This window comes from Lolium rigidum, chromosome 5 (genome assembly GCF_022539505.1).
Source record: "Lolium rigidum isolate FL_2022 chromosome 5, APGP_CSIRO_Lrig_0.1, whole genome shotgun sequence".
NCBI classification, from domain to species: Eukaryota; Viridiplantae; Streptophyta; class Magnoliopsida; order Poales; family Poaceae; genus Lolium; species Lolium rigidum.
Window position 1 is genome coordinate 206,041,075 of NC_061512.1, and position 143,385 is coordinate 206,184,459.

At 43.6% G+C, this 143,385-nt stretch overlaps 10 protein-coding genes across 11 annotated transcripts in view; 2 read left to right on the plus strand and 8 right to left on the minus strand.

The window, feature by feature from the left end:
- Positions 1-6,000, minus strand: part of LOC124652323 (DNA (cytosine-5)-methyltransferase DRM2-like) — a 6,514-nt gene extending 514 nt beyond the window's left edge. The window contains exons 1-8 of the mRNA XM_047191347.1: positions 5,813-6,000; positions 4,042-4,167; positions 3,833-3,941; positions 3,704-3,750; positions 3,461-3,604; positions 1,023-1,122; positions 872-939; positions 1-780 (exon numbers count right to left, since the gene is read on the minus strand). The exon at positions 1-780 is cut by the window's left edge and continues 514 nt beyond it. Of these exons, the coding sequence (XP_047047303.1) occupies positions 1-780; positions 872-939; positions 1,023-1,122; positions 3,461-3,604; positions 3,704-3,750; positions 3,833-3,941; positions 4,042-4,167; positions 5,813-5,818 (1,380 nt within the window). The 5' untranslated portion in view covers positions 5,819-6,000. The remainder of the gene's footprint in view (positions 781-871; positions 940-1,022; positions 1,123-3,460; positions 3,605-3,703; positions 3,751-3,832; positions 3,942-4,041; positions 4,168-5,812) is intronic.
- Positions 6,001-10,271: 4,271 nt separating this feature from the next.
- Positions 10,272-11,624, minus strand: LOC124652972 (2-hydroxyisoflavanone dehydratase-like). Its single transcript, XM_047192024.1, has 2 exons — positions 10,419-11,624; positions 10,272-10,348 (listed from the first exon to the last, which is right to left on the minus strand). Exon 1 carries the CDS (start codon positions 11,569-11,571, stop codon positions 10,432-10,434), a length of 1,140 nt encoding a protein of 379 aa, XP_047047980.1. The 5' UTR covers positions 11,572-11,624; the 3' UTR covers positions 10,272-10,348; positions 10,419-10,431.
- A 19,131-nt stretch (positions 11,625-30,755) lies between these two features.
- LOC124656983 (probable carboxylesterase 2) lies at positions 30,756-32,457 on the minus strand. The gene is made up of 2 exons (XM_047195627.1): positions 32,360-32,457; positions 30,756-32,259 (listed from the first exon to the last, which is right to left on the minus strand). Exons 1-2 carry the CDS (start codon positions 32,455-32,457, stop codon positions 31,092-31,094), a joined length of 1,266 nt encoding a protein of 421 aa, XP_047051583.1. The 3' UTR covers positions 30,756-31,091.
- A 101-nt stretch (positions 32,458-32,558) lies between these two features.
- On the minus strand, positions 32,559-39,330 carry LOC124652702 (protein transport protein SEC23-like). Its single transcript, XM_047191739.1, has 13 exons — positions 38,801-39,330; positions 38,485-38,700; positions 38,204-38,377; positions 37,552-37,713; positions 36,355-36,497; positions 35,651-35,726; positions 35,379-35,554; positions 35,211-35,292; positions 34,874-34,951; positions 34,321-34,482; positions 33,969-34,232; positions 33,728-33,832; positions 32,559-32,852 (listed from the first exon to the last, which is right to left on the minus strand). The coding sequence occupies exons 1-13, from the start codon at positions 39,308-39,310 to the stop codon at positions 32,709-32,711; spliced, it is 2,292 nt and encodes a 763-aa protein (XP_047047695.1). The 5' UTR covers positions 39,311-39,330; the 3' UTR covers positions 32,559-32,708.
- Positions 39,331-43,368: 4,038 nt separating this feature from the next.
- LOC124656985 lies at positions 43,369-44,196 on the minus strand. The gene is made up of 2 exons (XM_047195629.1): positions 43,974-44,196; positions 43,369-43,893 (listed from the first exon to the last, which is right to left on the minus strand). Exons 1-2 carry the CDS (start codon positions 44,163-44,165, stop codon positions 43,369-43,371), a joined length of 717 nt encoding a protein of 238 aa, XP_047051585.1. The 5' UTR covers positions 44,166-44,196.
- A 22,343-nt stretch (positions 44,197-66,539) lies between these two features.
- LOC124656986 lies at positions 66,540-67,189 on the plus strand. The gene has a single exon (XM_047195630.1). The coding sequence runs from the start codon at positions 66,674-66,676 to the stop codon at positions 67,187-67,189; it is 516 nt and encodes a 171-aa protein (XP_047051586.1). The 5' UTR covers positions 66,540-66,673.
- Positions 67,190-72,903: 5,714 nt separating this feature from the next.
- Positions 72,904-75,395, minus strand: LOC124657849 (DPH4 homolog). The gene is made up of 2 exons (XM_047196332.1): positions 75,338-75,395; positions 72,904-73,563 (listed from the first exon to the last, which is right to left on the minus strand). The coding sequence occupies exon 2, from the start codon at positions 73,533-73,535 to the stop codon at positions 73,014-73,016; it is 522 nt and encodes a 173-aa protein (XP_047052288.1). The 5' UTR covers positions 73,536-73,563; positions 75,338-75,395; the 3' UTR covers positions 72,904-73,013.
- Positions 75,396-75,735: 340 nt separating this feature from the next.
- Positions 75,736-84,787, plus strand: LOC124653049 (arginine--tRNA ligase, cytoplasmic-like). 2 transcript variants are annotated; one of them, XM_047192104.1, is made up of 18 exons: positions 75,736-75,835; positions 76,375-76,484; positions 76,556-76,689; positions 76,773-76,848; positions 76,995-77,096; positions 77,186-77,401; positions 78,182-78,262; positions 78,874-78,957; positions 79,040-79,144; positions 79,921-80,099; positions 80,268-80,352; positions 80,468-80,669; positions 80,748-80,817; positions 80,932-81,001; positions 81,160-81,249; positions 81,359-81,427; positions 84,305-84,403; positions 84,508-84,787. In XM_047192104.1, exons 1-18 carry the CDS (start codon positions 75,736-75,738, stop codon positions 84,616-84,618), a joined length of 1,983 nt encoding a protein of 660 aa, XP_047048060.1. In that variant the 3' UTR covers positions 84,619-84,787. The 2 variants fall into 2 exon arrangements, with proteins under 2 accessions (XP_047048060.1, XP_047048061.1); XM_047192105.1 differs by lacking the exon at positions 75,736-75,835 and having other exon boundaries at positions 76,405-76,484; positions 76,565-76,689.
- A 9,162-nt stretch (positions 84,788-93,949) lies between these two features.
- On the minus strand, positions 93,950-104,747 carry LOC124653051 (prostaglandin reductase-3-like). Its single transcript, XM_047192107.1, has 18 exons — positions 104,693-104,747; positions 101,999-102,172; positions 101,382-101,563; positions 100,741-100,846; positions 99,734-99,810; positions 99,020-99,107; positions 98,276-98,465; positions 97,750-97,876; positions 97,584-97,664; positions 96,831-96,932; positions 96,575-96,670; positions 96,381-96,455; positions 95,892-96,011; positions 95,581-95,709; positions 95,076-95,153; positions 94,601-94,687; positions 94,140-94,226; positions 93,950-94,047 (listed from the first exon to the last, which is right to left on the minus strand). The coding sequence occupies exons 1-18, from the start codon at positions 104,745-104,747 to the stop codon at positions 93,997-93,999; spliced, it is 1,905 nt and encodes a 634-aa protein (XP_047048063.1). The 3' UTR covers positions 93,950-93,996.
- Positions 104,748-107,218: 2,471 nt separating this feature from the next.
- LOC124653050 (prostaglandin reductase-3-like) lies at positions 107,219-121,010 on the minus strand. The gene is made up of 18 exons (XM_047192106.1): positions 120,910-121,010; positions 120,217-120,390; positions 119,411-119,592; positions 118,868-118,973; positions 118,470-118,546; positions 117,860-117,947; positions 117,249-117,438; positions 116,233-116,359; positions 116,066-116,146; positions 115,596-115,697; positions 115,336-115,431; positions 115,124-115,198; positions 110,281-110,400; positions 109,730-109,858; positions 109,271-109,348; positions 108,700-108,786; positions 107,666-107,752; positions 107,219-107,586 (listed from the first exon to the last, which is right to left on the minus strand). Exons 1-18 carry the CDS (start codon positions 120,962-120,964, stop codon positions 107,536-107,538), a joined length of 1,905 nt encoding a protein of 634 aa, XP_047048062.1. The 5' UTR covers positions 120,965-121,010; the 3' UTR covers positions 107,219-107,535.
- Positions 121,011-143,385: the final 22,375 nt, after the last annotated feature.

Here is a 143,385-nt window from a genome sequence, read left to right on the forward strand (position 1 = left end):
GGCTTTAAGCACTGACAAGTGCCAAGCGACGGAATCCACTTGGAATGAATTGCCGAGAGATTTGTACCTCTCAGTCTTGCCAATTCCCCTAGTATGGTCTCTTGGGAAACCGAGTAGATACTCAAACTCATCTGGATCCAGAGCGGCAACCTTGTTCTTTCCTACCCAAACAAGATTCCATTTTCTGCACTCCTTCATGACATACTTCTGAACACTTGGAGGTGGTGGATTACTTGCCTTTGAAAGAGCACTTTGGATGCGTTCGGTCAGCTTTGCACTCGCAATACATGTCTGCAAGCAATTGAGGTGCTTTCTATTGTCCCAGGAAGGCCACCACTTCTTATAATGAGGGAAGGCCTCAAATATGGTCTTCGGAGCAGGAGGGAGGAGATTTACCCTTGTCTCAATGGGCAAATTATGAATGTAACCTCTTTTTCTAGCCGCTGCACACATGTACTTAGAATCTAGAAATTCCGGTACTATGTCATACAAGTGTCTTGAAAATGCGTCCCATGAACCTCTTGGAGCTAGGGCCACGTTTTCAAAATAGAAGTATGGTGGCCCAATAGCTTGTCTAGGAAGTTTCCTGCTTACTGTCCGTAGCATGTCACCAGGTAGGTTGAATCCAACCATTGGGTTTGGGAGAGGCATTGATTCCTCATCCAATGGGGGTCGACTTCCTTGTGATCCACCTCCATAACGCTTTCTCTTTTTCTTGCTGTCTTCCATCAATCTTGCTTTCTTTCTCCCTCCAAAGGAATCAAAGCATCTACCAGTAACCTGGCAAATAACACACAAATTCCAATGTCCTTATATCAAAGTAAAAGAGGAAATAATTTTGTTGTTTAATTACTGTCAAACCCAAAGATACCTCATATTCTCCTGCAGCTTGTGATGCACAGACCGAATCAACTAATACATAGAGAGGGGCATCCACACCTAGAAAATTTTAAGCAAAAATGTACAGCATAAAGTTTCTGGGAAAGCATGATCATCAGTTAACGATTCGAAAAGAGGCATACCACATCTTGTAATAGCCAAATTTGCTTCATCTTCAGGATAGCCCATGTCTACTAAGGAGTTGATCTTCTTGTCCATCTCTGACAATTCACGTAGAAAACCCTACACAAAAGCAAAAGAAAGACAGAGATTAGAAGGCACCTGGTGTATCTTACTTCCTTTTGAATGCCAACTATGTGACTACTAGTAAGGGAAAGAGGCGGAGGGATCAAAAAGTATATAACAGGCACGCTAAAAACATCTCACGAAAAAGCAAAACATCTGATCTTTACCAGGTGGCCATTAAAGAACAAACCGTACCCAATGGTCATGTTCAGTCTAATCTATCATGATGAAAACCCTTCTAAGTCGCAAAAATTCTGGTCTGTCTGATTTAGATTTGTGTGGTCGTGAAGGTTTTGGAGAGCTCCCTGTCCTCTCCCTCTCTGTTCACAGATTGCAGATACTGCCAGTTCGCTCTCCTTTCACCTACCGTTCTCCTCCACTCACGCTTCCACGCACCACGCCCACTCCTGCTTCCTTCGATCCTAGCCACATGGACTGTGACCATCTGACCACGTCGTTAAGGTTCACCGCGCAGGTTGAGGATCCTACAGACATGGATGTTATGGATGTAGCAGCACATGTATTATGGAGGCAGTGTTGCCATCGCATTCGGGGCATGAGTCGGTGTCCCTCCTCAAGCTCCAGCATGCCCGCTCGCAATTTCTCTTCACATTGGACATAGATATACAAGGAAAGAATCCCTAATAATCCTAGCCATAATGGCCTAATTACATCCTATACAACAGGCACTAATTATGGGAGAGATTAAGATATGTGCAAACAGAATATGCTGATATTTTGTTGCCTGACAAGAACGACTTACATTGCCAGGTCTCTGCTACTAATTCGGCCATTTGATCATCTTTGCATGCCTGAGATGTAAATCCAATTCTAATCTTAGTTTGGTCAAAACAATTGACCTGGCCACTACGTACGTTGCAGTACTACCTGATATGCCTACTAGTTGTTTGACATTTTTCCTAAGATCGGACATCTGATCGTAGTCTTATGTGTGTTGGCAATGTTTTACTTAGTAGCACATCTTCATGAAGCTATATTTGTTGAAGGTGCATTTTCTTGTACAAGTAAATCGGGCATGAGTAATGCTGAGCATTTCTAACAATTGTTATTGCTTCAACAGGATAATGGCATTGATGTTTCACTAGTGCAAGTAAATAGGTGATGCTTTGTAACAGTTATTGCATGCCTCAATGGCATGTTCCATTTTGTAACTGTTACTCCATATCTGAACTGCCCTTTTAATTTGTATCACTAGCTTCGATGAAGATATTTACTATTACCTCCATTCCAAAATATAAGCCGAATTGGATTTTACTTTTGGGGGAGTTTTCGGCTCATAGGTGCATATGAACCTATTATTATAAAACGCATAAAAAAATTAAATTTAAAATTTCAAAAAATCCGAAATAAAATTTCACATATACATAGACATTTGATGCTCGCACACAAGTTTTGAAGGGAAAAGAAAAAAAAAGTATCGTGAATAGTCATGTTGAGCATTAAAATTTGTCTTTTTACATGGGACACAAAAGATGCTCCTTTTTCCTGAAAACTTGTGTACGAACATAGAATATCTAGATGCACATGCGGAATTCTATTTCAGAATTTTTTGATATTCTGAAATGTGTTCACACAATGGGTTTATATGAACCCGTGAGCCGAATTGGATATTCCCTTTTAGAAAAAAGGATTATATTTTGGAATGGATGGTAGTACTGAAAAGGGATAACATGATGCAAAATCAAACATATCCTCCAGGACAACGATAAAAGGCCATGAACTAGAGTGCAATGCATTAGACATACATGTAAATGACTGACAAAGTGACAGTATATCATATGCAGATTCTTATTGTCACAAATGACTCTTTTAACTGTATTATATGCTTAGAATATTTATTGATTCACTTGCAACTTAGAACGATTCCACAGAACGATTTTCTCCAATCACTTCGTTTTACCTCTGCTAGATATTTGGTTTGATTCTTATACAACAATGTATTGTGCTGGAGCAGTGACCGTACCAATCAAAATCAATGGTGTCTCAAATATATTTATTATTGACATTTGTTTCAGCATAAACGCTAACTATCTATAAATGGTCTCTGAGAATACTTTCTACAAGATGATGCTGTGAAGATGTTGCACAGGCATGTGGGTGAACCACTGTTTTAGTTTTATGTAAGAAACATCAAGTGCTCAAACTTCACAATGCAATTCTAAACTGAAGAAAAGCTGGGAGCTAAATAAACAAACAAGATCAAAAGGTACGTAAGCGGGTGTTCAAGGTATGCATGTCAAAGATTTCGCACACATCAGCATACATATGATCAGAGATTTCTCAGTTACTGAAATAATGACAAGGAATCATCTACCTCATCACTAGACCCATCAGAGCCATCAGCATCATCGTCTCCTTCCCAGTATTCAGAATCAAGATCATCATCATCATCTTCAGTACTCTGGGGGATGAAGCCAGAAGTGGAGCAATTACCCACTGCAGCGTCATCGCCTAGCGTCTGCATTTTGACATAACCAATTGTAACATGCAATCCTTGCCACCATGTAGCATAAGCATCATAGGATGAATTAAGTAACAGAAACACATAAACAAGTACCTTATAAGTGAGAAGTAGCTCGAGCAATGCATTTGCATCACTGTGCCCTGAAAGTAAAATGCCCGATTGAAACAGAAGATGCAAACACACTATGACAAATGAAATGTAATTTGTTACATTTAGTATTACCTATATCTTTAATGCCCTTGACGACCATTTCCTTTGGGAAACCCATCCCCACATATCCCTCGATTAAAGAAGGAGGTGGTGCTTCCCCATTGCCCCACCCATTAGAATCCTTTGAACAGTTCATAAACAAATATCATATTAAGATCATTATAATAACAAGTCATGCCTAGCCTTGTGCTGAAAGACAAAATCTTTTTATCAGTTACTACCTGGCGTACTAGTGTTGACGGGCCAGCTGCATCCAAGTTCCTCAAGGCCGGAGTGGATGAGGGTTCACCATCACCATCACTTTCCCACTCAAAGTTATCATCATCATCGCTATCACTACGCCAGTCCTGTGACATGAGTTAAGCACGCCCTGATCAACTTTAAATGCAAACCACCAGCAATGGAAGAACTTTTTGCGTCATAAGCCCAAACCAACCACAAGATATCACAATTGAAATCTCTAGCACGAAATCAGCACAACCAGTCTAGAGCGTATGAAGAATAGAAAAGAAAGAAGAAAAATCCATTGTTTTTATTGAACAAACCCCCTCCACTGGTGTAACAAGGCATTAGGATAATCCCCGAAAAATGGAGTACATTAGTACAATTTGAACTAGCTTAAGGATTCGGTGGGGGTGCCTAACTATTTGAAGTGTGACTAGGTCTCTTGAATAGTAGAACGCATTATGCATAACAGAGCTTTCATGGGAGGGAAGTGATCAGGTTGGTAAATCTAAGAAAGGTGATTCAGATTAGCCGGGTTTGCCACATTGTGTCACCTGCAATAAGATGAACTAAAAAGACACTACTGCAGAGCGGCTTGATGATGCTTGTACCAAACAGATAAACAGCTGCACTTTCCGGTCCAAATTAACTACTCAAATGTATGAGCTGAACTGCCAGACAAGTGATAATTTTGGATCGTATAAGTGGACCGCCGCAACATAAACTAAAACCATTGAATTCTTTATTGAAGAGCCCTGACATGTAACCTGCTTGTGTCTGGTCAACAAGGTGTGAACGTGTCGTCCTCATGGACAATGTACGAAACAAAAGATCATGTAACAGTTGATATACCAAACGCAAAAGCAGCAGAGGTTGGTCCAGAATGCATCAAATAGGATTTTACAAACATATATTAGATTGAAATCACCATAAAACACACATGAGGGTGTTCTATGAGAAGGTGCTTATCCGGTTCTGCGATTTCACCTATATAGGTCAATAGTTTGACAAACCATTGCATCAACATACTTGGGGTAATCCTGATAGAGAGCGATGTGCGAAAATGAAGACAAGGACCAGTAAACTGATCACGTAGCAGATTGAGGAGCTAACAATCCCAATGCAACATGAAGTCTGGTGACCGCTATATGGCGAAACCAGCATAGGACGGCCCAAGCTACAGTCCAGGGCACATCGAGGAAGGGGAAACAACTAATTTTCGATGAAACAAACCACCAAAACAACCCACATGCGAACCAAATCATGCACGGAGAGATAACACCGAGGATCTATCTATCCGTGTGTTCCGAGTCAGTGGAAATAGTAGAACGCACTGCAAGAAACCTCTTTTTAGAAGAAATTTCTAGGAAATACAATCCTCGCACAGAAAATTACTGCTTCAGTATTACGATTATATCTGTCCTAAGACCTTGTTTGGTGCTGGAGTATTAGTGGGGATAATCCGCAGCAAACTCCAAATCCCCACTTATTCTAAATACATGTTTGGTGCTAGAGTAGCGAGCGAGTTTAATCCCCACTTTTCCCTAAATCTTAGTGTATTTTTTTAATCCCTAATACTCTACCTTTACCTAGTGGATTGAGGATGAGGTTTTGCGGGGATTGGGTGACATAGGGATTCACCCAATACTCTAGAGTATTATCCCCACTAATCCACACTAACACTCTAGTACCAAACAAAGCCTAAGAATATCTATTGAATCAAGGGGCCTAAAATAGCCAGAAGATAGAAAGGGGAGGAGAACCTACCACCATTGTTGATCCCCCTCTGGCCCTCTCTCTCGGTGAAGAGGATGAGTAGGACCAGGAAGAGCGGTCGCAGAGGAAGGGCGGCGGCGGAGAGGGCGAGGACGAGGAAGGGTCGAGCCGGAGGAGGAAGAGCGGAGCCGGAGGAGGAGAGCGCGTCAGGGGCGGTGACGGCGCGGGCTCCTCCGCCCCTCTCTGCTTTTGACAAGGGAGCAGCCGATCGCGCTGCGCGGTATACACAAGTCTGCAGCTCTCGCTGCGGCGTGCTGCCTACACGAAACGTTTTCTCTGTGTTACTCGGTGATGAGAAACTGACACGCGGAAAATGGGTCCGAGACGCCCAGTCGGGATGCTCCCGTTCCATATGCGGCTGCACACAGGCCTGATCACACAGATCTGTGCGCAGCGCAGATCTCCATAGGCAAGTGGGAGGAGAGAGAAATAGAGAAGCATATCCATTCATGAGCGGTGATAATAATGGAGCCATGGAGCCATGGAGCAGGCTGGTCATAGCTGTCAACCACCAGCTTTTGACCAGTTTGTGATATTAACATAAATGACTAATTAAAGTTGTGTTTCGATGTACCGGTTTATTAAAATGATACGCACTTCGAGAAAAATCTTTAACCATTAGTGTGGTCAACAAAATATGAGATATATGTCTTGAAAAGTTATACAGATAGAAATATTTGAATGTGAATTTAATTGTATAATTTTTATGGCATAATGTATCCATATTTTGTTGGAAAATTAGTGAATAAATATTTTTCTCGAAATACGTGTTACCATAATGAACCAGTATGAAGGGAGTAGTACTCCTACCTCTATTTCACTGAGTAAGGCTTATCAATTTAGTGAAAGTGATTTGGTGTAGTAAATATGAATATCTGCGATATTAAATAAATATAGTATACAAATATATTTTATGGCGAACCTAATGAAAGTGATTTGGTATCGTAAAAGCTTATATGTTTAGCAATAACATTGGCCGAATTTAGATGTTGTTAACTTTTGACTATCTTATTCTTCGAAACGGAGAGAGTATACACCTAAATAGAATTGGATTTTTTATGTTGAAGTCCCGACGGTACTAGCCGTCAGGTGTAATCTCAATTTCACATGAACCCAAATTTTCTTGAACGGGTCAAGACATCAACTTGGACATGAGAAATAATCAGAGATAAATGATTTATCATACTCCTATATTTAAATGATGGACATTGATATCTTCCAACAATTTGACATGCTCAAGAATAAAAGGGTGTAATAAAAGTAAGAAAACATCTAATTATATCATGGCATAGCTAATGCAATAGTTGTTGCTAATATTCCAAGTTAATATTTTCTCCATTTTAAAATCTAAGAAGTACAAGTTTAGAAAAAAAATAACTTATATAAGCTTGACCATTATTTATGGGCAAAAATATGAGCATTTATAGCACTAAATCATTATCAATAGACCAACCATAATATATATATAGTATTTATAGTGCACGATTTAATTTATAGATATTGATATTTTTTCTTCTAAACTTAATACACTTAATGGGATGGTTCTGAACTTTAGGTATCCTAATGTTTGGTTCGTATAATGCATAAAATTCTAGTTCACATAAGAGAATACTCGAACAATATACGTACCAAAGCATATCAAGATGGTTGGATGTAAGTGAGAATATGAATTGCCTAGTGGTTGTGCCAATACTCGACTGTTTGGCAACAGATGTTGTGGGATTTATTCAATTTTTGTGAAAGAGATCTTAGTCGGTGGTTGCCTACGGTGAAATTAGACCCTAGCTCGATGATGACGACGACGACGATGATACCATTGAGATCTTTTACGTGCATGTATGTGTTTGTGTGGACACTTGATGCATGCGATGTCATGTTTCACGGAGTATGTCTTTGATCTTTGACCAATTCTTGCTATTTAATTGTGCAATTCTAATGTACTTCTTATACTTAAGGGATTTGCTAGTTCTCAGCTAGCTGAGAATTAGCTTCATGCTTAGTCAAATCTTACACCATTTTATTTGCATCGTGATTCAGCCTAGTCATGAGTTACAACTGAGATTTGATGATATCATCTGACTGAGAATGAAGTTAGTTCTCAGTTGACTGAGAACTAGTCACACCCTATACTTAAAGAGTGGTTTTCACTTTTCATCCTCTAGTTGTATATGTGTGACACTAGTTACTCAATCAAGTGAAAATGTGTCCTAACTACCCATCTAAGAACTCAGCTTTCTCTAATGTGTGTCGTTACGCAAGGCGTGAGGTCATAACTTAGGTTCAAATATTTTGAGTGCATGTCAAGGAATGGAACATTACGAGAGAGAATATTAAACGTAGTAGTTGATGCTGCCCTCCGAGCTTTACGCATTACTATCACACAACGATCGTTACTAAATGAGGTAGTATGCGTCAAAATGCATAATTAGAGAATAAAAGGTCAAATTAGTGAAAATGATAAGTGATTTTCCTAATGACGTAGCTAAAGGGCTTGGTCTTAGGGGCCAAACTGCAATTTCTATTAACGATGACGTGGAAACTACTGTAGGAATGGAAGGGATGCGCCGCCTCTCTCGCCTCTGACTTAACAGTGGAGCCCCTTGATGTGATCTTCAAAAAAGTTAAAGGCGCGAGACACATTAGGGGTGTTATCCCACACCTTATTCTAGGAGGGGTTACACAACTGCAGTTTGTTGACGACACGATCAATATGATCCAGTTGTAGGTCTTGGAAATACCTAATCTCATACTCATGTTGTTGTGTTTTGAAAGCATGCCTAGGATTTTTATCAACTTCCACAAGAGTGAGTCATGTTTTTGGAGACCACGACGCAAGAAAAAATGCATCTAGGATCCTTCCCTATTACATATCTGGGTTTTCCCTTCTCAGTTAGAGTCATTAGTGCACTGGATTTCTCTCCTTTGACGAGAAAAGTGACAAAAAGGATCGATCCATGAGCGGGTAAGTTCATATCCTCTCCTAGAGGGCTCACGTTTATCAATGTGTGCCTCTCGATTTTACAGCTACATATCATAGGGGTGTGCATGCTTAGTGATGGGGTTCACCAAACCATGAAAAAACATCGCTCGAGGTTCTATTGGTAGGCAAATGGATCAAAACGTAAGTACCATTGGGGACGGTGGGACGCCATGTGCATGCAAAATTCCATGGGGATTAGGCATCATCGATACCAAGATTGCCTTATGGTCAATGGATTTGGAAATTATATGTTGGCGAGCATGGCTTGTGCGCTAACATCCTTGCATCAAATACCTCTGATGGAAAGATCTACTCGTAGATTCCCACCACCCATGCCTCCCACTTTTGGAATTCTCATCATAAGATCAAATGATTTTTTTTTTGCTTGGGGGGCAAGACACCAATTCCATAACGGTTGCATCACACGCCTATGGATGTATTGGTGGATGGGGTCAGGGCCCCTCAGGGACAGGCTTCCTTCCATATATTCTACCCTTCTAGAGGCTTCAGTTGCCGAGAGCTAGGGCGGTGGAGTGGCAGGTCCCTTTTTGCCGCAAGCTATGGTTAGGGGAACGTGTGGAGCTACAAACTATTAGGTGAGAGCAGGAGTGAGCCTCTCTTAGATCCATAAACTCTACCCAACATTTCAGGGCATACCCTGGGGCAGCGCGGGCGGGGCGGTCACCCTGGGCCCCTAGAAGCAAAGGGCCCCAGCCGTTGTTACTTACGCGCGGGGTGGGCGGAGTCCGTGCGGGAGGAAGGATCGGGCCCTGTGATGTTTGCTATGAGGATTTGCATCACCGAATTGCCGAGATGAGATTCGGCTCTGTGAATGCTTCTAGAATTCGATACATCTTCTCTGTATGACATCTCGAGGAACTTTTCTACCCCAGAGAAGATCTAGATGCCCGAGACCACCAATCACCGGCCGCCGCCACCATCTCAAGCTCCGCTGACCATGCTGTCGTGGCCGTCTCATTGGAATTCAGCAGTTGTTTGGTCCTTCCTCCATAATTGTTCCTTCTCTAAATAAAAAGTATACAATTGGAATTGGTATGGTTAAGACAGAGACTTCGATTCATTCTTCCCACATCTAGTCCAAGTTGCTATGAACTTGGAACAGTTTACCGTTTAAATTGCATCATGGTGTGTGTGTGCCAATCTGTTTTCGCAGTGTAAACATTTTTGATGAGGGATATGGCTACAATTAGCCTTATTCATTAAAATAAGCTATTCCAAGTGCTATGGCTTTTCTTTTTGATTTGCATAGCTTGGTTTATCAATACAAATGATAGCAATATGAGTGACCAAAACATTTTTTTGGTTTACTGTTTATATTCACATACATTGATGTTATTTTTTAAATTTATAGTAAGGATTGTTAGTTCTAGTTTCACCCTAGGCCCTAAAATCTGAGGACCGGCCCTGCAACAATCTCTTGGCTTAATGCTGCATATAACACCAAAGAACAACTCAAGAATCACAGTATCACACATTGATTGGTGAAGGAAACAAACTTACCATGCATGGTCGCTTAAACTGCACCTGCACGAAGAGACATCGAGCATTACGCATGGCGTCGGTCCATCACGGCCATTTCAATACTTGTGCATGTACACACGCATCTCACTCAACCCTCGGCTATGAACGCCACGATGCGATCCAGGAGCTGCTTGGCGCTCTCGCAGTCGGGCTTCCCGAGGAAGAAGTCGTGGTCCTCACCTTCCGACTCGAACCAGGCCGTCTGGCAGGCGCCGGCGGCCATGGTCTGGTGGTACGCGCGGATCCTCGTGGCCAGGACGTCCTTCTCCGCCGCGCACACGAGCATCCTCTCGCACGGGAGCGTCTCCAGCGACGGCGCGCCGGGGGCCAGCGGGTTCATCCTGGGGTCGTCGGCGCCGCCCACCGCGCCGGGGCACGTGTAGGACCAGATCATGCCGTTGAACAAGGGCACCGCGGCCAGCTCCCCCTCGATGGCCTCGCTGCCGCTGAACCACGGGTGCAGCAGTATGGCGCCCTTCATCCTCGGCCCGTCGCCGGAGGCGGCCGCCCTGGCGAGCATCTCGTGCACGATGTTGGCGCCGGCGCTGTCGCCGGCCACGAAGAGGCGGGCCGTGTCGCCGTGCTCGGAGATCCACTCGTCCTGCGTGGACGGCGCCACCGCCCAGCGGAGCGCGGCCCAGCAGTCGTCGTAGGCCGCGGGGAGCGGGTGCTCCGGGGCGAGGCGGTAGTCGGCGGACACGACGAGCACGCCGGCCGCGGCGGCGAGGGCGTTGACGTAGCTGTGGTACGCGGCGTCGTCGGCCGAGCCGATGAGGAAGGCACCGCCGTGGAAGTAGACGAGGACCGGGAGCTTGGTGGTGGAGGAGTGATTGTCTGGGAGGCTGGGGAGGTAGAGGCGCACGGAGACGCCGGTTTCGGCGTCGAGGACGACGTCCCTGGAGGTGACGCCGGTGGCCTCGTCCAAGCCGGCAGGCGTGACGGTTGGGTCGTTGAGACGGTCCATCTTGCCGCTCTTGTAGATGCGGAAGTGCCCCGGGGACTCCAGCAGCACCTCGTCGCCGGCTTCAACTTCGGTGGCTGCTGCTGCATGCAGAGCCCCGGTCTTGTAGTACGGTGTGCACGTGCGCTGCATTTGTACGGGCGGAAAGGTGGTAGGCAAGCATGGTAGTTGGAGTAACCTGCTGCTCCCGTCCTCGGCTAGTCGCCGCCGGCATGGTTGGGTGGTTGCCCAGGCAGTGCAAACGGTGGCTCCGCTTCTGATGGCCATGGAGACAAGCGTGGTGTGTACTGTAGATAAGCCTGTGTGTGGTGAAGAGTTCCTGGTTTCCTGTCGTCCAGGCTTCAGGAGTCCAGGGTCCCCAGGTGTAATCAGCAGCCCAGCTCTACGCATTTGAAAAGACAACGGGCGGGCATGTTGGCGCGTGTGTGTGAACACAAGCATGTCGATTGCTCCAGGACCGGATGGCTTCCTAATAGAGTTTTATCAGTTCTTCTGGAATATGGTGTGTGATGATTTGTTTAAATTGTTTAAGGATTGGTATGAGGGTAAAATAGATATATCCCGTTTTAATTGTGTTATTTTAACGCTTTTACCTAAGTGTGCGGGAGTTAATATGATTCAACAATATAGACCGATTTGCTTGCTTAATATGTTTTTTACATTTTTTACTAAGACAATTAATAATAGAGTTATCTCTGTAGCTTGTAAGACAGTGGCCCATGTGCAAACAACGTTCATCAGAGGTTGTTTTATTCTAGATGGGGTAGTGGTTTTACACGAGGTTATGCATGAGGTGTATAAAAAGAAAATAGATGATGGTTTATTTAAAGTTGATTTTGAGAAGGTGTACGATAAAATTAATTGGTCTTTTCTTAAAAGCGTTATGATTCAAAAAGGTTTTCCCGGCCTGTTAACTTTTTTTATTGATTGATGAGCACAGTGACTAATGGGAAGATTGTTGTAATGGTTAATAATAAAATAGAAAGTTTTTTGCTTCTAGGAAAGGAGTACGACAAGGGGATCCGTTATCCCCTATTCTTTTTATACCTCAGTAGATGTTTTGAATACGCTAATTAGGGAGGCTGTAGAGAATGGTTTATTGGAGGGTTTGTCAGACAATCTAGTAGAGAATGGGGTTAGTATGCTGACAACACGATTTTCATGTTTAAGGATTGTTTAGAGAGTACTAGAATTTTAAATGTATTTTTTGTATTTTTGAACAACTCTCGGGTTCGAAGATTAATTTCCATAAGTGAGAATTTTTTTACTTTGGTAAAGCTAAGGACAAAGTAGATGAGTATTCTTCCATCTTTACTTGTGATGTGGGAAAGATTCCATTTAAATATTTACGGGTGCCACTTCATCATAGTAGACTCAGGAATAGTGATTGGCATGGAGCTGAAGAAAAGGAAGAGAAAAAACTACATACGTGGGCAGGTAGGCAGAATTCTTATGGGGTAGACTAATTTTGCTAAGATCTTGCTTAAGTAATGGGGCCTCCAAAGAAGATAGAATTCTTTACGAAAAGGTTGTTTTGGCAGGAAGAGAGAGATGTAAAAAAGTATCATCTAGTTAGTTGGAATAAAGTGTGTCGCCCACAAGAGTTTGGGGGCCTGGGAGTGGTTGATTTGGAAGTTATGAATGTTTACTCTCCTTAGGGCATGTACAATAGTGATGATTTAAGAGGTAGTTATAGGTAATTTTGGTGATTTGGAGGAAAGAGAATGAGGAGAGAGAAGGAGGTTGTCTGTAAAGTTATAGACGGTCTGTAAGCTTCTTACAGACAACTTACAGACACCATTTTTATTGTTGTATGAAGGGTGTCTATAACTTATACTCACATATGATATATAGCTATGACTTAAAATAGATAACTTACAGACAGACTATTGTATACACTATCTATATCATTGTCTATAGATGATATAGAGTAGTATTACAGACAACATTCGTCTAAACTAATGTACATGGCCCTAGTAAGTGGTTATGGAAACTAGAGAATGGGAAACGTACGTGTGTGGCAAAATCTTTAGAGAACAAAATATGTTAAGAATTTTATGTCGGCGTGTGTGAAAAAAACCTGGACAATCGCATTTTTGGTAGGGGCTTATGAATGTTAAAGATGTGTTCTTTAAGTTTTGTCGTAAAGACATTGGTAATGGTAGGAGGACGAGGTTGTGGAAAGCTTTGTGGGTAGGGACTACACATTATGTAACGAATTTAGTAGAATTTACTTTATTACTTTGAATCCTGATATTCTAATTGTGGATGTAATAGAAAAAGGTTGGGTAATATTACCTTTAGGAGGACCTTATTCGGAGAAACGGCGGCGTTGTGGAAAAAGTTACAAGAGCGGTGAAGACAGCGTGCGGATCTTATGGCGCCCGGGCTGAATCCCGACCGTCGGATACAGCTGGAGATTCGCGTGCAGCCCTTTTGCGAGAAAGACCCTGCACTTTTTCAAAATTAGGACATAGTCCTCACACCCATATGTATACGTTCCCCAAAATAGGGTAGAAACCCAAAATCCCCACCGATTCAGCCCCTTGTGGCTCCGCCGCCGCCCTCCTTTGTGCCGTCGTCGCCGGCCGCCACCGACCACCGCCGCCCTCCGCTGCGAGTTCCGGCGGGGAGGAGCCGGGCGTCTTCTACGCGCGGGCTGTCTGCTGGATGTGGGAGAAAAACCTCTTATTTCTCGTCCCGCCTCCCCTCCCGCGCCTCCCTCCCTTCCGTTGTCGCTCGATTTGCCGGTCTCCTGAGTCAGGCATCGTCGTGACGGCTGGCTCCCTCGCCATCCTTTTCACCGCCGCCGCTTCACCAAGGCGTCCCAGAATGGGCCGGCAAATTCGCCCCTCCTCAGCATAGAAGGTGTTCGGCGGCTTGTCTGGTTGGTGCGACATGTCGCTATTCGTTGCCTCCTCTGCCGCGGATGAATTTTAATCATTTGTTTTGCTTTCGACATGGATAGCGAGGACGAGATGATCGTCAAAATGATGGAGGACGAGCAAGCCTTCGACGACGACCTTCGGGAGCATTTATCGATCACTGCGTCCCTCTAAATCATGCTTGACACCGAAGCGGAGAAGAGGAAGAGGTCGCGCCGCGGAGGTTCAAAGACGGGAAGAAAGAAGTCGAAGCCCCAGTAGAGGATGGAGGGGCATACCATGCTGCACAACGACTACTTCGAAGATGGCGCAACATAGGCCGACAATTTTCGGCGCCGGTATAGGATGAGGAAGGGTTTGTTCATGAATATCCTCCACGGCGTTCGAGAGTTCGATCCCTACTTCAAGCTGAAGCACGACGCTGTTGGCACGGTTGGTTCACGTCGATTCGGAAGTGCACCGCCGCCATGAGGATGCTTGCATACCGAGAACCTGCCGATACACAGGACGACTACCTTTGCATGAGTGAGTCTACTGTCATTAAGTGCATGTATAAGTGATACGTCCCCGACGTATCCATAATTTCTGTCGTTCCATGCTTGTTTTATGACAATACTTACATGTTTTTCTTGCACTTTATGATGATTTCATGCATTTTCCGGAACTAACCTATTAACGAGATGCCACAGTGCCAGTTCCTATTTTCTGCTGTTTTTGGTTCCAGAAAGGCTGTTCGGGCAATATTCTCGGAATTCGACGAAACGAAGACCAAACATCATAATTCACCGGGACGGACCAGGACACCGAAGGGGAGTCAGAGGGGAGGCCTGGGGCCCCCACACCATAGGGCCGCGCGGGCAGGCCCTCGGCCGCGCCGGCCTATGAGGAGGGCGCCCCAGGCACCCTCCTGCGCCGCCTCTTCGCCTATTTAACCCCTTTCGACCTAAAAACACCGTACCACTTGACGAAACTCCAGAAAGACTCCAGGGGCGCCGCCACCATCGCGAAACTCCAATTCGGGGGACAGAAGTCTCTGTCCCGGCACCCTGCCGGGACGGGGAAGTGCCCCCGGAAGCCATCTCCATCAACGCCACCGCCTCCATCATGCTCCGTGAGTAGTTCCCCCATGGACTACGGGTTCTAGGTGTAGCTAGTTGGTATTCTCTCCCCCATGTACTTCAATACAATGATCTCATGAGCTGCCTTACATGATTGAGATTCATCTGATGTAATCGGTGTTGTGTTTGTTGGGATCCGATGGATGATACATTATGATTAGTCTATCTATAAAGTTTGTGAAGTTATTGTTGCTGCAATCTTGTTATGCTTAATGCTTGTCACTAGGGCCCGAGTGGCATGATCTTAGATTTGAGCTCTATAATTATTGCTTAGATTGTATCTACAAGTTGTATGCACATGTCGCTGTCCGGAACCAAAGGCCCCGAAGTGACGTAAATCGGGACAACCGTAGGGGATGGCGGTGATGTGAGGGACACATGTTTTCACGGAGTGTTAATGCTTTGCTCCGGTGCTCTATTAAAAGGAGTACCTTAATATCCAGATAGATTCCCTTGAGGCCCGGCTGCCACCGACTGGTAGGACAATAGATGTTGTGCAAGTTTCTCATTGCGAGCACGTACGACTAAATATGGAAAACATGCCTACATGATTAATGAATTGATGTTCTTTCTTAATGCCTTATCAATCCTATCAATTGCCCAACTGTAATTTGTTCACCCAACACTTGTTATTGGAGAGTTGCCACTAGTGTAGATAGCTGGGAATCCCGGTCCATCTCGCATCATCATATACTCGTTCTACATGTCATTGGAAGTAGTATCAACTATTCTCTGGTGCCATTGCTCTCATATTGCTATTACTTGCTACGTGTTACTTGTTACTACTTGCTCTCATATTACTCGCTACTTTCACATCACCCCCGTTACTAGTGCTTTTCCAGTGCGACTGAATTGACAACTCAGTTGTTAAGGCTTATAAGTATTCTTTACCTCCCCTTGTGTCGAATCAATAAATTTGGGTTTTACTTCCCTTGAAGACTGTTGCGATCTCCTATACTTGTGGGTCATCAAGACTATTTTCTGGCGCCGTTGCCGGGGAGGCATAGCTCTACTCATAAGTTCACCTGGGGAGTACACTCTACCTCTCTCTCCGCTTTTATTTTATTTTGTCTTGCTAGTTTATTTCTGTCTAGTTTATTTGTGCTTAGTTTATTTTTGTCTAGTTTTACTTTGCTTAGTTTACTTTTGTCTAGTTTATTTTTGTCTTGTTTTATTTTCCCTATATACCTGAAAATCCATAAAAATTTGAAAAACCTAAAAATTAAAAACTGCTGTTATGGGAGAACCAACAACCTACTTGGATCTTATAGAATGTTATAATAATTATAGAGAATCAAGAACTGGTAAAATAATGAGTGCTATGATAGAAAAATTGAATACAATGGCTAGAATCTTGCTTAGACGCCATGATATAAACTGTTGCTCTCAACAGGATACTAAACATCTTAAATTTCAATGTGGCTCTAGTGAGGAATTTTTAATTAAGAACTATAATCGGAATTGCTATATTCATTATGGGTTCGAAGAGGTAGAACAATTTGTCTTATTTATGGGAGCCTCCGAGATAGAATCCTTCATGGTTGAGAATTATGAAACTTGTGCTATTTGTAAGGACCTTAAAGATTATGTCTCTACTATCCTTAATTCTTGTATAGAATGCTACGGTAGGAATCCGTATATCCTTGATTATAAAGAGAGACACATTAATGCACAAGAATGCACTCACAATTTGCGGGAACCGGTGGAAGAAGAAATAGATGAACCCGAAAGCTCATTGGATGAAAAAGAGGAGGAAATTGATGAACTTGAAAGCTCATTGGATGAAAAAGAAGAAGAGAGCGACGAACAAAAGGAGGAAGAATGGATTAGCTACCCATGCCAACCTTCTAATGAGAGTAACTCTTTATCTCTTACACTATTTGATTGTCCTCCATGCTTACCGAAAGAGGTTGAATGTTATGTTCCTGTGGATTCTCTTGAAATATTACCTATGAGTAAAACTTGTGAGAATAATTATGCTGATGTTATTTATGATAATCCATGCTACTTTGATAAATCTTATGATAATGCTTTGTTTGTGCCTGATGTCGAAATGCATGGTACTAAAGAATTTTGCTTGGCAAATGTTTATGATAAAGCTCTAGATGATGGCCCTATGTTACTTGATAATATTAATTGTGCTACTAATGAAAATGGGATTGGAGAGTTTTTGAATTTATCTATGAGTCCCATATCTCTTGAGATTGATCAACTACCTTGTTATTTTATTAATAAAAGTAAGTTTGAAAGTTTTAATTCCACTATTCTTGAACTTGATAAAAATTATGTGTTTAGAAATCATGAAAAGAACGCTGCATGTGATAGTTATATTGTTGAGTTTGTTCATGAAGCTACTGAAAATTATTATGAGAGAGGAAAATATGGTTGTAAAAATTTGCATGGTACTAAAACACCTCTCTATATGCTTAAAATGTTGAAGTTACACTTGTTTTATCTTCCTATGCTTGTTACTTTGCTTTTCATGAACTTGTTTATTTACAAGATTCCTTTACATAGGAAGCATGTTAGACTTAAATGTGTTTTGGATTTGCTTTTTGATGCTCTCTTTTACCTCTACTCTTGTTTCTTGCGAGTGCATCATTAAAACTGCTGAGCCCATCTTAACGGCTATAAAGAAAGAACTTCTTGGGAGATAACCCATGTGTTATTTTGCTACAGTACTTTGTTTTATATTTGTGTTTTGGAAGTTTTTTACTACTGTAGCAACCTCTCCTTATCTTAGTTTTGTGTTTTGTTGTACCAAGTGAAGCCTCTAATCGAAGGTTGATGCTAGATTTGGATTTCTGCGCAGAAACAGATTTCTATCTGTCACGAATCTGGGCTGTTTTCTCTGTAGAAAAATCAGAAAAACATGCCAATTTACGTGCGTGTTCCTCAGATATGTACGCAACTTTCATTAGTTTTGAGTTTTCTGATTTGAGCAACGGAAATATTTTATTAAAATTCGTCTTTACTGGCTGTTCTGTTTTGGCAGATTCTGTCTCTGTTTTTTGCATTGTCTCTTGTGGATTTTAAGCGAGCTTTTCTAGACATAGAGAGCTGTAGCTAATGTTTTATTGAGTTCTTGCAATGTGCCACTACAGGACCAAGGTGGATTCAATTTTTTTTTGAGTACTAACCCCTCTAATGAAGTTTATGAGAAGTTTGTTGTGAAGGAAGTTTTCAAGGGTCAAGAGAGGAGGATGATATATGATCAAGAAGAGTGAAAAGTCTAAGCTTGGGGATGCCCCCGTGGTTCATCCCTGCATATTTCAAGAAGACTCAAGCGTCTAAGCTTGGGGATGCCCAAGGCATCCCCTTCTTCATCAACTTATCAGGTTCCTCCCCTGAAACTATATTTTTATTCAGTCACATCTTATGTGTTTTACTTGGAGCGTCTGTGTGTTTTTATTTTTGTTTGTGTTTGAATAAAGATGGATCCTAGCAATCCTTGTTTGGGAGAGAGACACGCTCCGCTTTTTCATATGAACACTTGTTCTTCGTTCTACTTTTAATGTTCAATGATAAAACTTGGAAGCTACAATATTTATCGGTATTTGGTTGGGAAAATAAAATGCCTCATATGTCTTGGATAATTTGATACTTGGCAATTGTTTTGAGCTCTCAAGTAGATCATAAGTTTTTGCATGTAGTTTAAACCTATTAGTGGAGAACTACCGTAGAGCTTGTTAAAATTGGTTTGCATAATTGATCTCTCTTAAGGTCTAGATATTTTACGGTAAAAGTGTTTGAGCAACAAGGAAGACGAGTGTAGAGTATTATAATGCTTGCGATATGTTCTTATGTAAGTTTTGCTTGTACCGGTTCATACTTGTGTTTGCTTCAAATAACCTTGCTAGCCTAAGCCTTGTATCGAGAGGGAATACTTCTCATGCATCCAAAATCCTTGAGCCAAAACCTATGCCATTTGTGTCCACCATACCTACCTACTATGTGGTATTTCCTGCCATTCCAAAGTAAATTGCTTGAGTGCTACCTTTAAATAATTCAAAATGCTTCTCAATTTGTGTTAATGTTTCATAGCTCATGAGGAAGTATGTGGTGTTTAGCTTTCAACCTTGTCATTTACTTTTGACGGACTCTCATATGGACTAGTGGCACATCCGCTTATCCAATAATTTTGCAAAAAGAGTCGGCAATGGGATTCCCGGTCCCAAATTAATTAACTTAAATAGACACTCCTCCATGGTTTGTGATAGTTGGACGGCACCCGAAGGATTCGGCTAGCCATGGCTTGTGTAAGCAAAGGTTGGGGGAGTGTCATCATCATAATAAAACTTAAATAAAAAGGCACTCCTTCATGGTATGTGATTGTTGGCGGGCACCCGAGGATTCGGTTAGCCATGGTTTGTGAAAGAAAGGTTGGAAGGAGTGCCACCCAAAAATAAATAAAATGGGAGCCGCTCTTGTGAGTCCGGTTGATGAGGTAGTTAGTGTACCCACTACCATTCGTTGACAACAACAAACACCTCTCAAAACTTTACTTTTATGCTCTCTTTATGTTTTCAAAACCAAAGCTCTAGCACAAATATAGCAATCGATGCTTTCCTCTTTGAAGGGCCATTCTTTTACTTTATGTTGAGTCGGTTTACCTACTTCCTTCCATCTTAGAAGCAAACACTTGTGTCAATCGTGCATTGATTCTTACATACTTGCTTATTTGCATTCATCATATTACTTTGTGTTGACAATTATCCATGAGATATGCATGTTACAAGTTGAAAGCAACCGCTGAAACTTATATCCTCCTTTGTGTTGCTTCGATGCCTTTACTATGAACTTATTGCTTTATGAGTTAACTCTTGTGCAAGACTTTTGATGCTTGTCTTGAAAGTACTCTCCATGAAAAGTTTTGCTATATGTTATCTATTTGTTAGCAACTATAGATCATTGCCTTGAGTCACTTCATTCATTTCATATGCTTTGTAATAGTATGATCAAGGTTATGTAAGTAGCATGTCACAACAGAAATTATTCTTTTTATCGTTTACTCTGCTCGGGACGAGCAGAACTAAGCTTGGGGATGCCGATACGTCCCCGACGTATCCATAATTTCTGTCGTTCCATGCTTGTTTTATGACAATACTTACATGTTTTGCTTGCACTTTATGATGATTTCATGCATTTTCCGGAACTAACCTATTAACGAGATGCCACGGTGCCAGTTCCTATTTTCTCGCTGTTTTTGGTTCCAGAAAGGCTGTTCGGGCAATATTCTCGGAATTCGACGAAACGAAGACCAAACATCATAATTCACCGGGACGGACCAGGACACCGAAGGGGAGTCAGAGGGGAGGCCTGGGGCCCCCACACCATAGGGCCGCGCGGGCAGGCCCCTGGCCGCGCCGGCCTATGAGGAGGGCGCCCCAGGCACCCTCCTGCGCCGCCTCTTCGCCTATTTAACCCCTTTCGACCTAAAAACACCGTACCACTTGACGAAACTCCAGAAAGACTCCAGGGGCGCCGCCACCATCGCGAAACTCCAATTCGGGGGACGAAGTCTCTGTCCCGGCACCCTGCCGGACGGGAAGTGCCCCGGAAGCCATCTCCATCAACGCCACCGCCTCCATCATGCTCCGTGAGTAGTTCCCCCATGGATTACGGGTTCTAGGCCGTAGCTAGTTGGTATTCTCTCCCCCATGTACTTCAATACAATGATCTCATGAGCTGCCTTACATGATTGAGATTCATCCGATGTAATCGGTGTTGTGTTTGTTGGGATCCGATGGATGATACATTATGATTAGTCTATCTATAAAGTTTGTGAAGTTATTGTTGCTGCAATCTTGTTATGCTTAATGCTTGTCACTAGGGCCCGAGTGGCATGATCTTAGATTTGAGCTCTATAATTATTGCTTAGATTGTATCTACAAGTTGTATGCACATGTCGCTGTCCGGAACCAAAGGCCCCGAAGTGACAGAAATCGGGACAACCGTAGGGGATGGCGGTGATGTGAGGGACACATGTTTTCACGGAGTGTTAATGCTTTGCTCCGGTGCTCTATTAAAAGGAGTACCTTAATATCCAGTAGATTCCCTTGAGGCCCGGCTGCCACCGGCTGGTAGGACAATAGATGTTGTGCAAGTTTCTCATTGCGAGCACGTACGACTAAATATGGAAAACATGCCTACATGATTAATGAATTGATGTTCTTTCTTAATGCCTTATCAATCCTATCAATTGCCCAACTGTAATTTGTTCACCCAACACTTGTTATTGGAGAGTTGCCACTAGTGTAGATAGCTGGGAACCCCGGTCCATCTCGCATCATCATATACTCGTTCTACATGTCATTGGAAGTAGTATCAACTATTCTCTGGTGCCATTGCTCTCATATTGCTATTATCGCTATCGTGTTACTCGTTACTACTGCTCTCATATTACTCGCTACTTTCACATCACCCCTGTTACTAGTGCTTTTCCAGGTGCAGCTGAATTGACAACTCAGTTGTTAAGGCTTATAAGTATTCTTTACCTCCCCTTGTGTCGAATCAATAAATTTGGGTTTTACTTCCCTCGAAGACTGTTGCGATCCCCTATACTTGTGGGTCATCAATAAGTTTTGCCGAACTGTGGTGGGAAAGTTTGGAATTTCCTGACATGCTTGGAAGTATTGATTGTATGCATTAGTCATGAAAGAACTATCTATTTGCTTGGCAAGGTATATACAAAGGGCGTCAAGGATATTGCAGTGTGGTGCTTGAAGCTGTGGCAAATTATGACCTATGGATTTGACACTTTCTTTGGCATGACGGAATAACAGAATGACATCAACGTGTTGCAACGGTCTCCAGTGTTCACCAAAATAGTGGAAGGTCATGCTCCACCATGCAACTATGAGATCAATGGCCACCAATATACCAAACGCTATTATCTAGCTGATAGTATATATAAAAAATGGGCGAGTTTTGTCAAAACAATCTTGGTGCCATCAGGTCAGAAGAATTGCCACTTTGCTTTGCGACAGGAGGCTTGCGGGAAGGATGTCGAGCGGGCATTTGGTGTGCTTCAAGCTCAATTTGCTATTGTTCGGTACCCTGCTCTAAGCAGGTCTCACGACCAAATATGGGGGGTGATGCAGACTTGTGAGATCATGCACAACATGATCATCGAGGATGACCGCAAGAATCGAGTTAGGACACATGTTGGTCCCTATGAGTGTCACGACCCTCTTGCGGAGGTTGATCATGAGGTGCCTACAGATTTTGCTAATTTCGTCGCCATGCACGTAGAGATCCGTGACAGCAAATGGTCACGAGCAATTTTAATATGATCTCGTTGAGCATCCGTGGAGGGTTAAAGGATTATCAGCAAATGCGGCGGCGCCTTGATCTAGCCCCACTTATTATATTTGTGTAGTTTCCTATTGTTTGTTGTAATTTAATTTGAAAACATTAGCAAACTTATTTATTTGTATGATATGTTCAATAAAATGATCGTGTAGGGCCATGTTTGGGGGGCGCGACACCCCCCAAACACGACACCAAGCAACAACGTCCCTCAAAAGCTCGATTCGGCGCGATTTGGGGACCGCTTTGGGGGACGCGACTGGAGATGCTCTAAGTTTGTGCTCAATCGGTCCTACACCGTTTAATTGCATCGTGATTTATGTATATAAGTTGCAAGTTGGGTTACAACTAGGTTTTTTCAGTTGCAACTCTATGTTTTTTAGTTGCAAGTAGAATTGCAACTACGCAAAATTATCCAGACTATTAAATTAGCTCCGAAATGTGTATTAGTCGTCAGTGACAACATGAATTGCAACTAAGATTCGATGACATCATCTGAATCTGAATGAGAACAAAGTTAATTCTCATTCAACTGAGAAATAGTTATACCCATCAGAAAATGGCATCATGGCATGTACCAGTACTAGTACCATTTTACATTTTCTAATCAATCCAAGATCACACTACAAAAGGGCATCTTCTAAGAGCTCTAAGCTCCCAGGGTTGCGGGAGCCTGAGAGCGTTCCTAACGTCTCTATCGCCGGGCCTACGTGAGACGTGTATGGTAGCACATATTTGCTTTTTATTTTTATGAGGTAATCAACGCATAGCTAAGGCGGTTCCGCCATGAGCAACAGCAAGAAAACGCGATTCCGATTTTCCTCTTTTGGGTTCTCTACTCTTCTCCCTCACGTCTCCTCCGCCGCCAACATGGAGGAAAGTGGAAACGACCAAAGGCCGCCGGCCACGCTAACCGTACCTCCCCGAAGCTGTTCTATTTTGGTGCATCGACGAGGGATGCTGCCGCGCCAGCTCCGTTTGCCGCGGTGGGTCTGGTGGTGCTTGGCCTCGCTCTTCCGCCTCTGGCGGTGCTGCGCCTTGTTTACGGAGTACGTCGTGTCCGTCGGCGCTGCTACCTCCTCCAGATTAGATTGTGGTCAGTTTGGTCCTGCTTCATCTTGCCCTGCCCCAGTACTGGCTCCAACATCTTACGAGCAAATCCACATGTGACGCTGCCTCCTATGATCGTGATTTTTGTTGGTTTCGTTAACCATCACTGTCTAATGGGTAGTTACAGGATTGCTTGTGGAGTTGTGTTACTGGAGTGCGTGTGGAGTTGTGGTCTTAGTTCGATTTCTGGTTTTGTTTTCATGTTGCAGGTTCAGATGTACTGCACACCAAGTGTTTGTACAAATGCCTGATGAGAAAGATTGCACATAATAAATAAAGAAGCTGGTAGTTACAGTAGTGATCGTGGTCGCAAAGCATGCAACATCTGAATGAGGCATTTGAGATCTGAGAGGGCAGCTCGGGAGTATGAGGCGCTTGTGGGTAGTAAATCTAAGTGAGGCCCTTTACAAAAGGGGATGGTGTCTCAATAGCACTGAAACTTCCTGTCAGAAACCTATACCGTGTCTCTGATTAGGGAGAAATTCAAGACAGTGCGGCCAAAGAAATTTCAAACAATTGGGCTCCAAATAAAGAGACGATGTTTATGTGTCTTCTTAGTAAAGAAAGATTGAAGGCAAGGGCTATTTTTTTTGCTTTGGAAACAAATAATTGATGATGGGCTTTGTCCTTTTGGCTGTACTGATCGTGAGATCATGTATCACTTTTGCGTTGCGCTGCTGTCGAACAGAAGCACTTTGGAAAGCTGGGCCGATGTATCCATAATCTAGAGAATGTGACACATATCTTTGATGCATCGAGAAAATGGCTAACTGCCAGGAGGAAAACATCTTGGAGTTTAATGATCACTGATGTTCTTTGAATAGTTTGGGTTTGCCAGGAACATAAATTTTTTTTGACAACATTCAAATCCCAGTAGATGTTGTTGCGAATCAGTGCGGCTTCGAGAATTTCCTAGGTCAGCCACTGGCTGTGTGTGTTCTTTGCTTTCTTTCTTTTGTTTCCCTTCCCCCGTAATATCTGTGTAAGAACTCATGTATGGTTCTGCTTCCAAAAAAAATTTACAGGCCCGTTATTTATGCTCAAGTGTTGCCCGTGGTTCAGGTAAAAGAAATGGGATGCAAGTTGAAATAAAAGTACATCTAGATGAAGCCCACTATGTAAACCCACCAGAAATTGTCTTGCGGGGTGGCAATTATGAATCTTATATGTTTCCGCATGAATGTTGCACAAGGTGCTTGAATGTCGAACGGTGAACGAAGATAGAATATGTCCATGTGATAGGAGCAAAAGATATACTGTCCTTGCTGCACTTAAGCTCTGATCATATTTACAAATCCATAGTCTCTCTACAGCAAAAGGGAACTCATTTCAAATATTAAATAAGAGTTATCTTTTACCACTGCAGCTTGGATTTTCTTTTTTTTTGGAGATGCACGTTCTCTCTGTTAAACCCATATATTTTTCCATCTTCTTGTGACTAGCACTTTCTTTCATCATTTAATTTATTATAAAGAGCTTCACATATATGATTTTGTTAAAGGTAAACATTAATTTAAGCATTATTATTTTTATTCTTATTTTGGGTGTGTAATGCTCTAAGCAGTCATGATCTGTCTCACAATATATGTAATGCACTGTAATGATATTTTATATTGAAATATTCAATTTTCATGCCTTTTTTAGAACCTGGTCAACACAGTTATAAGAAAACAGAACAGAGTATATCAAGTTCCAATTTTAACGCACATGTGAATAAGAGCATCCATCTTAGTTATGTTTTTCCACTTTCATGCTTAGAGTATACAATATTTTGCATCCTAGAGAAATTGAGGATATTATGCCAGTATTATTGGTTGTTTAGATCTCTGTATATGAATGGCACTGTGTATTTCTCAGTTCTGAGTTTGGTAGCATTTTTACGTTCTTCATTTTTTGGATTCTTTCTTTGAAGGTCTTAGCTGCATCATTTTGGCCACACTTCTCTGCTTGAGGTGATGGACTCAGTGGCGGAGACAGGCCCAGGCTGCACGGGCGTTGGCCCGGGGCGTGGGCGAAAAACGCAGGCTTAACTGTAGCAAAAATTACACTGCATCATACTGTAGCCCACTATAGCAAGAAGATGGCCTTGGGGCGTTGTCAGATCCTGGCTCCGCAACTGGATGGACTACTATCCTCCCCTACTGCACGGTCTAATCGGTATTTTGATTCAGCTCAATGCTTTCAAGTTGAGGGATAAGATTCATGCCCTTGAGATGATTTTAGTTTAAAACCTAATTGTTGTGTTCCTATTTAAAATTGCTCATAGTAACCTACCTATGAGTTCCCCTGGAAGTATTCCTTACATCCTATACCCATTCATCCAAGCATTTTGATGGTCAATATGTTTTCGAATCTGGATTCATCACGTGTTTTAAATATTATCAGGCAAAATCGATTTTGAAGCTAATATGTAGATCTATTCAGCTCAAAGTCTTCCCATTGAAGCGTATGGTTCATGTTTGTCGGATAATATTACTTCTGTTGCATGCCTTTCTGAATTGGCGAGACGACGAGTGAGCCATCTCCTAGGGCCGTTCATCTCGAGAACGAAACGCCGCCAACAAAAATTCGGCGCAGCAAAGCGCCCTAGGTCCTTCTAGTCATAATTAAACACGATTGAATGTCTATTACGTACTCCAGCACAAGAGAGTACAAGATAAGTTGGAATGGAAGAGATTAGGGAAAGTTACGGTGCTTTCCAAGCTTCGTTCTTTGCTTGGCGCCTAGCTCAAGTTTTTTTCTCGGAAGTAAAAAAGGTATAGGTGAACAACTGTATATCCGGTAAAATACGGCAAAAATACCGCCCGAAATTTATAAACATATTTATAAATTTACCCAAAATTTGCCCAGATTCTTTAATTTTATGAAATTATATGAATTCCGGAAAAATTCGTCCGGTATTACACGGGAAAGACTTAGGTAGGATCAGATTTTAGATGCGATCTATGAGAACATTTTTTTTTTGAAAAGACAAAACATGTTTAAATATTCTGGAAAAAATGACAATACGCATGTGTGTTACATATGCAAGGTCAAAAAATTGAAACTTCAAATTTGACATACACTTAGAGAACAAAAAAAGATAAATTTGAGTTGAATAGTGTGAAATCCTATTCAACCAGATTTGTCACTATTCATAGTCGAATTTGTCTTTTTTTTTGTTTCTCCAACTGTAGATCAAATTTTGAGCTGAAATTATTTGGAGTTGTAAACACAACCCATAAGAATGTTATATATTATTTTCAATTTTTTGCATTTTTAAAATATGTTTTTTGTGGATTGATCCTATGATCCCACCTAATAGGAGATCCTATACAAGTCTCCCCCGGTATTACGCTTTGCTGGTGGGAGAAATGCATAGGAGCTCTCGGGTGAGATTCAACTAGATTGCAATGGAAGAGAAACGATCCAGTACCATACCCTAGCAAGATTCCTGAAAAGATAGAGACAAGACGGAGGATATCTGATCCCGCGGAACATCTGCTACCAACTACGGAATACCTTGTTTCCATGAAATCCATGTTTCTAGCACCTTGGCCCCCTCTACCTACGAAATTCTTGATTCTTGAATCGAAATCAATGAATCGGATCTACGCACCCCCATATTTGGAAAAATAATACTAAAAAGGTTAAAATTGTTCGAACATTTTTTGAAATCAAAGATGGTCAGGTATTGTACTTGTATAAAAATATTTTCCTAGGAAATTACTTTCGTTGTATCCTGGCTAAAAAAAATTGAAACACCCCACGACCAAGTACTATTCATTTTATATTCGTCATATTTTTATTTTGCCCTAAAGATCATGGGAATCATTTCTTTTCCAAACATTTTTTGACGAGTACAAACTTGATCATCCTTGGTTTCCAGGAAGGTTCATATTTTTTTAAGTTTTTTTAAATTACTATATATTTTATGGGTGTATGGAGGTGGGTAGCACCCAGAGCCAAAAGTCCGCGTTATTGCTCGTGGTAACTAGCAAAAACAACCCTGGTTGCCAGGAGCATAAGGGCATCTCCAACGCGGCGATCCATCTCGCGCCCGCGTGTCTAAATGGGTCTAACCGGACAAAAACGCGGCCCAACGCGGCCACGCACCGCAAATGCGGATGGCCGCGGTGTCCGGAACGACGCAAAGCCGGCCCAAATCTGGGCTAGGTTTGCGTGGCCACGGATGGCACACGGCGTCCGGATGCTCGCCTGCTCGTCTCCCTTGGTCCCACCTATCGGTGACCGCGGCGGTTTATTAAATGTGGACTGGAGGGATCTGTCCTTCCAGTCCACTCCCCACTCCAATGTCCACTCCCCGAGCGCAACCGCCGCCATGGCCCCGAAGCGACGGTTCGCTCCCGGAGCCAACGACGAGGAGGCCAGCAGCAGCCGCCGTCCTCCACCGGCGCTGCGGGCCGGAGGAAGCCGCGGCGGTCTCCACATCGAAGAGGACCCCAACCTCCGCGCCGCTCTGATCATCTCGGCGGCGGAGGTGGAAGCAAAGTGGCCGCAACTCCAAGCGGTCATTCGCACCTCCGCAATGGAGGAGGAGGCCCGGCAAGCGGTCGAGGACGCCGAGGCCTGGGAGTTGTTCGCCCAGGCCCGCCGGGAGGAGGAAGCGACGCGACGACGCGAGGAGGCCAGGCTCCGCGCGGAGGAGGGGAGGCGCTAGCAGGCCAGGCGCCTCGCCTGGCAGGAGAGGGAGCAGCGCCTCGCGGAGGAGGCACAGCTTCGTGCTGTCGCGCCGAAGAAGCGGGCGGCTCCGGACCCCCACTCCGCCTGGGAGGAGGCCCTGTGGTCTCCGTGGCCGGAGTCCCCGGCGCGGTCGAGCCACAAACAGTGCCTCGCCGCCCGGGGTCGTCGTCGACGCCGACGACGCCCACAGGGACTAGGCGACGCACCGGCGGCCACCGCGTCGTCGACCAAACCCTAGCTTAGGGTTTTTATATTTGTTTTGAATTTTAAAGCCCATATAGAGGGCTTCTTTTGTTAGTTATTTGCCCAAAATAGGGCTATGTATAAATTTACCCAAAATAGGGCATATGCTTAATGAAATTTCATTTAAATTTACATTTTAAATTCTTTTTTTGTTTTTCTTCAAATATGCGATGCGTCCGCGTGTTGGGCGCAGCGTGCGGCCCAAATAGACACGCGGACGCGGGCCGCTGTCCGGATGTCCACGCGGCAACCCAAACAACCTAAAACGAACGGCCCATCGCGTCCGTTTAGGTCGCAGGGTTGCCGGTTGGAGATGCCCTAAGGAGATGGCTTCATCGCCAATTTGCACTATATGCAATGCTACACTTGACAGTTGTGGTACCTTTTTTTTTTAAAAAAAATGGGGGCATTTACCCGAGCCTCTGCATCGAAGTTTTCGTACCTAGAGTAAAATGGAGAAGTATCATTTGGTCACAGTTAGCCATGAACGACGAGAAGCAAACCAGGAAACACGTCCTCTTGCACGATCGGCAGCAACTTTACATATCGTTAGGCTTGTGTGGCTGATCAATGGACGGCCGGAATATTGTTAGTAGGAGCGTGTTGTTTGGTTAGGCTTGTTTCTGACTTTTGGATTTTGACTGCTTTTGGCTTTTGACCAGATTTTCAATAAAGGGAATATATTAATATCAGAAAGATATCAATTACACATAGCCTCTGCAACAACGCACCACCCTAATGGCACTACGGATGCACACACCCAAAAAAAGGAAAAGAAAACTAAGAAACAAAAGTCCCGCTACAGTACCTAACAACATCAATACATCCACCGCCAAGACAACGACTCTCCAAAAACGACGCCTCCAAGAAGGGAACAGTGCTCTAACACCATTGTCGCCCGATCAACGATCTTAGATTTTCACCCTAAAGATAGTCCCCGCTCTTAAAACAATGCCTCCAACAAGGTCATTGCCAGGCACAACCAGTTAAGGCCAGACCTTGGATTTTCACCCTGAAAGGTAGGACTCTGAACTTCACCTTGTGTTGTCGCCCTCACTTTCATACCGTTGCTATGAAGCCCGGAACACCAAGCAAGTCCCTCAACAGCGCGGAGACTTGAACCTACCTTAGCTAGTCCTCCTCTCCGGCCTTCATGAACTTCTCTTCTTCCGACTTTCATCATGGATACATAGTCACTTGATGTCAACACAGAAAAAGAGCTTCGCTCCGCTCCCTCCAGAACCAATCGGTTGGAATAAAAGCATGGGTGCGCACGACCGAATACCACCGATCCAGCAAACTCCAGGCAAAAAAGAACTGTTACATTCGCCGGCGGAGCCTTCCGAAACTCAACACTCCGGCTAGATCACGAGTCCAGGCCTCCGGTAGGTCTTCCTCTTCACGCAAGAGAGACCCTAGGACCACCGCCTTTATTCAGGTCGGACCCCCACGTCGGTGACCATCCCGGGCTGGCCACTCCAACCCTCCACCGGCGACTCCGTCGCCGACTTCCATGCATCTCCATCTCGCCGCCGGAACGCGGTGATAGATCGATAGATCCACCACCACCAACCGCAGCCGACCCTCTGCGGCGAAGAAGAGGGCCACCTCCACCATCGTACCCAAGGCCGCTGCCCGGGCGACCTCGTGTCGCAGGTGAAGCCCGAGATCGCCTCCACTCACCGGCGAGAGGCGACGGGGGGGGGGGGGGAATTGGCGCAGGCCATGGGCTTGGCCGCTGCTCACCACCAGCCCCTGTCGGAGTGCTGCGGAGACGACGGGAGGAGGGAGACCGCAGCGCTGGCCGCCGCCGCCCATCCCAACCGCGCCGGCCGATCCACCAGGGGAGAGCCGACGGGAGAAGGGGGCGCAGCGCAGGAGGCCGCCGCCCATCCCATCCGCGCGTCCGCCATGCGTCGAGGAGGGGAGATCCGGCCGCCGTCCACCATGCGTCGACGAGGAAAGGCCCCCGCCGCCGCCACGCCCCGTGGGTCTTTGCCCCGGCGGCGGTGGCGGTTAGGGCTGGGAGGCTGGGGTGCGAGAGGGTAATCCCCTTGTACTTTTGACCATATATTGTTGAATGATAATAAAGCCAAAAAAAGCAATATGAAGAGTACCTATTTAGATGATTTTCTGGATAATAAGTCAAATCCAAAAATCGGAAATTGCATGAATCACAACAACTGGATTCACTTGGCCGCCGATCCATCGCGTCACTGAAGATCAATCTATGATGGGCATGCATCGACTGAACTAGACTTCTGAGCAAAACCAAACGGAACTAAAACATGATAAACTACTAACCAGCAAGGCTTGCTAACTACTCCAACAATGTGTGGCTGTCTGGCTGATTACTCCTCCAAGTGATCTGGAAATTCATGTAAACACTTGAAGTTTGAGTTGACAAAGCTGCAGCCCCGCTAAAGAACTCCATCGATCAGGCACCGGCAATGAACGCGACGACGCGGTCCATGAGCTGCTTCGCATTGTCGCACCCGGGCTTCCCGAGGAAGAACACGTGGCCCTCCCCCTCGGACCCGAGCCACGCGGCGGTGCCGCGCCACCCGCTGCCGGTCACGGCGTCGTGGTACGCGCGGTTCCTCGCGGCGAGCCCGTCCGCCAGCCCCGCGGTCACGAGCATCCTCACGCACCCGAGCTTCTCCAGCGCCGGCGCGCCCTGCGCCAGCGGGTTCATCCTGGGGTCGTCGGCGCCGCCCACCGCCCCGGGGCACGCGTAGGACCAGAGCATCCCGGTGATCTTGGACGCCGCCGGGGGCTCCCCCTCGACCGCTGTGGTCCCGCTGAACCACGGGTGCAGCAGTATCGCGCCTTCTACTCTTGGGTTGTTGTCGTTGGAGGCCGCCCTCATGAGCATGTCATGCGCGATGTTGGCACCGGCGCTGTCGCCGGCCAGGAAGAGACGGGACAGGTCGCCGTGCTCGGCGATCCAGCCGTCCTGCGCCGACGCCGCCCACCGGAGCGCGGCCCAGGAGTCGTCGTATGCCGCGGGGAGAGGGTGCTCCGGGGCGAGGCGGTAGTCCACGGAGACAGCGAGCACGCCCGCCGCGGCGGCGAGGGCGTTGACGTACCTGTGGTACGCGGCGTCGTCGGCGGACCCGATGAGGAAGGCCCCGCCGTGGAAGAAGACGAGGACCGGGAGCTTCGTGGAGGGTTTTCCTTGGAGGTTGGGAAGGTAGAGGCGCACGGAGACGCCGGTGTCGGCGTCGAGGACGACGTCCCTGGAGGTGACGCCGGTTGCCTCGTCCAGACCAGGAGGCGAGAGGGTAGGTTCGTTGAGGCGGTCGATCCTGCCGCTCTTGTAGAGGCGGAACTGCGATGGGGACTCTAGCAGCACCTCGTCCTCCGCTTCAGCTTCGCTGGCCGTTGCTGGCACTGGCAGAGCGCCATTCTTGTGGGAAGTATAGCGGATCGAAGAAACTGTGGTAGACAAGGATGATAGTTGGAGTAACCTTCTTCTCCGACCTACGGCTAGTCGCTGGCGAGGTGGGGTGGCTGCCCAGCCAGCGCAGAAGGTGGTTCCGGTCCTGATGGCCATGGAGATGAAGTATTGTGTACTAACAGCGGGGAAGGCAACATTCGTCGTCCTAGTAACAGGCAACGGATAAGCAGCAACAGTAAACAGATAAGCTTGTGTGTGGTCATAAGGGCCGGTTGTCCAGGATCTAATACATGCATGGAGGGAACCAGTGTACCCCGACCGCACGTAACAGCCCGTCCTCTCTCAATAACAAATGTTTCTTTCTGTACAGCAGAAGAGATGGCGCAGCATGGTTCATCGACATCTACGGGTAGAGATGGCAGAAGAATGCCAACTAGTAGTCGTGTTTCAGAACAGAAGATATAAGTTCATCGACATCTACGGAGTAGAGATGGCGCGGCATGGTTCAGAAATGCACTATTTCAAATTATTTTTATAGAGTCGTTTAAGCATCAAACCAAGATCACAACAAAATGAGGAATGTTTCTTTCTGTATGTACAGCAGAAGAGATGGCTGGTGGTACAAAATTGCTCTATGCAGTGAGATAGTATATCCTATTGGACCGCTAACCGCTGGAGATGGTCCATGAAGACGTCGAAGCTCACATCATCTGTGAATATCACGTCTCCTCCAGATGCAGCAGCATTATCCGAGTTATAAGTAACAGATGGATTGAGCTTTGCTAGTAAAAATCGAGCCTGGTGGTTCAGAGGAAAGTAAATATTTAGCAACAACACATGACAAATAAAGAAGTTGCAAAATGTACAAGACAATTGCTTGCAGCTACTGTTGAGGTCTTGCAAAATGTACACGCAACCGCTTGATTTTAGGTTGGGTACCCGTGCATGTCAAAAATAAATACTTCAGAACATTCATAGATAGAACATGTAAACCCACAAAAACTAATGGCAAATTTTGAACAAGTGTGTACGTGCTCTGCTAAAAAAAGGTTGGATCTTTTGTAGTTTTTGTGCAGGGCGCATGGATCATTTTTGCATGGTTTTTTGCAGGCGCATGATCATTTTGGCATGATTTTTTGCAGGTGCACATGTTTCAACATGATGTACTGTTCCAACATGATGCACATCTTTGAATTTTTTGATCCACAAATATCTAAACCCTAAACTCAGAACACATCCTTGCGTGTAATAGTTGGAAAAGAGAGCTCCTAAGACGAATGAAAGCAAGTCCATTGCCCACAGTGCGGCTACACCAAAACTAACCCAGATAGACTAGCCAGAATTATTGTGTAAGCATTCATATATTCTTCTTAGATGGCAGTATGCTAGAGTAGCATACTACCACGTTTCACACCACTTTAATTGACTGACATGTGAAAATACTAACATCGCACAAGTAAAATACTTTCACAGCATTATAAGATTAACGGTGGTATGAGATTAACGGTTCATTATTCTACATCCCTCAACGAACTACTGCTATTTAGTGGTACTGCTTCGATGCAAAAGTTATGGCTTGGTCTAAAACAAGTTAAATATTAAGCTATCCTATTTATCCGATCGTCTGCAAATAGAACGAAATAAACCAAAAGAACAAAAGAATAAAAAAATACCTGAGATCCATGTTGATCACAGACAACCAAACGGGGTACAGGAAAGCGCTCCTTGATAATTGTAGCAGCTTCCACATGTGGATCTTTTAACAGCTTGGCAAACACCTGAACATCATGCAGGATTAAGCACTGGAAAGCCCTCTACATTGCAATCTAGATGATATCTTCATGACCATTAAAGTAGACTTGGTTGGCATCTCAGTAAACCAACATTATTCTGCCCTATCTGACAAAAAATTACCTCATGGCCTTCTTGATCTTGGTAACCCGCATTTCGCCATTGTGCAATGGTCATTCCATGGAAGATAACAACAGTAAAATAAGAATCCAATAAAAGGATCTTGTCGGGAGCAATTGCAGTTACATCCAGGAGAACTGGCATTGGCTCTGATTGAAATGAGTAGGATATAAGTGAAGGCTGAATCATCGCAACTGTATTGCCAACATTTTCCCTCTCCAACATCATCCTAAAATATGCGGTTTCATCAGGGCTATTGTTAAAAACCTGCAAAAAGGTAAGAAATTCAGTATGTGAACATGTAAATTTTCTATCTTCGAAGCATTTTTTTAATAAAAAAAGTCAAACCCTCGACCTGAATAAACTGAGAACGCCTCAAATTAAACATAAACTGGGGAAATATTGATAGACGTGGAGACAAACTGAAGGATGACGGTGTCTCCTTCTGATAGTCTCCAAATTTGGTACATATACGTATCAAAGCTCGATCAAGCCATCTTATTGGATCGAAATCAGCCTGAAACATGCAGAGAAGATAATGTTTAATAAATATGACAATATAGCTTGAATTCATAGATTTTTCAGGGCTGAATTATTTCCCATAAACTATGCGACATCAAAAGCTGAGCCATTGCGTATAGCTGAACGAATACTACTTAAAAGATCCATCTCAGCGAAGAGAGATATGCATTCAGCTTGTGTGCAAAACAGCAGAAAATGAAGTACTCCCTCCGTCCCATGAAACATGTCTTAACTTTGTCTAAATTTGAATATATCTACATGCTAATTAGAGTCTACATACATCTAAATTTAGATTAAGTTACGACATGTTTCATGAGACAGAACGAGTAATATAATTTGTGTGTTCACTTGTAAATTATTTATCATGAAATTTATCTTGGAAGTACCTCAGTTTCCATCTTAAAGGAGACCAAGCGTGCCACAACTGCAGCAGCTGTTTCTTGATCAAAGCCATCAACCAGCTCCTGAAACACAAAAAAGTTAATTTAACAAACAAGAAATTTTTTTGTTCAAAAGAACAACAATGGAACAGCAGAAAACATATCAGATTGGAAAGGAACGAGCATGTTCTTGTGTTACCCGCAAAAAAAAACTGTGTTCTTGTTCTAGTATGCAACAAGACACATTTAGATGTGTGTGCATGTCTGAAAAAAAACTAGGCTCACTAGAAGAAACGTCACTGTTAATTCCTGATTACCAAAGTGACCAAAGATAGAAACTTGCCTGCAGACTAGCAGAACCCGAAGACCATTGTCTGGAGATCGTAGTAACCCGTAATCTCATCTGGCCCTCATGATGCTGATAGCTGAATGTGACACCCTCAAGTCAGCAAGGTAAGTCATTTAAAGCAGAACTAGATGCTTAGGAAAAAAAAATCAACTTGTTCCTTACTAGGTAACATATTGAAAGTACAGCTGGTTGCTTGTCTGTTGAGCTATTGAATCTGGACCAACTTTTCTCGAGATATCATATACGAAGCAAAGTGATGTTTTCTTGTCAAGACCACACATCTTCCAAGCACTAGTGTTTCCCTGACCAATAACAGTATCTGCAGACAGTGGACTTTTCTGCATATGATAACTGCAGCATTAGAACAGCACAAAACTGCATATTCTTATCGTTCTATAAGCTTATAGCTTACGAATGTTAACAGGGCTGTGTACCTTCTCCAGGGAAGTACAAGGCCCAATAATGCCTTGAACCTTTACATCTTTTGAGCAGTTAATCTCAAGAATACCACTGTTGAGGCAATTCGAATGTATTAATATCAAATTATAAATCAAAATGACACCACATACAAACAATGGATGTAGTAGTATATTGAGAAATTTTCGGTTATTGATGCTATTAAAAGCTAAGTCGTTTCAGAAAAACACCATAAATTGTATTATCGATGTTGGCGGAACAATGAGACAAAAGTCTGAGCTAAATAATGGGTGCTTAAGGTAGATTTATTATTTGCAAACAGTTCAAGATTGATGTAGTATACTCCGTATTATAAATAGTGCCTGGCAGCTAATCACACTCCGTATTATAAATAGTGCCTGGCAGCTAATCACACCATATTTAGGCATCCATGCGGGTGGCTTTGCTGTTCAGAGTAGCTGAGCTACCTTGAAAGCTTTGTGGGCAGTTGGGCACATGTACAAGATAGTATGAAGTACTCAAAAAAGGAAACCCTCACACTATGGTGAAAAGAGCTATAAGAGGCAGTAGTTCGTTGAGGGATAATGCAATGTGCATTTGAAAAGTTTAAAAAGAAGGGCACTCAGTCCCTATTTCTCATTTCAAATATAATGATTCAACAAAATTACAAAACCCGCACTACAACTCAAAGTAAATCGAGCTAGAGAAAAGAATAGTTTACTTGAATGATAATCCAAGGTCGTTGTCTGCTGACTGAAAGATGCGGAGAAGCGAGTCTTTGAAAACAGAGTGACCAAAACTTTCAGCAAGCACAACAATTCCCCCAGTCTTCTCAATTGCAACCTTCATTTCAGCAACACCAACCTGACAACTCAAACATAAAAGAACTTATCACTTCCGAACAAAATAACAATGCATCTCTGTCGGTCTGTCCACACACTAAATAGTGTACACAAATGTGAATTTATGTGGCTCCGTATGGTAGTGCGGTAGCTTTTCAAAAGCACATGTTTTCATCCAGTTCTGGATACAACAGTTAGTTGAGAGCATTTCATATGTACAAGAGCAAAATCTTAATAGAATTAGCAAATATTCCTGTAAATAACTAAATGCCATAGTGCAACACAGCACAACAACCACAGACGGGCCCTTCAAAACTTTGTGCTCCTATTAGGCAACTGTTGGAACAATTGTGCAGTTTCTTACATCTACATGCAAACAATGTAACAGTACTTGTGTTGAGGTCCCTCACTGGCTGTAGGACTCGCACGATAGCAGCTATGATGACGCTTTACAAAAAATGGCCAAAAGAACAAGGGGGTTGGGTGGCTACTTTCAGCGCAAACAAGAGTTTAAAAATACCTACAAATTTCATAGAAACTACACACATAAGCAATAATCAATTCAATTTCTACAAGGTACTGCCAGATCAAGGAGAAAAGGGTAAACATTAGGGAAGGCATGCAGCAAACAGCTATCCATAAAGGGTATGTATGGCCTCATACTAACACCCCCTCCATTCTATTTTACTTTTCATTGTGGATATTGATGCTGTCTCAAGTACACAACTTTGATCTAATTATATGTTAACCAATACTACAAATGCAATTATATGGAAGTACTTTTGATGCCAAATCTACTCAATGTCAATTTCTGACAAATTTAAGTATTTCTATATATGCTAGTAAAAAAATTACAGGTTTGACTGTACTACAGCCAGGACTAGCCCTTGGCGGCATATTTTTATAGAAGAAGCAACCTGAGCGCCACAGAGTCGAAGACTCGAGCTACGATGAACTGCATACGCACCCGTGCAGGGTAACGCACCCGTGCAGGGTAACGCTCTGTTCTCAAATTTGATTGTATAATATGACAACATTTATACATTAACTGAATGAGTATGACATAGAGAACAGACCTGGTCGACTGCACATGCAAACAAATCCAGAACATGTCCTTGGTGCACAAGCTGCTTGGCAATCTGATCATAGAACTTAACAGCTTTATCATAAAGTGGAGCCGAGTCTTTATCGAGGTCTTTGTGTGAGCGAATTGGCTCTGATAAGGATTTGGATACAATCTGGAAATTTTACAAAATGGTCATCATACTACACAAGAAAGCATACACAGAAATATGTATACATCATACAATTATTGAGATATACAAAAATCACTAGATGACATAAGGCCCAAACATAATCAGTGGTGTGTATTGCTATCCTTCAATAGAATATGACATTTTGATGTGCAGAGACAGATAGTTACATAAAACGAATGAAAACATAGATAAACATGAGTTTGCCTTTTCAAGTAAAGAAACAAATATTTATCATGTGACAATACAAAGGTGCAATGGTAGAGAACATGCAAAAATCACTTAATGCTCAAATATAATATGGTCGTGTTTCTCAGCACATTGAGAGCCCTATGAAAAATCCAAAAGAAAGGATGGTGCTCTGAGAGTAATCCCAGTTGCACATCTAAACAACATGTGAACCAGCAAATGTGATAGTGTAAAAGATAACCAACTAGCTTAAAACAATCGACAATAATTTATTATTTTGACTTACAGAACCAGGTCCCTCTGTAGATGGACCACCAATAAATGCCATGATCCTAGCACCTGAACCAGGGACACAAACGCCCAGCAGGCTGGCCGCCACACTTAATGCAGCTCCAGTGCATCTTGATGCACGTTGATCAGCTGGAATATGCCAAGGGTCTTTTTGCAGACCTTCGATAACCTATACATACAGTAAAATCATATCATGGACTTGCCACATTAAAAGTATGGGATATGAAAAACTATATGAACAGTCTGATTTCATATTGGGATGCTATTCATTCTTACTGAGTTCAATACAAACTCGCACTCAGAAGCAGGCACCAGGAACCTAGAGATGCTCTCTGATGAAAGACCATCCCTAGTTCCAGCTATCACCCCCGTGGTGGGCTTTTGCTTGCCAGAAAAGAAGCACATTTGATCCAATATTTGTTCCTTGCTGACCTCTTTTGTTCCCTTGAACACATATGACTTTGGCAGCAAGCCAAAACCCAATTCATGCACCTACATGAACCATTATTGAAAAGGTATTACTAAATCAACCATGAATAATAAACGAAAATTTTACGAATAGAGCATTAGTGAGTATACCCAGAACTATTACCTGTACATATGTCCCAAAAGTAATGAATCCAACAAGGGAATTATCTGGCAATAGCTCAGCTGTCTGCGCTAGAGCAGACTTCAAATAATCAATTTCTTCCTCGATCATGCAAGTATCCACAACAAACATGAAAACTGGAGGCGCCACAGGACCAGTTTCAGCAGCGGATATGTACTCCATAGTGGTATACTGAGGGAAGAGTTCTGGAGGGAGATTATTTTCTGAGATCGAGGAGTAGTGTTGAGGGAATTGATTGCGCTGAAAGCAGAATGTACACTGCCAGATCTTGGAATTATAGTCAACACTGGAGAAGGGGTTGAGGATCGAACGACACATGCGGCAGCGAAGGGGAGAATATGGGACTACTGTCATCTTATCAATTGGCTTCAGAGGAGTATAGATGGCAGAAACAGGGACCACACAGCTCAAAGCATCCTCCCTTGTGCCCGGAATAACATTCCATGGCATCCTTATCCCATCCACTTCCTCAAGCTGAAAGAACTCCGCCATTTTCAATAGAGCAGTGTTATATGCTAGACCTCCACGACCACAAGTAAAACGATACCCAGCCTGCAAATTTCAAATTAATAGAAAGTGAAAACTTGGTGAGCATAAGCAAACGAAAGTCGAGAACAGAGACCATGCAAAGGGACGCTAGTAGTTCAATTCAATCTGCTCAAATACTATATCTGATGCAATAGTTGTTCTACATCAAAATTAAAAGGTTGCACTATCCTAGCAAATCCGATTTCAGCAAGACCAAGGTGCTGGTACATTGCAAAAACCTCAGTACACGGTGAGCTAATATAACCAACGTTTCAGCCTGATCATACAGGTTTGAAAATCAAGCTGAATAATAGCAATTCTCAATCTCCAGCTTCCCCGACAATGATCCAACCCTTGAGTGGTTCATAGCATCAAAACTCATGATAACCTCCAGCGTACACAACTTAGGGAAAACTCTGAATAGACGCAAGATCACATGAATTCTTAGTTTTTACATTCGTGCCTTTTTTTTTTTTTGAAACGGAGGCAAAAGCTTTGACTCATTCATTAATTAAGAAGAGAGTGCCTGGTTTTTAGGCGAAAACCTAGAATAACAGGGCCAAGCCCACACCCACAACCAAGCCTAACATAGACCCGAACAATAACACAAGAGACCACAAAGCGACACAAACGAACACTCCAAACACGACACTCCTACACCGCGCCGACAAATACTGACCATGACACCGGGGTCACCCATCAATCAACCGCGGATCCAAGGTAAGCAGCAACCATGGTGGCGAGAAAACCGCAAACCTCTGAATAATCAATGGGACACAGCAGCGCAAAATTATTACACCGAAAGAGCCCAAAACTATGAATGACTGCATCGGCGTCAGCGTGCATAGATCAGAAGTGGATCTTCTAACGGAGAAAACGCAGGCATCGATTAGCCTACATTGTGCTTTGCGCCACAAACAAACTAGCTAAGTAGGGAGGGGTTGATTTCGATTTACTCTATGTTATGAAGAAACCACCACAATAAAATACCCGGAATCATAATTGCTTCCCGGCAACCCGCCCCACCCACCGAATACCGAAATTTCCCGCAGCTAACCACGGCGACCACTAGATCTCCCCAAAAAAACATCGCCGTTGAAGGAAAAACGTAGGAGCTGCAGGCAGATGTTGCGATTACGAGAAGCGACGAGGCTGCTCACCTGCGAATACCGCCGGGCCGCTAGATCCGGCCGCACCGGTGCCGGCGTCGGTGTCGCCGGAGCTGGGCGAGGCGGCGATCGACGCGGCACGGTGGAGCCCGCGACTCGATCGGGATTCAGGACACTCTGGCAGTCGGGGGACAAGACGAGAGGGGTGAGTTGGCGCTGGAATAACGTGTGCGGGTGGGGCCCGATGGTAGGCGATGGACGGCTTGGATGGGCGCGGCTAGACGAGAGGGCAGATCGGACGGCTCTTATGCGGTTTGCTCGCGTGGCCTGGTCTACCGGTTTCCCAGACAGCGCCGGGTATCTCATCAATGGCAAATTAATTCTGATTCGTCTGAAAACTACCAACATTAGGCAAGGCGACATATAACTACCACTTTTGAGGCTTGGTCGAGACGCGGAGCACTGATTGTGCCAATTAGAGCAAGTCTAACAGGCCCCGTATTTTTCTGCCCCTTAAAACGCGAGAAAATGGCCCCGTATTCACTTTTTGCTGGCCGAAATCTCGTCCGAGCTAAGTAGACTCCGTATCCTCACCCCGTGAAACGTAATCTTACGGAATATTCTGTTTTTAGCGGCGCGCGCGCGGTGACTATGGCGGCGGCGCGGGGAAACGGTTGGGAATTCCGAAATATCCGCGCGCCCTAGTGAAATGGGATGAGGGGTTGGCCCCGTATTCGACCTCCCGCCCCTTACAAGTAGGGGCGAAGAGCCGCCCGTAGCCAAAACTATAAAAAATCGATGCGGGGGCCTGTTTTACGGGGTCTGCTAGACGGCCGGGTAGCGTCCAACCCCTTATTTTGACGGTTATTATACGGGTTTGGCCCTTTTAAGGGGTCTGTTAGACCTGCTCTTAGCCTTGTTAAGCCATTTTCTGAATTTTTTCTCCTTTTATAATTGTATGAATCTTGTTGTTCGGACCATACAATTTCTCGGCTATGCATGGCAAATGACTACATGTTTGAAAGAAAGCCATAGCGAATCAACAAATGAAAATGATGCATGTAGATCAAATATATTGAACAAACGCAATGTGGCAGGACAGAGGTAACACCACCAAGGAGGAGGAGGAGGAGAAGAGAAGAAGAAGAAGAAACTCCCCTATGATCCCACTTTGTTGAACTCTCTTATGATCACCGTTTTACTCTAATGTGAAACCCCCATTCGTAGTAGCTAGGGACTATGATTATAGACTGTCGTTCGTAGCAGCTAGGAACTATACTTATGAATTGTCATTTGTAATAGCTAGATACTTTTCTTATGAACTGTGTGTGTGATAGTGGTGATACTATGGTAAGATCACCAGTAGAGAGAAGAGGTGACCGCAACCGCTGCGTGGATCTTTTTAGAAGAACATCGTAAGCTTTATTGCATATAAATGTTCACGGGAATACAAAGATGACCCGGAGGATCATTCATCCAAATATGACGTCCAACCTCAAGGGTGGCTGCCATTCTAGCTCGAGGATCCTTTCTTTCTTTTTTATGAAGGTGCCTCAAATACTCAAATAGCATAGTTAAGTGGGTGTGGATTAATTTGAGGACCTCACTATTATTAGCTACAGACTGCACAAATGCATGTCAGCTATCCTTCATAAGCAATCCACATCCACAGCCGCTAACTCCTACATGTCGCGGCAGCTTTAAAGCCATAATAGCTTTCTTGATTGTGAATTGCACGAGGTCAAATGAATCTTCAGGGTCTGAACCCTGAACCCAAGTATACCACCGGTACCCGGCTACCAACACATGGCGAGCTAGCACTATCTGTAATTAAGATATCGGTGGCCTTTCCCTCCCTGAAGTCAAGATTTCGCTTTCCATCTGTAGGAGCTTTGGTAAAGTCGCTTATCATCTTATGAAAGCCAATCTCGATCTACAGCAAGTGCTATACTCCAGTAGTGCTATTACACTTGCGTATTCAGTTCATTCAGTGTAATAACCAATCCTACATGTTGATTGCCATCAAAAGTAGAAGAAATTCGTCCGGAAGAGATAATTTTCTTCATCCCATTGCCGACCCAGATGTGGCAAACGATCCTACACAAGCACACCGAGGACACCAGAGCAGAGCTCGCATTGACTGAAGACTGGTAGAGTCCTGACTTGGCAATCAAAGCTGTGGCAGTGATCTCTCCTGCGCATCATATGCACAGTCCCACATCATCTGGGCCTCTGAATCCTGACACGTCGATCAGCACAGAATCGGTTCCCTATCGAATCAGAATTTTCAGATATCATCATAGCCGTAGGCTGCAGCAGCATTGTCGACAGTGTCGAGACTCGAGCGGAGTGGAGCGCCGGAGTGCTCGGCCGGTCCCTCCCAGCTACGACTCCGCAGATGCGAATGCTTTGGCATCCAGTTTTCTTTCTTTTGCCTTTGGTCATGTCATGTCATTTGACAAAGTCGTCGAGTAAAGTTAGCCAACCGTGCGTGCGCTCACTGCTTCACTTTGGTTACGCCTTTGCAATTTGTGGTGCGAAATTCTGTCTTTACCTCATACAAATGGGACAGACAACTGTTTGGAGGGAAAGTTGTTTTTCAGAAGAGAACGAGCGAAGGAAAAATAACAATTATTTGTGATGTAGTAAAACATAGCTAAGTCATGCGCGATTGATGCAGCTCTGGGAATCTGAAAGTACATGTGAGTTATTGATGATCAGATCACGGTCATACCCGGACACCTGGAAATTAAGTGCACATTTTTTCCGAAAGAGAAGAAGGACGAGATTGGAGGAAGATCACTCTGAAATCATCTCACTCATGACACAACAAAGGTGATCTATACCTCCAAACCTGCCAACATCGTCACACCTCAGCGCGCCGTGCCCTGCTGCTAAGACGGACGGCACAGCTCAATCAAGGTTCTTCTTGGCTAACGGCGACGCCGGTAAGCTCGTTGCGACCTTGCAGCTGTAAGCCCGGGCCGGGCTCGCGGCGAGCAGGTTGCCCGTGCTGCTCTGCTTGCGCCACTTCCACGAATCGGCGGGCGTGCTGGGGAGCGGGGGCACGGCGGGGCGGCGGCACAGCCCGAACGGCCACCCCTCGCAGTCCCGGAAGCCCTCCCACGTCGCCGCCGGGTCCAGGTCCGCCGACGACGCAACGGTTGCCGCCCGGCTCGTGCTGCGCGTGAAGAAGCTCTTCACCGAGAAGAACGCCTCGCTCTCCACGTCGTCGGCGTCGCCTCGGTCGTCGTCGCTTGCCGCCTCCTTATCCTTCTCGTCCTTCTCTATGCTGGAGACTTTCTCGAGAACGCTCCTGGGGCTGGGCTCGAGCTGAGTGAAGGACCAGACGAAGGCGGTCGACAGAGTCGGGGACTCCACGCTGCACCTCGACTCCTTCCTCCTCAGCTGCCGGTTCCTCATCTCGTTCAGTATCACCTGCACCATCAGGTCCATCAACAATCTCCCCTAGCTCGGATGAAGAACTTAGTTAACCGATCAGAGCAGTCGCCGCTTACCTGTTTGGTGTCGAGGGCATCGTCAAGGTCCTCGTCGTCGCTGTCGTCGCCGGAGCTCCACCCGGCGCCGCGCATCCTCCCGACGCAGGGGACATGGCAGTGCGCGTAGGTCTCCCGGACGAGGCAGGAGAGGGACTTGCAGTGGTTAGTGGCCGGGAGCTTGGGGTGGTACTCATGCGCCAGGCAAGGCATCGCTCCGGCTCAACTGCAAGCGACGCTCACGCGATCGGTGATCGATGCCTGTGATCTCTGGCGAGCTGTGCGTATAAATGGGATCTTGTCGCCGTGGGCGGCGAATGGGTTTTCGGCTGAGGAAGATGTGGACGCGCATGACAGGTGCCCCGCAGCTTAAAGCGGAGGGGCGTAGCTCTCGAGTGTATGGGAGTCCGTATGGCTAGAGTTTATAATCCTTTGGGTTCAAGGCTAAGTAAGTTATATTCGAGCTCGACAGTGTACTGAATATTGCGGCGTCGAGCTCCAATCCAGGTAGTACAATAGATTTGACTGAATTCCCTTTTTTTCTCCCTTCTCTTTGGTAAAGTAGGAGTGTGTATTTAATTAGTCAGTGACACCGTGCTTGATCAAACAGGGAAATGTGGCGCCAGGCCGCGGTGTGGCTCTCCTGTCCCTCCCTTGTCCAAGACCTTGGGACCGGCCGGGCGACTGTGCTTCAATACTGGCACGCTATCACAAAGTCTCCCACCGCCTATCCGCAGGGTCTGCAATCTGCGGTCATCCTTATTACCTGGGAGATCTGGAAGGAGAGAAACGCGCGGGTTTTCAACAACAAGGAACAATCGCCTCCGGCTATCTTTCAGAAGATCAAAGACGAGAGCGCAAACTGGGTTTTGGCCGGCGCTAAGCGTCTTGCGGAGATCATCGCATAGCTTCCTCGGGTTCTCACGTGCCCCACCTTGTAGGATGTGATCCTTTTTTCCTTTTTGGCCTAGGCCTCCCCTTGTTTGCTCCTACTATATATCAATATAAAAGGCAAAGCTTTTGCCTCTTTCTTCAAAAAAATCAAAGAGGGAAATGTCATCGGCAGGTTACAGAGCTTACGTCCACAGTAGCACCTACAACCACAAGTCCACAGCTCGAACTAACAGCTTGTTGTTTAATCAATCCCCAGGAGGTTCCTTGATCCGAGGTACCAAACAAACCGGTATGCTTTTACGGTAAGACGTCGCCGTTGGATAAACCGGCCGTCTTTGACTACAGGTGGGGTTTCAGTTGCCGCGGCAGCATCAGATCATGCGCTCGCCGGTGCAGTGCCCGTCGCGCGCAAGTGCCGCCGTGGCCGTCGATCGTGGCCGCGCTTCCTTCTCTTGAAGCAAACGCTAGAACCGACCTCGCACCCACTCGACGCCAAGTGTGAGATCGAGACGAAACCCAACGGCCCGGGCAGCATACCAGCGATGGTGATCACCTGGTGAGGTCACGAAGCACCGGGAGCCAAGCATCCAACTTGCATGAAATCTTCTCCCACAAGATCGAAGCGGGAAATGATTCGGAAACGAGAACTTTCTCTTCTTCAAAAGGGTAAAATGTTTTCTCCCTTTTTTCAAGAGAGCATTGCTGCTGCCTGGTGGTTCGACGTAGCTTTCAAGAGCACCGGGAAAATCAAGGATTCAGATGTGCAGAGATCAAATTTTGCCATCCCAGTGTATCAAGGATCTTTTTTGTGTGGTGGGAACGAGATCCCGAAAACGAAGTGTGCTTCGTTTTGTGTAGCAGCGATCAGTACGAAGAGACGGATGAAGATTGTGTGACACTATTATGGTCGTCTCTGCAGTGCTCTATCTCTCTATTCATGCAATCTGCTTTTCCACAAATTTAGTCTCTCTAGAGTTGAATGCTTAAGTTATTGCGGACTATCTTTAGCGATGGTTACCGCTCTGGTGCGCCGATTCTTTGGAGTTTTAGCATGACGACTTTTTGTTTGTCTATTATTACAAGTTTACTACGAGAAGTTTTGTTCGGCTCCGGTGATGGAGGGGCGAGGACGACGGCACCCCTTAGGCTCGTGCCACTGTATGTAGTCATGGCTAGGTGGTCTATGAAACTATTTGTAATATTTGTTACTTTTGGGGTTCTTTGCACCAATTCAGATGATTACCAATAGATAAATAGAATTTTCGTAAAAAAAGTAGGGCGTGTTTAGTAGCTCGCATCCCCTCCAAACATAAATGCGGGAACCGAAAACCACGGGATATACTTTGTGGCCAGGTTAGTTCTTAAAGCAGTACGAGGTAGGCCCGTTGGGAACTCCTGAATCGACAGTTTTCTAGAGGGTAGTCCGCAACGGTTCAAAAAGCGACAACATTGTGCGTGCAGGAGCTCGATGTGAGATGACGGGAGACCGCGAATCCTAGTAATGTTTCACGGAAAAGCTGGGGGCCACCTCGCTCATTTTGTCATCTCCTCCATTAGCCCCACCCAAAATTCTCATTTCCTCTCTTTAGACGCCGGCGTTGACAGGGACACACTGGTAGATTCCTTTTACTCTGGCATTGTACCCTTGCCGTTTTGGAGGAGGAGCTCGTCTTCTTCATCTACGGCATCAGATCCGCGTCGTTGTGTGCAGTGAAGACAAGAGATTTTCTCTGACCCCGGCTCGTCTTCCTCGTCTACCATGGCAGAGGTAAAGAGCATTGTCCTCCTCTACTAATTATCCACATTAGATCGATTTGGCTAGTACTGTGTAGGGTCAATTTAGCCATATGGCGCACATTTTTACTTTCTGTGGCACATATCCCATGCGCCATATAAGTCACATCACTAAATTCTACTTCTATGACGCATATCTACACACGTCACTGAATTCTCAAACAATTAAAAAATCAAAACAACTCAAAAAATTCAGGAAGAATAAAAAAAATGAAATAATCTCGAAAAACAAAATATTTGAATTTTTTGAACATCTAGTCACACTGCAAACATATCTCAAATTATATTGAAATAATGACTTTCCACTATGTCACCCATCCTCAAATTGCTCCAACCCAAGCACGCTTAACTTCTCGTCCTCAAGTTGCTCCAACACAAGCATGCTTACCTTTTGAGTTCAATTTAATTGAGCTACCATTATGCTATTAAAGTTCCTATTGATATTAGTATCATATCAATCCTCTTAAGCCAAAAAATTTAAAAGGAAATTCAAAAATTTCAAAGAATCAAAAATTGAAATATTGAGAAAAATGTATTTTTTAAAATGAATAATTTTTAAAAATCAAAAAATTAAAATTTTGAGAAACTCTAAAAATTTTGAAATAAAAAACTAAAATTTTCGAAAATATAAAAAAATCCTTAAAGTTTAAAAATTAGAAAAGAATGTATAGAATTCTAAAATTTCAAAAAAATCTAAAATTTGTAATTTCAAAAAATCAAAAGAATCTAGAAAAAAAAACAAATATTAAGAAAACTTAACTTTTAGAAATGTAAAAAAACTAATTTTAAGAAATAAAAAGATCCTAGAAGTTCAAAAATTAAAAAAGATTCTAAAAGTTCTAAATTTTAAAAAGAACTAAAATTTAAAAATCCAAACAAAAAATTATGTGGCACATATATCAATATGCGCCACAAAAATGTGTATTTCTGTCAGGCATATCAATATGCGCCCCAAAAATGTGTATTTCTATGGCGCATATAGCAATATGCACCACAGAAAGCCTTAATTATGTGGTACATTTTATTTATGCGTCACAGAAATATTTTTTGGAGCATGCCTTTTTTTATATGCGCCGCAAAATCCATTTCTATCTATAAGCGTTTTCCTAGTAGATCACTTCGATTAGTGCAACCAGATCGAGCTTATCCATCACGCGACAACACTCATTGTTGCCACTCAGGCATGGATCCTTCTACTGCACAAGAGAGAAGTTAGGCGTGCTGACTTCTTTAGGTCCCTGTGGTCCTATGTTACAACGAGATCAAGAGAGCATATCAAATTTGAACTACATCTACAAGTCCAACGATGTACAGTCTATCCAAATACTTAAGATGAGAAGCTAGGGAAAGAGTAATGCTGAGCAAGTTGATACGTGTTTTCATGTCGTGGGTCATAACGAGAGGTTTAGAGTGATCCATAGCACATTCTAGAGATCCATAGAGATTGTTTCTCGCTACCTCAAGTATGTGTTGTATGAAGTTGGAGAGCTTAAAGGAGATATGATCAAGCCACAAATTGGTCGCACAACTTCCAAGATAAGGAATAGCTACAAATGAAGGCCATATTTCAGGGTGAGCACTAATTCTCTAATTTATTTTCATCAAAAAATACTACGGTGAAAAACATGAATCTATTTTTCGTTCTTTGATAGGATTTTATTGGGGAAATTGTTGGAGATATGCCCAAGAGGCAATAATAAAAGTGGTTATTATATATCTTTATGTTTATGATAAATGGTTATATACCATGCTATAATTGTATTAACCGAAACATTGATACATGTGTGATATGTAAACAACAAAGAGTCCCTAGTAAGCCTCTTAACTAGCTTGTTGATTAATAGATGATTAGTTTCATAATCATGAACATTGGATGTTATTAATAACAAGGTTATATCATTGTATGAATGATGTAATGGACACACCCAATTAAGCGTAGCATAAGATCATGTCATTAAGTTATTTGCTATAAGCTTTCGATACATAGTTACCTAGTCCTTATGACCATGAGATCATGTAAATCACTTATATCGGAAAGGTACTTTGATTACATCAAACGCCACTGCGTAAATGGGTGGTTATAAAGGTGGGATTAAGTATCCGGAAAGTATGAGTTGAGGCATATGGATCAATAGTGGGATTTGTCCATCCCGATGACGTGATAGATATACTCGGGCCCTCTCGGTGGAATGTCGTCTAATGTCTTGCAAGCATATGAATAAGTTCATAAGAGACCACATACCACGGTACGAGTAAAGAGTACTTGTCAGGAGACGAGGTTGAACAAGGTATAGTGTGATACCGATGATCAAACCTCTGACAAGTAAAATATCGCGTGACAAAGGGAATTGGTATCGTATGTGAATGGTTCATTCGATCACTAAAGTCATCGTTGAATATGTGGGAGCCATTATGGATCTCCAGATCCCGCTATTGGTTATTGGTCGGAGTGAGTACTCAACCATGTCCGCATAGTTCGCGAACCGTAGGGTGACACATTTAAAGTTGGATGTTGAAATGGTAGTACTTGAATATGGAATGAAGTTGGAATATTTGTTCGGAGTCCCGGATGTGATCCCGGACATCACGAGGAGTTCCGGAATGGTCCGGAGAATAAGATTCATATATAGGATGTCATTTTATGTGAATAAAATGATGCGGAAGGTTCTATGGAAGGTTCTAGAAGGTTCTAGAAAAGTCTGGAAGAAAACCACCAAGGAAGGTGGAGTCCACATGGGACTCCACCTCCATGGCCGGCCAACCCTAGTGGGGGAGGAGTCCCAAGTGGACTCCCCCTAGGGGGCCGGCCACCCCCTATGGAAGGTGGAATTCCCACCTCTAGTGGGAGGGAAGGTTTCCCACCATATGGAAGGTTTTGGGTTCGGATCTTATTCGAAGACTTGTAGTCCAACACTTGGGGCTTCCACCTATATATAGAGGGCCAAGGGGAGGGGGCCGGCCACCCCAAGACCACAAGCTGGCCGCCCCCCATAGAGTGGCCGGCCACCCCCTCCCAAACCCTAGCTTTACTCCTCCACTTCATATTGCCCGCATAGCTTAGCGAAGCTCCGCCGGACTTCTACACCGCCACCGACACCACGCCGTCGTGCCGTCGGATTCAAGAGGAGCTACTACTTCCGCTGCCCGCCGGAACGGGGAGGTGGACGTTGTCTTCATCAACAACCGAACGTGTGCCCGAGTACGGAGGTGCCGCCCGTTCGTGGCGCCGGAACCGATCGTGATCAAGATCTTCTACGCGCTTTTGCAAGCGGCAAGTGAACGTCTACCGCAGCAACAAGAGCCTCCTCTTGTAGGCTTTGGAATCTCTTCAAGGGTGAGTCTCGACAATCCCCTCGTTGCTACCGTCTTCTAGATTGCATCTTGGCTTGGATTGCGTGTTCGCCGTAGGAAATTTTTTGTTTTCTATGCTACGTTATCCTACAAGTGGTATCGCAGCCGTGTCTATGCATAGATGGTTGCACGAGTAGAACACAATGGTTTGTGGGCGTTGATGCTCTTGTTATCTTTAGTTGAGTACTTTGCATCTTTGTGGCATAGTGGGATGAAGCGGCTCGGGCTAACTTTACATGACCGCGTTCATGAGATTTGCTCCACGCTTGACATGCAACTTGTATTGCATAAGTGGCTTTGCGGGTGTCTCGTCTCTCCTGCTATAGTGAAGATTCAATTTACTCTTCTATTGACAACACTAGTATCACCGTTGTGGTTCATGTTCGTAGGTAGATTGGATCTTGCTCGAAAACCCTAAACCACGTAAAATATGCAAACCAAATTAGAGAACGTCTAACTTGTTTTTGCAGTGGTTTGGTGATGTGATATGGCCATAATGTGATGATGAATATGTATGAGATGATCATTATTGTATTGTGGCAACCGGCAGGAGCCTTATGGTTGTCTTTAAATTTCATGTTGAGTAGTATTTCAAAGTAGTTGTAATAGTTGCTACATGGAGGACGATCATGAAGACGGCGCCATTGACCTTGGTGCTTCGCCGACGATGATGGAGATCATGCCCGTTGATGATGAAGATCATGTCCGTGCTTTGGAGATGAAGATCAAAGGCGCAAAGACAAAAGGGCCATATCATATCACATATAAACTGCATGTGATGTTAATCCTTTTATGCATCTTATTTTGCTTAGATCGCGACGGTAGCATTATAAGATGATCCCTCTCACTAAAATCTCAAGATAATAAAGTGTTCATCCTTAGTAGCACCGTTATCAAGTCTTATCGTTTCGAAGCATCTCGTGATGATCGGGTGTGATAGATTCGATAAGTACATATAACGGGTGCAAGATAGTTTTGCACATGCGGATACTAAGGTGGCCTTGACGAGCCTAGCATGTAAAGACATGGTCTCGGAACACGTGATACCGAAAGGTAGAGCATGAATCATATGATTGATATGATGAACACTTTGAGTGTTCGCCATTAAAATTACATCTTGTCTCGTGATGATCGGGCATAGGTGTGATTGATTTGGTTCGTGTGATCACTAAGACAATGCGAGGGATATTGTTTTGAGTGGGAGTTCACCTAGATTTTTAATTATGTAGAATTAAAATTTGAACTCAATTTGTCATAAACTTAGTCTAAACTATTGCAAATATGTTGTAGATATGGCGTCCTCAATCAATTTTAACCAGCTTCCTAGAGAAAGAAAAACTTAAGAGCAACGGTAGCAACTTCACCGACCGGTTCCGTCATGTGAGGATCTTCCTCAATGGCGGAAATCGCAATATGTGCTTGATGCACCGCTAGGTGACCCTCCTGCGAAACCGAAACCGATGAAGTAAAGAATGTTTACGTGACTCGGAAAACTCGGTACTCTCAAGTTCGAGTGTGCCATCTTATGCGGTCTGGAATCCGATCTTCAAAAACGTTTTGAGCACCACGATCCTCATGAGTTGATAAAAGAGTTGAAGACTATTTTTGAGACTCATGCGGCCGTGGAATGCTATGAAGCATCGAAACACTTTTTCAAACTCGTATGATGGAAGAAGGCAGCTCCATTAGTGAGCACATGCTCGTTATGACCGGGCATGCGAAGAAACTCGGTGACTTGGGAATAGTGATTCCTAACAGTACCGGGGATTAATCGTGTCCTTCAATCACCGCCACCAAGTTATAAGAACTTTGTGATGAACTACAATATGCGAGAACATGAACAAGGAGTTTCTGAACTCTTTGGCATGCTAAAAGCTGCTGAGATTGAGATCAAGAAAGAGCACCAAGTGTTGATGGTCAACAAGACCACCAGCTTCAAGAAACAGGGCAAGTCTAAAGGCAAGAACAAGAAGAGTGGCAAGAAAGCCGCCACGCCTCCCGTGAAACCTAAGTCCGGCCCTAAGCCCGATGCCGAGTGCTATTACCGCAAGGAGAAGGGACACCGGAAGCGTAATTGCTCCAAGTATTTGGCGGATCCGAAGAGCGGCCTTATCAAGAAGAAGAAAGAAGGTATATCCGATATACATGTTATAGATGTTTATCTCACTAGTTCTCGTTCTAGTACCCGGGTATTTGATATCGGTTCGGTTGCTCATATTTGTAACTCGAAACAGGAACTAAAGAATAAACGACAACCGCCGAAAGATGAAGTGACGATGCGCGTTGGAAACGGATCCAAGGTCAATGTGATCGCAGTCGGGACACTTCCTCTACATCTACCTTCGGGATTAGTTTTAAGCCTAAATAATTGTTATTATGTACCCGCGTTGAGCATGAACATTATATCAGGATCTTGTTTAATGCAAGACGGTTATTCATTCAAGTCCGAGAATAATGGTTGTTCTATTTTTATGAATAATATCTTTTATGGTCGAGCACCACAAAAGAATGGCTTATTTCTGTTAGATCTCGATAGTAGTAATACGCATATACATAACATTGATGCTAAGCGAATTAAATTGAATGATAATTCTACTTATATGTGGCACTGTCGTCTTGGTCATATTGGAGTGAAACGCATGAAGAAACTCCATACCGATGGATTACTTGAATCACTTGACTTTGAGTCACTTGATAGATGCGAAGCATGTCCGATGGGAAAAATGACTAAGACTCCATTCTCGGGTATGATGGAGCGAGCTACCGACTTATTGGAAATCATACACACGGATGTATGTGGACCAATGAGTGTAGCATCGCGCGGTGGTTATCGTTATGTTCTAACCTTCACAGTATGATTTGAGTAGATATGGGTATATCTATTTAATGAAACATAAATCCGAAACTTTCGAGAAGTTTAAGGAATTCCAAAGTGAAGTAGAAAATCAACGTAACAAGAAGATTAAATTTCTACGATCCGATCGCGGAGGTGAATATCCGAGTTATGAGTTTGGCATGCATTTAAAGAAATGCGGAATACTTTCACAATTGACACCGCCGGGAACACCACAACGAAACGGTGTGTCCGAACGTCGTAATCGAACTCTCTTAGATATGGTTCGTTCTATGATGTCTCTTACCGATTTGCCGTTATCATTTTGGAGTTATGCATTAGAGACAGACCGCATTCACTTTAAATAGAGCACCATCAAAATCCGTTGAAACGACGCCGTATGAATTATGGTTTAATAAGAAACCTAAGTCGTCGTTCCTAAAAGTTTGGGGTTGCGAAGCCTATGTAAAAAAGTTACAACCGGACAAGCTAGAACCCAAAGCGGAGAAATGCGTCTTCATAGGATACCCTAAGGAAACTATAGGGTACACTTTCTATCACGGATCCGAAGGCAAGATCTTTGTTGCTAAGAACGGAACCTTTCTTGAGAAAGAATTTCTCACTAAAGAAGTGATCTGGAAGAAAAGTAGAACTCGATGAGATTGAAGAATCTCTACTCGTTGATCGAGTAGCGCAAGCATCGGAAAATGTTCCCGTACCACCTACACCGGCAACGAGAGGAAGCTAATGATAATGATCATGAAACTTCAAATGAGACAGCTATCGAACCTCGCGGATCGACAAGGGATCGTGCCACTCCAGATTGGTATGATCCTTGTCTAAATGTCATGATTGTGGATAACAATGATGAGGACCCTGCGACGTATGAAGAAGCGATGATGAGCCCGTATTCCAACAAATGGCAAGAAGCCATGAAATCCGAAATGGGATCCATGTATGATAACAAAGTATGGACTTTGGTAGACTTACTCGATAGCCGCAAGGCTGTCGAGAATAAATGGATCTTCAAAAGAAAAACAGATGCCGATGGTAATATTATCGTCTATAAAGCTCGACTTGTCGCAAAGGGTTTCCGACAAATTCAAGGTGTTGACTACGATGAGACTTTCTCATCCGTAGCGAAGCTAAAATCTGTGAGGATTTTGTTAGCAATAGCTGCATTTTTCGATTATGAGATTTGGCAGATGGATGTCAAAACGGCGTTCCTTAATGGAGACATTGAGGAAGAGTTGTATATGGTACAACCCAAAGGTTTTGTCGATCCTAAAAATGCCGACAAAGTATGCAAACTTCAGCGTTCAATCTATGGACCGAAGCAAGCATCGAGAAGTTGGAACCGACGCTTTGATAAGGTGATCAAAGACTTCGGGTTTATACGAGTGTCATGGAGAGGCCTCGTATTTACAAGAAAGTGAGTGGGAGCTCTGTAGCATTCCTGATATTATATGTAGATGACATATTATTGATTGGGAATGATATAGAACTATTAAGCGATGTAAAGGGTTATTTGAATAATAGTTTTTCAATGAAAGACCTTGGTGAAGCATCATACATATTAGGCATCAAGATTTATAGAGATAGATCAAGACGTCTAATAGGGCTATCACAGAGTACATACCTGGACAAGATTCTGAAAAAGTTTAGAATGGACGAAAGTAAGAAAGGATTCTTACCTATGTTACCAGGCAAGGTCTTGAGTAAGACTCAAGGACCGGCTACGGCAGAAGAAAGAGAAAGGATGAGTCAGATCCCCTATGCCTCGGCGAGTAGGCTCTATCATGTATGCCATGCTATGTACAAGACCGGATATAGCACATGCCGTTAGTTTGACTAGCGGATATCAAAGTGATCCAGGGATAGAACACTCGGACAGCGGTCAAGAATATCCTGAAGTACTTGAAAAGAACTAAGGATATGTTTCTTTGTTATGGAGGTGACCAAGAGCTCGTTGTAACAAGTTACACCGATGCAAGTTGGAACACCGATCCCGATGACTCTAAGTCACAATCCGGGTACGTGTTTATATTGAATGGTGCTGCAAGTAAGCTGGGCAAGCTCGAAGCAAGGTGCACGGTGGCGAAATCCTCAACGTAATCGGAGTACATAGCGGCTTCAGAGGCTTCATCAGAAGCGGTATGGATGAAGAGGTTCATTGTAGAGCTCGGTGTGGTTCCTAGTGCATTGGACCCATTAGTCATCTACTGTGACAACATGGGTGCCATCGCTAATGCACAAGAACCAAGGTCACACAAGAGGTCGAAGCATATCAAGCTGCGTTACCACTCGATTCGCGAGTACATCGAAGATGGAGAAGTAAAGATTTGCAAAGTACACACCGATCCGAATGTAGCGGATCCGTTGACTAAAGCTCTCCCTAGGGCAAAGCATGACCAACACCGAATGCCATGGGTGTTAGGTACCTTACAATGTAATCTAGATTATTGACTCTAGTGCAAGTGGGAGATCTGTTGGAGATATGCCCAAGAGGCAATAATAAAAGTGGTTATTATATATCTTTATGTTTATGATAAATGTTTATATACCATGCTATAATTGTATTAACTGAAACATTGATACATGTGTGATATGTAAACAACAAAGAGTCCCTAGTAAGCCTCTTAACTAGCTTGTTGATTAATAGATGATTAGTTTCATAATCATGAACATTGGATGTTATTAATAACAAGGTTATATCATTGTATGAATGATGTAATGGACACACCCAATTAAGCGTAGCATAAGATCACGTCATTAAGTTATTTGCTATAAGCTTTCGATACATAGTTACCTAGTCCTTATGACCATGAGATCATGTAAATCACTTATATCGGAAAGGTACTTTGATTACATCAAACGCCACCGCGTAAATGGGTGGTTATAAAGGTGGGATTAAGTATCCGGAAAGTATGAGTTGAGGCATATGGATCAATAGTGGGATTTGTCCATCCCGATGACGGATAGATATACTCTGGGCCCTCTCGGTGGAATGTCGTCTAATGTCTTGCAAGCATATGAATAAGTTCATAAGAGACCACATACCACGGTACGAGTAAAGAGTACTTGTCAGGAGACGAGGTTGAACAAGTGATACGTCTCCAACGTATCGATAATTTCTTATGTTCCATGCTACTTTATTGATGATACCTACATGTTTTATGCACATTATATGTCGTATTTATGCGTTTTCTGGAACTAACCTATTAACAAGATGCCGAAGTGCCAGTTCCTCGTTTTCTCGCTGTTTTTGGTTTCGAAATCCTAGTAACGAAATATTCTCGGAATTGGACGAAATCAACGCCCGGGTTCCTATTTTTCCACGAAGCTTCCGAACACCCGGGAAGGACCGGAGGGGGGCCACAGGCCCACCGGGAGGGTGGCCGGCGCGGCCTAGGGTTGGCCCGCGCCGCCTGCCCCCCGGCCGCCTCTTCGACCCTCCGAGGCTGCCCTTCCGCCTATATAAAGCCCCCCGCATCGAAAACCCTTACGGAGAAAGCCACGATACGAGAAAAGTTCCAGAGCCGCCGTCATCGCGAAGCCAAGATCTGGGGGACAGGAGTCTCTGTTCCGGCACCCCGCCGGAGCGGGGAAGTGCCCCCGGAAGGCTTCTCCATCGACACCGCTGCCATCTCCACCGCCATCTTCATCACCGCTGCTGCTCCCATGAGGAGGGAGTAGTTCTCCATTGAGGCTCGGGGCTGTACCGGTAGCTATGTGGTTAATCTCTCTCCTATGTACCTCAATACAATGATCTCATGAGCTGCTTTACATGATTGAGATTCATATGAGTTTTGTATCACTACTATCCATGTGCTACTCTAGTGATGTGTTATTAAAGTAGTTTTATTCCTCCCGCATGTGTGCAAAGGTGACAAGTGCGTGCACCGTGTTAGTACTTGGTTTATGCTATGATCATGATCTCTTGTAGATTGCGAAGTTAACTATTGCTATGATAATATTGATGTGATCTATTCCTCCTACATATGCATAAAGGTGACAAGTGTGCATGCTATGCTAGTACTTGGTTTAGTCGTTTTGATCTATCTTACACTTAAGGTTACTTAAACATGAGCATTATTGTGGAGCTTGTTAACTCCGGCATTGAGGGTTCGTGTAATCCTACGCAATGTGTTCATCATCCAACAAGAGTGTAGAGTATGCATTTATCTATTCTGTTATGTGATCAATGTTGAGAGTGTCCACTAGTGAAAGTGTAATCCCTAGGCCTTGTCCCTAAATACCGCTGAGTTACTACTCGCTTGTTTACTTGTTTTACTGCGTTACTACTGCTGCAATACTACCACCATCAACTACACGCCGACAAGCTATTTTCTCGGCACCATTGCTACTGTTCATATATATTCATACCACCCGTATTTCACTATCTCTTCGCCGAACTAGTGCACCTATTTGGTGTGTTGGGGACACAAGAGACTTCTTGCTTTGTGGTTGCAGGGTTGCATGAGAGGGATATCTTTGACCTCTTCCTCCCCGAGTTCGATAAACCTTGGGTGATCCACTTAAGGGAAAACTTGCTGCTCGTTCTACAAACCTCTGCACTTGGAGGCCCAACACCTGTCTACAGGAAAGGAGGGGGAACGTAGACATCAAGCTAATTTTCTGGCGCCGTTGCCGGGGAGGAAAGGTAAAAGGTACTCACACTCCGGATCTCGGCTACTAAGCTATTTTTCCGGCGCCGTTGTAAGTACTCGAAGCTATTTCCTTTAGACTCTGCAATTGCGACATTTGGTTTCTTGTTTACACTAGTTAGGCATAATGGAAAACAACAAAAATATGAGAGATCTTTATGAACTTTATCTTGAATTAGGACATGATGTGTTTGAAGAGAGAATTAAAAAACCCATGGAACTTTATATGCATGATAATGGGAATGTTATTAGTATGAATGCTTTGAACACCATTGTTGCTAATGCTATGGAAAATTCTAAGCTTGGGGAAGCTGGCTTTGATGAGCATGATATTTTTAGTCCCCCAAGCATTGAGGAGAAAATTTACTTTGATGATACTTTGCCTCCTATTTATGATGATTATAATAATAGTAGTCTTTTGTTACCACCTGTTATGGAGGATAAATTTGATTATGATTACAATATACCTCCTATATTTGATAGCTACTTTGTTGAATTTGCTCCCACTACAACTAATAAAATTGATTATGCTTATGCTGGGAGTAGTAATTATTTTATGCATGAGACTCATGATAAGAATGCTTTATGTGATAGTTATATTGTTGAGTTTGCTCATGATGCTACTGAAAGTTATTATGAGAGAGGAAAATATGGTTGTAGAAATTTTCATGTTACTAAAACACCTCTCTATGTGCTGAAATTTTTGAAGCTACACTTGTTTTATCTTCCTATGCTTGTTACTTTGCTCTTCATGAACTTGTTTATTTACAAGATTCCTATGCATAGGAAGCATGTTAGACTTAAATGTGTTTTGAATTTGCCTCTTGATGCTCTCTTTTGCTTCAACTCTTATTTCTTGCGAGTGCATCATTAAAACTGTTGAGCCCATCTTAATGGCTATAAAGAAAGAACTTCTTGGGAGATAACCCATGTGTTTTTTTACTACAGTACTTTGTTTTATATTTGAGTCTTGGAAGTTGTTTACTACTGTAGCAACCTCTCCTTATCATGTTTTTGTGCCAAGTAAAGTTTCTATGTCAAAGTTGATGTTATATTTGGGATCGCTGCGCAGAAACAGCATTGCTGTCTGTCACGAATCTGGGCACAGTTCTCTGTAGAAAATTCGAAAAAATCTGCCAATTTACGAGCGTGATCCTCAGATATGTACGCAACTTTCATTAGTTTTGAGTTTTTCCATTTGAGCAAGTCTGGTGCCATCTTAAAATTCGTCTTTACGGACTGTTCTGTTTTTGACAGATTCTGCCTTTTATTTCGCATTGCCGCTTTTGTTAAGTTGAATGAGTTTCTTTGTTCCATTAACTTTCAGAAGTTATGTGCAATGTCCAGAAGTGTTAAGAATGATTGTGTCACCTCTGAACATGTGAATTTTGATTGTGTACTAACCCTCTAATGAGTTTGCTTGAAGTTTGGTGTGAAGGAAGTTTTCAAGGGTCAATAGAAGAGGGTGATATAATGTGATCGAGAAGAGTGAAAGGTCTAAGCTTGGGGATGCCCCGGTGGTTCATCCCTGCATATTTTAAGAAGACTCAAGCATCTAAGCTTGGGGATGCCCAAGGCATCCCCTTCTTCATCGACAACTTATCGGGTTTCTTCTAGTGAAACTATATTTTTATTCGGTCACATCCTATGTATTTTACTTGGAGCGTCCGTGTGCTTTTATTTTTGTTTTTGTTTTGTTATCTTAGTTCTCTGAATAAGTTCATCCTTGTGTGGGAGAGAGACACGCTCCGCTGGTTCGTATGAACACATGTGTTCTTAGCTCATAATATTCATGGCGAAGTTTCCTCTTCGTTAAATTGTTATATGGTTGGAATTGGAAAATGCTACATGTAGTAATTGGTAAAATGTCTTGGACAATGTGATACCTGGCAATTGTTGTGCTCATGTTTAAGCTCTTGCATCATATACTTTGCACCTATTAGTGAAGAAATACATAGAGCTTGCTAAAATTTGGTTTGCATAATTGGTCTCTCTAAGGTCTAGATAATTTCTAGTATTGAGTTTGAACAACAAGGAAGACGGTGTAGAGTCTTATAATGTTTACAATATGTCTTTTATGTGAGTTTTGCTGCACCGGTTCATCCTTGAGTTTGCTTCAAATAACCTTGCTAGCCTAAACCTTGTATCGAGAGGGAATACTTCTCATGCATCCAAAATCCTTGAGCCAACTACTATGCCATTTGTGTCCACCATACCTACCTACTACATGGTATTTCTCCGCCATTCCAAAGTAAATTGCTTGAGTGCTACCTTTAAATAATTCAAAATTTATCACCTCTTATTTGTGTCAATGTTTTATAGCTCATGAGGAAGTATGTGGTGTTTTATCTTTCGATCTTGTCATTTACTTTTGACAGACTTTCACAATGGACTAGTGGCTTCATCCGCTTATCCAATAATTTTGCAAAAAGAGCTGGCAATGAGGTTCCCAGCCTCAATTAATTAACTTGCATTAATAATTCTCTTCACATGTTTTGCTCTGATCTATCAGTAAGCAACTTAAATTTGCAAATAGACACTCCTCCATGGTATGTGAATGAAGGCACCCGAGGATTCGGTTAGCCATGGCTTGTGTAAGCAAAAGGTTGGGAGGAGTGTCATCCATAAATAAAGAAAAACTAAACTAAAGTACATGTGTAAACAAAAGAGAAGAGGGATGATCTACCTTGCTCGGTAGAGATAACGTCCTTCATGGGAGCCGCTCTTGAAAGTCCGGTTGATGAGGTAGTTAGAGTGCCCACTACCATTCGTTGACAACAACAAACACCTCTCAAAATTTTACTTTTATGCTCTCTTTATGTTTTCAAAACCAAAGCTCTAGCACAAATATAGCAATCGATGCTTTCCTCTTTGAAGGACCTTTCTTTTACTTTTATTGTTGAGTCAGTTTACCTATCTCTTTCCACCTTAAGAAGCAAACACTTGTGTGAACTGTGCATTGATTCTTACATACTTGCTTATTGCATTTGTTATATTACTCTATGTTGACAATTATCCATGAGATATACATGTTACAAGTTGAAAGCAACCGCTGAAACTTAATCTTCCATTGTGTTGCTTCAATACCTCTACTTTGAATTATTGCTTTATGAGTTAACTTTTATGCAAGACTTATTGATGCTTGTCTTGAAGTACTATTCATGAAAAGTCTTTGCTTTATGATTCAGTTGTTTACTCATGTCATTACCATTGTTTTGATCGCTGCATTCATTACATATGTTTATAGTATGATCAAGGTTATGATAGCATGTCACTTAAGAAATTATCTTTGTTATCGTTTTACCTGCTCGGGACGAGCAGAACTAAGCTTGGGGATGCTGATACGTCTCCAACGTATCGATAATTTCTTATGTTCCATGCTACTTTATTGATGATACCTACATGTTTTATGCACATTATATGTCGTATTTATGCGTTTTCTGGAACTAACCTATTAACAAGATGCCGAAGTGCCGGTTCTCGTTTCTGCTGTTTTTGGTTTCGTAAATCCTAGTAACGAAATATTCTCGGAATTGGACGAAATCAACGCCTGGGTTCCTATTTTGCCACGAAGCTTCCAGAACACCCGGGAAGGACCAGAGGGGGGCCACAGGCCCACCAGGAGGGTGGCCGGCGCGGCCTAGGGTTGGCCCGCGCCGCCTTACCCCCTGGCCGCCTCTTCGACCCTCCGAGGCTGCCCTTCCGCCTATATAAAGCCCCTGCATCGAAAACCCTTACGGAGAAAGCCACGATACGAGAAAAGTTCCAGAGCCGCCGTCATCGCGAAGCCAAGATCTGGGGGACAGGAGTCTCTGTTCCGGCACCCTGCCGGAGCGGGGAAGTGCCCCGGAAGGCTTCTCCATCGACACCGCTGCCATCTCCACCGCCATCTTCATCACCGCTGCTGCTCCCATGAGGAGGAGTAGTTCTCCATTGAGGCTCGGGGCTGTACCGGTAGCTATGTGGTTAATCTCTCTCCTATGTACCTCAATACAATGATCTCATGAGCTGCTTTACATGATTGAGATTCATATGAGTTTTGTATCACTACTATCCATGTGCTACTCTAGTGATGTGTTATTAAAGTAGTTTTATTCCTCCTGCATGTGTGCAAAGGTGACAGTGCGTGCACCGTGTTAGTACTTGGTTTATGCTATGATCATGATCTCTTGTAGATTGCGAAGTTAACTATTGCTATGATAATATTGATGTGATCTATTCCTCCTACATATGCATAAAGGTGACAGTGTGCATGCTATGCTAGTACTTGGTTTAGTCGTTTTGATCTATCTTACACTTAAGGTTACTTAAACATGAGCATTATTGTGGAGCTTGTTAACTCCGGCATTGAGGGTTCGTGTAATCCTACGCAATGTGTTCATCATCCAACAAGAGTGTAGAGTATGCATTTATCTATTCTGTTATGTGATCAATGTTGAGAGTGTCCACTAGTGAAAGTGTAATCCCTAGGCCTTGTCCCTAAATACTCGCTGAGTTACTACTTGCTTGTTTACTCGTTTCTATCTGCGTTACTACTGCTGCAATACTACCACCATCAACTACACGCCTGACAAGCTATTTTCCGGCACCATTGCTACTTGTTCATATATATTCATACCACCTGTATTTCACTATCTCTTCGCCGAACTAGTGCACCTATTTGGTGTGTTGGGGACACAAGAGACTTCTTGCTTTGTGGTTGCGGGGTTGCATGAGAGGGATATCTTTGACCTCTTCCTCCCTGAGTTCGATAAACCTTGGGTGATCCACTTAAGGGAAAACTTGCTGCTGTTCTACAAACCTCTGCACTTGGAGGCCCAACACTGTCTACAGGAAAGGAGGGGGAACGTAGACATCAACAAGGTATAGTGTGATACCGATGATCAAACCTCGGACAAGTAAAATATCGCGTGACAAAGGGAATTGGTATCGTATGTGAATGGTTCATTCGATCACTAAAGTCATCGTTGAATATGTGGGAGCCATTATGGATCTCCGGATCCCGCTATTGGTTATTGGTCGGAGTGAGTACTCAACCATGTCCGCATAGTTCGCGAACCGTAGGGTGACACACTTAAAGTTGGATGTTGAAATGGTAGTACTTGAATATGGAATGAAGTTGGAATATTTGTTCGGAGTCCCGGATGTGATCCCGGACATCACGAGGAGTTCCGGAATGGTCCGGAGAATAAGATTCATATATAGGATGTCATTTTATGTGAATAAAATGATGCGGAAGATTCTATGGAAGGTTCTAGAAGGTTCTAGAAAAGTCCGGAAGAAAACCACCAAGGAAGGTGGAGTCCACATGGGACTCCACCTCCATGGCCGGCCAACCCTAGTGGGGGAGGAGTCCCAAGTGGACTCCCCCTTAGGGGGCCGGCCACCCCCCCTATGGAAGGTGGAATTCCCACCTCTAGTGGGAGGGAAGGTTTCCCACCATATGGAAGGTTTTGGGTTCGGGTCTTATTCGAAGACTTGTAGTCCAACACTTGGGGCTTCCACCTATATATAGAGGGCCAAGGGGAGGGGGCCGGCCACCCCAAGACCACAAGCCGGCCGCCCCCATAGAGTGGCCGGCCACCCCCTCCCAAACCCTAGCTTTGCTCCTCCACTTCATATTGCCCGCATAGCTTAGCGAAGCTCCGCCGGACTTCTACACCGCCACCGACACCACGCCGTCGTGCTGTCGGATTCAAGAGGAGCTACTACTTCCGCTGCCCGCCGGAACGGGGAGGTGGACGTTGTCTTCATCAACAACCGAACGTGTGACCGAGTACGGAGGTGCTGCCCGTTCGTGGCGCCGGAACCGATCGTGATCAAGATCTTCTACGCGCTTTTGCAAGCGGCAAGTGAACGTCTACCGCAGCAACAAGAGCCTCCTCTTGTAGGCTTTGGAATCTCTTCAAGGGTGAGTCTCGACAATCCCCTCGTTGCTACCGTCTTCTAGATTGCATCTTGGCTTGGATTGCGTGTTCGCCGTAGGAAATTTTTTGTTTTCTATGCTACGTTATCCTACAGAAATCGATGGTGCCCATGTGATAAAATGGGTAGCATAAGCTCATTCTTCAGCATACATGTGAAGAAAGCACTATACCAGCCAGAATGTGTTGCTTGGTGTGGATTTTGATATAAAGTTCACATATGTGTTAGCTGGTTGTGAAGGGTTTGCTCATGATGCAAGCATTCTTACTGATAGCATCTCCATGGTTGGTAGGTTAAACATCCCTGATTGTAAATTTTACCTCTGAGATGATGAATATTAATGCTGACCTGAGATTCTGCCACACTTTGGTACACCTTCGGTGAACTCCCCTTTTGATTACCACTGGATTGCAATGACTAACCGTCATTCTTAGTAGATGGGGACTACACTGATGATCTGACATTCGTGTTAGCTAGGGACTAGATTCACTTAAGCACCCATAGTAGCTATGTATGAACTCATGAATTGATGTATGCTTGTGTGCGATGGTGGTGTAGTATGGTAATGTCACCAGTAGAGAGAATATGTGATCCAGCGCAATTGTTGTCTGGATGCTAGCAAATAGCCAAGTTTCATTGCTATAGCCATTTGGGCTTGCTTGGAGCCAACCAATCACCAAGACACTTTTGGCCCTAGCTAGTGATTCAACCCGGGCTGGCAAACGAAGTGGTGAACATGGCCCAGAGCTCGTTTTGGATGGCCTATGCCCCCGGGCCTGCCCCTCCCCCCAGAACCACCAAAATGGAGGCATTGTACCAAACACGCCCTAGACAATAATTATAAACAAAAAATTTGGTCAAAATTAACCATCGCCTATTCACCCCTTCTCTACTCGGGGTGAAGTGGCATTTCGACATCTATCCATGAATGACATGATATTTAACAAAAAAAAAATATTCCCTCCGATCCATAATATGCATCGTGGCTTTATTTCAATAAACCCTAAACCCTGGAAATTTGGACTAAAAGCCACGCCACTTATTATGGATAGATTTTTTTTTGATCCATACAAGTTTTGTAATTATGTACACAATCATACTTGATCTACTCTTCTGAATCTGGAGGATACACTGAAGGAAATATGCCCTAGAGGCAATAATAAAGTTGTATTATTCTATATTTCATGTTTCATAATTAAGTTTATAATTGTGTGCTATAATTGTATTAGTTTCGGATATTCATGGTATTGGTGGAAAACCCCAATACATGTGTGGAATTATAAGCACCATAAATATATCCCTAGTCTAGTCTCGCCTCGAAGACTAGTTCATATACCACTAACAGTTTTGATTTATTAACTATAGGGGAAATGTAAAGTGTTATAATGTTGTTGGTGATATGAGAGAACAACATTGTTACTAGAACAATGGTGTTGGATAGACCCAAATTGATATACCGTCAAACACATCATTAATATTGTTATCGGTAGTTTCTCATAACTAGTATTAGCGTTACTAAGATCGTTAGACCATAAGACATATACGGACCTGGATACAACCTTTATGTCACGAGATCATCAAACATTACCTCATGACTAAGTAACAATAAAGATGATCTTTGATCATACTAGATACTATATTGTAGCTCCCTATGAAGTAGTTATGTGAATTGCTACTCCCACGATGGAGAGATACACTCTGGCCACCCACTCAAGTATCATGGCCTTCATTATCGTTTGACCGGAGGATAACATTATAGTTTCACTTTGGGCTATGTAAACTATCGAGAAGCAATATGATGGATATCGAATAGTAATACAGAATGTTTAGACGACTGAGACCTTCGTGTTATATGTGGGGAGTGATTCAGTGATCAAGAGTTCGACATCAATCATTGTAACAGAATGTTATTCCGGCCATGTACACATAAATCTAGGGATGGCACCCGCAGGATATGTGTACGAGTAGAGTACATACCCGTACCCGTTGCCTTCAATCTTACACGTCACCCATACCCATATCCACTGGCGGAGCTACTCAGGGGCCGAACCGGCCCGTGGCCCGCCCAACATTTGTCCAAAAACATCTATATCTAAGCAAGATCGATGGCCCAGTTCATTAACAATAGCAGCTCAACGTAGCTAACTAGCAAGCAAGCCGACAATCACACAGGAGCACCGAGAGCTCCTAGGTACTCAGCTGAAAGCCCACGTTGCTTTGACTTTGACTGCTTGTTCTTTTTCTCTGACAAAATTACTGTCGTTCCTATTTAGGTGACCGATGTGGATCAAGATGTGGCTTTGATGATCTTCTTAGGATAGGCTCTGATAGGCTCTTTTATATTGTAGTTGTAATCTTGGTCGTGGCTGTCTTTGCGAAAATGTCCAGCTTTTAGTTCAAATAAATAAAAGCAATATTGCTTGTTGTAGGACTAGCCTGGTTCGCAGCGAGTTATAGTCGTCTTGTAATCAAAATTCTGCCTTCTATAAAAATACGGTACGCCTTCAGCGTATTCTCGAAGAAGAAAAAAACATCACATTTTCAACTAAAATAAATGTATATTTAACTTTTTTTCCTGCAAACATTAGCATATTATAATCAATCCTTATTAAGAAAAGTTCATGTCATTAAAGATCCTTTGTTTTTGAAAAATATATCCTTCCGAATTGCTCTATTGACAGTACCACGATATGAACAAAAAAGATTCTCTCCCTCTGTGGAAACATTCAGTTCTAGGCTGCAAATAAAAAAAATCTCCAAATGGAGCTTAATACTTCCTAATTGGGCATTTTTTTCTTGCAAGGAACATGAACATGCATATTCATCGTTTAAGAATCAATCCATGTAGATGGAGGGGAGGTATTTTTTTTGTGTGTGTATGGAGGGGAGGTATCTAATGCCAAAAAAATAAATAAAGGGGAGGAATCCATGCCGGCGCCCGGCCGGCCGGCCTTATCCCGACGCGGCCCGAGGAACAACGGACTCGTGTCGAGCTGGCCCAACCCGCCCCAGCACTTCGTACTTTCCCGAAAAAACAAACCCGAGGTAGTAAAGAAATGAAAGAGGACGAGCACCACCTGTAAAAGTTCTCACGAAAAAAAAAGGAGATGAGCAGAAGAGAGAGCAAAGAAGCGATTCGGCATCCCAGCCAGGCTTGCCTTCCCCGAGCAGGCAAGTAAACCCAGAGCACATCCCACCGGCAAAGCCCCCAAATCAGCACCGCGGAATCGAGCGGACCAAGAATCCGAGCTCAACCCATGGCGGATCAGGACGCGGCCGAGCCGGGCCCGCCGGCGTGGCCCCCCTGGACGTCCCTCCTGCTCCGGGCCATGAGCAAGCGCCGGACCTGGGCGGCGCTCTTCCTGGCCGTCTACGCCGGGCTGCTCTCCTCCTCCTGGAGCCTGCTGGGGTCCGTGCGCGCCTGGTACTACACGGCCGCCGCCGCGGCCCCGGCCGGGGTGTGGCCGGCCGCGCTGTACGCGTCCGTGATGTACGGCGCCGTGTTCGGGCTGCTGTCCATGGGCGCCGCGCTGGCCGTCGCGGCGCCCGCCATGCTCGTCACCTGGATCACCGTGCTCGTGCTGCTCGCCTTCGCCGGGAAACCCAGGCGGTCGCTGGTCGCCGAGGGCCGCCGCGCCACCGCCGACATCGCGCGCCTCGCGCTCCGCGTGCTGCTCTGCGAGGGCAACGCCGTCGCCGCCGTCTGCGCCGCCGCCAGCTTCGCCGCGCTCCTCTTCGGCCGCCGCGACGACGGCGGCGGCGCCCGCGGCTGATCTGACGCGCGCGCGCTCCCCGTCCCCTTCTTCTTTCCCACTGTCTTTTTTTTTCCATCCCCCCTGCAGCGTTGTATACCAGGATTTGGGGGTTTACTTCATTTTTTGAGAAATTGAAGTTCTTCTGTTTGTAGAGCTTGTGTTGTCAGTAACTGATAGTGCTAGCAGTGATCTTGTGAGTTGTGATTGTAAGCAGGAGCCTGGTTCGCGGCGAGGTCGCTGCCGCTGCTCCGCTTGCGCCATTTCCACGAGTCGTCCGGCGTGCTGGGCAGCTACGGTACGGCTGGCGACGGCATAGCCCGAACGGCCACCCATGTCGCCGGCGACGCCACGGTCGCCGCACGGCTCGTGTGGAAACTCTTCACCGAGAAGAACACCTCGCTCTCGCCTCCAACTCTTCCCTCTCCTCATCCTCCTCCACCAGGACACCCTTCTGAGCACTCCTCGAATCGAGTGGAGTGAACGACCAGACAAAGGAGCTCCGGAGTCCACGCTGCACCTGGACAACCGCTTCTCCGTCTCCCGGTTCGTCATCTCGTTCAGTATCACTTGCACGTGCGGTACCATCAACGCAAAAAAGGAAAACACATGATGCTCGAACTACTTCAAACCCTAGCCCTCTACTCGTCATCGTCCGGTTGCCGGGTCATGTCGACGAACACGGGCATCTCCCATGGCCAGCTGAGCGCCGAAACAACTTCGTCCTCACACAAGTCTGCCAGCATTACCGCACTGGCGTAGCTGGGCTGTGGCCGTGGTGCCTCCGGCAGTTGTGACACGAGGAGTGCGATCCTCCCTCCTCATCGTTGATGTCGTCCGGCTGGATTGGGAGCTGGTCCACAGTTTCCTCCTCCTTGACTACCTCGGCCAGGTAGGCGAGGTAGCCTAGATAGTCGTCCATGTCATCCCGGGTTTCCTTGCACGAGATGTCCTTGCCGGAGAAGAGCTCCCTCTCGGGCTTTGGCGGCTCCTCCCGTGGCCACGGCGACACTTCTTCAGCTTGGACAAGGAGGCCTGACTTCGTCGTCCTTCTTTGGCATCCTCCATGGAAACGATATTTCCCCATGGCGCCTTCTGAAAGTTTCTTATGGATAGGAAGTTCTTGGGCAAAAGTGGCATTGGGGCGCTGCCGATGATCCACGATTAAAAAGGACCGCCAGTGGGTGGGCTTCTAGTTTCTGACACGGGTCTCATACCGCCGACAATTAATTGTCGTGCCCGGTGTAGAAGCCCAACCGAGGGCGAAGTCGAAGCATGCTGGTTCGCATAACGCAGTTTAGGCCACGTTCCACTGCCATGCGGGCCAGAGCAGAAGGGAGCGGTCACACGCCGCGTCCCCGCAACGTCCGTGCGGACACACTCACGACGAAAATTTGGGTATTGTTTGCGTCTCGTCCGACAACCCGATCACTATGCGCCGGACTGCTGAGTTGGAGTGCAGGCCCATTTTTTTACTGCGCTTTTTCTATGAGCAGCTTCGAGATGGTGATCCGGCGGGTTTTGTGACAAAATTGGGATTAGTTCAGCAGTGCAAGCCGTCAGGATGCAGCCATTTAAAAAAACAAAATTTCACTTAAAGGAAAAAAGAGAAGTTCAAAAAGAAGCTGAATTGACCATGGCCCATTAGTTGATACAACCCATAATGCCTAAGCTGCTCCCGATCGGGGGCTTCCTCGACCTCGCTCGGGGGTTTCTCTGTCTCAGCTCTGAAATCCGTACTTTCCGATTCGGTAATTCCCAAATCAAGTCTCAAACTCGGCGGCCGGCGGCGGGAGAGGAAGTCAGGAAGCCGTGAGGAAACAGAGGTAAGCGGGCGAGCCCGCGCGGAGGCGTTGAGAACTTTGGGCGGTTCGAGGCGTCGAGCACGCGGACGAGCGGCGCCTGGCATCGGGACGGCGGCAGCGACGCAGCGGGCACCAAGGTTGGGTGAGCACCAGCTGAGCAGGAGAAGCAGCATGCCGGCGGCCGGCCTAGCCTAGGTAAGAGTAAGAATCGGCATCACAATCACATTGAGCAGGAGCAGCACTGCACTAGTTTTTTTTAATCCTCTACACTGTTCTGTACTGTTAGGTGTTAGCCTGTTGGGTATTTGCAAAATTGCAATATGCTCTGGTTTTTCACTCTAGTTAGATGTTTACCTTTGTTATAGAATCATCAAAAATAAAGAGAAAACAGTGCTAAGATTGTGTATTATATGTGATCCCGGAAAGAAAATTAAGTGTGGCACACCCACAAAATTTTCCTATCTCCGCCACTTGCAGTAGTTAGTGGCCGGGAGCCTGGGCTGGTGGTACTTGCGCCAAGCAAGGCATTGCCCCGATTAAGGTTAACAGCAAGAGTTCAATCGATCGATTTGCTGCGCAACGCTCACACGATCGGTGATGGATGGAGCCGTCTGTAGCGTATAAATAGGATCTTGTCCTGTGGCCATGCCGGCCAATGGGTTTGATTTTAGCCTAGACGCGCATGAAAAATGCTGTGTGTAGCTGGAGAGTTCATAATCCTTTGGGTTCAAGGCTAAGTAACAGCCTGCCTGGAAATTCAAGGCTAAGTAACTGTTGGAGTTTATTACTCTGTGTTGATCCTTTAGAAGCTGAAGTTCGGGCCTGCCTGGACGGATTGGAGTTATCTCTTCAATACAGCCATCTACCAATAGTCATCGAGTCGGATTGCCTTCAGCTTATATCGACTGTTCAGGAAAACCAACCAGATAGGTCGCTTCTTATGCATTTATTTTCGGAGATTAAAAGGCTTTCTAGTCTAGATCGTGTGTGCAAGTTTGTAAAAGTGGATCGCTCGCAGGTTAGGGTTAGCCACTGCCTTGCAAATTTTGCAAGAGCAGAGTACCAATCTAATGTATGGCTCGGTTCAGGTCCTGAAAGCATGATTCGGGAACTGGATTTGGAGCGTCTTGTAACCCTTTCTGTGTAATGAAATCCTCTTTACCCGCAAAAAAAAAAGGCTAAGTAACAGCCGAATCATTCGAGCTTGACAGTCCACGCCGAGAGTTTTAATCTGGATAGTACAACCATCATATTAGTCTACTGAAAAATGGCGTGTTTAGTTCCAAGAAGGACGGAAATTTTGTCAATGCGTCTTCACTAGGTTCCTTCACCAAGCAAAAACAGAGGGAGTGCTAGTTATGAAAGGGCACATAGCAATCTCGATCATTGATGTGTTTGGTGGGGTGTACTGAAGCTGAAGCGGAAGAGTTCATTGAAACGATACTACATGCACAAAAAAAAACTCAACTAATACACCTTATTGAACAATCTCTCCTTACCAGTTATCTAAGTACACAGTCGATAGCCCATAAAAATGCACTTGTTAAAAGAAAACAGCACTGCCACAAAGATTATCTCTTATTTCAGTCGAAACATCGATTTATATATAACCATATGATATTACAGCACTATACCAGACTTGCACCTACAGCATTAAACACGTCTAATAGCACTATTATTCAATGATCCCCTCTTCTTGACAACTCTAGTTTGCAGACGCTGAATCTCACAGGTCTGGATGTAGCAGTGGTAAGGAGGTAACAGGGACTTCCATGCAAGGATCTTAAATTTTCTACCCAGGTATGGAGGTTTGACGCCTCCATAAATCAGATTTTGCACTGTTATCTCCGGAAGCTCCTCTTGAGAAGAGCATGTTTGGGACAGACCAGAAATAAAAACATCATCACCAGTACTACCCAGTCTTCGAACATATGCATGTTTTCTTCCTTCCAATAGATCACAAGGGTGCTCACCAAACATAGATACATATTTCTCTGCGGTCGCTCTCACGAATTTCAGAATCTTGCACCAATACTGGATGCTAAAATTAGCTTGAAGTACGCGAGCCATGATGTTTGCAGCAACCAGACATCCATTCAGCATCTTTGATATCTCCATTGCCAAATATGTTAGTTTCGGGTGCATGGCAGGGTCAGTGCATCCAAACGTAATCACCTTGAAGAAATACCAGTACACCTCAAGAGGCAGACGCTTCAGAGTTATAGTCTGCGTTGTCCCAAGCTTTGTGATCTTGTCAGATCGGCTCGTGATTATGATCTTACTACCACTTGTAGTGCAACTTGTACAGAGAGAATACAGCCTTTCCCACAGATTATCGTCGATTTCCCCAACTACCTCAAAAACAATCAACAGTTTCCTGGTCTGCGCGTGTCTCATTGTACACCTGTCCGTCAAAATGGCCATATCTTCATCTCTGAATGTACCATGTCTAAAGAACGCAATCTGTGAGAAATGATCACGGACCCTTTCTTCGTTGCAGACATGAGCAACAAGGGTACTCTTTCCAACTCTCACTGGACCAACAATTGGGAGGACATCAAACCTGTCAAGTCTACTCCTGCAAGGTGGTGTTTGTAACAAGAAGTTGCGGACAAGTTCCATCTCCATCTGGCGGCCAAACATGCAGTTTTCCATCAAAAGATGCATACTGTAGGGCTGGCTGTGCAGGCGAGGATATGATGTCAAGAACATCACGGACTCACTGACATCAATAATCATGTTTCTCAACCTGTCAAGGACATCTTCAACTTCAAGGTCTTGCGAATCTTTTGTGCTGCTGCTACTGCTAGATAGACAGAGACGCTTTGCAGAACTGAAATTGGATAGAGCCCAGGAACGACTCTCGACCTTGCGATCACCAGCGTCATCTTCTTCAAAATGTTTGTATCTGAGTGTGTCGAGCACATAGAAACCTTGGTACATGGCATCCCTCAGCATGCCCAGCTGCCGTAGCATCCCTTGGTTTGTGATGTGCCGCCCCTCGGCCTCGTCGACGATGACCTGCGCTCGGAGTAGGATCCTCTCCAGGCTAACCTCCATTGCCTGCACGGGCAGCTTGGAGTATTTGCTGATGAAGAGACTCATGGATCTTGTAGCGAGTTCACCGAGCACCGATGAAAGGAAAATCTCCATTTGTAACTACTGATTTGGGAGTGTTTGGTGTCTCTCAAGCTCTGGTTATGCAGCTCTATGGCCTATTTCTGCTTAAATAAGTTGTGCATCCTGGTCAACATTTGAGATTATAGAAGTTGTACTGTAGAAACTGCAGAAAATTCAGTCTATGTACGCGAGATGTTTGAAAATTTGTGTCACACTACTGTTTCTATCGTGAAAGAGACCCGACCACTTGGGCCTTGAGGTAGTTGCTTACTGATTATCTCATGCTCTTCAAAATAGATTTGGCCTTCGACTGAGTATTTTCGCTCATTCAACCCTACTGCTCAGTCAGCCAAAGACAAATAGCTTAGTCATGGAAGGTTGCCGGCGGTGCGCGATAGCCGTCGGTTGGCCAATGCGGACCAAAAAATCTGTCGCTTTCTATTTGTGGATCCAGTACTGTTAGAATATTAAATACAACAACGAGTTTTATGTTGCTGTCCAGGACTTCAGGGACTGGAGAACAGAAACCATCCAGGTCAAAAAAATGAGTAGTAAGCATTCACTTGTCCTCAACGCATACTGTAGGGCTGTTACAGGTGAACATCAGAACAAGCGACTGTGAGAGCATCAAGTCCAATAAGCAGCATCAACGCAAGAAAACATACATATAACAACCCATATAGACACCTTAATTTCCAAGTGGTTAGAATGGACAAACCCGAGCACAACGGTCAAACACAACATTTATTTCATCACAACCATCAGGTGCTCACATGCAAAAGAAAGAATGACTAAGCTAACCGTACAAGCTACGTTGAGGTTGGACAGAGCTGTATTCTTCCAAAACAAAAAAGAGAGGATGTAACTTGTTTAAAACAATATTTGTTAACCAACATACAGCCAGAGGTAAATACGAGCATTCAAGTTTTGTTTATAACCAACCGTGCTTTAAGAGAACACGAGCCACAGCCCAAAACAACAGACGTCGACACAGAATCAGGTGCCTGCAGTTCTATCTCACCATCTTCACCCACCAAAATTCCCATCTCACCAAGTTCACAAGAAGTGATCGAAAAATAATCACCACACCTACAAGCGTACAATAGCTCCACACCATCCGCGGAATTTTCAACAGTCATATCATCAATCTCGATATCAGATGCAATAATTTCAATACTCTGTCTGGATGATTGCAGCTGTTTATCATACTCTCCTCGAGATTTAGGATGTCGTAGGATTTCCCATGCTTCCTGCACTCCGAAAAACCCATGCTGCTCACTGGAAGATTCAAATGACTTCAGAATTGTCTGTGCCTTGTCAGGATGTGTACTTAAAGCAGCAGACTTGTATGCCACACGGATTTCGTCATATGTAGCATCTTCACTCACAGATAGAACTTCATATAAGGTCTTCTGGTTGGAAATGTAGCTGTCTTGAAGCATTTGCAAAAGCTGTGTAACTGTCACTAGACTGGATAAGAGAAAATGGGGTTCAGCAAAACAAAATAGAGAAATATGCAATCTAATGCAAGCGACTTTATCAAAAAGTAATTGTAAGGCAAAGCAGAATAATATATACCATATAACTTTGATTTCTATAGAGAAAAACAAATCTCATTCCAAAAATGTTATATCTCTTAAAATTATGCAATGTTTGAAACAACCTTATTATCAAGAATAAAGCTTCAGACTGAATTTCTGAGCTGACTTTCGAAGCTCTATACAGATGTCATATTTGATAAATGTTGATCCTTAAGAAACAGAGACCATCCCAAAATCAGCAACTTCTAAACGCTGCTTGAAGGCCCCTCACCAGATCAATAGCATAATTAAATGAAGAAAGATGGCGGTGGGTTCTTTCACAAAATTGGCAAGAAATAATGACCCTTACTACTAACTACAAACGTATCCTAACAAACCCAATTCCAAAATGAATTGATGATTTGTGTACAATCACCTCAACTAAACCATTAATTTCAGGTTGTGATTAAAACCCATAAAGTTTATTATTTATCTCGGTTCGGGAGGGAAAATTCTTCCCCTTTTTCTGAACACAGATTTCAGTAATAATAATTTTGATTTTCAAACGTAGTGTTGCCAAAAGTTCTCCTGTATCTCTACAGCAGATTGCAGAAGGACGGATTGGTTGAACAAATTTGTGCAGTAGATGCTACTTCTAAATCTACCTATGGGGACCATCAGCACCAATAATTAGATTGTTCAAGGCAAACCAGATTACCCGACTAATGAAAGATCCGAGAAGCTGCCTCCAGGACCTGCAAGCAGTCCACGACGAAATCCTACAGCTGCATGCAGCTCAAGGCGATCACCGTCCCAGCCAGCTACCACCCAACTGCGCCAACAGTAACCTAGGGTTTTTGGCTTTCTGCTGTAGTGGTCGCTGCATCTCGTCAACTCGGCCTCGGTTGTGCGCTTCCTGTATGACTCAGCCAGATTACTAAGGCTCTGTTTGTTTGGGCTGAGGCTGTGGGTGGAGCAGCTATGGGCTGGCCGTGGTGAGGGAGCAGCTGTGCTGGGGAAGCGGCTGTGATGAAGGTTGGTCGTTTGGCAACATAGCCGTGGGCTCCCTTTGAGCTGAGAAAACGTCTAAAATGCCCCTAGCATGCTGAGACATCTATAATTTGCTGTTTCTAAGTTAATCGTATGTTGTAATGCAAAATTGATTGACAATAAAGATTTTGCGTATATTAATGTAATAATTTCTTTAATGATTTTTCAAAATGCTAACTAAAATGATTAAACGATTTTTTTTGCACAAAGGGCTGACAAACATGATTATGTTGGGAATGTAAACGTACGCACACGCATGATCTTTAACTAGCACTTTGTCACAAAACGTAAAACACATACAGCAACAAACGAATTATTTCACCATAAAGCACACATTGACCAAAAACACGCACTACCCATCAAAAAGTTAGCAATGCTGCCGAGTGGTGTTCACGTTGGCTTCATCAGCTGAAATCGCAACCCCGTCACAATTGCAATGGTGTTGTCGCCAAGTAATTGCACACAAAAAAAAAGGTGCAACATATAGCAGCAGCGCAAATACAGCAGCATCAGCTCACATACATGGCACAAAGATCATAGGAACAGAACTAAGCATCCTCACAGCAGCATCACCATTTCACATTGCACATGATTTGGCAACACGCAGTAAGCAAATTTCGTTCAGATTTCGGAGCATCCCGCACAATAGCACTCAGTTTTCAGAGCATATTTACCTTTGCTCGTTGCAGGAGCTGGAGGGGAGGGGATTGGGGTGGCGGGGCAGCAGGTGCACGAGGGCCTGAACTGATCGACGTGTGCCGGCCCTGGAGGCCGGAGTGGATCCGGGCGGCGGGGATGGGCCCGGAGGACCGAAGGCGGCGTCGACCGGGAGGCTTGGTCGGGCGGCTACTGGAGAAGAGGGAGACGGCGAGCCGATTCGGGTACAGAGGTAACCCACGCGGCAAGGTCGGCGACCGACGGCGGGGTCCGGGAAGGAGGGTGGCGGCGGCGGCGACCGAGCGGCAGCCCTACCCGCTCGGACAGAAGGGTTAAAAAAAAAAAACGATAAGAAAACCCTTGCCCTTGCGCTTGCAGGCGGCGTGGGGCAGTATTTATTCGCGAACGAGGCGATATGCGGGCACTCACGGTGGCGGCAGCAGCAGCAGCAGTGGCGGCGCCTACCCCCGCGCGACTCCTCCTCGTCTCCGCCCGCCGCGCCGCCCCGCGATTCGGTGAGTCGTCGACCTCTCCTCCACCCCCCAAACCCGCCCGGTTCCGCCTCCGCTTCGGCTGTTCCTACCGCCGCGGCGCCGCCGTGTCCCCCAGAGTTGCGAGGTCCGGTTTGGCCGCGGGAATCCGGGGGTTTTATGGGTGTAGAGTTTGTGCCTACGTGCTCAGGAGATTTAACGGAAATGGTAGATTATCTACTGGACTGGACTTAGTGCGGGATTCAGAGTTTAGGATGCTGTGCTCGAATATAGCTTCCCGTGTGGTTTGGGTTTACCTATCTAAACCAAATCTGTTGTGCGATTCTACTCCGGACTTGCCAGCGGCAATCCTTCCGCAGTAGCTCGAGTTGAGCACTCAGGAGCGTGCAAATGTATGCATAACTTTTGGAATTGGGAGGCCACCGTCTATTCTCCACTCTGCCCAATTTAACATGCTAGGGTTTAGGTTGTAGCCATTGGATTCGTGGTCAGGAATGATAGAGCCTTTTTTGTTGCTGAATTTAGGCCTGTTTGCTCATTTATTTTGCTGCCTATCTAGCTAGGTTATTGTAGAGCTTCTTCCCCCGCAAGGCTACTGAGGACCTCCTGCTACGCCTCCACCACCATGGAAGACGAGACCTCCACTTCCGCCTCTGCGCAGGTGCAGGAATCGGTAAGTATTGGATTGTGTGTTTTTCCTGTACCCATTTGATTGACAATGTGACGACTCAAACATATTGCTAGGCCGTGCAGGGAGCTGGGAGTGTCAAGCAGCAGGTCTCCAACTTGGTGGCTTTGTCACTCCGTGCAACGGTGCCTGAAGTGGATGTAGAACCGACGGTTGAAGTTTGCACAACAAAATTTGGTGACTACCAGTGGTATGTATGTTATTGATTCTTTGCCGTGCCTGCTCCATCATAGCATCCCTTCAATGTGCTCATCAAGTGATTGCCATATGCAGCAATAACGCAATGGGATTGTGGTCAAAAGTTAAAGGGTCAGGGACAAGTTTCAAAAACCCAAATGCAATTGGACAGGTTTGAATGATGCTATCCTTTTGGAGTGCTGATGGTTTACTATAAGAAGATTCCATGGAGTAGTATTCTTTTGATCGGCAGTGCTGCCATTATTTCCTTGTTTGTTTGTTTTTTTCCTTATTCATGGATGCTGAATTTTTTCATAGGCCATTGCCAAGAACCTGCCTGCCGGTGATATTATCGAATCAACCTCTGTTGCTGGTCCTGGTTTTGTGAACATTGTATTATCCAACAGCTGGGTTGCAAAGGTCTGCTTTACATGTTTAACCTGCAAGCTTTGCATCTGTTGGCACTATAATTCTTTCATGCTAAGCACCAATAAACTACATTGTTGCAGAGGATACAAGATATGCTTGTAAATGGTATAAAAACTTGGGCACCAATTCTGCCCGTCAAGAGATTAGTGGTTGATTTTTCATCCCCTAACATTGCAAAGGAAATGCATGTTGGGCATTTAAGGTCAACAATCATTGGAGACACCCTAGCACGCATGTTTGAGTTCTCAAATGTTGATGTTCTCCGACGCAATCATGTGGGAGACTGGGGTACACAGGTAACAGACTAGTTGATGCTTCTCGTAGCTGAAAATTGCTACTCCCTCCGATTCATATTACTTGATGTTAATATAGATGTATCTACACATATTTTAGTTGTAGATACATCCACTTAACATCAAGTAATATGGAGCGGAGGGAGTATTATAGATGTATGGTCATTTAATCTGCCTATCTATTTTGGTTCATGGACAATGTGGTTGTACACACCAACTCATACTTATTTTTTCCTCGGTGAGGCTGTCCTTTTTTTTGGCCTGCATCACTTACCAAATTCATGTACCTTCCTTTTTGGGACACATCAATGCATTAAAAGGTTCAGCTCGTGCGCTTCTTTGTGACAGGATCTATTGATTCTATTTTGCATGAATTCTGAACATCCTACCTAGTACCCTATGATTTGCTTTATTGCACTGTTTTCTGTACTTTGATAGTCTGATAAAATAGAGCTTGTTGTTTCCACTTCACAATCCAATACAGTATAATTTATTTTTCCAGTCACTATCATCTCTTTGACCGTTTCTCATAACCTTGTAGTTATATCATACTATTAGTATCTAGGCTTTCCTGAGTACTATTTTATATAGGAAAAATTAAAAGTGTACTTTCGCTGTGCTGGAGAAATTGCTGCCTTGGTATATTGCAATAGCAGAAATGTCTACTTCTGCTTGTTCTGTAGGCACTAGTAACTGCTAAAATGTTTGCTGATATGGAGGCCTTATAAGTTAAACGGATTTGTTGCTTTTCGTACTAAACTATGCTCGCCTTTGTTCATGCAGTTTGGAATGCTCATTGAATTTCTGTTTGAAAAGTTTCCTGAATGGGAGGAACTTGGCAGCCAGGCCATTGGTGACCTCCAGGTAAGGTGTTGTTCCATGCATTGGTGGTACTATTATATTATAGTATAATGTGGCATAAAAGGCTGCCAAGTTTGCTGTAATGGTTTGCTTAATCTATGCATCAGTATTATCACTGTAGTGGTTTATGGCTTAACCAATTCCAGTAACATATTAGGCAGGCATGTGATGCTATTGTTTTGAATGCATATGTTTAATTGGATTGCCTTTATGTATCGCTTAGCTTGAGAGGGTAAGGGCCATGGTGTTTGATTTCATAGCGCTGCATATTGGATTTTCCTCTAGTGCTTGTTCTCAGCTACTATCCAGTTATCTGCTAACCTTCCTCAAAATCCTTCAAATTACATTTCTTAAATTTTAAATAATTTGGAGCCCATGAAGCTGTGCAGAGCAGAAAATCTGAATTGGTTGTCATTAGCATACAGTCAGGATGAAATAACTGTGAATAATCTGAAGCGCATACTATTTAGATATGTGTTGCCTGATTGCCTCTACATGTGCATGCATGCTCATGCTTATCTTGCGAAGGTGGAAAGAGGTGCTTATTGTGCTTTGTGTTAGACTTTCTGATTTGGTAAAAAAATGACCACGTTTCATTTGGTTATTTTCTGCAGCTTTTCTATAAAGCATCCAAAGAAAAATTCGATAATGATGCCGAATTTAAAGATAGGGCTCAACAGGCTGTCGTTCGGTTACAGGTAAGTTGACCTTTCTTATATGTGGAATCTGGGAAGATTGTGGTCTTCTCTCATTCTCTTCTAAGCAATATGTACTATGTAGGGAGGGGAGGAGAAATATCGCTCTGCTTGGAAAAAGATATGTGAAATCAGCAGGAACGAATTTGACCAGGTTTACAAGCTCTTAGATGTACAACTTGAGGAAAAGGTAGTATCACTTTCTACTGATATTTGACTTACTATTCTAAGAAGTTACAAGCAAAACTATCAACAGAATATAGCTGCAATTTGAAATGAATTATGTTAATTGGACGTCAGATGAACGCAAACACATCTTTTTCTAGAATGTTTGCCTCTTGCCCTATGCAAAATGAACTATTGTACTTTGTAAAACTGAAATCTGTGCAATATTTGTTGACTAGAAATTTTCCCTCAAAGATTTAGTAGTTTCTTTCTCTCGTTTGAACCATATTGAAGAAGATTCTGTCAGACATATTACAACTGCCACCAAAAATTTACTATTAGCTTCACTTATTAATTGGTACACATCAGTTTTCCAGAGAAATATATTGAACTCTTGATGTATTGTGCTTTTCATATTACCACTAATATGTGTGGAGATATTTGCAAGATTTCAGAAATATCTCTTTCTTTGTCAAAGTCATTTTTTTAATCTGTTGTAGTTCATCTGAAATCATTCTGATCAAAGCGTCTGTATTTGAAGTGATACAGATGCTTGTTGATTGAATCAAAGCATCTGTATTTTCTCTAAGCACAGACTTCAGAAATATCTCTTTCTTTGTCGAAAGTCATTTTTTTAATCTGTTGTAGTTCATCTGAAATCATTCTGATCAAAGCATCTGTGTTCAATCACTTGCCATTGAATGCTTATATACATGTTATCTGTCTTTTCCCTGGAAGAACCCAAGAAGGTTATTGGTTTATGTTTGTGGTGATAATCAAAGTTAATTACTCACCTTTCAGGGGGAGAGCTTTTATAATCCTTATATTCCACAAGTTTTGGAGGGATTGAGTAACCAAGGTTTTATCAAGGAAAGTGAGGGTGCTCGCGTAATTTTCATTGAAGGTCATAAAATACCTTTGATTGTGGTTAAAAGAGATGGTGGCTTCAACTATGCCTCAACAGACTTAGCTGCTCTTTGGTTAGTTACTGAATAATAATTGACTTGTCTTTTCTATATCTCATCTTTCTGGGTTCTTTTTTTTTTCTGTAATCTAAGTCAACACATTTCCTATTTAATGTAGTCTGGTTTGTTGCACGCACATAGATTGTGAACTTACCTTCTTTTTTTGTCTTTGCCTTACTGAAGGTACCGACTTAATGTTGAGAAAGCAGAATGGATAATATATGTAACAGATGTTGGTCAACAGCAGCACTTTGATATGTTTTTCAAGGCAAGAGCATAGTATCATTTATCTGCCTGAAACATGTTATTGGAATATTGATACTAGTTCAACCATTTTAGATCTTTATTGCTTTGGTGGGATTTCATATTGTCTTCTGTTGCAGGCTGCTAGGATGGCTGGTTGGCTCCCTGATCCAAATGAGAAGAAGTTCCCGAAAACAAGTCATGTTGGGTTTGGCCTTGTTCTTGGGGCAGATGGCAAGCGCTTCCGAACTCGTAGTACTGAGGTTGTTAGGTTGGGAGACCTACTTGATGAGGCTAAAGCTCGAAGTAAATCAGAACTTAAACAGCGTCTCACTGATAATGGTATGTGCTATAATTATGGAATTTCGTTTGCTTCTTTTAATAACCTTCCTGGTTAAATATGATCATGTGTTTGTTCAGGTAAAATTGTTGATTGGACTGATGAGGAACTAGAGGAAACTTCAAAGGCAGTAGGATATGGTGCTGTCAAGTATGTATCGACTTTTCTTCCTTAGAGAAAAGCTTGCTGGACTGAGATTAAATAACAAAGCTTTTTAAATCTTAATCTGATCAGTATTCTCACGTGTTTGTACCTTCAATATAGGTACGCAGATCTGAAGAACAATAGACTGACTAATTACACCTTTAGCTTTGATCAGATGCTAAGTGATAAGGTACTTCCAAACTCCAGTATTTACTTGCTCAATTATTTGGCAATCTTGGCATTCTTCACTATTTATCTTTTCCCAACTGCTGAAATACTTCATTTGTATACACTATGTTCTGTATTAAATCTTGCACTGATTAACATCCCAATTTTCTTTGTGAACAGGGAAATACTGCTGTCTATCTTCAATATGCTCATGCTCGTATTTGCTCCATCATACGGAAATCTAACATGGATGTAGAAGAGCTAAAAATGGTAATACTTGTTAAATTTTTGTGCTAATCCTGTAAATTCTATAAAGTTTCACCGTGAAATAATTTTGGCCACCAGACACAGATTAAATTGTGACTTTTTTTGTTCTCAGAATAGGACGATTTCTCTTGCCCATCCAGATGAGCGCGTCTTGGGACTATATCTTATCCGTTTTGCAGAGGTATGGTTGGCACTATTAACTAAACTTCTTCATTCGATCGACTTACCCAGAATCAACTGAAAACTTTGATCCCATATATTGTTGGCAGTGAGTGATCATACTACCATAGAGATTAGGGAACATTTTGGTTGCGTGCTAGGATTGAGTATCTTTTTGGGTTCTAATAAGGTGTATGTCACTTGATATGATGCTGTTTGTATTCAAGTTAGGTGTCACCAAACTTGAGACATAAATCCACTTCACCCCCTCTCTCCCCTGATGTTTCACATCCCCCTCAAATATCAGGACCTTTTATTTTAATCCCCTGTCCTAGGTTACGAGAAGGTATTTTGACCACATTGACAACTTTTTGGCCATGGCTACCAATCAACAAAAGTTTCAGGCCCCACATCTCTTCCCTCTCTATTTCTCTTCTGTTCCTGTGTTCCCCATAGCCCAATCCTGTGCTCCGGCGAGGTGGTAACCCCCTGCGGTGCGAGATAGGTTCCCTTGCTCCATCGTCCCTGCGCTGATGATGTCTGGCATGTGAAGTCTCCAGCTGACCAACTCTCTCGAGCTCCATGACATGCAGTTTGCTTACCTCCCCATCCCTGTTTCCCACAACTTCACCAACATGCTCAAAGAGTGGATTGGTGAAGTGGTGACAGAGACATGTGCATCGCTGAAGGCATCTATGGTGAGCATGGCACTGCGTCATGTCCCTCCACATCAAGTGTGCAGAGTAACGCACCAAGCACGTCGCTTGTTGGTGTGCATCCCTTAGTAGGGACAGAGCTTTCTAGGTCAATCTTTCCAAGGTCCAGCTTCAAGACGAGACACCCTGTTCGTCTTTGTACTGCCAGCCCTGTGGAAGTCCCCCAGCACCATGATCCTTCACCTCACATTCTCTTTTTCTCGAACACACGCCAAAGCGTGCGTCTTTGTATATTAGAAGAAACCGCAAAGAAAGCGGGCAGAACAACAACGTAGCCAAGCTACCAACCAAAAAGAACAGAAAAGAAAGGACAACTAAAACAAACAAAGAATAACTAAAAAAGAAAGAGAAAGACTATACAAAGACTAAACAAACTAGAGCATGCCAGGCTAACAAATGTTAGCCTGGCATGCTCTAGTTTAACATGCCATCTGGGGGAGTGTAGTGGTAGGGGACGAAGTGCCTTAGCACCAGCTAGCATCCATAGCTTTGCTTCCTCAAGAATGGAAACGACCAAATCCTGCCTGTTGGGGGTGATTTCCTTGAAAACCACCTCATTCCTAGTCTTCCATAGCCGCCAGATGGTGAGCAAGATCAGCGATTTGACACCTTTTTGCAGGGTAGGGCTAGCACCGGCGGCGGCTGAAGCAAACCAGGTGTTAAAATTCTCATCTGCCCGGGGCATGCAACTTAGCAGATTCAGCTTGGACAGAATATCGTGCCAGATTTGTTGGGAGAAAGAACATTGGACAAGCAGATGGGAGATGGACTCAACTTCCTGATCACAGAGCGCGCATGTGTCATCATCGGATAAACCATGGTGCCACCGTCTCTCTGCCGTCCAACACCGATCCAAGGAAGCAATGGCCGCCTCTCGGCTTCCTAGTAGGATCTCACCTCACATTCTCCAATCTCCACCGTCCAGGCCTTAATAGACAGACACAGTATAAGCTGCTTGCTGGAGCTTGACATGTCGTTCTCCTTCTTCACAGCCTTGTGGAAGTCGTCCAGCATCATGATCCCTCACCTCACATTCTGCAATCTCCACCGTTGAGGCCTTAATAAGCAGACACAGCATAGGCTGCTTGCTGGAGCTTGGCTTGTCGATCTCCTTGTACCAGAATGATGTACCCTTTTTGGTCCTTTCCTCAGCAGAAGCACCAGTGTGCCATCCATGTCGTCCTCTTGTTTATCTGGACTAGAGCAATGCTGCCATCCATTGCCCCTCCCATTCTGGGTAGATGTGCCTGGTAGGTGACACGGGCAATTTATAAACAAAACTAATAACGGAAATACAATTCGGCTCCCGGGTGTATATGCTCCCTCTACCAAAAATTATATTTGGAAGTGTCAGAAATTTTTTACAAAAAATTCTACATATACATCTCCATAACATACGTGAGTTCACAAAGTTTCATTAAAAACCAATATTTATTGTGGTCTATGTAAAAAAGAGCAAATTTATCTTGTGAAGAGCCTTATTTTCAGCATTGTATTTTGTCTTTTTTACACACGTCAAATGTTGATTTTTCATGAAACGACTTTGTGAGCGCGTAGCACGTGAAACGTGAAGATGGACGTGCAAAATTTTGTTTCAATTTTTTTGAAATTTCAAAATATGTGTAAGATGCATTTCAAAATGAAGGGACCATATGCTCCCATGTTTTAAAACACCACTCCCAACAAATAAGTCCTACATTTTCATTTGTTAACCGTGCAACCGGCTGCTACCATGAGTCAACTAGTAGAGTATAGTGGCACTTAATGTATTCTGTAGACAATTCCTGTATGACACTATACATCATCAATACTTAATACGTCAGTGAGGAGTATGGCTTAAGAGCAATTCCAATAGTATAGCCAACTGCTGGCTATAACAAGATGTCATATCATTTGTAGTCATCATATAGCTAATATGTATAATAGTTGGCTATAAGAATGTATTACTTTACTAATATATGGCCCACCTTTCACTCTCATAATGTACCTAGGAGCACGTGCAAGAGCTGGCTATTGCATAGTAGCCCACCTCCCTTCTCTCTCCTCTTCTCTCTCCTCCAACTCATCTAAAATATATTATTTAATGTCTTATAGTCAGCTGACTGGACTCTATTGTACTTGCTCTAATTGGGAGGGATCTTGTTCTCCTATTGTATTTATTTATGTGCTGATATCTGTATCAGGTTGTTGAAGACGCATGCACTCATCTCCTTCCCAATGTTCTGTGTGAATACCTATACAACTTGTCTGAAATGTTCACAAGGTTCTACACCAATTGTCAGGTACACATCTCTCTGTTTCTATCGTAGTACCTTCCACCTACCAGGTTCTAAGCCTGTCAGCAGCCTAGCTTGTGATTTAACTACCGTCTTTGTTAATTCCGCAGGTGGTAGGATCACCGGAGGAGCCAAGCCGTCTGCTGCTCTGCGAAGCGACTGCGGTTGTCATGCGTCAGTGCTTCCATCTGCTCGGGATCACACCAGTTTACAAGCTGTGATGGACCAACGTACTGATCCTTACATCATACACCAGTTTTCATCCTTGTAACCTAGTTAGCATTGCTAACATATTCTGATTTGATTGCCCCATTTGAGAATTCAAGCGTATTGAAACTATGTACTAGCACAAAGGATTAGTGGAAACATATTTTTTGTTTACCCGTTCCCACATCATCTGCTGCAATTGTGCCTTTCATATTTTTTGTGGGGCGGCTTCTTAGTTGCTGTTGGTTGCTGTTTACTCGTTAGCACAGCAGCACTGTCTGCGGTTGAGCAGTCTTTATCTTTGTGAATGTTTGTGTTCGATTTCACTTGCTGGGCTTAGAGCATCTCCAGTCGCGGGTTTGGGGGACCGCGGACAAGAAATGGGAAAAAAAACTGTCCAGTCGCGTCCCCCAAAGTTAATTAGCGCCTCATTTTGCGTCCGGTAGGGATGCCGGACACAAAAACAGCGTCCGCATGCATGCATGCAGCCCCTACTCCCCACATGCTAGTCTCTTTCCCCACACTTTCTCTCACCTACTTTTCCCACATGAGGTAGTCCCCTCTATTAAAATGCATGCATCCGGACGCTGTTTGAGGGACACAGCTGGGAAGGGCCTCTTTTTTGTACAGATTTTTGGTCTCTTTTTGTCCAGCGCGGTCTCAAACGTGCCCCAAATCATTTGTGTCGGACGCTTTTTGAGGGACGCGACTGGAGATGCTCTTAGAAGGCATGGCCGTTATAGTGCTGTGTGGCCAAACTGCTGGCACTCGATCCGCTCCCCAATAGGGTTAGTGGCTTGTACTCCATCCATGCAGAATGTAAGATGTTTTGGGAGTGATGTTTTGGCACATGGCTCCCTTTATTTTAAAATACATGTTAGAAACATTTTAAAATGTTAAAAAAATTAAAATAAAAATTTCGCACGTACATCTTTATGTGCTACACGCTCACAAAGTCGTTTCATGAAAAATCGACATGTCATGTGGCGTGTGTAATAAAGACAAAATTCGGAGCTGAAACAAAAACTTATCACAAGATAAATTTTCTCTTTTTCGCTTAGACTACAAAAAAAATCATTTTTTTCGTGAAACTTAACGAATACACATATATTATAGAGATGTACATGTAAATTTTTTGTCAAATTTTTTTAACACTTGGAAATATGTTTTTATGGTAGAGAGATCATACGCACCCGGGAGCCGAATTGAGTTTGACTTTTAGTGTGTTGCTTTAGTTCTTTTAGTTAGTATCTAGTTTACCTTAACAATATTTAAACCGTCATACATTAGTGGACGGAGGGAGTACGACATAAAAATTTCTTCCAGCCGGCCTCCAAATAGCCTAATTTTTGTCCGGCATGTTAGGTCTGACAGGCGAGCGCCTTACACAGATTAAACCCCAAACCATAAGCTGCCCAGGAGGTAAATTTGCCCGTGCCGGAAACAAGCTAGTGAGCTTGCCCTGCCAGGGATGATGTTGTCGGTACCAGAGATCACAATCAAGATGAACAAAACAGACGACGAATGCAATATCGATATTTTTAAATTTATCATAAATTTTTTTATATTATAGATTTTGTATTATAGATTTTATACATAACTTGTTTTTGCTTTTTTTTTCAGTTTTTACTCACATGGATTTTTTCGGGAATCATGATGTAAAGAGCTGTGTTATGGTGATTGGGCAGTACTTCTGAGTACTACCGAGTACTACTGCTCTAATTTGTTCTGTCCGTCCGATCGAGGAAGTTAATTATGCATTTTAAATTAAGGTAATCAGGGTATTGTGGTAATTTCGTTAGCCTAACCCACCCAGCACAACTGGTGGCTCGCGAGCACGACCTGGTCCACGATCTCAGTCCCCCGCCACCTCAATCCTCTGCCCCTGCCGCGCCGCCGCTCACCGGACGCGCACCCGAATCAGACCTGCGCCTCCGCACTCCATTCCTGCACTGCGCCCGCCTCACCCGCTTTATGAAGGAGCTCGACCACCTCGCCTGCTCGCCCAAGAGGCACGAGCTCGCACGCGTCCTCCGGGAGGTCGCTCGCCTCGTCCACGATCTATCACCTCTCGGCAAGTGCACTGAACTGGCACCACTCAGGCTCTCCCACAGTCCCACTCTGAACCCCCACGCCGGCGTCGTCCCTGCAATCCACCGCCACATCTGCGCTGGTGATCTCCACCTGGCAGTGCAAAGCACCACGAAACACAGCTAAGGTATACCGTATACATACTGTTCCACACAAATTAGCAAGATCTTGTAAACACTGCCTTTGTTACCTACACTACATGTGTATTATATGCTGCATTTTTGCGAAGGCACCTTTTTTGCTGTCCCTTTGCTAGATTTTGCAGAATGCTAGCTTCAGCCTTCAGATATCCTTTTCTTAAGGAATGGAGATTTTGGACAAGAAGAACCTTTGGGGAATTGCGATTTGGTCATGTTTCATGATCTCTTCATGTCTTTTATCTAACCTGCCACTCCACCTTAGTTAATTAGCATTTCCATGTATATGAAAGAGTTGATAAGGTTGCTTGCTTGGTTTTAATTTGATCATAAAGTTGGACTAGTGAACCTACTATGGCATTTGTTTGAGACCGGGCGTTAAAGAGAGTTCCCTTCTATATATCAGATAAAGGAAAATGCTTTGATTTTTCTAGTTTAGAATGGATTTTAAGGTCTCAAGGTGATGCTCAAAAATACTGAGATGTAAGAGAGATATTTAACAGCATTTAGATTTGTATTTCAGGATGGTGATATCATGTTTTATTCTAGTCAATAAGGCACATATTGGCGTTTTGAGGTCTCAACCGTTTTGTAAAAGATGCAGGTTTCTAGCTTTGTTGAAGACCTACACTGATTCAGAAGAATATATATCTTGGAAGAGAAAGTGAAGCTGTTGGAAGTACTACTTGGTGTGGTTCATGCGTGCTTCCAGGATTGGATTGATGATACTGTTGCAACGTATCACTAGGAATTATTGAAATGCTCCAAATGAACCCGAAACTTGTACTAGTGTTTGTAACTGTTTCCTTTGTAATTAATATTTGGTGCATTTCTGTTCTGAGTTGGATTGTACGTTCAAAATGTCAGATTTGGTCTTCATATATGTTTGTTGTGTCATCTGGAAATCCAAAATACAGCAGAGTACATGCGGAAATTTTCTAAAATTGCTACCACTTCCTATGTAGCATATCTGCTGCTGATGGTCATTGAATCTTTTCTCTACTGCATGCTCCTCCTCTAGGGCACTCATAGGTCATAGCAGGTTCAGAGGTTTTGCTTCGCAGACTAACCAACTAATTGGCGCACGACTTGCACTCCTTTTTCGAACCAATCATTCAAACACAATTATTTCAACCAATCATTCGAACACAAAGGTTATCCGTCTAAATCTTGTGTAAAGGTACTCTTCAATTCTAAGTGTGACATGTATGTGGTTGAGTTCCAGAGTTCTGATGAAAGAGGCCAGTGCATTGGAGACACCTTCCAAATAAGAGAACCGAAAATATATGCCAGAAGTATATGTTAAGAAAACAATCTGGCAGGTCAACTACTCGTCCAAGTTTTAACCATTTGCACCCACATTCTTTCAACAAAAAAATAGCACCCATATATCATTTGTAATAAGCATAAACAAGTGTACAGATTCCATCCAAGATGCATCTCTCAGTGCAAGCTTGTGCTTATCTTCGGAAGTTTGATCCTGACGCTGTTGATCTGAAAATGTTGCATTGTGGGTTCCACCTAGAGAGCACATCCAGCAGTGGAAGCCAAATATGCATCAACCACACCTCATAGCTGGGGCACCGAGCAGAACATTTCACACAACATAAGAAATGAGCAAACTATATACACTAGAATTCTCCACATTAAGTTAGTTTCTCAATCTATCTAGCGTTAGAATGCTCCTAGATAAAATTCAACAAAATTACAATGACATATGCCCATGACTGCCTGCCTAATGTTTAGCTCCAAAAGCGTTCAATCCATGCAGATCACAATTGTTACCCGCAAAAAAAAAAGATCACAATTGTTGTTTCTGTCGCAAGAGGAGCCAGTGGATCACACATTTTTGCAATGTCAGTTTGCAACTGAAATCTGGAGTCCCATCAAATCAGTGTATGGTGTCAAACTGAATCTAAAGAATTTCAGAAGTGTTAAGCAATGGTAACTCCAGCTGAAGCTTCCTAGGTCCATGCCACTGTTTTCGCTGTCACAATAAGACACATATGGTAAACTCGGAATGGTGGATCGTTCATGTAAATAACTCGGAAAAGATGGTAATGCAAATCTGCCGAGCAATTCAAAACATCGGCGACTCACCAGCGTGATGGCGCGGCGAGGCACACCGGCAAGCGTCGGGATTCAAGAACAGCAAAGAACCATGGCTGGGAGATCTAGGGCGCGGATCCCTGGAGCACAAAGACGTGGGGAAGAGATTGGTGGTGCCACGAGGGGGCCTAGGGTCAATGGAGATAGCGATTCTGAGCTCCCGAACGGCGGCAGCTCTCCACAGAGCCAGTGGAGATGCGGGAAAGTGTCCAGAACTAACAGAAACTCACTTTGGAGATGATCAGGTGGATAGACCGGCGGAGACGCGGTGGTAAAGCCATGGTCCACGGCGGCGATCAGGCGGAGGCGGGGAACAAGGGAAGATGGAGACGAAGGCGAGGCTCGGGCCGATTCCTCGCGCAGGGACGACAGGTGTGGCTGCGCTGAGCCGCTGATTCAGGGTCTCGAGGCAGACAGCGGGGACGGGTGGTGTGGCTAGTGGACTCAAACTGACATATTTACCCTTTCAATAAATAAAATAATTCAGTACTTTCCAGTACTTTTCAATACTTATATTTTGGTACTTTCTAGTACTACCTATTTTCCCACCGTTGGATTAGCCTGGTTCGACGGTTCATAAAATCGCCAATCATGGTAAAACTTGTATGATGTAAAATACATGACATGTGCTCCAATAGATGATGTATTTTAGATCACCACCCAGGGTGCAAACATATATGATGAATATTATGAAACATATGTCATATATATGATAATATAAATAACAAACGAATTAAGATCAAGCACAACATATCATCAAGTTCATCACAAACATGTCATCTAGTTCAACAAGATAGCATGGTCCACCATAGACGTAAACATGTGCAGAAGTTCAACAAACACACATAGACAAACAACATAGTTTGACAAACACACATAGACAATAGCATCTTCTTTTGGTGTCTTCCAACACCGCTCATGCATTTGATTTTGTTTAATTGAAGAAGAGGGAAAACGTGAAAATTTAATACCTTTAGGTCATTTCATCGACTATATTGCGACCGCCCCACGGCGCGTATGAGAACGCAGGCTCCTCCATGGTAGGTGGGGGCGGCAACGGGGCCACGAACTGGATGGTGCCCGCCCGCTGCCTTCTTCTTTCTTCTTTCGGGACCAGGTGTAGTGGGCACTAATGCGGACGCCGCCGGCGTTGGCCTCTTGGGGCCAGCTGCTGTGGGCTTCAATGTGGCTCGTGGTCCCTTCGGCTTCGACGATGCCACAACGGATGTGTTTGGCGCATTGCTCGGTGTGGCGCCGCGAAGACCGGCCAGCAAAGGGAGACTCTAGGGTTTGCATCTACCGCAGCCTCGGCGGCGCTTGATGTGGGCGGGAACTGGGCGACAACGGGAAGTGGCCAGAGGAGGGCTCCATAGCCGGGATTCGGCTAACGGCAACGTGGTCGAGCTCACGCGGGTGGGGAGCAGGTATACGATAAAGTGGCTATTTGTGGCCTCACATGACTTTTTTTAAAATACATATCGTGATGGGTCTTTTCTTTTTAATCTACATTATCTGTTGGGGCTATTTTTTTGTGCAAATGTGATGTATATGACCGTTTTTAAAGACATTTGTAAACTTTTGTCCCGTGAAGATACAATAGTAGGGTTGTCCTGCGCAGGCGATTTACACAAAAATAACCCTTTTCTGAAAGAGAAGCACAAACTGACCCTCCGGTAAAACTATTTCACCTATCTAACCCTTTTGTGTGGCGCTCCTCCCATCGGCGCCAATGCGAACGGCGCCACACATTCATCCGACGTCGGATGGATGCGCATGGACGCCGCACAGTGAGGTGTGGCGCCGATAGGAGAGACGCCACATAAAAGGGTTAGATGGGTGAAATAGTTTAGCCAGAGGATCAGTCTGTGCTATTCTTTCAGAAAAGGGTTATTTTGGTGTAAATTAATCGCCTCCTGCGCAAGGTTAAAAATCAGAAATGAAGCCGCCAGTTTGTGCAATGCGGCGGTAGCTCCTGTGCGCGCGCGTAGGTCCAAGCCCGGCGGTTTGTCCTTGGCAACCGCCAACCGGTCACCCATGCGACGGCTACATCGGCACGTGACCGGCCGATCACTCGCCGCCGAGACCCACCGCACCAACCAACTCGCCGCCCCGCCCCCACATGACGACGGCATCTCCCGCGCATCTTCCCGCGCGCGGAACCCCCACCGCACCACGACACCCAACCAACCATGCATGATCCCTTCCCTCCATGGCGCACGCATCTACTACGGTAGATTACCGTCCGGGAAGAAAGTGCTCCGCCGTCCACTTCCACAGTTGAGTTGAGCGGGCGCATTCCCCGTCCCAGCGCACCCCGCTCGGCCGCTCCGCATTGGCGGTGGCAGCCTGGCGCGCGCATGCGGCCACAGTGCGCACTGGCGCCCCACCACCGCGCGCGCGGCCATGGCAAGTACACCAGCACCATGCCCCAGCGCGACACGTACGTCCCGCTCGATCCCTTTCCCGTCCGATCCCAATCATCTTCCCCGTTCTTTCCTTCACCTGCATGCGTAAGCTAGGCGGAGGCTACTGGCCTAGCTGCCCTTAATTACTGCTCCATCGGAATCTCTAGTCTCGCCTCCGTCCACCACCCATAAGCGCGGCCTCCACTCCACTGTTTCCCACCTAATCCTATCGTTATCTCCTCCCTATTCCCATCCCACCCAGCCGGCCCCCGTAACACCCAACGTCCAACGGAACAGAGAGAGAGAAAGCTATCCAAGAGAGAAAGCTAGCTAGTGAGCAAAGAAAACAAAAAAAATTCATGGCCGCCACGGCCGCCGCCGCAGCCGTGACGGCGGTGCCGTCGAGCTGCAGCAAGCGCGAGAGCAGCATTGCCGCGGGAGCAGACTTGTCAGTCCCTCCCCGCCTTCTTCTCTTCATGACAAAAAGAGCTGACCGTTCGAAGCTGCGCTTCTTCCACGGAGCTCAATTTTGCGCACGCTGTGGCTGATTTCTCTCTTCCTATGCAGGCCCACGAAGGCGAAGAAGGGGAGGGCGCCGCCGCCGGAGGAGGAGATGGAGGCCTTCTTCGCCGCGGCGGAGAGCGGGGTTGCACGAAGCTTCGCGGCCAAGTGAGTACAGCCCATCATCTGAGCTCTAGCTTCCCGGTTCCTCGGAGAAAACTGCGAGGCTCGGGCTGAGGATTTATATAGCTACCAACACCATGCACGCAGCAGCAGCAGTGGGCCTGTAAATTCTACTCGGGTAGCATGAGACTGCTGCTGCTGCAGAAGATCTCGGTTGTCAGTGTGGTGTTGCACTGACACTCGCAGCCGTTGCAGACAGTAAAAACGCCAAGCCACTAGCTAGAGCGGCGGCATGTCTGCATGTGCCTGCCCTGCGATTCTCTTTCGCCGTGTTTTTTTCTTTATTATCTTCAAAAGACCAGCTGCTCGTGCTAGCGTATGAATTTGAACAAAATCACCACGCGGATAAAATTTTGGGGAGTCTTGGGCTTTTATTGGAAAAAAACGGCTGGGACATGCAACTCGCTTTTTTACAAAATTTTAGAAACTCATTTCACAGTTTTTTCAAAACTTAAAAAGACTACACAATTCACACTTTTAAAATAATTCTAAAAAAATATTAGAGGTAGATAAAGTTGGATTTTACAAACATACAAAATCTCAATCCAAAATATGTAGTAAACTTATATTCCATGATTACCAAAAATGAAAAAATCTGAACGGTTTTGGAGGATTGAAATTTTGCACTGTTCACGACTTTAGATGTCAGATTTTTTATTATTTCTGTGCAGCTTGAATTATGGGGTATTTTGAGTTGAGGTTTTTCTAGGTTTGTAAAGTATATTATTTTCTACAGCTAGAATTTTTTCTCGTTTTTTTTGAAACTTCAAATTGCAGTTTTCGAATAGTTTAAAAGGGGGTTACGTGTAGTTCGTAATCCGAACGTCCGCACCCGTGAGGTTTCTACTTTCTATCCCAAGCTAGTGGCCCAAACTTTTTAGGACAAAGGGGAAAAAAGGTTTCAACTAAAATTTTGTTTTCGTCAACTCAACTCAAGCAATTATTTGAAAAAAAATAAACAGATTAAATTGTCAGTGACCAGTTTTGTAACGTTTGGATCTTGTGCTTTTGGTGAAGGTACAACTATGACGTCGTCAAAGACGCTCCCATGGATGGGCGGTACGAGTGGGTCCGAGTAAGGCTGTAGGATGCCGCAACAGCCAGTCAAAAGCCAGAGGCACCCTTTTAATCATTCTTTTGTACGTAGCTACCATGTGGTGCTTTAGCTGTAATTATGCTCACCAGACGCCTAATCCTGTGTAAAAGCTCACCGTGTAAGTCAGTGGATGTTTCACTTGTAACTTCCTTTTCTAGATGTGGAATTCAGTTGTAACTTAGTGGTACTAAGTGCTTTAACTCCTTGTCGACTTGTCGTATGTTGGTCTCATGAAAGAAAGAGTACAAAATGTGTCCTTTACTGTGTAGATTGTCTTCTTTCCCGTTCAATCTCATACCTGTGAGGCGGCAAAAAAAAAATCTCATACCTGTGAGGCGGCAAAAGCGTTGTTTCATTTTGTGAAATGTTTGTGTTCAAATGTCAGAGAAGATTGGCCCTTGTATCTTTCTGCCTGTAGGGCACGTCAGCTGGAGGAGTCAGCAAATAATCCTAGTTTTTCACATATTTTTTTTCATTCATTAAGTTACACCATTGAACACAACTTATTCCAACAAATAGCGCCACCACGGCTTATTCATACAGCACAATACTGGACCGCGTGATATTTTATTCAGATAACAAAATACGGCAACATTACACCATTACACCCAGATTAAAAGCTTGTTGATTTCCATGTCAATGCTTGCTCTTTCATATACTCTTTTCTTGCTTATACTGCTGTAAACCTAGGCCCTGCAGCCCCAAGGAAACAAATTACTACTAGTGTAGTTATTTGTTTGGCTAACCCAAATAGACAAGAAACATAATGGAAGAACCCAAAGCTGTCTGTACCTGTAACCTACGAATTTTATCACAAAACGCTCTACATATCCTGCCTGTATCATACTCTGAGATCTGGATGTGTACAGACTACAGCTTAGCAAGTGTCTGACTGTATGCCGGATCGATGCAGACAACGACCTGAAGAAGTCCCACATTAAAAATATGTAAGGTGGAATACAATATACAAGACAGGCATTTCTGTTGTCATGGGTTTATGGCCACGGTGCTACCTTGCCAACACTTTTGCCAGAATGGAGATATTCTACCGCATCCGCCACAGAAGCAACACCGATGAATTTCTTGGGGTCAAGGGAAACCTGCAGTGTGTGGCGCGTAATAAATTAAGTTTGAAGAAGAAAATTACAGTTACTATGGAATGGAGGAAGAGACATCCAGTATTAATTGATAATTTACCCAAGAACAACTTTAAATTGAGCATCCACTTTGTTAAAAGTAGGAGAAAGGAAAACTTGAAGCTGTGAAAGTATGCACTTTCTCCATTGCTTAAACTAAGATTGCGGGGAACTTTTTTAACCAAGGACCTGCTATTTGCCTAGCTTTTTGAGATTTCTTCTGAATTGACAAATGCAGATCCTAGTTGAAATATTCAATCTCGAATAACTGTCTAGTTCCATTTTATGGACTGACGTCACTAAAGAGAGTACCAAACAGAAAACACACATTGGCATACCTTTAACTTCCTAGAAGCATACAGGTCAAAAAGCTTGTCAAGATGTTTTTGCCACAGGTCAGCATACTGAATCAGGAAAAATCCAGCCTGAAATCGGAAAGGAAATTAAGAGCACATTGGATGCAACTTCAATATGTATGATTCAACATCTGCCCCATAAGTTTCTGAGTTCACATAGTAAAGTTTGGGGCAGGTGGGACAGTAGGAGCCGTATATGACTATTCAAAGTTGAATTATGTTGCTGCATTTGTTGCTGTATATCCTGAATTTGCAGTTCCACACATGCTACTAACAGCTAACCAGAAAGGTGGATCCAACACGTCCAATGGAGCACCACTTTTTGTACTAATATTGTGGCTCATTCAGCTTTAACTTCAGTAAAACTCTTGCTTTGTCATGAACAGTTATTAAAAAGGGAAATATCATGTTGTGCATGCAAACTGAGAATTTCCAGTATTCTGCTGTGCATACATACCACAGTTTGACTCTTTCCAAGAATCTTCTCACATAACCCATTGTAATTCCGTGGCGTCCATCCATCGTCTGCTTGATACTGAAAATATCAAAGATTCCTACTATAGTGATATCAATACATTACAGGGATAAGCTAAAACTTCATACTTTTTTTTGCGGGAAAGCTAAAACTTCATACTAAAACCAAGTATAAGGACAAAAGGAATCAGATATGTATCAAAAGAATCATAGTAGACCAACACTTTCCCGACTGTTAGTGCAGATGCATAATGGATTAATTTAACATTCAGTTTGGGGCGACAATTCAAAATATTCCCAGAGGGTGTTTCTTTACTTCATTAATGAGCATTGCAAACCAGTCCTCAACTGCTCATTTGTTTCAAAATCCATGAAATATTGTATTGGGTGAAACATGGAACAAACTAACCATATTCTATTTATCCGACTGAAGTTACCATCAGAGTGGAAATGGGTAACTGCAGGTTCGGAGTCTGCCAAAAATATACCTGGGAGATCATGCCAATCACAATGAGGCGTCCATGGACCGCGAGTGCATTCAAACATAGGTCAAACATATCACCACCTACAGATTCATATATTATGTCTGCACCTCTCGGAAACTCCTTTTTCAGAACCTGAACCAAACAGTCAAACAGTCATTTGTTCCTAAATTTTATTTTTTTGACAGAAATCAATTCCTAAAGTTCGACAAGAATAAACAAAGGATGGGTGTAATAAATGACAGTTCATTAAGTTCAAGCTACTCATATCAGCGACACTACTATGACAATAAACATTGACTAGAGACATTACATACATCTTTGATCTTTTCATGTTGGTAGTTGATGACTCGATCAACTCCTAATGAAGCCAGAAGTGCAGCTTTACTTGCGCCACCACATGTAGCAACAACCTTGTTACCCGCTAGTTTTGCGAGCTAGTGAAGTGATGGAAAAAACATTCAGAACATATGGATATTGTTCATAATAACAAAATATGTTAACAGGACAAAAAAAAGAATAAACATGATGATATTGCCCATTTCCTAGAAATATCAGATTCAATGCCTGAAATGTACATGTAAGGGGCCAAAAAATGGCCCACGTGCTAGTTAATCATGGAAGACAAACTTTACATTGTTCCGACTGCATGACACAATTATCTTGTTCAAGTTTCAAAAAGAAAATAATCAGGCACTATATTTGTGCCCCTAGATAACTACAGAAGTAGATGAGCAACTGAGAATAGCATGAAACAAGAATAAGCAACAATGATGGCATCAAAAGTCAAAATTCCATCAACTGACCTGAACAGCAAATTGTCCTGTTCCACCAGCAGCTGCTGTAACTAAAACAACTTGCCCAGATGTCATTTGACCAGACTAAAGGCAGCAAAAATCAACCCAGACCAAATGAGGAAGGAAGTTATATTCCAGAAGTGAACTTAAAATCTGGTTGACTGAAAATGAGCTCCAAACCACACATGGTGTAGCAAGATAACCTTTTCGAGAGAAATTGAAGCAGTTAATCCCGATGTTAGCATTGCGACGACCTCAGGGTCCGGTCTTGGCACCGGAAGTAGATTTTTGGCTGGAACCTTTTAGCAGGAAATGTAAGCACAAAAACTGTAACAGCCAGACAAGGGTAACTATATTCAAATGTAAAAACTCAAAAAGGTTCTATATGATTTCATTTAAAAAAGCACACACTTAGTTGGTGATTTGTTCAGTAATAAAAATACACTTTGATTGCAGTACCAGTGTAAATTCAGCATAGCCCCCAAAGGTCATAAGGGCCACAGCAGTGCCAACTTTGATATGTTTCACTGAATCTCCAACAGAAGCAACAATTCCCACAGCCTGCACATAGTGGTTTTTTATAGATAAAATATATTAATATATTCAGTGAAAATGTAAGGACTTATGTAGCAATGCCATATCAAATCATTAAAAGTACAAGATGATTTGGTGGATGCATTTTGCGTCGGTATATGCTATTGAGCTCTCTGTTTACTTCAAATATCCAGGTGGTTCCCATATTATTAGATTCTATTGATATTAACTCCTCACAAGGAGGAGTTTCCATGTTTTTGTGATTATGCTAGCACGAAAGATAAGGATCCATCGCCTCCCATTTTTCTCCAGAAGCAGCCTCAGAGTCTTGTATCTACACCAGGAGGAAGAGTCTACAGCTAGTCGATCAAGAGAGAGCATGATATCCTTGCCCTTAGGTCCCTTACACAAGCAAGCATATACCAATAATGGGTAGGCCATAATTTGTTCAATGATGCAGTTGGCTTGGCCCCGAGAAGTTATGAACATGATTTAGTTTTATCAACAAGTTGAATATTATAACAAAAGGCTGATAAATCGGCTCTTAGTAGAAACTTCTTTGCTATGCTGGCACCGTAAAACTATCAGAGGCATTACAATGCTCGGAAATTCAGCAAATCAAAAAGACAGTGTGTGTGTGTGTGTTTTACACAGAACATCATGTGGAGTATCAGTTACCTCAAAACCAACATCAAATGGAAGGTGTGCAGAAGCTTCTTTAGCATTGCCACTGAAATAACGACCAGAAGTGAAGTTCACCTGGAACAAATCATTAACATTTTTCGAAGGTTAACAAATGTAACTCAAAATAAAAGCAATTGAAAATACACATAAAAGGACTTACATCGCTAGCATTTACACCAGCATATATTATTTTAACAAGAGCACTATGCGGTTTCATGGGCAATCTCAGTCGCACACGATCAATTCTTGTAGCATTGCGGAAATTATGGCTGAGTGTATGAGCAACTCTACACAATCATCATGAAATACAAACACCTATTAGTAAAATATACACAGTTACGAATATCCGTAAAAAAAATCAGCATGGTAAGAACTGCCGGGGCATTGCTTTGACCAAAATATTTCAGCATGGCTAGGACACAATGACCAATAAATTTGTATCAAGAGAGAATACATATGATAAAATTATAGGTATCGATATACCGCGGCAGTTATGTGCAATAATGCACCCAAAAACCTGATAATTGTCTACTTAAGGGATCAAACCAGTGACTTTAACCATTTTAGGGAAGGAATCCAACAATAAAAAAAAAGTACTACAGAGACGTTGTTTTCCTATTTATGAAAATATTCCACAAGTCCTTAAAAAAATATGTGTATAATATAGCAGAACTACTTATACTTACATCTTCTCGAAGAATTCAGGTGTTTGGATGCTAAGAAAGACATTCTTTGTTAATGTCTTTTTTGACTTCGATGAATAAACCAAATAACTTTTTTCTTCCTCTGATGTTGGCCAGTATACCATCCCTCTTCTTTTAGATATCCAAAGGCAAGCACCAGCCTTGCTCACATCTTCTATAAGCTCAAATGCACCTAACCCAAACAGAAGGGGTAATTTCTCTTTCAGATAACATCAAAAGAAAGACAAACATCATAGGCAAGAGATATACATATATGATATATCAGTAGCTCGCTAGATATAAAAATAGTGAAGTACAAAATGTCCCTAAGCTTGCACAGCTGTGTGCCACTTGTGATAGGAACTTGAGGTTGCATTGGTAGCAGGTAACCAAGGCAGGAAATCCATACCTAGTACCTACCAGCACAGATGGCTAGCATAGCCTAACAACAGATATATAATTTAATACTGAGTGCTTTAACCTATTGATATTTGAAAACTATACAAGAACTCAAGTCTGGGGACATAGTTTAGTCAATTTGTAATAGTAAATGCATAGGTTTCACATAGAAAAACAGCATTCATATTCATTTTCATCAATTAAAACACCCGATATCAATTGAGCGCCAGAATGACTCATCTAAGGCTCAACTGTAACCTGTAATGCTGGGACAACAGATTATGACCGGAAAGTTGGCGAACAAATTAGAAATTTAATTACAGCTTAACTATGTGAGAAACAGTGTACCAGTAACAACATCCTCCATCTTCAAAAACCCACCCAGCGCATCTATTAATACGCGACTTACTTGTCCTCCCATATTAGTTTCGACAAACTGCATACAACAGTCCCATATATTTGTCAGGATAAGTAACACAGATGCAATATCACTCTTGTCTTTGTCCCTTGTAGCTATTAACCATGAAATAAAATGATAAGCTAGTATGTTTACGCCAAATCTAAAGTCTAATAATATGCTCCAGCAGCAATCAACTAAGAAATGTGGAATATCAACTCTCGGTAATATTTACTAATTCCCTCAGATGGATCAATAGATAAGATTGGTCCATACAGGAATGCTGCTTCCTAAAAAATTGTAACCATGTGCCGTTACAAATTTAACTCGGAAAGGAAACCACATAATATTTTAGTTGTGCACCGGTCACCCTAAGAGAGCTGATATCAGGGGCCTAAAAGGGCTGCGACACTAACCCTTGAGAATTAAAATAGTGAGCAGTCACATTGGATATTCAATTGAATTTAACCCGTTCACACAAATTTATTTAGTGGCGAATACAATACACTCACGGTACCATTGTCTATCATGACATAATACAAAATCAATCACAAAATTCTTACCATTTTAGGAAAACAAGGCACAATATGAATGTAACTACAATAAACTAAGTCAACAAGTGAGTATGTAAGGTATTTTCACCAGCTCATGCAAATTTTTAGTACCTCAGGGCAAAGAACATTGACACGAATGCCATGGCGTTTTAATGGAGCGAGTGATCTTGTAAACATAACCACACCACCTACAGAAGACAAAGTTTGAGGTCATATTGTGCACACTATGCTTAAAATAGATCTTTCAATATATAGAAGGAACAGACAGCATGTATAGAAGTACAACAGGCATCAGCACTAAGCATTTTATTTGGCCAAAATGAACTTATGTGCAAGATTTGACTTGTGAATGACATGATATGTCTAACTGCAAAAGCAATAAAATTCTGCCTACAAAGCAGACACTTTTTTTATCGGTTACCAATCTCTGAAAGAAAAATAATACAGCAGCAAATTTGCACTTGAAAAAGGGACCACATTTTAAAACAGAAAGAAAACACTAGATCATCTATCTGCGGTCCATTTTGAAGTGTAGACATCCATCCATGTACATGCATGTGCATATAAAGATGGCTGAAAAATACAATGAATTCCCACATAATATATGCAACAAAAAGTTGGCAGATTACCGGTGCTCTAAGAAGTGGATTTAGTAGACAACTGTGCAAGAGAAAGTAAAACAAAACGTTCCGGCGATTTTTTTGCTTTCTAGAAGGCCATTCCAAAGTTTGTAGGAAATTTTTGATCATTACCTTCTCATTACGTTGGTCCAGAAAAGGAAGGAACAAAACCAAGATACACAGACAACATACAAATAACATGCCAATGGAGAGTAGACAACAATGGCACCAAATAGCAAGAACAAATTTACAAGGATGACCTGATACCATTTGCATTTTGTCTCTTTACAGAGGTTACAGCATACTTATTTTCGTGACGACTTCTCAGTCAGCTGATTACTATCTTTTAGGAGTATCATTACAATAGTATCCCAAGTATTTATCTTGATTTTACTTTAATAAGAGAAACACTAGACTTGGCACTTACCACATCACAATTGACACATTAAGAAAACATCATTTAAAGTTTATTACTAAATATATGAAAAGAGATCGAACCTTTTGTCCCACTATAGATGGGCTCGTAGTGCATAGGATATAAGCCAGCAACTGAACCGATATTTAGTACGGCACCAGGCTTCTTCTGTGCTCGCATTATTTGGGTCTGCAGTGAAAATAAAATCAGACAAAAACTAGTGCTCACGTGCCATTTGCAGGGAGCAAATATACATAACCATTCTGGCAATAGCAGTTGATATTGTCTTTCAAATTATTGCACAAACAAAGAATTGAAACTCCATGAATAATGCAAGCCTCATTTCTCAGTCTTCATTGGTCAAAAGTTATACTTATATCTTACTTCTTGCCCTATAGGAAACATTATGGACATGCTATATGGTGACAACGAAAAGTAATATGTCTTAGCATCCTCCAATAAGGCAAAAATAGGGCCATGGGGAGTCAAATACCTTCTTCTCTCTATTGTCAAAAAAAAAACATTCTTCTCTCTAAATAACTGTATCAACAGAATATTTTTAGGATAACGTATCGACAGAAATTGAATCTATGTGCATGTCTGTAATGATTTACCTAAGTTAATAAATGGCATACAGTACCAGCAATCGGTTGCTCCAAATAATTAGAGTTCTAAATAAATTAAGTTGCCAAAAAAGTACTCTAATAGTCAATGGCAGACTTACCGCGATGCGAGTACCATCAACAACAGCAACAAGGTTCACATTTATAGAACGCCGCCATGTGTTAATTCCATTGGATGTATCATCATAAACTAAGGATTTGCTGATAAATCCAGCACAGTTGATGCAGACATCTAATCCACCATACATGTGTACATGTTTCTCAAAAGCAGCAGCAAGAGCATCTACACATGAAATCAGTGTGACTTTAAGATCATGGCAAACATGGAGTCCAAGAGTAATTAAAATTTCAGTCAACCGTTGAAAGCATAAGGCAGTGTGATGCTCATTGAGAACATAAGAAAGCAATATATATTAATTCACCAGAGTTTTAAAAATACCTAGATAATTATACTGAAACAAATGTCATGCCAACAGTATATAATGCCTGAAGCAAATATTATGGTTGCAACATCATGTCAATGAACTATATTGTATGAATTATGCCTAAAAAAATTATCGGATGATATTAATTACACTTCATCAGCCAAATGCTACATATACTTCAGCTATGATGCTGATATGTTATGTCCACTGGTGCCTCCAAGCTCTAGTATATACAAGCTATAACTTTGATCTGAGAAGTTATGTAGCACACCAAGCAAACGAAATGCTATTACCTGCATCAGTAACATCACACTTGATGGATATAGCAGATGGAACTTTAGAATCTCCATGGAACTGGCTGGCTTCCTTTTGAACTAAGGAAGCAACTTGTCTCCCATTTTCTTCTGAGAAATCGACAATGGTCACAAATAGACCCTTATGTGCAAGAGCAATGCAGAGCCCTTTCCCTAAAAAATAAAGAAGAATTGTTAGACCGTGCAATATGTAGTACAGAGTAAAAACTATGTTCCTAGACAAGATCAATCCAATCGTGACGCTTAGAGCATCTCCACTCGTCTCCCCGACGAGGCACCCGAGCGACGATTTCCCCATCCGGACGGCGAAATTCGGCCCAGTCGCACCCCCGGTTCCTCGTTTTCGTCCGGATTTGGCCCTTCATCCATCCGGCGAGCCCACGCCGTCCCCGGTACCCCGGGGCGCGCTTGGGGACTCCGGACGAAAGAATTTGGCGCGAAACGTCGTGTGGGCCCTCGTAGTCGGCGACAGGAAAGCCAAAATCCTGTCGATTTCCCTCCAATTTGCTTGCATATCCCCAATCTCTCCCGCCGAATTTGTCCATTCTCCTCCTCGTCGTCTTCCAGTTCCCATCCTCGTTGTCTACCACCGTTCTCCTCCTCGTCTACTCGTCCGCCACCATGCCGCCGAAGGCAAGGAAGCCACGGGCGCCGAAGGAGCGGCCGCCGGGTCTGTCCAACGCAGAGTGGGCGGCGGACGTCGAGCGGCGCCGACTCGAAACAAACGGCAGGGCGGAGAGGGAGAAAAAACTCGCCGCCAAGAGGGCGGCGGCGCTCGCCCAGGACGAACAAGCGAGGAAGATCAGCATGGCCATGAGCATGGGCCATGCTCGCGGCGGCGGCGGCCGCCATGTTCCCCGGCCAATGGTCGACGCAAGGTACAAGCAGTTCCCCGTCGACTTTCTCCCCTTCGATCTACTCGCCGTCGTCGCCTGCCATGTTCCAAGAGGGCACCTACGTCCAACCGTCCAGGTTCACGCCGTCGCCGCCCGAACTCGCCGTCGGCAGCGGGAACCAGTACGAGGGCACCTCGCCGGCCCTGCGACGAGGGCCGCTCCCGTTCGGTGCGATGGCGGCGCCGAACGACGAGGAGATCCACGAGATGATCACCTCCGGCTCCATGGCCGCCGCTGCGAGCCCGAGGTTCTTCATGGCCGCCGCTGCTGCGAGCCTGGGGTTCTTCACGCAAGAGGAGGCGAGGGCGACGGCAGCTGTCGCGGCGCGCAACGAGTGGGTGGAGGATGTGGCCGACGGAAGCCAAGCCGTCGAAGAAGAACAACCAACTCAAGCCAAGGTCGCCGTTGGGAAAGAAGAAGAGGAAGAATGACTCGCCGCCTGCCGAACCGCGTATCAAATGGACGGGGAAGGAAGAGGAGTGCCTCTCCGAAGCTTGGATGACCGTGTCCATGAACGGCATAACCGGGGCCAATCAGTCGTATGACACATATTGGCTTCGAGTGAAGCAGGCGTTCGACGAACGCAAACTCGTCGATCCCTACTTCAACAAGACGAACATGAACCGGGGAGACAAGGCCATGGCCACCCATTGGGGGATCATACAGACGGCGTGCAGCAAATGGCACGGCATACAGGAGGAGATCAAAGAACGGCCGATGAGCGGCCACGACTTCGAAGCCAAGGTATGCTCCGTCGACCCTGCATCACTGAGGTTAGCTGTCCACCGTGTAGTGATCGCCGTGAGCTGACCCGTCTCGCCGTACTCTTTTTCCCAGCTGCGCCGTGCTTTCGACATGTACCAGGACGACACCGGCATGCAGTTCAAGTTCCTGAACGTCTACTCCCGCATCGAGAAATGCGAGAAGTGGGCGGAAACCCGCAAGAACCTCGCCAAGAGCAAGAACGAGCAGTACAACCCCGACGCTCCGGCGCCTGGCTCGTCGGATGGGCGCCTGGAACTCGGCTAGAAGAAGCTCAAAGACCTCAAAAAGATGGGCAATCCCGCCGACAGGCTGCAGGCGTCGTTCGACAAGTGCTGGGCCGACACGAGGACGCACGCCGCCGGGAGGGACGACAAGTTCGACGGCAGGTGGAGGGAGATGCTCGCCAACCAAGGCGTCCGGACGACGGCGGCGGCGAAGAAGAGGAACACTGACTTGGCGTTTCTGATGGGCGGCAACACGGATCTGATGGACGAGGAGACGAGGATTTGGTACGAGGGCCACCGCAGCGACATCCTCCGACCTACTCCGGCCAGTTCTTCATCGTCTCCTACCTCGTCTTCCTCACCGTCTACGCCGTCAACTGCCGCCGCTTCGACGTCGACTGCCGCCGCTTCGACCATGGCATGTGAGGAAACTGGTCCGACGGACACCGCCGTGCCAGGCGGGACTGCCGACGAGCCTGTTTCAGTGTAATTTCCCTCCGATCGCCGATCTGTGGCTGATCCTTTTGCTGGTCCTTTTGCCGATCAACTGGCCGTATTTGTAGCGCGGGACGACGGTTTGTTTGAATTTAAACTATGTTCGCCGAACTCCGGGTGGACGACTGTAAATACGGTACTCCCCACGACTTTATTTCGTCCAATCCGGCGGTTGTTTCATCCGGATTTCGTCGTGGGCAGGCCAAACGAGTGGAGATGCTCTTAGGCATTGCAAAGGGCGAGGTGGAGCATAGAGGGAACAGCGCAAAGAGAGAGACAGGGTTGCTCGTTACCAATGCCGGAGCCGCCGCCGGTGACGAGGGCCGACATGCCGGGCTTCAGCTTCATCGCGCCGGCACAGGGGGAAGACCGGTGAGGTTTTGGCTGGGAGAAGAAGGCGAGGAAGACACGGAGTTGGCGAGAGGGCGGAACCGGGAATGTACTGGAGTATACGACTCACCCGGCCGGCGGAGCTGACGAGAGGGGGGCAGGCGGCGGCAACGAGGGAAGGTGGCGGAGGTGGCGCACTCGCCCTCTTTCCCTCGTTAATCTCGCCATGCCTCGCTCTGCTTTCTTTCCGTTTGGTTTGTACGGCGAGACGATGCGAATGGGGAGCGGCGGGCCGGACATGCGCCGCGCCCGCTCGTGGTGGGAATTGAATTTCTTTGAAGTTCCGCCAAAATTAGTCCTTGTATAAACGGCTCTTTGCATCGCAGGATCGACAAACACAAAAGCAGAAATGAAAAAAATATATATAGGATTGTATCAAATCCTACAGGATTAGAAAATATACAAATCTAAATAATAGTTGGTTGTATCATTGAAATCATACAAGGCTTGTTTGGTTCATAGAAATCCATGAGAAAGCCTAATCCATTTAAGGCTTGTTTGGTTCATAGAATTACAAAAACATGTAAGATAGGAATGCATGCGCAAAAGGAAGACTGAAATACATTGATTCGTTGGATAGGAAAAAGTACAGGAATAGAAAAAACATAGAATTGAGGTGTCATGCCTATGGGAAGATGGAGTATGTTTGATTGTAGCAAAGAAATTTTCCATTAGGTATGGCCTAATATTTTTTCTTATATGATTTACACTACAAGATTTCTATAAGATTAGTTCCTATAGGATATGATCATTTGAATCAAACAACTTGTGTAGTCTTATAGGATCCAAATCATACACAGATCCTATGAATCAAAGGGGCTCTAAGAATTTTTTTTAACTTGGTTGTTTGGTTCGCAAGAACAAGAAAGACACGTGAATCCTAATAAACATGGTCAAATCAAAGTCAAACCACATGGGTACAGTTAGGATTTTATTGAGCCACTAAAGACAGGGGTTCGTTCTTCAAGTGCAGACATTTGAAAAGGAGGTCCAAGTGGATTATAAAATTTCTACATTTATTCTTTTAAACTGAGATTGAAGGACTTTTTTACTATGTTTTTTATCTGCTATATCCCTTTGAACCAAACGGATGAATAATGACATCACAGGAAAAAAAATTCTATTTATTTGGTGTTTCCCCTCTTCTCCATTTAGCCAAAGAGGCCCTAACAGTTCAGTACTCATGTTGCTGAAATTAGCCAGGTCAACTCTAGATGCATTGGGATCGAAAAAATGTATGGCCTCTTTGATTCAAATGATTTTATAGCAATTTTAGAGGATTGGAAACCTCAGGAATTCTTCCCGTGTAGGTTATTCGATTCATAGCATTGTTTTCTTAAGGATTCCTTTCTGATGCATTCCACAGAAACTTTTGCATTCACTCAAAACTCTTAGAAAGAGAATAGACATGAGATTATAATCCTACATTTTTCTTATTTCTGCATTTTGAAACGCCTAACAATTTAACAGGCACTAAAGTGATTTTACGAAAGAAACAACAATCCAGAGCCAACTCTACAAAATGTGGCGATGAGCTTAGACAACTCGAGTCCAAAGAGCATGTGGCCAACCTTACAACCTAATTCACTGCCTTGGCGGTTCATCGCCGTAGTCTTTGGTGCTGAGAAATCTAAAGCTAACCTAGACAAGTTCACCATTGCAGAGGTTGTCGCAGATTAAAATGATTAGTTTTGGTTAAGGTTTCGGTTAGTTATTTGTAGCTGAACTTTCAATAGATGACCAATTTGTCAATTCACATACTTTTGAAATTTTGAAGCAAAATGATACGTGATTAAACAAATCCCACCCTTTTGGACCAATACCACCTTGAGGGTCTTAAGTCTTTTAGCCTTCATTTGGGCGCTGCAAATGCGCCAGATTTGGGTTTTTTTTTTTTTGGATAGGATCATTTCTTTTCCAAGTTTGAAGAACGGGTTGTATTTGCCGGTTTCTGCAGGGTTGTTGCTGCAGACCGGCTACGCTGCTCTACGGCTCTGTCAGTTTTTCCTCCGTGGCTGGTGCATCAACATTTCCAATCCTCAGTCTGCTGATAGCTAGAGCCCACAAGATGAGAGCTCTAGCTCAACGCTTACTTAGCTATCAGCTGTTGCTTCCTTTATCCATCAAGGCAAACGAACCACCGGAAACTACAAATGTGGGCCAAGCTACATGTAGCCCCTTACTTTAAAAATCAAAAATCATAGTTTAAAGTTTTTAAAAAAATCCTAGATGTAGCCAATGATGTATGCTACAAAAGTGAAAATTCTTAATGTGAAATGTAGCCTAGAATATAAAGAATTTCACATTACATCAAGATTCCTTTTTCAGAATTTTTTGAAACTTCAAAATATGATTTTTGATTTTTTTTTAATAAAAGGCTACATGTAGCTCGGCCTCCATTTGTCCACTTGCACCAAACCACCACTCAATATACTAAGTTTGGCACTGAACATAAAGGACGGAGTAATTTATTTATACAGAATTCTAGTTTGCGGGACTACAAACTTATTTAAATTCTATAGTAGAAGGCTTGCCCTCTGATATGGTACTGTCTACTGCAAGCTAGCTAATCAGATAACTGAGTTACATGGTGGTTTTATGCAATTACTCAGTTTCTCAGCTCAACATTGTATGTTGTATGTGCACCTATAAGGCTATAACGTGTGCATTTTTCATATGTTACATTCGCCGTGTCATACTTCGTGACGATGAAAGACGATGCATCTCATGTATGCAGAAGTACAGACTACAGCTTAGCAAGCGTCTGGCTGTATGCTGGGTCAATGCAGACAACGACCTGAGAAGATAGCACATGAAAATTTGTGAGCTGCATTAGAGTAGAGGAGAACGAGTCTGCCATATAGAGATTGTAGTACCTTGCCAACACTCTTGCCAGAATGAAGATACTCTACCGCATCCACCGCGGAAGCAACACCCATGAATTTCTTAGGGTCAAGGGACACCTGTTGTATGTGTTGTGACAGGTAAAGCTAAGTTAGAACTAGTCGCACACATGTTTAATATTATCCGGTGAATCAATGGGTCGTTCGTGGAGAGATAATATGAAAAATAGCTATTCCCATGCTAGGATAACCTAATGGCCTAATGGAGCTAAGTAGGAAATGAGACACAATATCATTTTTCTTCGTGTGAATATAAAATAAGCTAAATAATAAAAAAATGAGGAGAAACTAGGTAGCAAATAGCAGAGGAGCAATGACAACAATTTTAATGTGCAGAAAGGAACTTTTATTGATATTTCTTTGCTAAGTATTATGTAGGGGCATGGTTTGTTTATTATGATACGATAAGAATGAACTAAAGTGAAGTATCGCTCAGTCCACAATGAACCCCTCATTAGGGAAGAACAGGCTGGTGCTAGTTTATAGTGGTTCTCAGCTCAGGTAAATTGAGGGGCCCTGTGCTTCCCCCAACAACAACAACAACAACATCAAATCCTTTTTCCCAAGCAAGTTCGGGTAGGCTACCCTGTGCTTTCCTCCTTGTTTAAAAATGATATTGTGCATAAATATTTTCACGTGTAGACTATACGAAGAGTAGCACGCGATGGTAAAAGATATATGGTTTAATGCTCTGCATAGATCCGTGAGATTTTTGCCCTGTTAACTGAAGGAACATTTGATTACAAGCCGAGCGAACCATTGGTGGAAAAATTGGTCACAAAAATCTTGGTAAGGTAATCTACCACTTCTCTCTTTATAACATGCTGGACCATGAACCTTTGCTTCCTCGCATTTTGGCAATTGTTTGACTCGTGCACATACTTTAATCGTGACCAATAACTGGCTGGGTGAATTAGGGTAGGCATCCGAAGTTCCAAGCACCCACAATTATTTCTCAACTACTATAAAACAAGTAGAAAATATCAAACATATATGGTGAAACATACCTTCAGCTTTCCAGAGGCATACAATTCAAATAGTTTGTCAAGATGATCTTGCCACAGGTGAGCATGCTGAACCAGGAAAAATCCAGCCTGAAATCGGAAAGGAAGGAGTTCATAGTTTTTTAAACAGAGATGGAGCTCAAAGTTCCAAAGAGAACATATAAAGGTTTGGTATTCGCTACTAAACCTTGATCAAGATTCCATTCATAGCTACAGATTCCATAAGTTTGAATGTACTAGCCAAAAAAACAGACTCAATACCATGCTTGCTCTGATATTTCCGATGGGCTAAATGAACATAAACTTTTGCCAATACTACGGTGTGAACTAGCTGGATGCCCGACACATTACTGAGGGAACTACCATATAGCACATGAATTTAAAAAACAGATGGTATTCTTTCTTTGAAATCTGATCTGACTGGTAAATTTTAGTTGATGATATGGATCTATGAGAATCCAAATTTCGGTATCAAATTTCTTAGTATCACAGATTTCCTGGTCAATTTACTTAATGAATAATGAATACAGTACATGGAACTAAGAAGTTCAGGTGTTCTTCTGCATACACGTACCACAGTTTGGCTTTTAGCAAGAATCTTCTCACATAGTCCAGTGTAATTCTTAGGCTTCCATCCAACCTCTCCTTGATACTGAAAACATCAAAGATTGTTCACTATCATTTGGTATCAGTTCAGCCATAAGGCATGATATTCTAATACAAAAGGTACATGGGATATGATACTAAGAAAAGGTACATGGAATAGCTGATACTAATTCAGATTACATGGTTTATAAAAACTATGATAGATCAACGATTTTCCTAGGTACACTCCCAGATCAATTTTAGATGCAGAAAGATGATGGCCAAATTATATTAGCGCTTCTTCACTCAACTAAATGAATCAAAAAATTCATAAAGCAACTGCAGCTCTAGTGACCGCCTGTGCTGTGCAGATAAGCTTTCCACCAATATTTCCATATTAACAGCACATAGTACAATTAAAAAATATATCATAGGCTGACGATCTTACCTGAGAGATCATACCAATTACAACGAGATGTCCATGAACTGCAAGTGCATTCAGGCACAGATCAAACATTTCCCCACCTACAGATTCATATATGATATCTACACCTCTTGGAAACTCTTTTTTAAGAACCTGGAATCAAGCATTCAAACAATCAGTAATTACTGAACATACTGTGAAGAATAAATAAGGGAAACGTATAAATAAATTATGGCCGCTTGAAGGTTCAAACTGATCATTCCTTCATCATACTAGTTATTCTAGACATTGTCTGGAGATATTACAGCATACATGTAATTCAAGCATTCCTGACCAACAGTCTGCATCATCGGCGGCACGTGAAAGGTTGCACATATGTAAGAATTATATTTCTTGGAATGTTCTATCCTGGTGTGTTGAGGTAGGATACAAGGGTAGATGGGCTAGAAAATATATCTGGCACGCTTTTGTTAGTGCACCAGATAAGGAGATATTATAAAGTAAACACGTAACACACAGATGACAAATTATTCAAATTGCATTTGATGCAAATGTAGAGCCAGAAGAAAGCTCACTTCTTTGATCTTTTCATTTTGGTAGTTGATAACTCGGTCAACTCCTAAGGAAGCCAGAAGTGCAGCTTTACTTTCACCACCGCATGTGGCAACAACCTTGTTGCCTGCTAGTTTTGCGAGCTAGAGAATTGACAGAAAAAACATTCAGAACGTAAGGATATGGTTCAGTAAAAAAATTCAACAACAGTTACTTTTCAAAAAATAATAACACATCGACACAAGAGAGAACATTGTGAATTCCTATAAATGAGAAGTCAACATTCTGAAAATGCTCCCGGAAAAAATAAAAAATGCTGTATCCCTCGCAAGGGGCGACTTCCTGTGCCACCATCACCGCTGGCTGCTGCCGTGGATGGTGCTTTCCCTGACAGGTGGTCAGTGTGGGGTCTCCTGGCATCGCAGCTTCCCCCACAGTGTTCTCCGAGAGGCGGTGAGTTCCGACTGCAACGGCCGCTCAGCTCCCTCTTCTCGATGGCTGCTCCCTGTGACGAGCCCCTAGAAGCAGCACGGCTGATGGAGGCATGGTGTGGTTGGGTTGCTGGCACCAGTTTTCTAGATCTGGTCTTCACCTGATCTGGTGCCGGTGTGCTCTGGCCGTGGTGGCTGCCAGTGCCCAGTAACTGACTACGCTGGATGGCGCCGCCATACGAGTGGTGATCCGACGGGTGCTTCCACTGTTTTTCTCAGCAATGGCATGGTGATCTCTTTGCGGTGGTGGGCAACCTCAGCAAGTTGCTTCCCGTTCTATGCCCCTCTCAGCCGCTTCTTAGCTGATGGCTGTCTTGTTAACTTGTGGAGGCTGCGCGAGGAGGCGGTCTCTGCGTGTTGGTCTGCTTTCAGATCCTCCTTAGGCACGATGTTGGGAGTTGGCTGGGGCAATCCTGGAGTCATGGTCATATTTTGAGGTGCCAGACAACTGCCATCAAGCGATCTGAGGTCCAGTGCTGCGCTTCTTCACCATCCTTGGCTGGAGGTTGGGCAACACCAGTCTTGTGTCTTTGCAGTTTGAGGATTGGCAGCATCTCCTCAATGCTTTGATCCTGGGCTGGCTGGAGATCTACTTGCATAGGCAGTTTGTTTTTCCTAGGAGGTCTTTTGTCTCCTGTAGGTCTTTTAGTGAGGATGGTCGTGTTTTCTTTTTCTTTTTCTTTTCCCTTTTTGATGTCCTCGCTGTAACTCCGCCTATGTTGTCTCAACATAGCCGGTCCCAAGCCCGGGTAAAGGAGGAGGGTTGTGATAGGCGAGGCGAGCCAACGTAAAAAACCCAGCCACTCTTATGGAGATGAAACCCAAAGGAACCTCGTTGGGGCGTAACCCTCTTAGCGACGCGCCACATCGGAACCCGGGTGTGGTGTCAAATGGGCAAGGGCCGGGCCGTCACCCCCTTGGTGGCGCGCCGTATCTTGATCTGGATACGGTGATAAGTGAGCAAGGGTCGGGTCGCCGCATCCTTAGTGGCGCGCTGCACCGACGCCCGGTGTAGTGAAAAATGAGCAAGGGTCTCCGCATTTGACTCGACGAGTGCGGAGGGTAAGGAAGTTAGCCGAGCCTAGGAGGATACGCTTAGGTAGCTGGAACGTAGGGTCCCTGACGGGTAAGTTACGGGAGTTAGTTGATACAGCGGTGAGGAGGCGTGTTGATGTCCTATGTGTCCAAGAGACCAAATGGAAGGGACAGAAGGCGAAGGAGGTGGATGATACCGGTTTCAAGTTGTGGTACACGGGGACAACTTCAAACAAAAATGGAGTAGGCATCTTGGTCAATAAGAGCCTCAGGGATGGAGTTGTGGATGTCAAGAGGCAAGGGGACCGAATGATCCTTGTCAAGCTGGTTGTTGGGGACTTAGTCCTCAATGTTATCAGCGCGTATGCCTCACAAGTAGGCCACAATGAGAGCACCAAGAGGGAGTTCTGGGAAGGCCTGGAGGACTTGGTTAGGAGGGTACCTATTGGTGAGAAGCTCTTCATAGGAGGAGACCTCAATGGCCATGTGGGTACATCTAACACAGGTTTTGAAAGGGTGCATGGGGGCTTTGGCTATGGCATCAGGAACCAAGAAGGAGAAGATGTCCTGAGCTTCGCTCTAGCCTATGACATGGTCGTAGCTAACACCCTCTTTAGGAAGAGAGAATCCCATCTAGTGACGTTCGGTAGTGGTCTACACTCTAGCCAGATTGATTTTGTCCTCTCTAGAAGAGAAGACAGACGCGCCTGCATTGATTGTAAGGTGATACCTGGAGAGAGTGTTGTCCCTCAACATAAGCTGGTGGTTGCTGACTTTCGCTTTAGGATTCGTGTCCAGCGGGGTAAGCGCGCCAAAGTCGCTAGAACAAAGTGGTGGAAGCTCAAGGGTGAGGCATCCCATGCTTTCAGGGAGAGGGTTATTAAGGAGGGCCCTTGGGAGGAAGGAGGCGATGCAAACATGATGTGGACGAGTATGGCGACCTGCTTGCGGAAGGTCGCTGTAGAGGAGTTTGGGGTGACTAAGGGAAGTAGAAGGGAAGCTAAGGATACCTGGTGGTGGAACGATGAGGTCCAGAAGGTTATTAGGGAGAAAAAGGACTGTTTCAGATGCCTATATCTGGACAGGAGTGCAGCTAACATGGAGAAGTACAAGGTGGCGAAGAAGGCTGCAAAGCGGGCGGTGAGTGAAGCAAGGGGTCGGGCGTATGAGGACCTCTACCAACGTTTAAACACGAAGGAAGGCGAAAAGGACATCTATAAGATGGCCAAGTTTAGGGAGAGGAAGACGAGGGATGTCAACAAAGTCAAATGCATCAAGGACGGAGATGATCAGCTTCTTGTGAAGGATGAGGCGATCAAGCGTAGATGGCGGGAGTACTTTGACAACCTTTACAATGGAGAGGCTGAGAGCTCTACCATTGAGCTAGACGACTCCTTTGATGATACCGAGCATGTGCTTTGTGCGACGTATCCAGGAGTCTGAGGTTAAGGAGGCGTTAAGGAGAATGAAAGGCGGCAAGGCGATGGGTCCTGATGGTATCCCCATCGAGGCGTGGAGAGGCCTTGGGGACGTAGCGATAGTATGGCTAACTAAGCTTTTCAACCTCATTTTTCGATCAAACAAGATGCCCGAAGAATGGAGGCGGAGTATTTTAGTACCAATCTTCAAGAACAAGGGGGATGTTCAAAGTTGTACTAATTACCGTGGAATCAAGCCGATGAGCCATACTATGAAGCTATGGGAGAGAGTCATTGAGCACCGCTTAAGAAGGTTGACAAGCGTGACCAAAAACCAATTTGGTTTCATGCCCGGGAGGTCTACCATGGAAGCCATCTTCTTGGTACGACAGACTGATGGAGAGATATAGGGAGCAAAAGAAGGACCTTCATATGGTGTTCATTGATTTGGAGAAGGCCTATGATAAGATACCTCGGAATGTCATGTGGTGGGCCTTGGAGAAACACAAAGTCCCAATAAAGTACATTACCCTCATCAAGGATATGTATGATAATGTTGTGACAAGTGTTCGAACAAGCGATGGCGACAACGATGACTTTCCAATTAGAATAGGACTACACCAAGGGTCAGCTTTGAGCCCTTATCTTTTTGATTTGGTGATGGATGAGGTCACAAGGGATATACAAGGAGACATCCCATGGTGTATGCTCTTTGCGGATGATGTGGTGCTAGTCGATGATAGCCGAACGGGGGTTAATAGAAAGTTAGAGTTGTGGAGGCGAACTCTCGAATCGAAAGGTTTTAGGCTTAGTAGAACTAAAACCGAATACATGAGGTGCGTTTCGGTTCTACTAGGCACGAGGAGGGAGAGGTTAGCCTTGATGGGCAAGTGGTACCGGAGAGAGACACTTTTCGATATTTGGGGTCCATGTTGCAGAAGGATGGCGATATCGATGAAGATGTGGGCCACCGAATCAAGGCTGGTTGGATGAAGTGGCGCCAAGCTTCGGGCGTACTCTGTGACAAGAGAGTGCCACAAAAGCTAAAAGGCGGGTTTTATAGGACAGCTATCCGACCTGCGATGTTGTATGGCGCCGAGTGTTGGCCAACGAAGAGACGACATATCCAACAGTTAAGTGTAGCAGAGATGCGCATGTTGAGATGGATATGTGGCCACACAAGAAAGGATCGGGTACGGAATGACGATATACGGGAGAGAGTTGGGGTAGCACCGATTGAAGAGAAGCTGGTCCAACATCGTCTCGTATGGTTTGGGCATATCCAACGGAGGCATCCGAAGCGCCAGAGTGCATAGCGGACGGATAAAGCGTGATGAGAATGTTAAGAGGGGTCGTGGTAGACCAAACTTGACATGGGAGGAGTCCGTTAAGAGAGACCCGAAGGTTTGGAATATCGACAAAGATTTAGCCATGGATAGGGGTGCGTGGAAGTTAGCTATCCACGTTCCGGAACCATGACTTGGTTTCGAGATCTTATGGGTTTCAACTCTAGCCTACCCCAACTTGTTTGGGACTGAAAGGCTTGGTTGTTGTTGTTGATGTCCTCGCTGTGGGGGGTGCAGTGTTCTTGGTATATCCTTGTAAATATTGGCGGCTCGCACTATCTAAGCACTTTCTTAATGAAAATGACCCATTTCCACACATATTTGAGAAAAAAATCCTAGAAATATCATAAGGAATGATTGACCAAAACATGGCCCAAATGGTAGTTAACTATGCAGACAAGTATAGATGTTCCAGCTGCATAAAATAGTTATCCTGTGCAAGTTTCATGCAGCAAATTCAATCATCGTATTTATTCGTCAACGATCAAATGTTGATATAGATGAGCAATTGAGCAATAAATCAAACAATAGAAGTCATATACTCATATTAACAGTATGAAAATAGCATCAGCTAACCTGAACAGCAAACTGTCCTGTTCCACCAGCAGCTGCTGTAACTAAAACAACTTGCCCAGATGTCATTTGACCTGCCTAAAGGCAACAGAAATCAACTTAGATCAGAACAGGAAGGGAGATACATTCTAGAGCTGAACTTAGATTTAGTTCAGCAAATATGAGGTTAAAGCCACATGGTATACGATCAGAAAAGAACTGTGTATCAAGATAACCTTTTCAAGAGAAATTGAAGCAGTCAATCCTGACGTTAGCATAGCAACGACCTCAGGATCTGGTCTTGGCACTGGAAGAAGATGTTTGGCTGGAACCTTTCATCAGGAAGATGTAAAGACAGAAACTGTAACTCACAAACAGAAGTAAAATATGTAGAACTAAAAGCTCAAAAGGTTGAAGATGGTTTCACTGAAAGGATGACAAGGGTTAGTTGATAATTTATTGTGTAACAAATGGACGTGGATGTAGATCGCAGTACCATGGTAAATTCAGCATAGCTCCCAAAAGTCATAAGGGCCACAGGACTGCCAACTTTGATATGCCTCACTGCATCTCCAACAGAAGCAACGATTCCGACAGCCTGGATATATTACAATTCTCATGAAAAAAGATTGTGAACTCTTAATACACAAATAAAAATCAATATTTCCCCACCATTGGTTTGAAGATTTAGCTTGTGTGAATAGCAATTGTTTCAGTATGTTGAGGATACAGATGTATGGACAATCTATTTAGAGTTTAATAGCCTATTTATTTAGAGACCTGAAGAGCAACAAAATCTTCTTTAAAAAATAGCCTGTTTTTTATATCATATCTATGTCCCATCAAATTTACGAATCAAAAGATGAAAACATATGCTGTGTTACCAGAAATTTTGACAGAAGAATATGTTAAGAAGTATTCAAAATTGAGTATGGCGTTAACATAGCATGTAAGAACGTCGATCACCTCAAAACCAGCATCAAATGGAAGGCGTGCAGCAGTTTCTTTAGCACTACCACTGAAATAGCGCCCAGAGCTGTAGTTTACCTGCAAGACACCATTAAAAGCTTCCAAAAGTTAGTCCACAGGGAATCAAAGAAAAGGAATTAGGAAACACAGATCCAAGGACTTACATCACTAGCATTTACACCAGCGTATATTATTTTAACAAGCACATTTTGTGGTTCAATGGGCAATCTCAATCGCACACGATCAAGTCTTGTAGCATTGCGGAAATTATGGCTGAGAGTGTGAACAACTCTACAAAATCATGGAGACAAGCATCAATAAATTAAAGCGAATGTCGCCACGAATTTTCAGTACGTGAAACTAACTTGCACAATATTCCTATTAGGGGAATTTTGTGTGTGGGAAACTTGACTGACAAGCAATATAGTGTTGAGATCTCATATATTGTTAAAAAAATGTCTGGATAATCACACATGACTTACAACATAGATTTCAGAAAGCAGCATTCATATAACTTGTAAGAAACAGCTTTTCGTGGAAATTCTGATAGTGTAATCAAGATCACTTTCCAACTATCCATTATTACATGTAACAGATTAGTACTACTGCACAATTGGAGAGAGCGTTTCAAGACAAAAAATTGAGGATATTTTCTGCGTGTCATCAATCAAGAAAGCTTGAACACTCCAATATGACAAATGGAAGTAGCATACAGTCAAAGCTCAGCTATTGGTCAGCTACACTAACAAGTACAAGTACCGAGAATTAACGAACTTGGGAAACAGCACCAGAACAGAAACAAAAAATATAAGAGATTTGACTTCAACCCACAATCCGTGCATGGAAATAGCAAAATAGTTCTTACAGTACAATAATCTAAAGTACTTCTCTAGAGAATACAGACTACGGAGGCACAGTAAATATGTCTGCACTCTGCAGGTGTATACACACATTCTTTGTTTAAGAGAATACTGTAGCGCTATGAAGATGATGTGTCTAGAAGTTATGCAACTTCAGTTTAAGGGATTAAATCAGTGATTTCAACCATTTTAGCAAGGATTTGTACCAGAAAGAACTAATTAAGCGTTTGGGAGTAGGGAGTTGTTCTGCACTCGAAAAATTCCATAAGTGCTTAGAAATATAAAAATATATAAAATAGCAGGGCTGCAGGATTACTTACATCTTCTCAAAAAACTCAGGTGTTTGGATGCTAGGGAATACATTGTTTGTTACTGTTCTTTTTGACTTGGTATACTTCAACAGATATTTTCTTTGTTCCTCAGATGTTGGCCAGTATTCTTTCCCTCTTCGTTTAGTTATCCAAAGGCAAGCGCCAGCCTTGCTCTCGTCTTGTATAAGTTCAAATGCACCTACCGAAACATAAAGGGTCCTTTTCAGATAACATTAAAAGAGAAAGAGAGTAAACATCATATGCAAGAGATGATAGATTTCTACTGCTATGTCAACCATCTCTGTGGACTAAGTTATGGCCTGCCATCACTCACTTATACAAAATGAAGGACCTAGAACTAAAATTTTGAACTTTGACGAACCAAGTGATCATGTAATTATTCAATTTGTAATAAAACTCATGTTTTACACACAATACACGTGGGAAATTTTCCATGTTATTTTTGACCATCTAAAACAACCCATATCAAATAAACACTCAAACAATTCATCAAATACCCAAAAGTAACCTGCAGTAATCGTGACACATAAATTACAGTAAAGAAACTGAAGGTCGGCAACAAACTTAATTACAGCTTTAAAAGATGAGAGATGATATACCATCAATAATTTCCTCCATCTTCAGAAAACCACCAGTTGCATCTACTATTTTCCGATTTATTTGCTCGGCCATGTTAGTTTGAACAAACTGCATACACAAGCCCACAAATAACACTTACGAAAGATCATAATTGCATTCATACCTTCCAGTTATTGATAGTGACTAATGAAAGACATGCCAATCTGTCTCAAATAAGAACGTGCATTCCAAAGTATACTCAATCCCTGCAAACCGCATCAAATTGCGAAATCTATTTTTTTCTAAGATCAAATTACCGATTAATTTGGGCATTTGGCCTGTTCAGTTGATTTTGCAATTTAGCTCAAATACATCTATAAACCAGTCTTTCATGTGTGCATGGTGTCCCTAACAAGATATCCGTCGCTGGTATTTGAGAACCAGTGATCACACTATCTGGTCAATCTGGTGACTTTTTGGAGAAAATTTGGCAGTATGGTGTTCCATTCTCAAGTTAACTTGACAGACTATCAAACCTATTAGCAGACTCTCACAACATTAGGACAAAAGCCACAGCTAAACTACTACAGCGAGCAAACGCAGTAGAAATAAATAATAATAATAATTCGCATCATTCAACTCGTTTAATACCTCGGGGCAGAGCACATTGACACGGACACCATGGCGTTTCAATGGAGCAAGTGATCTTGTAAACATAACAACACCACCTGCCAAAAATGAAGTTATCGCATAGTGTACAGATGCTTCAAACATATCATAAAAGTATAAAACATAATGGAGTAGAAAGTTAAGATTGAAAAGTGCAGCTGGCAACAGTATTGAACATTCTATATGACTAAATGTGAATTTCTGTACAGTTTGTGCTGGCATGTATCTTAACGATGTAGAAAAAGAATTAACAAACATATTATTTTCTACTAAATCAACAATCATAGTTAAGAGTTCAAAATGGCCACCCCATCAGCACTGCAATCTGCTGCCCTAGAAGAAAAAAAGTAGAAGAAGAGTTTATGGGGTGGTGTATGAACCTTTCGTCCCAGAATATATGGGATCAGCGTACATGGGATAAAGCCCAGCAGCTGAACCAATATTAATTATGACACCAGGCTTCTTCAGGGATCGCATTGTTTGACTCTGGTGAATATCAATAAACAACCATAAGTTTTGTGCATATGGCATTTGCATGAAGTAAGGTAACATGTTAGACAACTGAAATAGTCATTCGAATTATTGCACAAATGAAGAATTCATATTCCAATAACTTCTGTTGATTCAAAATGTCATCATTTTCTTGCTCCCAAGGAAAACAGACAAGCCACATTACAACAAAACCATTACCTCTTAACTCCCTCCAACAACATTAATGAGAACACAGAAATAGAAATCCACTACCTAATTTTCTCTGAAATTACTGGATGAACAGACAATGTAACCTATGCGAATTTCAGGATTGTATTAATATGCCGAGCATGCATAAAAATCAGTGTTACCACAGATTACCAGTTCAAGTTATTGAACAAATAAATATGGCACTTCTATTCTAATAGCCATTAGTCAATGATAAGACTTACTGCAATGCGAGTACCATCAATAACAGCAACAAGGTTCACATTTATGGCATGTCTCCATGTGCGAATTCCATCAGATATGTCATCATAAACTAATGTCTGGTTGGCAATTCCAGCACAATTGATGCAGATATCTAGTCCACCATATGTGAGCACATGTTTCTCAAAAGCAGCAGCAAGATCATCTGCATATTAAATAAGAGTAACTTTAAGATCATGGCAAACCTGAAGCACAAGCAAAATTGTGGTCTTATTTAACAGTTAAAACCTTGCTACATCCACTTATCCAGTGACAATAATAATCACAATATTATAACCAAAACAAGAAAACTCCTCTGAGTTTCAGAACAAAGAAAAGAATGAACAAAGCCCTATTAAAAGAGAGTTGATGCTTCATTAAAGCAAAGGGAAGAAATACCATATTGATGCTTTAGGTATTAAAACCTAGATACATGTTAGAACATTTCTGAGATATAGCAGGGTTACTAGCTTTGTTTCACGGTATTTTCGGATAGTACTGAGGTGAAAAGGTTAGATGTAACGCCAACATACATGATCTCTATAATGGTATTGGTATGGTTTTTCTTACATATTATTAAGAAAGCCTATGCCTGACAACTATAGTATATAACTGAAACTACAGTTGGCTTATCATACTTTGCCAGTCTTCTGAGATTTGACACTCAACTAGTTCAGTTCTGGTGTTACACACTCTTGTTTCCAAAATTTGGGCATCAACAAATAGTTTATAGAATAACGTAATCAAGCAAATTAACTGACTTTGCTTACTTCACCTAAAAAACACTTACTTGAATTAGAAACATCGCACTTAATGAATATGGCAGGCGGTGCACCGAGATCTCCATGGAACTTTTTGTGTTCCTTTTGAACTAGCGAAGCAACTTCTCTTCCATTTTCTTCAGAAAAATCGACCACAGTCACAAATAGACCCTTTTGTGCAAAAGCGAGGCAAAGCGCTTTCCCTTGAAAAAAATAGAACAGGATGAAATGTCAATATATTAAACACAGTCAACTAAAATCATTGTGCTGTGCTAGTAGTATTTGGTATCTATGCTGGAACAAACTTTACGAGCGCTGGCTTAATCTTAGTATCTTACAGGGCCCCTAATAATCTTATAAAGGAATCAGAGCTGCCACAATTTCATAAAACACTTGACTGTGAAACTTTATAAAGCACTGAACAGAGAACAGGGACTTATTTACATTTAATCCTTCACTACACAAAAGTTCAGCATCAAGGTGAATATATGTTCCATTATTGCAGTTCCATGCACAATTGGACATCATATTAGAGAACTGTGGAAGGTACATGTCTATCAGTTTTTACATAGTAGAGAAAGATCTTCAGTTACTTGTAGAGCGCGGGGGCACAAATCATACACGCAGAGCAGCAGTGAGGTTTGCCAGGGCTGAAAACTTGGCGAATCGGCGGGCGCCCACCCGCGCGGATGGAAAGAGGAGAGAGGGAGGGCGTCCCTTACCGATGCCGGAGGCGCCGCCGGTGACGAGGACCGACATGCCGGGCTTCAGCTCCATCTCGCCGGCGCTGGGCGGAGAGAGCGCGCGACCAGCTTGAGGCGAGGGGTCGCGACGGGAGAAGGCGGGCGAGCGAGCGAGGGAGGGGCACGGGGCGGTAGGAAGAGGTTTGCCGGCCGGCCTGCCGCTGCCGGATGCGGAGCTACCGAGATGGGAGCTAGGAGTAGGAGTGGGGACAAGGCCGGCTTGCCTTCCTCCGTTTGATTTGTTGGTGATCGGGTTTGGATTTTGGAAGGTGACGCACGCTCCCTGAGCAGTGTGGACGCCGCGAATGGGGTGATCCAACGGCGCCGCACACGAATTAGCTGCGGCTGCCGAGAAGGTTGACCAGATGTGTTTTAACCCTCCGTCCCATTTTCAGAACACCATTTTCAGAATGTACTTCTTACTACTAGTACAAATGCTCGTGCGTTGCTACGGGTTGTGAAATTTCATTTCGCAATGCATATATAATTTACAGCTCTTTGAAATTTCAAAAATAAATCAGAGATATTATAATGTACTATAACATAATAATATTGAACGCCGCAACAAGACAACATTATTGTGCATCTACGTGCTTCTCAATGTTAGATCGTGTTACTCTCCTGCCGTAAGTTCCACTCCTATGTTCTAGGCCATCATAACTGTCAACTCAAAGTTCTCCAAATAACACGTTGATATTCATAAATATCCCATTGCAATCATAGATCGTAGCCTTATGTGTCACATATAGTAGTAAAATGCCCATGTGTTGCAACGGTCTCATAATTTCTTCAGGTTTCACTCACACTCACACCGTTTGGCGACGTGGGAGTCTCCGCCCCAACCGCTCTTGTCTCTCCCAACGCCCTCTCTAGTTTCCTCAGATCTGGCCGGCTTGGCCCCTCCCTTGCTCTTCTCCAGCGATAGCCGGCGTTGAGGCGGGTAACGGTCCCCTCCCTATACAACTGCAACGTAGGTGTAGGCTTCTAGAGTTGAGTTCGGCTTGTATGGTGTCTAGCTTGATGCCGTTGTCTTGGAGCGTGTTGCCGACGCTCGCGAGCGGCGTTTGGTGGCCTGTGGCGGTGTTCTTGCTGGTGGTGGCGGTGTGGTGCTGCGTGCAACCGGAGGGAGCGGCGCTAGCGTCTCCTTCAATAAGTTCGACCAAGGTTGGAGCTCTCCTTCGTAGTCCCCACTCAATCTCGCTGCCATGGAGGCAGAAGGTGGGCTGGTGCAGCAGGATTTAGCGCTCCGGGGATCGATCGTGAAGCTCTCCTGCGGAGTCCATACACGGAAGCCAGGTTCGCTGAAGTGATCTACAGCCGAAGGCGGCCACTCCGCGATGTGGTGCCAAGCCGACGCCATAGCTTCTTCTTCCTCCAGGTCGGCGAGCCATCACGGAGGATCTTTGGTTTCAGTGCGGCGCAACACGCTAACCTCGACCCAAATGGTGTAGTCCCCGGTGTCGTCGTCAGTGGCCGTGCTTCACGACCTTGCCAAAGCCACAGTGAAGACGAAGGACCTGATTGCTTTTTTAATTTTATTTCTAGGGTCTTGTTTGCATATGCTGAGGACCAGGTTTTTATTTTATATTTCCTAGGGTCCTCTTTGTAACATGTATCACCAGGGCCTTCGGCCATTTCCCTGTTTAAAAAAAACACACTTAAAGAAAAGACAACAATATAGTTCAATGTTGAATTAAAATGCATTTCAAGAAGCCACAATTTTCTAGCAACCATAAAGTTTTAAAATGCATTGAGATATTGGTATATATATCAATCAGGCGTAGTTTTGCAGCCACATATACGTATAACCGAACTTCCTTTTTAAACCTTACTTAACATAAAACTTTCCTTGACTCAGATGACACTATAAAATAATAAAAGAAACTCCCACCCAAATTTGGATAGTCCTCGCCTGCCTCCCCACTCTCGACCTTCCCACTTTCTACCGCCCTCGTTTTCTCTCTGGCCAAACATCCTTCTCCTGCCTCCCCATTGCTGGCAACCAGACTTCCCAATCCCTTGCCTTCCCGCCGCTAGTCTTGATGAGCGCCCTCTCCCACCACTGCCACAATTACCGTACCCCGGTGGCACACCCCTGTTCTTCTCTGCCGCTCGTAGTTGGTTCTAGCACTCGAGGGAGGAGGCTCGCAGTAGGCCAACAACCCAGTGCTTGGCGCCAACAGAAGAGGAGTGATAAACCTAGTCTCCACCAGATCCATTACCTCAAACAAGTCAAAGTTTTAGAAGATGATAATTAAATAAGAAAAACTTATAAGCATGTGCCATGTAAATGAAAAATATAGGCAAGATGGCATAAACTAACCCGATCATATTGTTCCATGCATAGACCTAATCAAGCAAATCACAGGCAAACTAAAAAATCAAAGTACCAGGCTCACGAAAGGAAGGCAAACACCGGTTGCATCTAAGGCATTACACTTCCAACGCCCTCTTTATCCAAACCTAGTAAATCCCGACCTCATATGCAACCTGCTGGAAATCTCTTGAATGCGAAGCTGACAATTCATCTACCCATCACTGAAACTGCAAACAAGAAAATACAAGTGCTATTTAGGCATCATAGTCGTTTATGAGTAAAAGGGATATATGGGCCGAAGCATTATACTCCCAGGTATTTTCAGCGGACTTATACTATGAGTCTGTAATTGGAATATTACATTGCAATCCTAATAGCTATTTAACAGAAAATCACAGGCAATTAGCTAGTTGAGAATTAAAGTACCAGTTGCAAATATACAACGGTCACTTCAGTTTCCATAGAAGCTGATGGTACTTCAGACCTCAGGTAATATTCGAGCTCAAAATATTTACAGAAAGAGGAAACTTGATGGTCCAAGAAAAATGCCACATGTATAATTTCTTATTACTTCCTGAAAAGTTTGCTTCTTCAATTTGGGAAATTGACCAAAATAATATGCATTAAATTCAGATATATAGTACTGGTAAATAAACGCATTTAAAGAAACATGCAAACTGAAGACTTGGTACAAGATTTTCTAAATGCTTACATGTGCTTCTCAGTTGTTAGATTGGCATATTAGAACAAGTCACTTCATGTGTTCCATCAGCGACAAACTGCTTATTGACAGACTTCTCCACAGAACACACCCCATCCATTTGGAGCATAAAGAAACCAGGAAAGCCTCCTCAATTGCTGCACAGAATGCTCGCCATGAGCTTATACATCTGGAACTCGGCACAGCCAAGTAGGTAAAGCCATGTTCATCTCACATATACTCCACGATGAGGTTTGGGCTTGAATAGCATCATAACCACTCTTCTAAATATTAATTAGCCATATGTAGGTGCTTATACCGTAAAATCAAATAGATGCACCTAGATACAGATCTATGAAGTGCACTTGTTAACCAATTCAAATGGGGCGTGGTAGGATATGTCAAGTTAAAGGTGATTCTTATCACACTAATCTGCAGACCGAAGTCTAAAAATATCTAAGAAGTAAAACAGATAAAGAACAGTCTCACAAGTTACCTAGTACTACTCAGCGGAGCGGGTATCAACTGAACCCTCCATGTCCTTGATGGTACTGAACCGAAAAATCTGATGTAAACTACTTTTCTCAAGCTAATTTGAGAGGAGCTAACCATGGAAAAGACATTAAAACTAATCTAATAAAAATCTATCTGAATAACAGGAAGTAATACATGCCAAAGACGGCGGATCTAATATAACAAAAAATTATGTAAAGAGTAGGAATTAAGCTACTCTATTTCATAAAACGAATGCCCAATATGTAAACCAAGTTTTTTCACCTATATATATATATGTCAATATTGCTAGAAAAAATCAAACTCATATAAGTATTCAAATCCTTAAGAAAGGTAAGTAGCAGCACCTCAACAAGACTTGCCGCCACCAGTAGGCCGGCAACTCCACCAATGACATTGACAACATGACCATCTGGGCTTGCAAGAAAATGCTCAACCACCAGATCGACTCAGTGCTCCATTCTTTTCACCTGGAACAGCCATAACATCCTTCTTCACAAATCCTATGAAAGAATTATTGCTGAACAACTAATCTAGTAGGAAACCTGCATTAGCAAAGAGTAACAATAATTCAGAATCTAGTCCAAGATAAGTATGCAGCACACCAAACAAAAGAACTGAAATTTATCAAACCCAACTACAACGGAAAGAATAAGCTGGCACATTCGATGCAAGAAAAGGCTCGAACCGACAATCCCCATGATTCATTATTTTTAGACATTCAGGAGACAACGGCCTTGCAGATATTCTCAGTAGACAATGCACAAAAACCTGAACTTATAAGAATGTAAATGCATCACCCAGAGAATTGCACATTGCTACCTAGTTCATCTCTTGAGGCAAGAGCTAGCAGATCAATTTCGGATTTTCTCACAGCTGCCCCATTTTGCTCTGCTACTGCTTTTGATGGCGCAATACCCTCACTTTGAGCAGCCTGAGCATACAATGTAACCCACAAGCAATTCGGCACGGCAAAGCATTGAAATGTATTGTCACTTAGTACAAATATGAAAGGGGAAACACTGGTGATGCGTAGAGGCGATCTCCAGTATCTCCCTCACCCTCTCCATCTCTCTCTACCTCGTCTTCCTCTCCTGGCTAGTTGGCATCAGAGAGGAGGAAACTAACATGAAACTAAATCCACCCCAGATTTTGCAGCGGTGCCCATCGCTAACTCAGTACAAAAGTATTTCAATGTTTCTTCCAAAAGTATTTTACCCATTCCTGCAAATGCTCTGTTCATGTTCAGTGCAGGAAACACGTGTAAGCACTTAATCAAATCAAGCTCAAACATAATATTTCCAGATTTAGTAACTCCAAGAAGTGAGACAAGGCATCATTAAACATTCAGATTAAAAATTTCTCACCAGGATATATCACATCGCCTCATGTTGATTCCTCCACACACACACCGTCATGGATCTCTCTACCTTCTTTTCTTCTGGCTCTCACCAGCTGCCAACTGAGCACTCTGAATGAGTGCCTCATGGGAAGGATTTCTCACCACAACCTGCCAAGAATCGAGATCTGGTCAGGTTGCTAGCATGCCCATACGAGAGAGAGAGGTTATACCACGACTTGGGCCAAGAATCAAGATCTGGTCGACTTTGCTAGCATACGAACGAGAGAGAGAGAGAGAGAGAGACCTGTCCAGTTGGCACCGCCGACCATCGTCGTGGCAGTGGGGCGAGCCGAGGACAGTGGCGTCGGGCCATGCTCCTCCGGCGCAACTCCTCCACGGAGGAGAACGCCACCACAGCAGCGACGCTCGACGGTGAGAGGATGGGCAGGTCCCGCGCCGCCTGCTAGCCTCTCCACGCGCTCGGCCTCCTGATATGCTTTGGTCATCCCGTGTGTCTCCCATCCTCCATGGTCGCTGATGGCGTGTAACTCACACGTTCGTTGGGAAACCCCAAGAGGAAGGTATGATGCGCACAGTAGCAAGTTTTCCCTCAGAAAGAAACCAAGGTTTAATCGAACCAGTAGGAGCCAAGAAGCACGTTGAAGGTTGATGGTCGCGAAATGTGATGCGGCGCAACACCGGGGATTCGGCGCCAACTAGGAACCTGCACAACACAACCAAAGTACTTTGCCCCAACGAAACAGTGAGGTTGTCAATCTCACCGGCTTGCTGTAACAAAGGATTAAACGTATCGAGTGGAAGATGTTTGCAAAGAAAACGATAGAAACAAGTAGATTGTATGCTATGTAAAGAATAGGACCGGGGTCCACAGTTCACTAGAGGTGTCTCTCCCATAAGATATAGCATGTTGGGTGAACAAATTACAGTCGGGCAATTAACAAATAGAGAAAGGCATAACAATGCATATACATGACATGGTAAATATAGTGAGATTTAATTGGGCATTACGACAAAGTACATAGACCGCCATCCAAGCTGCATCTATGCCTAAAAAGTCCACCTTCGAGGTTATCGTCCGAACCCCTCCAGTATTAAGTTGCAAAGCAACGGACAATTGCATTAAGTATGGTGCGTAATGTAATCAACAACTACATCCTTAGACATAGCATCAATGTTTTATCCCTAGTGGCAACAAGCACAACACAACCTTAGAACTTTCGTCACTTGTCCCGAGTGTAAATGCGAGGCATGAACCCACTATCGAGCATAAATACTCCCTCTTGGAGTTAAGAGTAAAAACTTGGCCGAGCCTCTACTAGTAACGGAGAGCATGCAAGATCATAAACAACACATGAACAATAGATTGATAATCACCATAATCATAGTACTCACTATCCATCGGATCCCGACAAACACAACATATAGAATTACATATAGATGATCTTGATCATGTTAGGCAGCTCACAAGATCTAACAATGAAGCACAACAAGGAGAAGACGACCATCTAGCTACTGCTATGGACCCATGGTCCGAGGGTGAACTACTCACTCATCACTCCGGAGGCGACCATGGCGGTGTAGAGTCCTCCGGGAGATGAATCCCCTCTCCGGCGGAGGTGCCGGAGGCGATCTCCGAATCCCCCGAGATGGGATTCGCGGCGGCGGCGTCTGCGTAAGGTTTTCCGTATCGTGGCTCTCGGTAAGGGTTTTCGATGCGGGGGCTTTATATAGGCGAAGAGGCGGCGCGGGAGGGTCAAAGGCGCAACCACACCATAGGGTGGCGCGGGCCCAGCCTCGGCCGCGCCACCATGTCATCTGGGCCCACAGGGCCCCCTCCGGCGGCTCTCGGGTGTTCCGGATGCTTCCGGGCAAAATAGGAACCTGGGCGTTGATTTCGTCCAATTCCGAGAATATTTCGTTACTAGGATTTCTGAAACCAAAAACAGCAGAAAACGGGAACTGGCACTTCGGCATCTTGTTAATAGGTTAGTTCCAGAAAATGCATAAATATGACATATAATGTGTATAAAACATGTAGGTATCATCAATAAAGTAGCATGGAACATAAGAAATTATCGATACGTTGGAGACGTATCAGCATCCCTAAGCTTAGTTCTGCTCGTCCCGAGCGAGGTAAAACGATAACAAAGATAATTTCTTAAGTGACATGCCATCATAACCTTGATCATACTATTGTAAGCATATGAGATGAATGCAGCGATCAAAACAAAAGTAATGAGATGAGTAAACAAGTGAATCATATAGCAAAGACTTTTCATGAATAGTACTCCAAGACAAGCATCAATAAGTCTTGCATAAGAGTTAACTCATAAAGCAATAAATCAAAGTAAAGGTGTTGAAGCAACACAAAGGAAGATTAAGTTTCAGCGGTTGCTTTCAACTTGTAACATGTATATCTCATGGATAATTGTCAACATAAAGTAATATAACAAGTGCAATATGCAAATATGTAGGAATCAATGCACAGTTCACACAAGTGTTTGCTTCTTAAGGTGGAAGGAGATAGGTAGATCGACTCAACAATAAAAGTAAAAGAATGGTCCTTCAACGAGGAAAGCATCGATTGCTTGTATTTGTGCTAGAGCTTTTATTTTGAAAACATGAAACAATTTTGTCAACGGTAGTAATAAAGCATATGAGTTATGAAAATTATATCTTACAAGTTGCAAGCCTCATGCATAGTATACTAATAGTGCCCGCACCTCGTCCTACTTAACTTGGACTACCGGATCTTCGCATGCCATGTTTCAACCAAGTGTCACAAAGGGGTACCTCCATGCCGCTCTGTACAAAGGTCTAAGGAGAAAGCTCGCATTTCGGATTTCTCGCTTTTGATTATTCTCAACTTAGACATCCATACCGGGACAACATGGACAACAGATAATGGACTCCTCTTAAATGCATAAGCATGTAGCAAAGTTATTATTCTCATATGAGATTGAGGATATATGTCCAAAAGCTGAAACTTCCACCATGGTTCATGGCTTTAGTTAGCGGCCCAATGTTCTTCTCTAACAATTTTGCATGCTCCAACCACTAAAATGATAGATCCTTCGGACAAGACGGACATGCATAGCAACTCACATGATATTCAACAATAGTTGATGGCGTTCCCCCGAAGCATGGTTATCGCACAACAAGCAACTTAATAAAAGATAAAGTGCATAAGTACATATTCAATACTACGATAGTTTTTAAGGCTATTTTGTCCCATGAGCTATATATTGCAAAGGTGAATGATGGAATTTTAAAGGTAGCACTCAAGCAATTTACTTTGGAATGGCGGAGAAATACCATGTAGTAGGTAGGTATGGTGGACACAAATGGCATAGTAGTTGGCTCAAGGTTTTTGGATGCATGAGAAGTATTCCCTCTCGATACAAGGTTTAGGCTAGCAAGGTTATTTGAAGCAAACTCAAGGATGAACAAGTGCAGCAAGACTCACATAAAAGACATATTGTAAACATTATAAGACTCTACACTTGTCTTCCTTGTTGTTCAAAACTCAATACTAGATATTATCTAGACCTTAGAGAGACCAATTATGCAAATCAAATTTTAGCAAGCTCTATGTATTTCTTCATTAATGGGTGCAAAGCATATGATGCAAGAGCTTAAACATGAGCACAACAATTGCCAAGTATCACATTATCCAAGACATTTTACCAATTACTACATGTAGCATTTTTCAATTCCAACCATATAACAATTTAACGAAGAGGAAACTTCGCCATGAATATTATGAGCTAAGAACACATGTGTTCATACGAACCAGCGGAGCGTGTCTCTCTCCCACACAAGGATGAACTTATTCAGAGAACTAAGATAACAAAACAAAAGCTAAAATAAAAGCACACGAGACGCTCCAAGTAAAGTACATAAGATGTGACTGAATAAAAATATAGTTTCACTAGAAGAAACCTGATAAGTTGTCGATGAAGAAGGGGATGCCTTGGGCATCCCCAAGCTTAGATGCTTGAGTCTTCTTAAAATATGCAGGGATGAACCACCGGGGCATCCCCAAGCTTAGACCTTTCGCTCTTCTCGATCACATTATATCACCCTCTTCTATTGACCCTTGAAAACTTCCTTCACACCAAACTTCAAGCAAACTCATTAGAGGGTTAGTGCATAATCAAAAATTCACATGTTCAGAGGTGACACAATCATTCTTAACACTTCTGGACATTGCATAAAGCTACTGGACATTAATGGATCAAAGAAATAAATCCAACATAGCAAAAGAGGCAATGCGAAATAAAAGGCAGAATCTGTCAAAAACAGAACAGTCCGTAAAGACGAATTTTAAGATGGCACCAGACTTGCTCAAATGGAAAAACTCAAAACTAATGAAAGTTGCGTACATATCTGAGGATCACGCTCGTAAATTGGCAGATTTTTTCGAATTTTCTACAGAGGACTGTGCCCAGATTCGTGACAGACAGCAATGCTGTTTCTGCGCAGTAATCCCAAATATAACATCAACTTTGACATAGAAACTTTACTTGGCACAAAAACATGATAAGGAGAGGTTGCTACAGTAGTAAACAACTTCCAAGACTCAACAAAACAAAAAATTGCTGTAGGTAAAAACATGGGTTGTCTCCCATAAGCGCTTTTCTTTAACGCCTTTCAGCTAGGCGCAGAAAGTGCAAATCAAGTAACATCGAGAGTAGAAGCATCAACATCATAGCTTGTTCTAATAATAGAATCAAAAAGCAACTTCATTCTCTTTCTAGGGAAGTGTTCCATACCTTTCTTGAGAGGAAATTGATATTTAATATTACCTTCCCTCATATCAATAACAGCACCAACGAGTTCGAAGAAAAGGTCTTCCCAACACAATTGGACAAGATGCATTGCATTCGATATCCAAGACAATAAAATCAACGGGGACAAGGTTATTGTTAACCGTAATATGCACATTATCAATCCTCCCCAAAGGTTTCTTTTTAATATTATCGGCAAGATTAACATCTGAATAACAATTCTTCAATGGTGGCAAGTCAAGCATATCATAAATCTTTTTAGGCATAACAGAAATACTTGCACCAAGATCACATAAAGCATTACATTCAAAGTCATTGAATTTCATTTTAATGATGGGCTCCCAACCATCTTCTAACTTTCTAGGAATAGAAGTTTCAAGTTTTAGTTTCTCTTCTCTAGCTTTTATGAGAGCATTTGTAATATGTTTTGTAAAGGCTAAATTTATAGCACTAGCATTAGGACTTTTAGCAAGTTTTTGCAAGAACTTTATAACTTCAGAGATGTGGCAATCATCAAAATCTAAATCATTATGAGCTACAGCAATGGAATCATTGTTCCCAAGGTTGGAAAAAATTTCAGCAGTTTTATCACAAGCGAGTTTCATGGTTTTAGCAATTTCGAGGCAGTTTTGTTCGCCTTGCACTAGGAGTAGAAACATTGCCAACACCAATTATTTTACCATTGATAGTAGGAGGTGCAGCAACATGTGAAGAATTAGCATTACTAGTGGTGGTAATAGTCCAAACTTTAGCTACATTATTCTCTTTAGCTAGTTTTTCATTTTCTTCTCTATCCCACCTAGCACGCAACTCAGCCATTAATCTTATATTCTCATTAATTCTAACTTGGATGGCATTTGCTGTAGTAGTAATCTTATTATCAATATCATTATTAGGCATAACTTTCAATTTTAAAAGATTAACATCGGAGGCAAGCCTATCAACTCTAGAAGCAATAGTATCAATTTTATCAAGCTTTTCCTCAACAGATTTGTTAAAAGTAGTTTGTGTACTAATAAATTCTTTAAGCATGGCTTCAAGACCAGAGGGTACATTCCTATTATTGTTGTAAGAATTCCCATAAGAATTACCATAACCATTACCATTAGCAGAAGGATATGGCCTATAGTTATTACCGAGTTGTTCCTATAAGCATTGTTGTTGAAATTATTATTTTTAATGAAATTCACATCAACATTTTCTTCTTGAGCAACCAATGAAGCTAAAGGAACATTATTTGGATCTACATTAGATCTACCATTCACAAGCATAGACATAATCACATCAATCTTATCATTCAAGGAAGAGGTTTCTTCAACGGAATTTACCTTCTTACCTTGTGGAGCTCTTTCCGTGTGCCATTCAGAGTAATTTATCATCATATCATCAAGAAGTTTTGTAGCCGCCCCCAATGTGATGGACATAAAGGTACCTCCAGCAGCTGAATCCAATAAATTCCGCGAAGAAAAATTTAGTCCTGCATAGAAGGTTTGGATGATCATCCAAGTAGTCAGTCCATGGGTTGGGCAATTCTTTACCAAAGTTTTCATTCTCTCCCAAGCTTGAGCAACATGTTCAGTATCTAATTGTTTAAAATTCATTATGCTACTTCTCAAAGATATAATTTTAGCGGGAGGATAATATCTACCAATAAAAGCATCCTTGCATTTAGTCCATGAATCAATACTATTCTTAGGCAAAGATAGCAACCAATCTTTAGCTCTTCCTCTTAATGAGAAAGGAAACACTTTCAATTTAATAATATCACCATCTACATCTTTATACTTTTGCATTTCACAAAGTTCAACAAAATTATTGAGATGGGCAGCAGCATCATCGGAACTAGCACCGGAAAATTGTTCTCTCATAACAAGATTTAGTAAAGCAGGTTTAATTTCAAAGAATTCTGCTGTAGTAGCAGGTGGAGCAATAGGTGTGCATAGGAAATCATTATTATTTGCATTTGTGAAGTCACACAATTTAGTATTTTCAGGGGTATTCATTTTAGCAACGGTAAATAAAACAAACTAGATAAAGTAAATGCAAGTAACTAATTTTTTTGTGTTTTTGATATAGAGAGCAAGACAGTAAATATAGTAAAACTAGCAACTAATTTTTTTGTGTTTTGTTTAGGTGCAGCAAACAAAGTAGTAAATAAAATAAAGCAAGACAAAAACAAAGTAAAGAGATTGAGAAGTGGAGACTCCCCTTGCAGGCGTGTCTTGATCTCCCCGGCAACGGCGCCAGAAAATTATGCTTGATGGCGTGTAACTCACACGTTCGTTGGGAAACCCCAAGAGGAAGGTATGATGCGCACGGTAGCAAGTTTTCCCTCGGAAAGAAACCAAGGTTTAATCGAACCGAGTAGGAGCCAAGAAGCACGTTGAAGGTTGATGGTCGCGAAATGTGATGCGGCGCAACACCAGGGATTCCGGCGCCAACTAGGAACCTGCACAACACAACCAAAGTACTTTGCCCCAACGAAACAGTGAGGTTGTCAATCTCACCGGCTTGCTGTAACAAAGGATTAAACGTATCGAGTGGAAGATGTTTGCAAAGAAAACAGTAAAACAAGTAGATTGTATGCTATGTAAAGAATAGGACCGGGGTCCACAGTTCACTAGAGGTGTCTCTCCCATAAGATATAGCATGTTGGGTGAACAAATTACAGTCGGGCAATTAACAAATAGAGAAAGGCATAACAATGCATATACATGACATGGTAAATATAGTGAGATTTAATTGGGCATTACGACAAAGTACATAGACCGCCATCCAACTGCATCTATGCCTAAAAAGTCCACCTTCGAGGTTATCGTCCGAACCCCTCCAGGTATTAAGTTGCAAAGCAACGGACAATTGCATTAAGTATGGTGCGTAATGTAATCAACAACTACATCCTTAGACATAGCATCAATGTTTTATCCCTAGTGGCAACGAGCACAACACAACCTTAGAACTTTACGTCACTCGTCCCGGTGTAAATGCGGGCATGAACCCACTATCGAGCATAAATACTCCCTCTTGGAGTTAAGAGTAAAAACTTGGCCGAGCCTCTACTAGTAACGGAGAGCATGCAAGATCATAAACAACACATGAACAATAGATTGATAATCACCATAATCATAGTACTCACTATCCATCGGATCCCGACAAACACAACATATAGAATTACATATAGATGATCTTGATCATGTTAGGCAGCTCACAAGATCTAACAATGAAGCACAACAAGGAGAAGACGACCATCTAGCTACTGCTATGGACCCATGGTCCAGGGGTGAACTACTCACTCATCACTCCGGAGGCGACCATGGCGGTGTAGAGTCCTCCGGGAGATGAATCCCCTCTCCCGGCGAGGGTGCCGGAGGCGATCTCCAGAATCCCCCGAGATGGGATTCGCGGCGGCGGCGTCTCTGTAAGGTTTTCCGTATCGTGGCTCTCGGTAAGGGTTTTCGATGCAGGGGCTTTATATAGGCGAAGAGGCGGCGCAGGAGGGTCAAAGGCGCAACCACACCATAGGGTGGCGCGGGCCCAGCCCTGGCCGCGCCACCATGTCATCTGGGGCCCACAGGGCCCCTCCGCGGCTCTCGGGTGTTCCGGATGCTTCCGGGCAAAATAGGAACCCGGGCGTTGATTTCGTCCAATTCCGAGAATATTTCGTTACTAGGATTTACGAAACCAAAAACAGCGAGAAAACGAGAAGCGGCACTTCGGCATCTTGTTAATAGGTTAGTTCCGGAAAATGCATAAATATGACATATAATGTGTATAAAACATGTAGGTATCATCAATAAAGTAGCATGGAACATAAGAAATTATCGATACGTTGGAGACGTATCGGTCGCCGGAGCGAGAGAGGAACTCGTCGATGGCGTGTAACTCACACGTTCGTTGGGAACCCCAAGAGGAAGGTATGATGCGCACGGTAGCAAGTTTTCCCTCGGAAAGAAACCAAGGTTTAATCGAACCGAGTAGGAGCCAAGAAGCACGTTGAAGGTTGATGGTCGCGAAATGTGATGCGGCGCAACACCGAGGATTCCGGCGCCAACTAGGAACCTGCACAACACAACCAAAGTACTTTGCCCCAACGAAACAGTGAGGTTGTCAATCTCACCGGCTTGCTCGTAACAAAGGATTAAACGTATCGAGTGGAAGATGTTTGCAAAGAAAACGAGTAAAACAAGTAGATTGTATGCTATGTAAAGAATAGGACCGGGGTCCACGAGTTCACTAGAGGTGTCTCTCCCATAAGATAAAAGCATGTTGGGTGAACAAATTACGGTCGGGCAATTAACAAATAGAGAAAGGCATAACAATGCATATACATGACATGGTAAATATAGTGAGATTTAATTGGGCATTACGACAAAGTACATAGACCGCCATCCAACTGCATCTATGCCTAAAAAGTCCACCTTCGAGGTTATCGTCCGAACCCCTCCAGTATTAAGTTGCGAAGCAACAGACAATTGCATTAAGTATGGTGCGTAATGTAATCAACAACTACATCCTTAGACATAGCATCAATGTTTTATCCCTAGTGGCAACGACGACATCACAACCTTAGAACTTTCCATCACTCGTCCCGGTGTCAATGAAGGCATGAACCCACTATCGAGCATAAATACTCCCTCTTGGAGTTAAGAGTAAAAACTTGGCCGAGCCTCTACTAGTAACGGAGAGCATGCAAGATCATAAACAACACATGAACAATAGATTGATAATCACCATAATCATAGTACTCTCTATCCATCGGATCCCGACAAACACAACATATAGAATTACATATAGATGATCTTGATCATGTTAGGCAGCTCACAAGATCTAACAATGAAGCACAACAAGGAGAAGACGACCATCTAGCTACTGCTATGGACCCATGGTCCAGGGGTGAACTACTCACTCATCACTCCGGAGGCGACCATGGCGGTGTAGAGTCCTCCGGGAGATGAATCCCCTCTCCGGCAGGGTGCCGGAGGCGATCTCCAGAATCCCCCGAGATGGGATTCGCGGCGGCGGCGTCTCAGGAAGGTTTTCCGTATCGTGGCTCTCGGTATCGGGGTTTTCGCGACGGAAGCTTTAAGTAGGCGGAGGGTCAACGCGAGGGGCCACACGAGGGGCCCGAGAGGCTAGGTCGGCGCGGCCAAGGCCCGGGCCGCGCCGCCCTACCCTCCGGCCGCCTCGTGGCCCCACTTCGTTAGCTCTTCGGTCTTCCGGAAGCTTCGTGCAAAAATAGGACCCCGGGCGAAAGTTTCGTCCAATTCCGAGAATATTTCTTTACTAGGATTTCCGAAACCAAAAACAGCGAGAAAACAGCAATCGGCTCTTCGGCATCTTGTTAGTAGGTTAGTTCCGGAAAATGCATAAATATGGCATATAATGTGCATAAAACATGTAGGTATCATCAATAAAGTAGCATGGAACATAAGAAATTATCGATACGTTGGAGACGTATCAGCATCCCCAAGCTTAGTTCTCGCTCGTCCGAGCGAGGTAAAACGATAACAAAGATAATTTCGAAGTGACATGCCATCATAATCTTGATCATACTATTTGTAAACATATGTAATGAATGCAGCGATCAAAGCAAAGGTAATGACATGAGTAAACAACTGAATCATATAGCAAAGACTTTTCATGAATAGTACTTCAAGACAAGCATCAATAAGTCTTGCATAAGAGTTAACTCATAAAGCAATAAATCAAAGTAAAGGTATTGAAGCAACACATAGGAAGATTAAGTTTCAGCGGTTGCTTTCAACTTGTAACATGTATATCTCATGGATATTGTCAACATAAAGTAATATAACAAGTGCAATATGCAAGTATGTAGGAATCAATGCACAGTTCACACAAGTGTTTGCTTCTTAAGGTGGAAGGAGATAGGTAAACTGACTCAACAATAAAAGTAAAAGAATGGTCCTTCAACGAGGAAAGCATCGATTGCTCGTATTTGTGCTAGAGCTTTTATTTTGAAAACATGAAACAATTTTGTCAACGGTAGTAATAAAGCATATGAGTTATGAAAATTATATCTTACAAGTTGCAAGCCTCATGCATAGTATACTAATAGTGCCCGCACCTCGTCCTACTTAACTTGGACTACCGGATCTTCGCATGCCATGTTTCAACCAAGTGTCACAAAGGGGTACCTCCATGCCGCCTGTACAAAGGTCTAAGGAGAAAGCTCGCATTTCGGATTTCTCGCTTTTGATTATTCTCAACTTAGACATCCATACCGGGACAACATGGACAACAGATAATGGACTCCTCTTAAATGCATAAGCATGTAGCAAAGTTATTATTCTCATATGAGATTGAGGATATATGTCCAAAACTGAAACTTCCACCATGGTTCATGGCTTTAGTTAGCGGCCCAATGTTCTTCTCTAACAATTTTGCATGCTCCAACCACTAAAATGATAGACCTTCGGACAAGACGGACATGCATAGCAACTCACATGATATTCAACAATAGTTGATGGCGTTCCCCGAAGCATGGTTATCGCACAACAAGCAACTTAATAAAATATAAAGTGCATAAGTACATATTCAATACTACGATAGTTTTTAAGGCTATTTTGTCCCATGAGCTATATATTGCAAAGGTGAATGATGGAATTTTAAAGGTAGCACTCAAGCAATTTACTTTGGAATGGCGGAGAAATACCATGTAGTAGGTAGGTATGGTGGACACAAATGGCATAGTAGTTGGCTCAAGGATTTTGGATGCATGAGAAGTATTCCCTCTCGATACAAGGTTTAGGCTAGCAAGGTTTATTTGAAGCAAACTCAAGGATGAACAAGTGCAGCAAAACTCACATAAAAGACATATTGTAAACATTATAAGACTCTACACTGTCTTCCTTGTTGTTCAAAACTCAATACTAGATATTATCTAGACCTTAGAGAAACCAAATATGCAAATCAAATTTTAACAAGCTCTATGTATTTCTTCATTAATGGGTGCAAAGCATATGATGCAAGAGCTTAATCATGAGCACAACAATTACCAAGTATCACATTATCCAAGACATTTTAGAATTACTACATGTAGCATTTTCCAATTCCAACCATATAACAATTTAACGAAGAAGAAACTTCGCCTTGAACATTATGAGTAAAGCCTAAGGACACATGTGTCCATATGCAACAGCGGAGCGTGTCTCTCTCCCACAAAGTGAATGCTAGGATCCATCTTATTCAAACAAAACAAAAACGAAAACAAACCGACGCTCCAAGCAAAGAATACAAGATGTGATTGAATAAAAATATAGTTTCGGGGGAGGAACCTGATGATGTTGTCGATGAAGAAGGGGATGCCTTGGGCATCCCCAAGCTTAGACGCTTGAGTCTTCTTAAAATATGCAGGGGTGAACCACGGGGGCATCCCCAAGCTTAGAACTTTCACTCCTCTTGATCATAGTATATCATTCTCCTCTCTTGACCCTTGAAAACTTCCTTCACACCAAACTTCAAGCAAACTCATTAGAGGGTTAGTGCACAATTAATAATTCACTCATTCAGAGGTGACACAATCATTATTTTCACTTCTGGACATTGCATAATGCTACTGGACATTAATGGATCAAAGAAATAAATCCAACATAGCAAAAGAGGCAATGCGAAATAAAAGGCAGAATCTGTCAAAAACAGAACAGTCCGTAAAGACGAATTTAGTAATGGCACCAGACTTGCTCAAATGGAAAAACTCAAAACTAATGAAAGTTGCGTACATATCTGAGGATCACGCTCGTAAATTGGCAGATTTTTTCGAATTTTCTACAGGGAACTGTGCCCAGATTCGTGACAGACAGCAATGCTGTTTCTGCGCAGCGATCCCAAATATAACATCAACTTTGACATAGAAACTTTACTTGGCACAAAAACATGATAAGGAGAGATTGCTACAGTAGTAAACAACTTCCAAGACTCAACAAAACAAAAAATTGCTGTAGTAAAAACATGGGTTGTCTCCCATAAGCGCTTTTCTTTAACGCCTTTCAGCTAGGCGCGAAAGTGCAAATCAAGTAACATCGAGAGTAGAAGCATCAACATCATTACCAGGGGTGTTGGGAGTTTTCTCAACCAAGCATAGTATATTTGATATATAAGTTTTAGCGTCTCCCTTTTCATTAGTCTTAGGCTGGCTACTCTCATCGAACAAATTTTCAGGGAACAAGCCAAGCATAGTTATTTTCTAGCGCATCATTCATAGCTAGGAGTTTACATGGTATTGGTGCTTTGATTTCCCCTCCATTATTAATGTTATTAGTGTACATTATTCTATCCATGTCCATTTTTTCAAGGAGACCAATAAAATTGGTATGAGAACCTAGCATATTAAACTTAGCAAAAACCTTTCTAGCCTCTCTTGCTAGACCACCAAATTCTCTAAGAAGAGTTTCTAAAACAAAATCTTTCTTTTCCCCTTCTTCCATATCACCAAGTGTAAGAAACATGTGTTGGATTATAGGATTGAGATTAACAAATTTAGTTTCCAACATGCTAACTAAAGCAGCAGCAGCAATTTCATAGGTAGGAGCAAGTTCTACCAAGTGTCTATCTTCAAAATCTTCAGTAATACTAACATGATTGAAAAATTCTTCTATATTATTTCTCCCGACTATGGACCCACGTCCTACTGGTATGTCTTTTGTGGTAAGATTAAAAGGAAACATGATGCAATAAGCAAAAAGTAAACTAGGCAAACAAAGTAAAGACAAGTAACTAATTTTTTGTGTTTTTGATATAGAGAGCAAGATAGTAAATAAAGTAAAACTAGCAACTAATTTTTTTGTGTTTTGATTTAGTGCAGCAAACAAAGTAATAGATAAAATAAAGCAAGACAAAAACAAAGTAAAGAGATTGAGAAGTGGAGACTCCCCTTGCAACGTGTCTTGATCTCCCCGGCAACGGCGCCAGAAAATTATGCTTGATGGCGTGTAACTCACACGTTCGTTGGGAACCCCAAGAGGAAGGTATGATGCGCACAGTAGCAAGTTTTCCCTCAGAAAGAAACCAAGGTTTAATCGAACCGAGTAGGAGCCAAGAAGCACGTTGAAGGTTGATGGTCGCGAAATGTGATGCGGCGCAACACCGGGGATTCCGGCGCCAACTAGGAACCTGCACAACACAACCAAAGTACTTTGCCCCAACGAAACGGTGAGGTTGTCAATCTCACCGGCTTGCTGTAACAAAGGATTAAACGTATCGAGTGGAAGATGTTTGCAAAGAAAACAGTAAAACAAGTAGATTGTATGCTATGTAAAGAATAGGACCGGGGTCCACAGTTCACTAGAGGTGTCTCTCCCATAAGATAAAAGCATGTTGGGTGAACAAATTACAGTCGGGCAATTAACAAATAGAGAAAGGCATAACAATGCATATACATGACATGGTAAATATAGTGAGATTTAATTGGGCATTACGACAAAGTACATAGACCGCCATCCAACCGCATCTATGCCTAAAAAGTCCACCTTCGAGGTTATCGTCCGAACCCCTCCGAGTATTAAGTTGCGAAGCAACAGACAATTGCATTAAGTATGGTGCGTAATGTAATCAACAACTACATCCTTAGACATAGCATCAATGTTTTATCCCTAGTGGCAACAAGCACATCACAACCTTAGAACTTTCTCGTCACCGTCCCGGTGTCAATGAAGGCATGAACCCACTATCGAGCATAAATACTCCCTCTTGGAGTTAAGAGTAAAAACTTGGCCAGAGCCTCTACTAGTAACGGAGAGCATGCAAGATCATAAACAACACATGAACAATAGATTGATAATCACCATAATCATAGTACTCTCTATCCATCGGATCCCGACAAACACAACATATAGAATTACATATAGATGATCTTGATCATGTTAGGCAGCTCACAAGATCTAACAATGAAGCACAACAAGGAGAAGACGACCATCTAGCTACTGCTATGGACCCATGGTCCAGGGGTGAACTACTCACTCATCACTCCGGAGGCGACCATGGCGGTGTAGAGTCCTCCGGGAGATGAATCCCCTCTCCGGCGAGGGTGCCGGAGGCGATCTCCGGAATCCCCCGAGATGGGATTCGCGGCGGCGGCGTCTCCGGAAGGTTTTCCGTATCGTGGCTCTCGGTACTCGGGGTTTTCGCGACGGAAGCTTTAAGTAGGCGGAGGGTCAACGCGAGGGGCCACACGAGGGGCCCAGAGGCTAGGTCGGCGCGGCCAAGGCCTGGGCCGCGCCGCCCTACCCTCTGGCCGCCTCGTGGCCCCACTTCGTTAGCTCTTCGGTCTTCTGGAAGCTTCGTGCAAAAATAGGACCCTGGGCGAAAGTTTCGTCCAATTCGAGAATATTTCTTTACTAGGATTTCGAAACCAAAAACAGCGTAAAACAAAGAATCGGCTCTTCGGCATCTTGTTAGTAGGTTAGTTCCAGAAAATGCATAAATATGGCATATAATGTGCATAAAACATGTAGGTATCATCAATAAAGTAGCATGGAACATAAGAAATTATCGATACGTTGGAGACGTATCACCTGCCGTGGTCGCCGCCAGCCGGGACCCCTCCATCCATACGCCGCTCCGCCTGTATCCTTGTCACCTTGCTGCGGGATGCCGCCGATAATCGATGGCATGCCCCGCGCTCCCAGATTAGAAGCAGACGGCGAAGCTGTCGGTCGTCAAGCACCCACATGGCGAACCAGACGGAGAGGTCGAGGTCCGCTGTGTAGATGAGGAGCCGCAAATGGGAAACAATACGACGACCGCCGGCCACATAAGACCCTCGCGTAGCTCGTGACCTGGGGGACTGCGAGCGGAGACCATGCGCGGAGGAAGGGGAGGGAGCGGAGTAGCAGATATGTGCGGGGCGGGGAGATGCGGCGGCGGCATTATGGATGAAGGAGATCGTGTAGGGGGTGAAGGCGAGGAGCAGGGCGGCTAGGGTTGTACAGGGAGGGATCGCCAGGAGAGAGGAGATGCGACGAAGGGTTGTGAATTGTGATGGGCCTGGCCCAGATTGGTGCGTGCAGTGCGGACGAGATTTGGTGGGAGGGTAAAATGGTCAGGTAAAAATATGTAGGACGAAAGTTTCCACCGGAGGAAACAGAACCAGTTCTTCCTTTTAATATAGTAGAGATATTGCGAATAGTACAATTTATTATTGTTTTGCGGAAATGCCTATCGGCTCTCGGGTCTATATGATCCTGATTTCTTAGCCAATCACATTTCGTGCCTTCCTCTACTTGTCAGTGTATTCAACAAGGTATGCCCTTTGTATATTCATTTTTGAACAGTACATGGGTCCTGCTGAGCAGAGGTAATCAATGCTTGTAGCTCCTCTCGGTCAAACGGAACATGTCAAATGGATCTTCTTACGAACCTGGACATGTCCAGGCCATTACTTTTCTTGTATCCTCCCCATATCACCTGGTAGTTTGATCTGGTACTCGCCTTGTAACCTCGCGCTCCGGCTGTCGAGACCAAGGTCACTGAGCCTGGAATCAGTGCGCCCAAAATCGTGGCTGCAAATCAGCATGGATGTGTCCAAATCTGTGGTCTTATATATTGCACTACAGCGACTCCGAGCTCTCGATGTAGTGTATTCATCTACCTTAGAACATCTATAACCGATCCCCTAAAATTTAGAGGAGCAAACGGCGCCGCAAATTAGAGGAGCAAAAATCTAAATGGTGGCCGTCAGATCCGATCCCATATATTTCGATGCCGCATTTCACAAATGTCATAGAACTCAACTAAAACTTGCAAAACATTCATACATTTCACACATTGTTCATACAAACATACTAAACATAACCAAAAATTTAAACTAATTTAAACTAATTTAAACTGAAAGTTAAACTTAGCGGCTGCCATCGTCGTCGAAGACAAAGAAGTCGAGGTCGTCGACAGCGCCGCCGCCTGCTCCATTGCGGCACAGCTCCTCGTACCACGCGAACTCCGTCGCCTCCTCGATGACGCGCTCTGGGTTGTTGCGGCGGAGGTTCGCCATGTACTCGTCGCGCGATCGGCTTCATGGTCCTCCCGTACGAGCTGCACCGCACGGCCGCGGGCGGGAGGCGCGAAAAGCTCTGGACTGGGCTCGTTGGTGCCGAGGGGGAAATTTAGCTCCCCACAGTCGCCGCCATGGAGGCGGACATTTTCAATGTCGGGCCTCCACGCCGCCTACGCCGCCGACTGGAACATCCCTAGCCAGATCTGGCGGCCGGTGTTTCGGTCGGTGATCTCGGAGACCCACGTCCCCCACTCGCACTGCCACACGCCGTGGTAGCGGTTGTGCGGTGGCGGAGGGAGGTCGGCGGGTGGTGAGTACAACGCCGCTGTGCGTCGCGGTCGCCACCGGCGCTACGGAAGGACGGAGGGGAATGGCGGCGGGAGGTGATACGTCTCCAACGTATCGATAATTTCTTATGTTCCATGCTACTTTATTGATGATACCTACATGTTTTATGCACATTATATGTCATATTTATGCATTTTCTGGAACTAACCTATTAACAAGATGCCGAAGTGCCGCCTCTCGTTTTCTGCTGTTTTTGGTTTCAGAAATCCTAGTAACGAAATATTCTCGGAATTGGACGAAATCAACGCCCGTGTTCCTATTTTGCCCGGAAGCATCCGGAACACCCGAGAGCCGCCGGAGGGGGCCCCGTGGGCCCCGAGATGACATGGTGGCGCGGCCAGGGCTGGGCCCGCGCCACCCTATGGTGTGGTCGCCTCGTTGACCCTCCCGCGCCGCCTCTTCGCCTATTTAAAGCCC

Bases quoted from the DNA above. Each gene is read 5' to 3' on its own strand.
- LOC124653051 (XM_047192107.1), bottom strand. From the start codon at position 104,747: ATGAAGCTGAAGCCCGGCATGTCGGCCCTCGTCACCGGCGGCGGCTCC. The intron at 99,108-99,733 runs GTACTAAAAATT...TGTTGTATGCAG, and splicing joins TCAATGTTCTTTGCCCTGAG to TTTGTCGAAACTAATATGGG. The intron at 96,456-96,574 runs GTTATCTTGCTA...TGCTGCCTTTAG, and splicing joins CTTCAATTTCTCTCGAAAAG to TCTGGTCAAATGACATCTGG.
- LOC124653050 (XM_047192106.1), bottom strand. From the start codon at position 120,964: ATGGAGCTGAAGCCCGGCATGTCGGTCCTCGTCACCGGCGGCGCCTCC. The intron at 120,391-120,909 runs GTAAGGGACGCC...ATTTTTTTCAAG, and splicing joins CGGCGGCGCCTCCGGCATCG to GGAAAGCGCTTTGCCTCGCT. The intron at 115,199-115,335 runs GTTATCTTGATA...TGTTGCCTTTAG, and splicing joins CTTCAATTTCTCTTGAAAAG to GCAGGTCAAATGACATCTGG.
- LOC124652972 (XM_047192024.1), bottom strand. From the start codon at position 11,571: ATGGCCATCAGAAGCGGAGCCACCGTTTGCACTGCCTGGGCAACCACC.
- LOC124652702 (XM_047191739.1), bottom strand. From the start codon at position 39,310: ATGGCGGAGTTCTTTCAGCTTGAGGAAGTGGATGGGATAAGGATGCCA. The intron at 37,714-38,203 runs GTAAGTCAAAAT...TAAAATTTCCAG, and splicing joins CTACAGAGGGACCTGGTTCT to ATTGTATCCAAATCCTTATC. The intron at 33,833-33,968 runs GTAATTTTTTGT...CATGATGTTCAG, and splicing joins AAGATCAAGAAGGCCATGAG to GTGTTTGCCAAGCTGTTAAA.
- LOC124656983 (XM_047195627.1), bottom strand. From the start codon at position 32,457: ATGTCGATGAACCATGCTGCGCCATCTCTTCTGCTGTACAGAAAGAAA. The intron at 32,260-32,359 runs GTTCCCTCCATG...GCCTGTTACTAG, and splicing joins CGTGCGGTCGGGGTACACTG to GACGACGAATGTTGCCTTCC.
- LOC124656985 (XM_047195629.1), bottom strand. From the start codon at position 44,165: ATGCCTTGCCTGGCGCATGAGTACCACCCCAAGCTCCCGGCCACTAAC. The intron at 43,894-43,973 runs GTAAGCGGCGAC...CTGATGGTGCAG, and splicing joins ATGCCCTCGACACCAAACAG to GTGATACTGAACGAGATGAG.
- LOC124657849 (XM_047196332.1), bottom strand. From the start codon at position 73,535: ATGCTTCAAGACAGCTACATTTCCAACCAGAAGACCTTATATGAAGTT.
- LOC124653049 (XM_047192104.1), top strand. From the start codon at position 75,736: ATGCGGGCACTCACGGTGGCGGCAGCAGCAGCAGCAGTGGCGGCGCCT. The intron at 75,836-76,374 runs GTGAGTCGTCGA...CTATCTAGCTAG, and splicing joins CCGCGCCGCCCCGCGATTCG to GTTATTGTAGAGCTTCTTCC. The intron at 77,402-78,181 runs GTAACAGACTAG...TTGTTCATGCAG, and splicing joins TGGGAGACTGGGGTACACAG to TTTGGAATGCTCATTGAATT.
- LOC124656986 (XM_047195630.1), top strand. From the start codon at position 66,674: ATGGCGGATCAGGACGCGGCCGAGCCGGGCCCGCCGGCGTGGCCCCCC.